At 54.8% G+C, this 140,937-nt stretch overlaps 3 protein-coding genes across 5 annotated transcripts; 1 reads left to right on the forward strand and 2 right to left on the reverse strand.

The window, feature by feature from the left end:
* Positions 1-1,181: 1,181 nt before the first annotated feature.
* On the reverse strand, positions 1,182-117,777 carry LTO1 (LTO1 maturation factor of ABCE1). 3 transcript variants are annotated; one of them, XM_059150356.1, is made up of 6 exons: positions 117,665-117,777; positions 116,236-116,341; positions 114,774-114,844; positions 111,882-111,999; positions 111,471-111,579; positions 109,863-110,976 (listed from the first exon to the last, which is right to left on the reverse strand). In XM_059150356.1, the coding sequence occupies exons 1-5, from the start codon at positions 117,712-117,714 to the stop codon at positions 111,511-111,513; spliced, it is 414 nt and encodes a 137-aa protein (XP_059006339.1). In that variant the 5' UTR covers positions 117,715-117,777; the 3' UTR covers positions 109,863-110,976; positions 111,471-111,510. The 3 variants fall into 3 exon arrangements, with proteins under 3 accessions (XP_059006342.1, XP_059006339.1, XP_059006336.1); XM_059150353.1 differs by having other exon boundaries at positions 111,467-111,579; XM_059150359.1 differs by lacking the exons at positions 109,863-110,976; positions 111,471-111,579; positions 111,882-111,999 and adding an exon at positions 1,182-1,467.
* On the forward strand, positions 92,463-104,965 carry CCND1 (cyclin D1). Its single transcript, XM_059150341.1, has 5 exons — positions 92,463-92,858; positions 94,392-94,607; positions 95,142-95,301; positions 99,094-99,242; positions 101,707-104,965. Exons 1-5 carry the CDS (start codon positions 92,661-92,663, stop codon positions 101,869-101,871), a joined length of 888 nt encoding a protein of 295 aa, XP_059006324.1. The 5' UTR covers positions 92,463-92,660; the 3' UTR covers positions 101,872-104,965.
* A 10,689-nt stretch (positions 117,778-128,466) lies between the features above and the next one.
* FGF19 (fibroblast growth factor 19) lies at positions 128,467-132,864 on the reverse strand. Its single transcript, XM_059159032.1, has 3 exons — positions 132,465-132,864; positions 131,993-132,096; positions 128,467-129,252 (listed from the first exon to the last, which is right to left on the reverse strand). The coding sequence occupies exons 1-3, from the start codon at positions 132,703-132,705 to the stop codon at positions 128,938-128,940; spliced, it is 660 nt and encodes a 219-aa protein (XP_059015015.1). The 5' UTR covers positions 132,706-132,864; the 3' UTR covers positions 128,467-128,937.
* Positions 132,865-140,937: the final 8,073 nt, after the last annotated feature.

Here is a 140,937-nt window from a genome sequence, read left to right on the forward strand (position 1 = left end):
AAGCAGGAAAAAGATGTCCTGTTACACAGGAAGCAAACCAAGCAGAGGGCGTAGGGTGGGTCCCGAGGCCGCTGTCACCTCACCCTATGAGCAGACAGATGCCCCGGGGGCTGAGCGTCCCCTGCCCGACAGACAGCTCACGTGCCCCCGTGTCCGAGCGCTGCTGCCGCTCACTGAGCAGCGAAAGAAGACGGGGTCCCGCCCTGGAGGAGCTCACCTTCCCCCTTCCACCGCGAGTCCAGGGGAGGCAGGCAACAAAGAAATACGGAATAAGTCGGGAGGTGGACGTCCAGAAAGGACAAAGTCAAGGCCGGTGGCGCGGTGCGGGGAAGCTGCAGTAGGTGCTCAGGGGGCCCAAATCTGGGGCGGGAGTTGAGGAGGAAGCTCCCAGGGCTTAGCCCAGGGGTGCAGAGATGAGCAGTCCCCCGGGGCCAACGGTGCGGCTCTGGACACAGGGACTCGAGGGTTCTGTTTCGCGGTCCCGGGGGACGTCCCACCTCTGAGCTGCGAGCTCAGGATGGAGGTTGGGGCTGGAGATAAAAATGAGGGGCTTCCCCACACGGCTGGTGCGTGCACCCAGGGCACAAGTGAGGGGCGGGGAGCAGTGAGGAGGTCTGGGCCAAGCTCAACCTTAGAAATGGGAACGAGGGGGAGACCCGGTGCTGCAGTCAGGTGACCGTTCGGCTCCTGGTTTTGGCTCAGGTCGTGCCCTCCGGGTCCTGGGATCGAGTCGCGTGGGGCTCCCTGCGCCGTGTGGAGTCTGCTGGAGGTTCTCTCTCCCTCTGCCCCTCCCCCCACTCCCGCTCTCAAATAAAGACATCAATCTTTGGGGGGAAGAACAAAGAGGCAGAAGCTGCCGTGGAGAGCCCGCCGGAGCACCCGATGAGGCCAGCGCCACCCCACCAGGCCAGGGGCAGACCGCGGGTGACCCACGAGGGCCCCTCTGGCCCGGACCCAAGCCTTGAGGGCGTGGGGCAGTCGCCACTCACCACGGATGCAGAGCGTGGCAGGGAGGCGGGCGCAGAGCTCACCTGCGCAGGTTCCGTTGTAAAGGGGAACAGAAACGGGGCAGGGCTGGGAGGAGACGGGCTCCAGGCAGCTTCACGTGCTTTTTGAAGCCGAGGCTGCATTTAGGAGCCAAGGTAGGACAGTGTGCAGGGAGGGGAGGAGGAGGGCAGAGCGCGTCACATAGGTGGGGGCTGGGCGGTTCTGGAGGCTTCTGGGGGAAGCAGGAGAGGGTCTCACTTGCCGTGGGCAGCGGGAGGCCTTCCTGGTCAGGGAGAGGGGGCTTCCGAGCAGGAGGCCAGCCGGCAGCACAGCACAAGATGCTCAGAGGTCCACGGTCACGGCTGCGGGGAAGACGGTCGGGCCGGCAGTCTCCCTCTAGCCACGCTCTTGCCAAGTTCGCCCGAAGGGGAAACAGGCGGGGCAGCCGGGGCTGCAAAGAAGCAGCGGTGATGGCGGATCCTGGAACCCAGGGCAGAGTGAGGGGGTGAGGCCTGCAACCGTGGGGAGGGTAGTGCAGAGGTGAGGGGGTGAGGGCAGAGACCCTGGGGGGATGGGAAGGACAGAGGGTGGGGATTTGGGTGCCGGATGCTAGAAGGTTTGAGGGGCGGTGCTGGGCATTGCTGCAGGGATGAAGGCCAACGTGGGACCGACATGCGGGGGGAGGACGTGAACACGGGGTAGGCCAGGTGCAGAGTGGGGACGGGGAAGGCAGAGCTAACGCAGGGGTGGGGTTCCCCAAGAATGAGGGGTGACCTGGGGTCTGCAGATGACCCCAGCACCGAAAGGAGAGTCCAAGGGCCCAAGTTCCAAACCGGGGGAGAATATTCTGGGAGAGGAATGGGGAGCCAGGAGGACATGCACCCCCACCTCCAGGCCCTCCAGTGGGGGATGAGTGAGAGAAGACAGTGCCACGGAGGTGCCCACGGAACCGGCACCCTCAGGCTGCCGGAAGGTGAAGGGCCGCGCCCAGGAGAGGCTGGGGACCCCTCGGCCACCCCCCCCCACCTCGGCGCCACCTCCCGGGATTCTCCAGCTCTGCGTGTGCACGGGAGCCCCCTGGAGTCGCCCCCTTTCAGCACCCCGGGGACAGCGCTCAGCTTGCCGGGGCCAGGATGAGAGATGAAGACCCCCAGCCCCAGCCCCCCCCACCTTTGGGGACAGGTCCCAAGGGCATTGCCCGCAGGGTCCCCAGTGGGATGCGGCCCCAGGCGCCTACCCCAGTCCTGCTGTGCTGTGGCTCCTGTCCTGCGGTACCCCTCCCTCCTTTCACCTTCCTGGACCACCTCCTGAGTAAAGTGCCTGCCCCAGCCCCCTATCCCAGGCTGGGCTCCCGGGGTGAGGCTGGGGAGGGCGGGGAAGGAGCCCATGAGACACGGACAGGAAGTGTGGGCTGTGCTTCTGGGGCACGAGGGGTTCCCTGGACGTCTCATGGGGACGAGGTGATGGGGGCGGGGGGCTTGGTGGGAGTGGTCCTGAACATCCGGGAAGAGCCGAGGAACGCCCAGCGTGAGAACATGCGGCGGTCTCTCTAGAAGCCCCAGGGAGCCCTCTCGGCTCACGGCTGCAGGGGTGTGGGCCCCCAGGGAGCACACAGAGCTCTCATGTTCAAACTGTGAAGGACACAGTTTAATCTTATCCCAATGGGATAAAGGTAAGTCCCTTTTTTCCTGTTTTAAAATGTCATCATTCACTTTCTAGGCTAAAAAAAAACCACACAGAGCACTTTCTTATGAAGCGGATCCTAGCCTTACCTACCGCCCGGCCACTGGGCCCCTTGGTATTTACCCAAAGGAGCTGAAAACCTGTGTCCACACAGAAACCTGCACACGGATGTTTATAGCAGCTTTTATCCACAATTGCCAAAACCTGGACGCAGCCAAGATGTCCTTCAGTAAATGAATGGATAAATAAACCATGGTCCCTCCAGACAATGGAATATTGTTCAGTGCCAAAAAGACGGAGCTCTCAAGCCACGAGAAAACATGGGGGAATCTTCGATGTATATTACTAGTGAAGGAAGTCAATTGGAAACGCCACACAGTGTGTGATTCCAGGGATAGGACATTCTGAGAAAGGCCAACCCATGGAGACTGTACCGTGACCGGTGGCAGCCAGGGTCTGGGGGACAGGGAGGGGTGAGCGGGGGAGCACCGAGGATTTTTTTGGATGGTGGAACTAACTACTGTGTGTGCCACTGTAGCGTGAGGACACACGTCAACATGTCTCTGTCCAAACCCCTAGAATGGACACCAAGAGCAAACCTTAATGCAAATGATGGACTTTTTAGTTATTATCAACCAGTGTTGGTTGGATAATTTTGGCAAACGTACCACCAGCACAAAGGGTTAATTATAGGGACGCCTGGGGCAGCAGGTGATCTATGGGAACTCGATCAATGAAAACCTGACTCCCGATGACCCAAACCGTTGGCAGTGGCTGCCACTAATGTTGGCCTCTGGGGGACCAGAGATCCCCTGTGAAACCTACCTCAACTCACCCAGCCCCACTGGGTTCCTCCTACAGCTCTGAGACGGGACCAGGAGCTAGGACAGCTGGAAGAGCTGGACGGCAGTGAGCTGGCCATCCCCAGGCCCTTCACCTGCGGTCAAGGCACGGTGGCGGTGGCTGGCCCAGAGGCTCCGTCCCTCCAGGCATCAGAGGCCAGAGGTGGTGGAGTTGGGTGGGTCTGCTGAGCCTCCCGGGCTGCACCGACCTCTGTCTTCTGTCTCGGAGTCACATCTAGGTTCTTGGGTTAGGTCTCTGTGCCTATAACCCCCGATCTGGGTGTGAGGGTAAGATTAGCCCTTCTTGCACATCCAGCTCCCTGGAGTGTAGACAGAGCCTCGCTGTGACTAAGGGACTGTGTCACATTCCCGTGGGACCCATTCCCTGACCCCCATCCAAATGCAAGTTGTCGGTGACCTGGCCCATGGGACAGGCCCTCCGCCATCAGCCGCGAGCCCAGCACTGTGAAGACTGACCAGAGCTGCCTGAGTTACCCACGGGGGATGCCAGCCAGACCCCAGCGCTGTTCCCGGCCTTGTCCCTCTGGCCCAGCCTCTGCCAGGTGCAAGCCGGTGCCCCAGCCCAGGCTTTGATCCAGGGGTCCTGTGAAGATGCCCCAGGGACTGTGGTGGGTCTAAGAGGGAAGGCTTCGGGCCCCCATTCCCTTCTCAACTATTACATCGAGAGGCTTAGTAGTTTCTTTGAAAAATGACTCTGGCTACAGCACAGATGAGCCTCGAGGACATTGTGCAGGAAGCCAGACACAAAGACAGATAATCGGTAACTCCACTTCCTGGGGTCACTAAACTCACAGAGACAGAAGCAAAAGGATAGGCAGCAGGGGCCAGAGGGAAGGGGAAGTGGGGGTTAGTGGGGGGTTTATAGCAAAATTGTATAACACTTAAGGTGTACAATCTGATGATTTGATAAACATACATGTAGTGACATGAAGACTACAGTCAAGCCAATTAACATATTGCTTCCTCCTACGATCACCAGGGCGTGTGCGCAGCGGCCGTCTCTGCACTCTACTGTCCTAGCACATCTCGCATATTCAGTATGGCATCAGCTATGGTCGCCAGGCCCAACGTCCGGTCTTCAGGCTTATCCACCCTACAAAACCACAGCTTGCACCCCTGCACCAACACCTCCTCCCCTCCACCTCCCCCCACCCCTGGTAACCACTATTCCATCTTCCACTTCCATGCTTTCAACTCTTGTATAAGTGTGATCATGCTGTTTGGACAAAGGACCCGAATGGACATTTTTCTGGAGACATCCAGATGGCCAACAGACATAGGAGAAAATGCTCAACGTCACTGGTCATCAGGGAAATGCCAATCAAAACCACAGTGAAACACCACCTTGCACCTGCTAGAATGGCTATTATGATAGATAGACAGACAGACTGGTAGATGATGGATGATGGATGGATGGATGGATGGATGGATGGATGATGGATGGATGGACGGATGGATGGCTAGCTAGCTAGATAGATGGATAGATGGATGATGGATAGTTGGATGCATGGATGGATACATGATGGTTGATAGAGGGATAGACAGATGGATGATGGGTGCATGGATGGATGGATGGATATATGGATAGAAGGATGGATGGTTGGATATATGGATGGATGGATGGATGGATGGATACATGATGGATGATGGATGGATGATGGATGGAGGGATATATAGATGGATGGATGGATACATGATGGCTAGATAGATGGATAGATGGATGGTGGGTGGATGGATGGATGGATACATGACAGATGGATGGGTGGATAGGTGGATAGATAGATGGACAGATGGATAAAGACAATGAGAGTTGGCAAGGATGTGGAGAAAAGGAGACCCACGTGCACTGTTGGCAGGAATGTACGTATTGTGCAGTCATAATGGAAAGCAGTATGGAGTTCATTCCTCAAAAGACTAAACACAGAACAAGCAAGTGATCCCTCAGTCCCTCTTCTGGGTATACATTGGAAGAAAATCAAAGTGCCATGCCAATGAAGCATCTGAAGCGCACGTTCACCGCAGACTGTTCCCAACACCCAAGATACAGAAACAGCCCAAGTGCCCATTGGGGGATGAATGGATAAAGAAATTGTGGTGTAAAAATGCAACGAAATATTATGCAGCCATAGAATAGGAGATCCTGCCACTTGCAGCCACATGTGTTAATAAGGACATTATGCTCCATGAAATGAGCCAGACACGGGGACTCAGGGATTCACGGGGACAGAGATTCAGTTCTGGAAAATGGAAAGTTCTGGAAATGGATGGTGCTGATGGGCACAACAGTGCCAATGTCCCTAATGCCACGGAGCTATGCACCTAAACACAGTTAAGATGACAAACTGTATGTGGTATGTCTATTTTACTACAACAAAAACCAGTAAAGTGCCACCTGCCCCGAACTCTAGAATAGGAAAGAGTCTTTGTTCCTTTGATATGGAGGTGGCAGAGGGGCTGCCCAAGGTCACGTGGGACCTCGTCTTCAAAGCTCTCCATAAAAATTAAAGCCCTGGGGAAAAGTAAAAAATTGCAATGAAAAATGACTCTTCTCACCAAAAAGTCTATTGAAAAGGAGTATGAGAATCCCTTCTGTTTCACCTCCACAGAAGATGCAGGAACGACCTCCCCCGAGCACAGACTTGACCATGACATCCCACAGTGTCTCTTCTGAAACCTCTGAGCCCTTCCGGTGTCCCAGCTCCTGCCGCCCAGTCCTGGCTACTCTGCAGTGCTCTTCGGTGTCACCCACCTCACCCCCAGGCTTCTGGTCGCCCCAAGCCCCCTGCCTCCTGGCCCTGCCCAGCGACTCCCTCCTCGTCTGGCTCCAGGCTCATCCCACGATTTGGGCACTTCCCCTTCCCCGCATGGCACCTCCATTCTGTCCTTGGTCTTCAGTCCCTCCTCCAGGGCCCCCTCCCATCCTCTGGTGGGAGAGACAGCTACAGCCACAGCCCTGGCTGCCCGCACAGCCTGTGCCCCACGGACCGCCGGTGGGGTGGCAGAAGGAGCTGAATCAGTTGGGGTCTTGCCCTGCTTCAAACTCCTCGGGTGCAGACTGATCGCTGTGTCCCCCACGATCCCTAGATGGAGCCCCCCACGGGACGGCATCTGGAGATGGGCCTTCAGGAGGTGGTTAGGTATGGATGAGGTCATCAGGATGGGGCCCTGCGATGCGGTTAGTGCCCTTATAGGAAGAGGAAACACCAGAGCTGGCACGTTCTCTCTCTGTCTGCCTCGTGGAGACAGCGAGAACCAAACTGGCCAGAACCTTGATCTTGGACCTCCAGCCTCAATGACTCTTATTTACTTTAAACTGCTGGTCCATGGCGTTCTACTCTGGCAGCCCAAGGTGACGAACACACCTTCAAGGTCAGGTGTACTCAACAAAATCTGCAGCTCGCACTCGCCCTGGCACGATGGGGCGCTGGCCCCGTTGCTGACCTCTCCCTGGACCCCGCACTCCAGCCTCACTGCCGCCTGCCCCACCTTCCCTCGAATGCCGTGCTGCCACCTAACCCTACGGGAACATCCCTGCCGCATGTGTTGTGCCTCCTGGCCTGGGCTCCCCTCTGGGACGCCTCCGCTCGCTCCCACCCGCCCACACTGGGGTGTGGCACTGGCAGAAGCTGAGCCTAGGGTTCCTCCTTGCCATACACGGTATACAGCTGGTGCTCAGAGGGTGCTCAGAGGGTCAGTGAGCGGCTTCCTCCTGCCTCCAGATCTGCCACGGGTCCTCCCTCTGCGGGGGCATCTCCTGGAGCCTGGAGGCAGCAGGCGCCATTTCACCCTTTGCTCCCAGTTGTCCTGCATTCCTTCCTTCCTTCCTTCATTCATTCAAAATGCACCACGAAAGGCCATACGCTGCCATTCCCACCAACCAAGTAAGTGGAAGTATAGTTACAGATAACAATAACAATGTCGATGAGCTTGGGGCTGATTACGTCAATCGGGCAGTGCTTCCAAAATGTAGCGGACAGCTTGGGTGCGGCGGGGTCCCGGACGGAATTAGCAAGGGCAGGCCCCATCTTCTCAGTGCTGCACGGCTGAACCCCTGGGGCCAGGGAGGCCCCTTGGGGGGCCGAGGACCCCAGGCAGCCTGCGTGGTCCAGGGGCTGCTGTAACCAAAACGGCGCATTTGTCTCTTGGGATGTTACAAATCAAGGAAAGGAAACCAAGGTCGTCTGAGGCACTTTCGCAGAGCACGGGGTCCCGTTGTCCAGACCGAAGTGTCTGTTAAGATTCGGGGTGGCTTTGCAGGCGGAACTGATGGAGACTGTGGGGTGCTGAAGCTCCCCCAACCTTCTACAGCTTGAGGCCCGTGGCTGGCGCCCAGCAGGTGCTCTGTGAGTGATGATGGAACATTCTGGATGGGCTTCAGGGAGCACACCCACAGGGAGGACTTTGCTCCACCCCACCCAGTTTCCCAGCGTGCGGTCCCTCCTGTGTCCCTCCTGTGTCTCTCCTGCCCCTGCTCCTCTGGAGAACACTTCCTGTGCCCCCAAGCCCCGCCTTCCTCTCCGAGACCACCACAAAGTGATTTCCTCCATTCCTGGCCTGGAGGGTCCCAATGCCAGCAGAGCGGGGAGTCAGATCCAGGGCTCCCCAGGCACGTTGCCCTGCAGATGCGTTGCTTTCTACTGAGTGGTTCCCAAGTGTGAGGCTTTGAAGACACGGCGAGAAAAGGCGACAGGCTGGGATCAGCAGATCCAGACCAGAGTTCTTCTCTGGCTCCTCTGGCTGAGTGGCCACTAGCAAATCACTCCCTTGGCATCTTTGTCCATAGGAAGTGGTGAGCAGGGACCAGCGACCACCCAGCAGGGCTGGGAGCCATGAAGCATGGGGCCAGCACATCACATTGTGCGATGAACTCCTTCCTGCTGCTCTAGGATCCACACCTCTCCCGACCTCCTCCCCAGCTCTCCAGAGCTGGTGGGCAACAGGCCTCCCCTGCCCTGTCACACTGATAGCTGATATGGCCATGAGTCCCCCCCTCCCCAGACACATCCTCCCTGGGACGAGCGACACATCATAGTCATGGCTGTCTCCCTAGCCCAGTGTCTGATCCTAGGAGCCACACTCGGTGTCGTTACTTCAACAAAGGGGTGGACAGATGGATAGAATGGACGGATGGATGGATGGATGGGTGGATGGATGGATGGATGGACAATGGTTGGACAGATGATGGTTGGACAGATGATTGGTGGATGATGGTTGGTTGGTTGGTTGGTTGGATGGATGGATGGATGGACAATGGTTGGATGGATGATGGTTGGACGGATGATTGGTGGATGATGGTTGGTTGGTTGGATGGATGGATGGATGGACAATGGTTGGATGGATGATGGTTGGACAGATGATTGGTGGATGATGGTTGGTTGGTTGGTTGGATGGATGGATGGATGGATGGATGGAGTGGACAGATGAATGGAGTAAATGTTTTGGTTCTTAAAGATACCCAAGGTATAGCAAGAATCCTAGGCTTTTTCTATGGAGGGCAAAGCCCTCAAACTTGTTGGTGTTTGTAGACCCAGGGTTGACTTAAAGGCGCCATCTCCAAAGGTGCAAAATACTCCATTTTGGAGTTAAAGGGTGAAATCTTATTCCTGCCTGTTGGTTTCCTGGAAAGGACGGTCCTAATATCCCTTCCCCTTAAAAACCAACAGAAGCCTAGATTACATGTTAGAACTCTGTGAGTGGTCAGTTCAGGCGGTGGGTAGTTCCGAGCGGTGGAACTCTCAGAGAGCAGCTCAAGGGCACCCAGCACAGCTGGTCCAGGAAGATCCCCAAGGCACCCGACATGGCTCTACCACTATACAGTGCTCCCTGCAGGGTCTCAGAGCCCGCAGCACAGCTCTGGGAGCCAGGATTCTGGTTATGATCACCAAACGTGGAAGGGGACCAGCCCTCCCAGACCATGGAAGCGGCTGTGCCCTTTCCCCTGGGGGTCAGAACCCACAGGAGGGCTGGAGGGCTGCTGGGAAGACCCCATAGACATGCTTGTCCCTTCTCATCAGGATAAGAACACCCCCGCAGTACAACTTGGTGAGACCTGGGGGGATTGATTAGGGCACAGGATCAAGCAGGAAATTCTCATGCATCAAAATTCTTGCCTGTGAACTAGGCTGGTGACGGAGGACCCCTGTGCCTGCCATGGCCCCAGCGAACAGATCTTTGTTTCAACCAGCGTCCTGGGGCAGCATCAGGGACTGCTGACCCTAACCTATAGCCAGCCCCCTGAGAGTTGGGCATGGGAGGCTGAAGCCTCAGAGTGGCCGTGTCCAGGGCTACAGGGGTGGGGCTCAGACCAGCCTCAGGGGGAGGGGGGGGCTGGCATCATCGGGCTGGAGCACCTGCTGTCCAGTAACGTCCCCAGCTCTCCCCATGCCTAATCCACCGTCAGAACCAGCCCGCAGGTCATGTCCATCTTGGAGAGCCCCAAGCGCCCCCACCCAGCACTCCGCAGAGTGGCACCAGGGACTGGTATCGGCCACCCCAGGTGCGGAGGGTAGGGACAGAGAAGGCATTTGCTGCTTTGTGCACACAGCCTGGTAGGAGGGAGCGGCCAGCAGGTTGGGCAGCGAAGGGAGGGCAGGTGCGAGCTACAGCTTTGCTTCCCGCCTACCCTGAGATTTTGTAACCACAGGAACACGTCAGCCACTGGAAAAAAAATTAAACTTACAGGTCTGCAAAACCGATGCACATGTGTGATTGGACAAATAAATAGAAGGCCCTGCTGATTCCTAGTCCTGTGGGAGAGCTCAGACCCGCAGAGTGGAACCTGAGGAAACGGAGGGCTGACCCATGAGGCCCCAAGCCCAGGACCCCCCCAGGCAGGACCCTGCAGCTGAGCAGGGGGGCTCTGTGCCCCCAGGACCCTGGATATCTGCAGGAAAAGCCCCCCTCAGGGCATCAGCACCAACCACCCACCCCCAGACTGGAGACCCTGCCCCCCATAGAAGTGACCTCCCCGTGTCAGAGGGGAGAGCCTCCTCTGGAGAGTCGCCTGGCCGCAATTTCATAGAAGGAACTGAAAACCAGCATAATCCTTCTGCCCAGCATCTGCCAACAATTTTGAAAAACTGATAGGAAAGTGATGGTTTTTTTTGTTGTTGTTTTTAGTGCTAGAAGCTAGCTTCCCACCTCACCCTTCTCCAATGACGTGATCCCCTTCTGGGACACACCAGCTTGCCCTGAGAGGACAAAGGCCCTGCGAGAGCGAAGATGACAAGTGTCCAGTCCCAGGGCGGAAAGAGCCGAGCCAGAGAGGAGCCCAGGCAGCCGGCTGGTAGGAAGGTCGGGGGTCTGGGCGGCTCCATGGGAATCCCTGGGGACAGAGAGCTCCTCCGGAGGCAGCCGCTGGGCACAGGGCAAGCCTTCCCCCTTCCCAAAGACTGACCCCTCAGGCTCACCTGGCCGGGCAAACCCATTTGGCCTCCAAGTAGGAAAAATACCACTCCTAGGATACAGGGCTTTGCAGATCCTGGAGCGCATTCTGGGGGTCCGGCCCCCACCCTCACCGCTGGCCCACCTGCCCCCCGCTGTCCCGTCTCCCTCCACTTTCTCCCTCACCCCCTACCCCTGTAACCACCCCCCACACACCCACTCTGAAGGGCTGATCTCTCCGGCCAGACAGCGCCGTGCCTCCACGCCCCGGGGACAGTCTTCTGGGTTCCGCAAGGTTGGCTGAGGTTCCCAGGCTTGGCCACCTCTCCTTTGCTGCCACCCCCATAGTGCCGAACCCCCGACTGGGGAGAAGCACTGGACGGAGCCAGATCACCCCGGCAACTCGGCGGGAGGAAACTCGGCCAAGCCAAACCCTGCCTCGGCCCTGGCCAGCCCCAGCCGGGACCACAGGGAAAACCTGTGTCGTACTTTTCACGCCCGCCGTCCTCCAGCCGAGGACCCCCGGGCTGGGGATCTATTTAGAGGACGGCCCATCTCCTAAAAACGGTTCTCAGGACCTTGGCCTATTGACAGTTGAGTCACAGAACCACACAATCGGTGACAGGAAAGGCAGCTTTGCCAGGGCCTCAAGGTGGACCGGAACATTCCTCTTTAAGATTTGTGGAAAAATCACATCGGACAGGACCTCAGAGACCCAGGGAAGGTTTTACAGGTGGCAAAGTGAGGCCTAGAGAGGCACAACGTCGTCTCCCCCTGGGGCCTGAAGGACTTGGAGCAAGGTGCCAAGGAATATGGGTGTCCCATGGCCGGGCCCGCTGGCCGCTGCACCTCCTGGCAAACATGCTGAGAGCCACCTGTGACAGACGGCACTGTGGGAGAGGGCTTCCTGGAGGAGGTGGGACCTGCACAGGGGCCTGGCAGTTGAGTGGACTCATGCACAACATGGAGGGAAAAGCTGGGGCCTCTGGGACCTCTCTACCCCAGATCCCGTGTGAAGAGTGAGGCTGGGGACACCCTGAGGGTCTTCGGTGGGGTCATGATTAGGTCCTTCTCACATCTCAGGACCCTCCACGAGGCAAGCCCACCCGTGGTCACACGCCCCTCTCCCTCCAGCTGATGGACCCAACGAGCGTCACTCGGATCCTTTAACGGCACGCGGCCTGCCAACCTTCTCGGTCCTTCCTCTGGGTTGTTGCCCTGTGAAGACCTCACCATGCCTGAGAGCCCTTTCGAAACCCCAGGGCCCAGAATTTCAAGCTCAGCTCCATCTTTCTGGTGTTCAAGGTCGTTCAACGGTGGCAAAATTTAGCTTCCTGTTTAGGTGGAGAGTGGGGGAGCAGAGGCGGCAGGCAGGGGGGCGGTGGGAGGTCTTCTAAGAGATTCCGAAGGCATCTCGGACACCAGCAAGGACTTACACGGCGTCTTGATGAATTCAGTATAGATGAATAAGAAACACGGGGTTAAGTTTCCCTCGGATGGCGCTCAGGTTTAATAATTAAATGAGAAATAACTTGGTAGGTAGAGGTGAGGTTTTGCTGTACCTGGAACATTTGAAAAGTTTGAGTAAATCCCAAGCCCGGGTGTGGCCCATCCCCTTGGCAAGGCCAGCGGCCGGCGGTGAACAGCTGGAGGCCATGTGCCTAAAACCCACAAGGCCTGTCGGCTTCGAGGTTTTTTCCTCCCTTAAACATCCAGGAATCGAGGTGACCTGAGGAGGGAGAAGGTTTCCCCAAAGACCCCCCAGCTTCTGGCACCCGCTGGGATGGGTTTCTTGGTCAGATGATTCCATTGCTTCCAAGACTAGAAAACTTTCAATTTTGATGAGCAAATAAACAAAAGAAAAAGAACACCCCGGCCACCCACCCACACGCACAATCTTCGCCACGACAGTGCTACCATTGTGTCAGCGAAGCTGCTCCTCATGGTCGAGAGGGTTCCAAGAAGACCTTGAGGGCACGGGGTGAAATCTCACAGTGGTTTCCAGGAAACCCCCTGCCAGTACCTGCAGCCTTGGCCCGTTTCTGGGGCAAAGGCGACGCCGCACTCCATTGGCCATAAGCCGGGTGCTGTGTCTACAACTTTGCTCAGAACTTCCCTCCCTGGAGCTTCGTCTCTTCCTGCTGCCCGCAGGCGGCCGGGGATGGCCTGAACAGTTTCCCATGCTCCATTCCCACCACACCTCGGGGCTCAAGGTGCGACTTCTGCCATGTTCTGTAAGGCAGGTCCCTGTGAGCCTCCTGGTCACCAACACTGCCCACCCACGGTCCCATAGGCATTCACCCAGCAGGTGTGTCATGGCCAACCACGCGTCAGAGACACCTGGACAAAAAAGACATAGCCCAGGTCCTTGAGCAACCCCAAAGATCATTACAGATCCCTGTAAGAAGTGGCATGTATCTCCCTGTCCATCCGCGCGCCAGCTTCCCATCCATCGTCCATCCTCCCGCGCACCCGCCCATCACCCAGGCCCCATCCCCCCCCCACCCACACATCTATCTTCCCATCCATCCATCCAACAAACAGTTACAGAGAAGCGTATTAGTTTCTGTGGCTGCTGTAACAAATTACCACAAACTGAGCACCTTCAAACAACAGAAATGTATTTTCTCACCATCCTGGAAACCAGAAGTCCGAAATCAAGGTGTCGGCAGGCCTGTGCTCTCCCTGGAGGCCCAAGGGGAGGATCCTTCTTTGTTCTCCCAGGTTCTTCTCAATGTCCCTTGACATGCGGCAACATCTTCCCAATCTCTGTGCAGTAATCACACGGCTTTCTCCCTGTTTCGGTGACCTCGGATCCCTTTTCTTATAAGGACATAAGTCACATCGGGTTTAGGGCCCACCCTACTCCATTTTGACCTCATCTTCACTTACTGTATCTGCAACAACCCCATTTCCAAAAGGGTCACCTTCTGAGGTTCCAGGAGGTGCCTGCACATTGCAAGGACACTACTCAACCCAGCACGAGGACGTTCGAAGAGCAAGCCCCGCGTGAGCCTCTATCTTCACGGAGCTCACAATTGTGGGGAGGGAGATAGATTAAGACCAACAGGAAACATCTAACAGAACGTCCGTCCAGTCAAGGTAAGCACTATGAAGAGAAGGAAGCTGAGGAGCTCCAGGGTGGTGGCATTGCTGTGGTCTATAGCGAAGCTCAGAAAGGCCTCTTTGAGGAGGTGACAGCCTCATATGGGAGACACATGACCATTGCTCTGGGCAGAGGGAGAGCCGGTGCATCCAGCTTGAATGAGACACATGCCAGAAGGGGACCAAGTGGCTGGCACAGAGGACAAAAGACAGGTGGCAGACCCCACCAAGGCCCAGAGCACATGCACCTTTCGTCACCACGTGTGGGACAATATGTCACTCAGATGTGGAGCCCTCACTACGAATGCTGTTCTCTGGTAACTTCCAGCCTGCTTTCCTGCCAGCACATGAAGGGGTTGCCTTCCCCCTCCACTTGAACTTGGGTGTGGCCATATGACTTGCTTCCACCAAAAGAATGAAAAGTGACAAGTGTCACCATCCCATAGGGAAACCATTCTGCTCCTATCTACAAGGGCTGGCACTTGTCTTGGCCTGGGTCCTGCTTCAGCATCACCTGGAAGCTTGTTACAAATGCCCCACCTGGATCCACTGAGACAGAATCTTTGGGACAAGAGCTCCAAGAGTTGAGAAGCTCTGTTCTAAAAACCAGAGCCTGAGGGAGGAATTAATCCTGATCCTTTGAGGGGGATGTGCAAGTCTAAGTAGTAGGAGTGAGGGAAGGAGAGTCAAGTGGGGTGCGATGCCCAGCAAGAGGGGATGCTGTGCAGAAACACCCAGGTTTCTGGGCAGCAACTGCATCTCAGAGTGGTTCCATCTCATTTCCCGCTCCTAAAAGTCAACCCAATGGGGAGCAAGAACTCAACAGTCACAGTTTTCCATTTAGGCTGATGAAAATGTTTTGGAACTAGACAGAGGTAGTGGTTGCGTGTCATGTGTATATAAAAGGCCATTGAATTATTCACATTAAAATGGATCATTTAATGTTTCATCAATATTTCCTTGATTTAAAAAAAAAAAGCTTGTCCCATGAAATATCACCTCTTCTGCATCATACTTTACAGTAAATGACTTTTCTTTAAAGTTTGTGAGTAAGGTGAGGATGTCCACTCTCACCACTCCTAATCAGTATCATAGTGGAAATCTTAGCCAATACAATAAGGCAAGAAAAAGAAATGAGAGGAATACAGATTGGAAAGAAGGAAATAAAACTATCCCTATCCCCAGTTAATATGACCGTCTACATGGAAAATACCAAGAAATCTATAACAACATCAAAACTCTCCTAGGACTACCTAGTGGGTTTAGCCAAGTCCTAAGATACAAGGTCACTACACAAAAGTCAATTGTATATCTATGCCAGGGCAACATACAACTGGCAACTAAGATCTTTTAAACAACAGGATTTACAATAAGACCTTAAAGGTGAAATATTTAGGTATGAATCTAAATATGTATAATATTTACATGCTGAAAACAGCTAAGTGACTAGGAAGGAACTCAAAGAAGACCTAAAGAGAGAGATACTCCATGTTTAAGAACTGGAATTCAACCCAGTCCAGGTGCCAATTGTCCCAAGCTCATCTACAGATTTAGTGGAGTTCCAAACAACATCCTGGTGTGATTTTTTTGTAGATATGTGCAAACTGGTTCTAACACTTACACAGCAAAGCAAAAGAACTAAAATAACTAAAACCATTAAAACATTAATGTTAGAAAACATTAAAGTTGGAAGGATCATACTATCCAAATTTTATGATATACTATAAAGCTACAGTAATCAAGACACTGATTATTGGTCTTGAATATTGGTGATATTGGCTAAGGATTGGGTGACATAGATGAATGGAACAGGATAGGAACCCCAGAAACACACCCACATAAAATTTGACAGAATGATCTTTAATACAGGTGCAAAAGCATCCAAAGAGGAAGATCCTTTTCAACAGACAGTGCTGGACTATCCATGTACAAAAATAAAAAATAAAAAAAATAAGAATAAACTTCAATCGAGACTTCATGTCTTTAACATAACTCAGAGTAGATCACAGATCCAAATGTAATACATCAAACTGTAACACTCTTACCAAACGATAGCTCAGAGCCTCTCTGTAGCTTTGATCGAGGCAGAGATCCTGCAAGTGATACCAAAGGCATAAAATAGGAAATGAACAAATCAAACTTCATTAAAATTAAAAGCCTTTGCTCTGAGGATGACATCATTAAAAGAATAAAAAACACACGGGGCACCTGGGTGGCTCTGTGGGTTAAAGCCTCTGCCTTCGGCTCAGGTCATGATCCCAAGGTTCTGGGATCAAGACCCGCATCGGGCTCTTTGCTCAGTGGGGAGCCTGCTTCCCTCCTTTCTCTCTGCCTGCTTCTCTGTCTACTTGTGATCTCTGTCTGCCAAATAAATAAGTAAAATCGTTTAAAAAAAAAGAATAAAAAACACAGACTACAGACTGAGAAAAAAATTGCAAATCATATATCCAACAAAGAATTTATATCCAGATTATATAAAGAATTTTTGTTTAAAAAAAGGAAAAGAATATTCAAAACTCAATAGTAAGAAAACAAAATACCAAATCGTGGTGTGTGTGCAGGACTTAGTGACTCCAGCCAAGAGAGTGTGGATAGGAAGTAAGCTCTGACACCTTCCTGGACATCATTAGCCACAAAGGAAATACAAGCTAAAACCATAACGGGACACCACTCCCCAACTCTCAGAAGAACTGAAATTAAGAAATACTTAAAATACAAAGCGCTGGCAAGGACGTGGGGTGACTGAAGCTTTTGCATATCGCTGGTGGGGATATTGATGCAGCTGATTCCGAAAAACAGTTTGTCCGTTTCTTAAAAAATCGCGCCCTGGCCATGTGCCTCCACAATCCCAAGCTTAGGTATCTGCCCTGCAGAAGTGAAAACACAAGCTCACACAGAACTTACATGCAAATGTTTATGGCAGCTCTACTCGCAATTGCCCAAACTGGAAACAGTCGAGTGCCCTTCAGTAGGTGAACGGAGGGACAGGCTGTAGAGCACAGTGCAGGGCAGAATACCAGTCAGCCATGAAAAGGAAAAGCTTGCAACAGTTTAGAAAAGCACGGCCAGTGAAAGAAGTTAGTCTGTAAAGGTTACCGGCTGTATGGTTTCCCTTATAGGAACTCCTGTGAATGACAAAATTGCAGTAAAGCCTCACAGACCCGGGGTTGGAGGAGAGCATGACCCCGAAGCAATCACACAAGGTCGTGCGGGGCGGGGGGGGATGGGCAACAGAGCCGCTCTGTGTTCTGCTTGCGGTGTTGGTTCCATGAATGCGTGCGGTGCTCGTTCAAATCACGAGAACTGGACATTCTCCCCAGTAAGAGTGCATTTTACTGTATGATCATTTTTAGGATAAAAATACACAAAAGGACGGATGGATTAAATGGCATCTTGGACACAGCTGGAAAAGGCTTCATGAAGAACGTGTCTGGGACACAGCCCAGAGAGGCTATGAGCCTCTGAAGGACTGAGGGGAGGCAGAGGATGGGGCGAGAAAGTCTGACAAGCAGCTCGACTGTAGACTGAAACAGGATAATAGTTGGGATGGAGAGAACGGTGCGTTCGGAGAGATCACGGCTTCTCAAAAACACAACCGGGGAGACACGGCTTCTCAAAAACACAACCGGGGAGATACGGCTTCTCAAAAACACAACCGGAGAGATGCTTTTAAAACAAGCTCACAACTGGTGCGTCATGGTAACGTGTCCCCATTGCAAGTTTTAGAATTGTCCAAGAAGGAAAAGATCGTTGACAAAAGAACACTAATGGCCTTACCGGCTGGCTGTCTTCCCAACGACAACAAGGAAAGCCAGGAGTGAGGGGAGGGAAATACTAAATTGCATAATGGCTCCGAAAGACGCCAACTTCCCAATGCCCAGAACCTGCAAACGTGTGGACTCACATGGTGAAAGGGACTTCTTAGATGGGACTATGTTAAAGATCTCCAGGTGGGAGTTTGTCCTGGATTATCTCAGCAGGTCTCATGTACTCATAAGTGTCCTTATGAGGGGGAAGTCCAACCGCAGAGCAGAAGAAGGCAGCATTTGGGGTGATGCCACCACAAGCCAAGGAGCACCACAGCCCCTAGAAGCTAGAGGGGGCCCAGGACGGGCTCTCTCCTGGAGCCTCCAGCAGGAACAAAGTCCCAGTAATGCCTAGAGTTTTGCCCAATGAGCCTCATTGCAGACATCTGGCCTCTACAGCCTTTATAAGAGGGTAAACGTGTGTAGTTTTCAGCCCCTAAGATAATCTGTCACAGCAGCAATGCGAAACCAATACAAATATCCTCACTGGGTTAGAAGAAAATAACTGTCCAACCTAGAATTCTATACTCGGAGAAACCATCTTTCAGAGACGTGAATTAAGTAAAGACACTTTCAGGCAATCCAAAAATTGAGAGAGTTTAAATCCGAGGTACCTTTAGCCCAGGGCAATTCTAAAGGATGGAGTTCACACAGAAGAAAAATTATTCCAGAAGTAAGCTTGAGATACAATAAGAAACATGGAGCAAATACACGGTAAATTTAAATAGGCGTTGACTACAGAAAACCCCCATGATCTGGGGGGTGAGGAACAGAGCAAAAGTGAATCACTATAGGAAACTAGCCTGTGCGCCAGAAGGCATGATTAAAAGGAAAGTTGAGTTGAGGTTCTTGCACTATTTGGGAGGAAGATAAAGACACTGATTAAGTTTATACTGTTTAATAGTTAATAGTGACCCTTCCAAAAATAAAGATGTAAAAGGATTGTAAAACGAAGAATGGAGCGCTCCTGGGGGGCTCGGTCGTTAAGCATCTGCCTTCAGCTCAGGTCATGATCCTGGGTTCCTGGGATCAAGTCCCACATCGGGCTCCTGGTTCAGCTGGGTCTGCTTCTCCCTCTGCCCCTTCCCCCTCGTAAGCATGCACTCTCTCTCATGCAAAAATAAATAAAATATTTAAAAACAACAAAAAAAAAAAAGAAGAGAAGAGAAAAACATATAGCAAGCTATACAGACCAAAAAAAAAGGATGGTGTAGTGATATTAATATCAAATACAACAGACTTTAGAGCAAAAGGCACCACAGAGAGATCAAGGATCACTATCTAACGCAAAGGTTCAGCCCACACGAGGATATAATGATTCTAACATTTCATACGCCCAGTAACAGAGCTTCAAAATAGAAAACAAAGATTAACAGAATTTTTTAAAGAAATTGGTAAATTGAACAAAGTGAGAAATTTTGGTATTCATCTCCCAGTAACTAGAAAATCAAGCAGACAAAAATCAGTTGAATATTGAAATACTGAAGCGCAAATCAAAAGCTTTACCTAATGAATACTTATCAACTGTTGTACCGAATGATAGAAAAATGCACGTTCTTTATAAAGTCAGAGAGTACATTTACGAAAACTGGCTTTGTGCTAGACCACGAAGCTAGTCTCACCTGAGCTGGGGTCTACAGACCACGTTCTCTGATCTGAATGCACTTAAGTTAGAAGTCAGTAGCAGAAAAAAACCCAAGTGTTTGCACTAGAAAACATGAATGTAAAGGTCAACAAAAAACATCACAGTGGGATTTTTTCAACACCTAGAACCAAGTGATTAAAGAGTACATATTTCAATACCACAAATTATCAGATCCAGCATGCCATGGACTGAATGGGTCCCTCTCAAATTCATATGCTGAAACCCTAACTCTCAGAGTGATGGTCTTTGGAGATGGGCCTGTGGGGGGTTGTTAGGTTTATATGAGATCATGAGGGCAGAGCTCTCGTGATGGGATTAGCCCCCTTATAAGAAAAGGAAGGGACCAGAGCTCACTCTCCCCTTCGTGTGAGAACTCTGCAAGAAGCCAGCCTCCAGAACCATGAGAAATAAGTTCCTGCTGTTCAAGCCACCTCATTTGTGTCTTTCTGTTATAACACCCTGAGTTAACTAAGACACAGGACATGCCATACTTCAGAGGAAATTTAAAGTCCTAAAATATTGATAATGAGTCATGTCCAAGTTCGGTCTCTCCCAGGAATACAAGGTCAGTTTAGAAAATCTTGGGGCACCTGACTGGCTGCGTCGTGGAGCATGTAGTTCTTGAATTCAGGGTTGTAAGTCTGAGCCCCGCTTTGGGTGTAGAGATTCCTTAAAAAATACTATCTTTAAAAAGAAAAAAAGCAAAAGCAAAGAAAATCTATTAACATAATTTATCGCCACAGGAGATTAAATGAGGAAAACCAAATGATTGTCTTAATAAATGCAAAGAGTAAGCATTCAATAAAATGCAGCATCTGATCGTGGTTTTTAAAATCTTACCCAAAAAGGGAAGAGAAGGGAACTTCCTTAATCTGATAAAGAGCATCTATCAAAATTACCTACGGTAATCATTATAGTTAATGTAGAAATGCTAAAAGGATTCGTTTTAAGATCAAGGATCAGATGCTTCTACATAACGCCTAACTCGTGGTCCTGACCTACGAAATAAGACATGGAAGTGTAATACAATAGGGTAAAGAAAAATTCTTATTAGATGAAGATGAAAATGTTGTGCACGTAGAAAATCCAGAAATCAACCCGTGGGAAGTTATTAGCAAGAAAACTAAACAAGGTCAGTAGATACAAAACCAATAAGCAGAACTCAGCTGCGTTCCTAGAGAGCACCAGCAGGTAGAAACACAAGTTTTAAAAAGGCGCCATTTGCGATAGCAACAAAAACACACAAAAATGGGTGTGCACACGCGTAAATAACCCAGGAGCAAATCTAACAAAAATGTCATCTGTATGCAGCGTGTTTTTGAATAAAAGACTCAATATCGTACAAGTGTTGGTTCTCCCCAGAATCGTCTGTCGATTTTACGCCGTTTCAGTACAAAAAGAAATCACACCTTAAGTCTTCGTTAATGTGTTTCATTGAAGTGGGTGTATTCACACATAAAAGAATAATTATACCCTGGCCCCGAAACCATGGACAAGGTCAGAGTTTCCTCACCCAAAAAGCAAGAGAGGGGGAGAGATGCTCTAATAAGTCCCTTCCTGCACTGAAATCCTATGATCTCCCATCTCTGAGCTCCGAGGCTCCCTGCGGGGCTGGCAAGACGCCCCTGTCACTCCTCCCCCCTATACTGCCCACTAGGGAGAAACAGAAGGAAGGACCGGGGCGGGATCGGGTCTAAGCTCCACCCCGAAACCTCGACTTCTACCAGGAGGGAAAGGCAAAACGAATCATGACACATCCCAAACATGATGTAATCATCGTAAACGGCTTTTAAAGGATTATGTAACCACGGAAAATATTCATGACCTCCTAGGTGGGGGGGAAATTGCACATCTACTATCATTACAATTCCAAATGCAAAGACACGATCCAGGACCCAAGGCTGCTCAAACCGTAAGCTTCTCCTGGAAGACGTGTTTTGGTTGGCCTGCATTTTATTTTTAATTCTAATCGTCTAACGCTAAAAGTTTGGAGATGTGCCATAATAAATGTCCAGACGTCCAGTTTCTCTTAAAAAAATGTAAGTATGGACCCACACAGTGCCAGATTCCCGTGTGGCAAATAGTGAGGACCATCCCCGGGGCGGCCGCCGGGGGAGCTGCTGCTGTCCCATGGCAAGTCCCCACCTGTCCTGCTCCTCTCACTCTAAGGGGGAGTGACTCCTGGATTGTGAGGCTGTTTCGATGCCTCCATGTTTTGCTTATGCTGTTCCCTTCCCCTGAAATGCCTTTCCACCTCTCTCTTTTAACAGGTGGAAACCAAATTGTGGCAGATGGGATCATGAGAACTTTAATGCTCTCTCCAAAGGAAAACCCAGGGGACAGCATCAGGGGGAAGGCTGGGCTCCCCTCCTGGCCTGGGAAGGACCTCCAGATGTGACCACCCTCCAGACATCATGAGGACAAGCACACCGGTCACTGACGGTCACCTTCTTATGTCTGATGAAGCCTGATGACCATGGCGACCCAGAGAAAACCCCGGCGCAGCTGCTGGGCGGGGGCGCCCTCAGCAGCCTGGGACGTCTGTTTGGCCCAGGGACCAAGCACAGGGCTCAGAGGAGGCAGTCCCTGTTGCTGTGCTCCAAAAACAGGCCAAGTGGACACTGTGTGTCCCACTATCTCGTGCGGCTCCACTCCGCTCTGCTCCCCGGAAACCCATACCGCTTGCCTGGTAAGCCTCCTTTTGGGCCACGGGATCTACTAGAGAGGGCACTGGAGCCATGAGGTCAAGGTGAAGGCCAGAGCCCAGCAGGTAGCTTTGGGGTGGTGCCTCTTACTGGAACCACTGAGTTGGAGAGGGCGCCTGGGAAGGTACAGCCTTGACCACGGTGCCACATCTGGTCACAGCCCAGGGTCCGTTCTGTCCTATTCCATGCCCTGAACACAACAGCAGGTCCTCTGTAAACAAGCAGCCAGGAGTCTTCGAGGGCACACCTATAGCCCTAGGAACATCTGGCCACAGAAAGTGGACGGCTGTGAGTGCCAGCCCACACCAGTCCTGGGAGAGCCATCACTAGCCACAGGTCCAAATGCACCCCAAAGTAAGGACACCCCCCCCGAAGAGTTGTCGGAGCCTCGCCATGTTCCAGAACCCTTGGGCTTTTCCAAGTCTGGGGGGCAGCCTGTCCGTACTGGCCTCTGCCGTGTTTTTCCGACAGCAGAGCTCCCTTCACGTGACATGGTTCTCCTAGGCCAGGCCTGTGAATTCCTTATTTTAAGCAACTTCATGGAGACATAAATTTGAATATGACACAGTTCACCTCTTTCAAGCATACGTTTCCACAGTATTTAGTGCATCCACGGCATGGTGCCCCCAGGGTCGCATGAAGTTTACAACACCTCCATCAGCCCCCAGAGCAACCCCTGCCTCTCAGCCTCTGCCCCCCACCTCCCCGAGCACCACCCCTGCCCCGTGCCTGGCCATCATGGCCCTGTGCTCTGTCTCTGTGGATTTCCCCATTCTGGGCATGTCTTCTGAATGCGATCACGTGCAATGCAGTCTTCTCGTGCCCGGCTTCTTCCGTGGAGCAGAGTGTTTCCGAGGCTCGTCCATGCAGTAAGTAGCACATGCCAGGACCTCACTCCTTCTAAAACTGAGTCACAGTCCATTGATGATTATTCATTCCCCAGCGGATGGACCCTTGGGTTCTTGCCTCCTTCTATGGTGAATCAAGCTATTATGAGCGTTTACGCACAGGCTTTCGTGAGGCTGTTTTCATTTGTCTTGGGTCTGTATCTAGGAGAAGGACGGGTGGGTCCTATGGGAACTCTGGCTCGAACTGCTTGAGGACCTGCCGGCCTGTTTCCCGAAGCAGCTGCCTCATACACTCCCACCCTCGGGGCAGGAGGGCTCCGATCTCGCCACAGCGTCATCAACCCCGACACTTGCTCGTATCCGTCTTCATGATTCTAGCCGTCCTGGTGGGGCTGAGGATCCACATCGTCTCCCAAGAAGCACAGCTCGTGGGCTCGAGGGTTGTCCACTCAGGGCCTCCCCTGAGCCAAGAGGGGTCTGATTCACTGAGAACGGCCCCAGTGAAACGTCCCCTAGGAGCACCATCTCCTTGCTGACCTTCTTATCTGGGACATGAAGAGGACTCTGGACATCAAAAGGCCTGGAGTACACGGGCCTGGCCACATTATTCCTCCAAAGAATGGGACCTCCTCTGACAAATGAGCTCAGTTACAAAGGGAAAGAATGCCGGGCTGGCCTTGGCCGTGGCGGGGAGGCCCAGCCCCGCACGGCACTCAATAGCTCCCGGGGGGGCAGAAGGAATGTCATACTGACTGTTCACCTACGGACACGCCCCCGACGGGAAAGGGGGCCGGGCACCCCGAGCGGACTCCTGGCAGGACATCTGGGCAAAGCCCCACACTGTGCTAAAGGAGGACCAAGAAGGCAGGGAGCAGTGACCGGTGCTCAGAAAACAGTCGGAGGGTGAGTAAGCTGGAGAACGCAGAGCTCGCCCCTTCATCAGAAGAAAGCATTGACAGAGCTTTCCTCTGCGTTTTGCTGTTACGTTTCCTTGAGGACCCCACTGACACACACGTTACTATTTCTGTTTTACAGATGAAGAGACAGGCTGGAGAAGGTCAGCCCCTTGCCCACCGCCGCACGGGCCCACACGTTTATCCAGCATGCCGCTGGCTCCGCCGTGGTCAGGGTCATCACTAGGATTCCGTGAGCTTCAGTTCTAGGCGCTCTTTCTGGACAAACCCAATTCTGTCCTTCAAAGGACTATCTGGGATCACAGATCATGGTAAAAAGAGTAAACATCTCAGCATTTCACAAAGTCAGGACCGAGGATCCGAGGGGGATGGAGCCGCAGAGACCAGCTTGTCAGTGGCTGCCAGCGGTGCGCGTACGTGTGGCTGGGAGGGGTGAGCCCATCATTTGCCAAATCCCCAGAACCTGCACTGTGGGGTCTGGCTCTGCGCCTTCCGGAAGGGAAGCCTCCACTTCCTTCTCTGGACAAACGCTGCCGGAGTGCGGAACTGTGGCCTCCCGAAAGAGATGTCCGCATCCTAATCCCCAGTCCCTGTGAACGTGACCTTATTTGGAGAAAGGTCTTTGCCGATGTGATGAAGGGAAGGATCTCGAGATGAGATCATCCTGGCTTAATTAGGTGCCCTAAATCCAGTGACAAGTGTCATTACAAGAAGAGGAGAAACACAGAGGGCGCGCCATGTGAACACGGGGCCGACGGAGGATGAGTTCATGAGGCAAGGAACGCCAGGGTTTGCTGGTGACCACCCATAGCCGGGGGAGGGGAGCCTGGACCAGACTCCCCGGAGCCGTCCAGAAAGGAGCAGTCCTGCCGACACCTTGTTTGGGGACTTCTGGCCTCCAGACTGTCAGAGAATAAATTTTAGTTGTGTTACAGTCATTCATCACAACAGACAAAGGAGACTGATACACGACGCAAGGACTCAGAAGTACACACCTCGCACCTCGTACAACACAGACCCGCGTGGCAGCCAGCGCCCAGGAGGGCACATTGGGCCGGTCGCTCTACAAACCAGCCCATCCATCCCAAAGTCTTCCAGACGGGCGTGTCCTCCCTCTGACCTAGAACTTCCACTCTTGGGAATGTATCCTCGTGAAATCAGCAGGTAGGTGTGCAAAAATGTACGTGCAAGATGAGCCATTAAAGGATTGTTTCAAATATATATAAAAAAAGAAAACTCTTCAATGTATTTGTTACATATGTTGGGAAGTATTTGTTGGAGGAGAAACTATGAATCCTTTTAAACTGATTGTACAGACAGATATTTTTTGACATGGGAATATGTTTGCCGTGGATTGTAGGATGCGAACTCTAGGGCCTTCTCGAAGAGGCAAAACTATGGAGAGAGTGAAATGATAAGCAGTTGGCTGGGGCCGGTGGCGGGGGAGGGATGGGCAGGTGGACCACGGAGGATTTTTAGGGCAATTCAACTAGTCTGTGTGACATTGTAGTGGTCAATACAGACACGACCCATTTGTCGAAAACCACAGGACGAACAGGACGAAGACTGAACCCAGATGTAAACTGTAGACTTAGTTAATAATAACGTATCAATATTGGTTCATCATTTGTAACAAATGGACCACACTGATGCGCGATGTACCCAAGCCCAATTTTTTTGCAAACTAAAAATGTTCTAAAAATGTCTATTAATTTTTTTAAAGGCTGCAGCTTACAAAGCAGTACATAGAGAATTGTCCCATTTTTAAGAAGAAATAGTGGCCCCCACACCGTATCAAGGTGAACCACCTCACAGCATTCAGGGTCCAGACTACCAGTCCCTCGGCACGATACCATTTTCTGATTTTTTGAGACAAATCAGGACTATATAGGTATCAATTTTGTTTTGATGGCGTTGTAAAATACGTAAAGTTTTCTTTGTCCAACTCATGCATATACATAATTTGACAAATCAGTTGCTTCAACCGATGTCAGTTTTTTAAAAAGCACGAAGTTCCAGGCCACACATGTGGCCTGCCAGGGTTAACACTTGCTCCATGGCAACAGGCGACGCCACCCCAGAGCCGTGGCTTCCAGCTGCAGCACCCTGACCCATCTGTGCCCACCCCCCACGCACCCTCCCTAGGCTCCACAGGGCCAGCACTGCCCTTGGTGGTGCCAAGAATATCCACGTGTCCCTGTGTGGGTTTCCTCCACCTTTGCCTCGAAGGCTCAGCAGTTCGTGTGGCTTGCAGCCCACTGCCCCAGCCATGGCCGTGGCTCTCGTGGCGGATCACATAACGACTTCTCCTCACCATTGTGGGTCCCAGCTGGTCACTGTGCCACAAACACACCCCAGAAACAGAGGTCCAGCGGGGAAGCAGCCCCACTGCCAACACACTCGGCTTAGGACTCGCGTCCCTCTGGGAAACTTTCCCGCATGGCCAGCGGTGCCTGATGGCGGAGGGGTCCGCACCTTGGCCAAGAGTAACCCCAAGACTCTGCCAAGAAAAATCAGACTGTGTTCGTACACAAGGGCTTGACAGACGTGTGCACCTACACTGTACACGGCAAATGTGTGTGTCTGTGTTTGGAAGAATCTTCTGGGACATCTGGAGCTGGATGGCCTGGCCGCCCCCACTTCTTCTTGTGTACGAACAGGGTCTGCAGGGAGGGGCAGGCGTGAAAAGTCTCAGTAAGTGACTCAGTTACACACAATTTAGTTAATCCCTTCTAATCTTTCCAGACTGATCCCCCCCACCCCCCACGCCAGAATTGTCCAGAAAGACCAGAGGCATTTTGCCCCAGTCGGAGGGATGCTTTGGCATGTAGTTGGTGGAGGCCAGGGGATGCTGGCGCAGAGACTACGTGCCCAGGATGGCCCGCCACGAAGAGTCCTCAGGCCCAAACGTCAGCAGTGCCCAGGCTGAAATCCCCTGCTTGGAAGGCTTCATGGCCCTAGTTCCTGGGGAGTTTGAGCAGCTGGAGTAGTTGGGGTTTTTATTTGAGACAGAGAGAGACATAGTGACAGAGAGAGAGCAAGAATGGGAAGGAACGGGAGAAGCAGGCGGCCCGCGGAGCAGGGAGCCCCGTGCAGGGCCCCATCCCGGACTCTGGGATCATGACCTGAGCCGCAGACAGACGCCCAACCGACGGAGCCACCCAGGCATCCCGAGTCGTGAGAGTAGTTTTGTGCTTTTAAGTGCCCAGGAAGGCCTGGACCACCGCACTCTGGCCTCCCCACAGGCGTGTCCTTGCTGGTTTCCTGCGCTCTTCCATGTCCTTGTCCCCAAAGGCAGACCCTGTGAGCTGGCGGCCTTTCCAAGCCCTGGCCCCTTCCCCCGACTTGTCCCCGAAGGAGCAACCGCAAACGTGCGACTTCCTGACTCGTGGTCAAACCACAAGCTGGGACCCCGGGGAAAGCTCTGAGAAAGGACAGAAGCTTCTTGCCCATCAACCCTGGTCTCTTCCTCCTTGCCTGGAGTAGGGACCCCATTAGGGAGGGACAGTCACCATCTTTGACCCCGAGGACGCCTTGACTCAGAAATTGCTTTGAAGACCACCCATCAGCCAAGGGCTCCCACCTTCCACCTGTGTCTCAGTCCGCCCTTCCCTCCTGCCTGGCCCGTGTCCCCCCTTGCCTGTCCCCCGGGTGGACCTCTCCCAGACGAAGTGTTTGAGAAGCTTCCCACCCCCTCCAGATCCGCTCTTCCCATGGTCCCCTCCAACTCAGGGCGGTGGCGTCTGCTCTTCCCACAGCTCAGGTATGGACCCTGGAGTCTCCTGGACGGCTCTCTGTCTCTCACACGCCACATGCGAGCTTGGGAACCCTCTGCAAATGCCGTCTGTCCGGCTCAACAAACACGTGTTGGACGAGTGAAGGAATGAACACAGAAGAGGAAGGCCTGGGGTCGGGGCGTTGACAATGCAGCCCGTGCCAGCCTCTCCGGGACCAACTCTGCCCTGCACGAGAGAAAGGAGGGGGTTCGCCGTAGCGGGCGCCACGTGGGGCGCTGCAGAGGGGAGGCTCGTGTCCCCAAAGAACTCGGAGTCTAGCGAGGGACACGCACGAGCAAACAGAGACTCGGGGATGGAGCGGAGCGCGCAGTGAGAGGCAGGCAGGGGTGTCGTGGGGCTCCTCTCCTGCTCACGCTCCACCAGCGATGGATCCAGACCACCTCCCTGCCCGGAACCCTCCTGGGATCGCTGTCTCTCCGCATTCGCCCCTCAGGCAGCCCTTTCCCTTGGGCCCCCCGGCCTGGCAGGGCTTCCCCCAAGGACCCTTCCTCTGTGGCGCCTCTCTTGAGCCCGCCAGCCTCCCGGACCTCTGGTGAACCCGAACGTGTCTGCACCTACGACACATGGCCCGGTGCTGGCTAACCCAGTGACCAGCATCCCAACTGGCAGAGGGAAGTTTGGACACAGACAACCTCACACACTAGGTGTGGACAGAGGGAGGGACCGGAGGGACACAGCGACAAACCAGGGAACGCCAAGGATTGCTGGCGGCCACCAGGAGCTGGAGGAGGCCAGGTAGGATCCTCGTCCAGAAACTTTCAAGGGAGTCTGGCCCCGCCGACAACTCGATCTGGGCATCTGGCCTCCGGAACCAGGAAAAAAATCATGTACGCGTGCCGGGAGCCGGTACAGGAGGCCTACTCTAAGAGCCGTAAGGGACTGAATATGATTGGCTGTTCATTTAGGTCCGCTCTCACGGGAGGTGCATGAGCACTGCATTGTGATTGGGTAACACTGCCTGTATAAAAACGCATGCGCCGAGGGTAAAGAGAGGAAGAAAAAAGCGATTAAAGAAGAAGGTTCGCCGCTACGTGAGTCTCCGAGTCGTTCTTGCGGGCCGAGAGCGACAAGTGGTGCCGAAACCCGGGAACGAACCAGGGACCTTTAGTGGTGCTGAGACCCGGGAATCTCATCGTGAGAGAGGCACGGAGTTGGCGACGATCAGGTAAAGAGTGCACCTATTTCTGTCTAGTGACAGGGAAAGTTCCTAGGATAAGGACGAGAGTAAAGCTTTCCGGGATGGGAAACGAGATGGCCACATATAAAATGCTGGGGCCACTTTCTGATATCCTTAAGGCAATTGGTACTCCTTTAAAAAATAAAACAGCTCATTTGTTTTTGAGAGAAGAGGGACAAACGGCTCCCTGGTTTTTGGAAAGGAGCAGAGGAGGGAAAAGGCCCAAAAGCCAAAAGGTGAGCAAGATGCAAAAGGAGCTTGCAAAAAAGGAGGAAAAGCTAAAGAAGGCTATGGCGAAGCTCAAAATGCAGGGGAAAGTTATGGCGCAGCTGAAATTAAAAGCGGAAGAAGGAGCTATGGCGCAGTTACAAACAGAGACGGGAGTGGTAGATAACTTAGATCCTGTGCCCACGCGCCCAGCCCCAACAGCGCCACCTTACGAGGGGCCTCCTCCGTATAAACCTTGCTGCACCAAGGCCTGCTATTGTGCGAGCTGCACCACACGAGTGGCTGCCATAGTAGCCTCTCAGGAGTTTGGGTGGGAACAGGATTCTCATTCAGTCCTAAAATCCCCACTTACTCTAACTCCACCTTTTTTGGCTATAATTATACCTACCAAGACCTGGCGCAAGGCGCGTCAGCTCACCTTCTAGATAGGTGGCTGCTCTGCAACGCTGCACAGGCATGTACAGGCTTGGAAAGCCTTCACTTTATTAATGGGTCTACATGGCGTAACTGTACGTACAACTATCACGTAGGCTCTCGATTTGAAACAAATGTTACTTGCAATTGCACCTCAGCTAAGCACGTAAGTTACTCACCAACGCCCGTCTGTGTTAGAGCTCCCTTTCTCTTCATAGTTTTTAATGCTTCTACTATTAACAAGTCATCTAGTCTCTCTTGTGAGTCCCAGAATTGTCTGCTATCAGAATGTTGGAACGCCGTGGTGGGAGACTCGGCAGTAATAGCCAAGATACCGACATACATCCCTATGCCGGTGCAAGTGAACTCCGATAACTTGCCTGTGTTGCTACGGCATAAAAGAGATTTTGGGATAACAGCAGCCATTATTGCAGCTATCGCAGCATCCGCTGCCGCTGCTACTGCTGCCGTAGTAGCGTTGACAACCTCAGTACAGACAGCACCTGTGCTCAACAACGTCACAGGAATGGTCGCTGAAGCATTGGCTACGCAAGAACAAATTAACGGACATTTGCATGCTGGGATCCTTATTGTAAATCAAAGGGTTGATCTTGTACAGGAACAACTTGATATCCTAGAGTCAATTGTGTCGATAGGATGCATACATAATATGGCCGGACTTTGTATCACCCCTATAGCTCATAACAACTTATCCTTAGCAGCTAACCTCTCTAGACAGTTAGGAAATATGCTTAATGGTACCTGGAACCGTCAATTTCAAAATTTAACTAGGCAATTACGAGCTCAAATTATATCCATAAATTCTACCAAAGTAACTATTGCACCTGTTAGTGAGTGAAAAAAAATGTTACAGCAATCTGTTTCGTTCCTCAAACAGTGGGCCGGACTTGGTGCCATGGCTGTTCTCTTAATCACAGCTAACGTACTAATGTTACGTTGGGTGTGTGGCCGTGTCTGTCGCAATCAACGACAATAACACCTCATGGTTCAAGCCATGATGGCTCTTGAAGCTGGTACCTCCCCCCATATATGGCTAAGTATGCTAGATCGGTAGTCAAAGACGGGTAAGACTGATCCCACACCATAGCAACCTAAGACAGGGGCTCTTCGACCAGGGAGAGTACCTGATGATGGGTAAGCATGTGTGCTGAGGATTGGCAACCTAAGACAGGCACGATCTCAGCCATTATAAATAAATAAAAAAGGGGGAGATGTCGGGAGCCGGTACAGGAGGCCTACTCTAAGAGCCGTAAGGGACTGAATATGATTGGCTGTTCATTTAGGTCCGCTCTCGCGGGAGGTGCATGAGCACTGCATTGTGATTGGGTAACACTGCCTGTATAAAAACGCATGCGCCGAGGGTAAAGAGAGGAAGAAAAAAGCGATTAAAGAAGAAGGTTCGCCGCTACGTGAGTCTCCGAGTCGTTCTTGCGGGCCGAGAGCAACATACGCGCCCCAGCGTCTGATGGTTCTTTCCAGCGGCCAGAGGACGACGCCCCAGCCAGCGAACACTCCACGCAGAGACTCGCACCTGTAACGAGCTCTCCGGGCAATGTGCCTCCGGCCAGAGCCCCGTTTGGAGGCCTCACCGGAGGCTCTTCATCCCCCTTGGGCTTATGAGATTGGCAGGAACCAAGGGTCCCTTGTCCTCTGCACCGGGATTGATGTGGGCGTAGCACTCTCATCCCCCCTCCTCCGTTAGTGCTCTTGGCCCCGCAGGAGGCAGGCTGGAAGGGCCGCCCCACGGGAGCACAGTGGTGTGACCGCCCGCTCCCAAGTCCCACCAAGCCAACGCCAGCCCTTCTTCTGGGCAGTGGGCCCTGGGCTTGCCTCCTGCTTCCTGCAGGGGCACGAGCAAGGGTGGGGCGCCCCTGGGAGCCAGCGCTTTTACTCCCACCGCAGGGTAGAGGTGTCTCCTGCTGTCAGAGAAGAAGCCTCGGCCGGGCTCCCCTCCACCTCTGGATGAGCGACAGCCCAGAGCCCCGGCTGGCCCTGCTCCCCGGCTCTCACCTTGCCAGACTCTCAGGACAGTTCCTGGGGACTGGGGGCTCAGGGGCCTGGGATAGTGGCATCGGCCTTCTGGCTCTTGGTTAAAAAGCTACCCTTTCTCCCTGGGGAGTCTGCCCCTTACCAGGGGACAAGAACAATTCCCCTCCCCCGACCCTCGCCTCCAAAATAAACTGTGAGCCTTTCCTCCAAGAAGGAGACCCCACCCACTGCCCACTAACTCCGGGATGACCATGGGGGCCTGTGTGTTTCCCCTTTCCCCACAGGACTCACAGCATCTCTGGAAACAGGGGCTCCTGTGACCATTCCTCCAAGACCCGACCTCGGGCGGCCCGCAGGAGTTAAGTGTGGCAATGCTGGCGTCACTACACCTATTTGCAGAAGCTGGACAGACCCTACAGGAGTGCTCATTTTCAAGTCTATGAGCCAAAGACCCGGTGGCAAGTTGTCTTCACCTTTAAACCAGCCGCACGGTGATAAGCAATGGTCTGCAGAAGCCACGTTCCTGGGTCCCTATGTTCGTGGTTCTGTGGCTGGCACCTTGGCTCTCCACCCCCTGGGGACCCCAGCGCAGAAGGTGGGAGCCTGGCCCACTGTGAAGACAGCTTCTGCTCCTATCCATCCCTCAAAGAACAGGTCTCCTCCCCGGGCTCTGAAACAGCTTCCGAAACAGCACCTGTCCCTCACTGCAAACCGTCTGATCACTTACACAGGCGCGGGGCACAGAAAATATTTCCATGCAAGTGTGTTTCTGGGATAACAAATACGTTTTTCCAATGGAATGTGGAGAGTCGAGGGCCGTCCTCACAGTCCGTCCCCAACAGCCACAGCCGGGATGATTTTGCAAGGCTAGACCCAAGGTCCCGTCCCCGTGATCAACTCTCAGACTTTGCTGGAACTGAGGATCCGCAGGGAGCTGTGAAAATGCAGATTCCAGGGACAACCTAGAGGTTCGAGTCCATAGTATCTGGGTTGGGGGCTGGGAATCTGCATTTCTACCAAGTTTTTCATGTGACTTTGATGGACGCGGTCTGAGGAACACTGCTCCAGAGATATACAGCCTGGGAACTTCTCCCTGCGATCATCTTTAAAACACAAACAAACAAAACCATGTCCCCACAAGGATGCGTGCTCATGGATGACAGAAACGACTCCTTGGTTGCATCCAGAGTGTAGGCCACGGGTCTGAGCCCAAGAAGAGACAAATAATCAGTACCTTTTCTTTTGCCTGATTAATCCCCAAAAGCTCATAATGCTTTTATAAACCTGATACTTGACGGTAAGGATTTCACCTGACTCTCACTGCGGAAAATGTAGCAAACGGGAAGATGGGTGCTCTCACCCACAGACTCACATCCAGAAGGTCCTGCGTCCAATGGGGAGGCCATAAACAACTTTCTGGGGTAAATTTTACAATTACATAATTCATCCATATCAAAGATATAATTTGATGATGTTTTCGTGAATTTACCAATTTGCACCATTTCCGTCATCCCACAAACATCTCACGCCCACTCACGGCTCATTCCACAAGCAGGACCCCTGCCACCTCTGAAGCTGTGGTCAATCCATGCTCTGTCTCTATTGGTTCCCCTTTCTGGACATTTTGTACGAAGGAATCACACAGCGTGTGGTCTCTTGGGAGGGGCTTCTCTTCCTCAATGGTGTTTCCAAGCTTCACCCATGTTGTCCCACAGACCCGCAGCTTGTGCCTTCTTGCTGCCGACAAACATGCGGCACCTTGTCCAACCCAGTCACCAGCTGATGGACGTTGTTTCCAGTTTGTGAAATCATTCTTTGGGGATGACACAGACTCCATATCCTGAGGACGTGTCCACAAGGGAGACTGGCATCTGGCTGGTGAAATCCGCATGGGGGTTTCTATCATTTGGGTTCTCTAGTCCATGCAAGGCCAGTTCTCTGGATGCAGAGCTTGAGGCAAGGATTCTGGTGCGGGAGGTTTACCAAGGAAGAAGCCTGTGAGGGAAGAAAGAGGAGGGAGGACGTGGTGCAGGGATGCCTGGCACAAACCACACCTTTGAGTTGTGCCTTTCTGAGACTGAGGCAGACTTTTGAACCCCTGCCGGTCATTGGTTGGGCTGCGCCCTTGGAGTGGGGGGCGGGGCACACAACTTCCTAGTAGGGTGGGACCAGCCACATTACCACCAATGGGGGACTGGACCACTCTTGGGGTGGATCGAGAGCTTCCTGGAGGAGGTGACAGTTCAGGAGATACTTGGAGAGTAGAACTCGGTCCAGACATGAAGGTGAACAATGGAATTCAAGAGAGAAAACAGAAACAAGAAAGCAAGGAGGTCTTGCTTATTTAGGGACCCAGGAAGTGCTGGAGCTAGAGCCCAGGGAGGAGTTGAGGACGGGGCGAGGCTTTGGGGTCTGAGCTTTCGCTCAAAGCCTGTGTGAAAACCCAGGAGCTGATGTGGGCACATCAACTACGCAGTCTGGTCTTCAGCCTAACTGTTCTCACGGACTTGCCCATCACCACCCCTGCAGCTTTCACGGGTGACCCGGGATGCGGGGCATCCTCAGTTTGGACTCTGTTTTCTCATTCTTCCTGTCTTCACATCCCCAGGCGGGAACCTCGTGGGGCCCTTATGGGCTCTGCCCTCCTGTGTACAAAGACTGGTTAATTCTGAGGGAGGCCTAGGTGTTCAGTTCGTTCCCTAGCATCTCCAACCAGGAGGGACCTTTGTGACAAACCCCGTGTTTTCTTCTGCTTCAGACCAGCGAGCTGTCCCACCAGGCAGCACTGGCATCAAACAACGGTTCGAATCCTGTCTGTGTTCTTTCGAATGCTCCGTCTTCACCCAGCCGCAAGCCAGCTCCGTTAGGAGGGCCGGGCTGCACAGTTCTGGGTCCTGACTGGGCTGGCGTTCGCACTTGGAGGAAGAGAAAACGATCCAGCTGTTTTCTGTCAGCTCTGGAACGCAGTGTCACCTGTCTGGGTGGGGGCTGCTGGTTGGCTGAGTTCGACGGATGGACCCCCCCCCCCCAAGGAGCCCTGGGGGTGTGATTGGTGAGACATTCTCAGGGCATCCTGGGGAGAACTGGGGTGCTGGGAGCGAGGCCCAGGCACTTAGTGGCTTTCAGAAAGGAGCAACCTCTCTCGGAAATTCAAAGACTAGAGCTGGACAAACATGGTGGGTCGTGCTCGCTGACCTTGACTCCAGGTGGAAGGGCATGAGCTCAGAGCCTCCTCCGCCAGCCCGGGGTCTCCCCTCTCCCCCAGGGCCTTTGCTCTTGTCCCTGGGGGACATCACCACCAGGTAGGGTGGCATTGTCTGTTCATCGCTCTGCATATCCTCGCGGGACCTCAGCCAGAGGGAAAGCCTGGTGAGATCAGGGACAGAGCTTGTATGTCTGTACCCCCTGGAGAGGGGGACAAGGGGACAGTGGAGGTGCCTCGTGGGGCCCGGGGTTCGGTGCTTCCTCTTCCAAAACTTCTTTTGGAACTTCTAAAACTTCGCTCCTCTTTCAATCTCTCTGTCTCTCCATCTCTCCTTCTCTGTCTCTGCGTGTCTCCCTGTCTCTCTCTCTCTCTGTCTCTCTCCCTCTCCAGCCGGCCTCTGCTCTGTACTCCTCTCCCTCGCTGCTGGAAGGTCTCTGCGGTATGTGGGATGGACTCCAGCACCGCCCAGAGGGTTCTCAAGCCAGAGGGAGGAGGAAGGATTTCTGAGAGCGCCCTAGGCGTTAGTGGGCAGGAGATGCTGACCCACAGGGTGCTAGGCTCTCAGTCCTGGGCTTCAGGCACCCAGGAGGCAGGAAAGGCCACTTACTTTGCACATGGCAGCATCGTTCTGCCTCAGCGGGCGGCCCCAGGCCTGTGTGGGAGGCGCCGGGGGGACAGCGACTGGTCCCGAAGGACAGGCTGAGCCGGCTGCCTCTCCCGGACGCGTCACCCTGGGCCAGTCCCTCGGGAAGGACCCCGTCCGCATTTGGTGGAAATTGCTCAGTGTGCACACCTTCCGACTGGCTTCTCTCACTGAGTAAGACACATTTTACGTTTCCCCATGTCTTTTCGTAGCTCGAGAGCTCATTTGTTTCTAGCACTGAGCTCTGTCCCTTGTCTGGATGGACCACAGCCTTATCCACCTGCCTGCTGAGGGACGGCTCGGCTGCTCCCAGGTCCTGGCAGTCGCGAAGATGGCTGCTACAGCATCCGTGCGCAGGTTGTGTCTGAACATACACTCTCATCTCCTTTGGGGGAAGATCAGGGAGCACGGTTGCTGGATGGTCTGGTCACAGTATGTTTCGTTTTGTAAGAAACTGCCAAACCGTTGTCCAAGTGGACAGCACTGCCCCACCTTCCCGCCCGCGGTGAGCAAGAGTTCCCAGGCCTGCGCATCCTCACCGTCAGGCGTCGGCAGGGTTTGGATTTGGACTGTTCTACCGGGTGTGCAGGGGTGTCTCATGGTTTCAGTCTGCGATTCCCTGATGACTTCTCGCACGTGTACGTGCCATCCACACGTCCTCTTCGGTGAGGTTCAAGTGTCTTTATTAACTTAGCCAAGCAGCGGAGTCTGAAGAAATACAGGAGCGATCTCAGTTGCCTACCCAGGTTCTATCCTGTGCTAATTCTTCGAGAAGAATCACTAAGAAGGGCAGGAAGGGATCCCAGGGGCACTCCTGAAAGGGAGCTGGCTCTGCTGGGAAGTAAGCTCTTCCCACCCTCCGCCATTCCTTTCTCTGCTGCCTAGAACTCATATGCGATGGCTGGGCTTCTGCAGCCGTTCTGGACCCTGAGGTGTCTCTGAGTCCAGGAAACTGTGCATTAGGCTGGTAGAGCAGACAGACTAAAGAAGGAACAGAGTTTCTGATGAAGCCTTATAGCCGCCATGGCCTGCTTACCTCCAGGCTTCTTTTAGGAGGAGAGAAACAAACTTCTGTGCTTCCTAAGACACTTAGTTTGGACTTGAACTTTTTATGCAGTTAAATTACTTCTTTCCTCTCTGAAGAGCTGTGCCAGCAAACACCACCCCAGTCTCCAGTGACCCTCCACGCCTATGACAGCTGCCATCAAGGGAAGGCAATAACCCACCCACCCCCACTGAGGACTGGCTTCATGCTCTAGCCCCACAGATGTGCTGAGGAAGCTCCTGTCCTCCCTTGGGGTGAATGACCCCTTTAGTAGTCAGCGGGAACCACCCATCCAGACAGGGGTCTGGGGGACACGCTCTGGAAAACATGGGACGAGTTGTAACGGAATAAGTCATGAGATTGAGACTAACAGAGAGTAACGTATTTCTGCATCACGGGCCACTTTAAATCCGGGTTTGTGTGTGCTGGTGTGTAAGCAGCGAGAGCAATAACAAAATCGAGGAGGTATTTTAAATTCCACCTTTATCCCCAGAAGCTAACAGAGTCAAGCTCGCTAAAAGTTAACTGTCCATTAGTCTTCCCGTGGGGGAAACAGAGGCCACCGTCGTCCATATGGGATCATCGAGCCCGTGGAACTCACTGTCTCGTGGAATGAAGGAAGGAACTCGCAAAGGTTCATTTGGCCGAAGAAATTGTGACCCTTGTTTTATTTTCTTTTTAGATCATGTTAGTCTATAGTTAGCACTATCTGACATAATCTAATCACGTGGCTTCTGATATATGCTAATGGCATGCTGATGGAATGCTAATGATACGCTAACGATCCTTTCTAATCAGGTGGATGCCCTATGAAACTTTCCCAGGGTGTGAGATGCCCTAGGGAGGTGTCACTGGTTGCCCTTCTCAGCCCTGGATTTTAACTTGCCCCCTGTCCCTACGTCTTGGGTACAATGGTCACCACTGGAGGCCTCTCTGACCATAGCTCAGACACTCAGACCCAGTTTTCAGGCCTTTGGCACTGGCCAGGACCCCAGTAGGGCCTCTGGGCCGAGCGTAAAGCTCGGCTTTACCGAGCGTAGGCCTAGCCCCAGGCAGCCTCTCCATGGTTCCTACTTGGGGACAGGGAAGGAATGGGCACCCCTGCTCCTTGGAACCACTGTCCTGGACCTCCTGCTGCCTGACCGTCAGATGTCCATCTTCACACAGTCAGGAAATCACAGGAAGGCTAGAGACCCTCCAAAACCATCCCTTCTGTTCAGGCCTCTCCAAGGAAGGCTGTGCCTTCAGTAACGACCTGCGGCCCATCAGACAACAATAACCAAACTTCCTGGATGTGAAGAAAGCAAGCAAGCAGGTTGTTTGTTGTTTAGACGGAGTTGTGAGCTGAGCGGCCCCCACAAAAAGATCAAGTTCTAATCGCTTGGGAAGGGGACCTTATTTGGAAACCGGCTCTTTGCAGATGTAATGGGTTAAAATGAGGCTGTGCGGGAGTCAGATGGGTTCCGAACCCATGTCTGGTGTCCTTAAGAGAAGTGAAGAGGCCATGGAGACAGAGGCAGAGCTGGGGGAGGGGCTCGGCCACAGTCCAGGAGCCCCTGGAGCCCCAGAAGCCGGAAGAGACTAGAAAGACCCTCCCCAGAGCCTCCAGACCCACGTGGTCAGACCACACCTTGACTTCAGACTTCTCCTCTCCAGAAGCGTGAGTACCTTTCCGCTGGTTCGTGTCCCAGGACACCTCGGCACGTGGCTACGATGTTTTGAACAACCTGACTGTGAATCTAGGGGAAACAGGTGGTAAGGCGGATACAGTCAAATGTCCCCTCGGAATACTTGACTCCTTCACTCAGTTACACAACACTGCATTTGTTTCTCCGCCCATTAAAGCGGACATCTGGCATCGTTAGATCCAGGTGGCTTGACTGTGTAGGATAGCCGTGTTTCATAGAGGCACCGACGGCAAAGTAACACAAAGCTTTGTTACAAAATGTCTCCCGTTTTCATTATTTTTTCACGTTTTGGGGTGTAAGGAGAGAATTAAAGGTAAGAAGCACTCCTAAAAATGGCAGGTTGTAAAAGCTGGGGTCACTGTGAACGGGACTGTAGAATTCACTGTACGGAAGCTCGCTGAGACCCTGGAAAGCGACGCAGGTCTTCTTGGAAGACGCTCATGAACAGTTACTCCGTCCGTCCCCGGGAGGCCGAGTTGGCTGTCGTGACCTGTGTGGCCGTGGTTGCGGAGCAGAGGACTAGCAATCATGTAACCTGGAGGGAGCTGGGAGGGAAAACCATCCCACCAGGAATAGGACCCAGCTCTCGCTGTGGCAGGACTAGCTCCCTGTCCCTGGGGTCGGCACCACAGCCGGAGCGTTGACGCTCTGCTGACTGCAGGTCCTGACTCAGGGCTCGTCTGGGCAGTCTCTGACCGCATGGCCATGGCTCACAGTGAGCTGGAAAGGTGCTGCTGGCCGTGAGGACAAGACCTCAGCTGGCTTAAGTCGTGCTTGGTGACAAGTAAGCATAGACAGAAATCGGAAAGGGGTCCCAGCGTGTCTAGGGCATGTATTGCCATGGACATATGTTTTCCAGCAGACAGTGCCTTCACTGCAGAGTGGCTTATATTTTTAGCTAATTAAAAAAAAAAAACACACACACACACACACAACTTCTTACAAAACCAGCATGAGTCGGCTCTAGAACAGCTGGAGAATAGAGAACGCAGCGCCATCATCCACTCCTGCCTATGGTTGCAGCCTTACTTCTGAGCATGCACAGACTTGTTTTTAATGTTTTTCAAAAGGGACCGTGTTGGAGACGCCTGGGTGGCTCAGTCAGCTGGGCGTCCGACACAAGACCTCAGTTCAGGTCTTGATCTCAGGGTCGTGAGTTCAAGCCCCGCACCTGGGCTCCGTGCCGGGTGAGGAGCCCCCTTAAAAAGGCAGGGGAGGGGAGCATGCTGTATACAGTACTTCACTAATCTGATGTTTGCCTCGTGGATCGGGATGAGTTGTGATCAATCGTGATTAAACATACATATGAGGTTTTCTTTTTAACCTTCATAATTTCACTAAGTTTTTGTTGAGCATCAGGTGGGGAAGCTGCATGGCCGTCTTTGGGCATCCTGCCTTTGGGAAGCTCATGGTCTGCAGCGGAGGCAGCAATCATTGTTCCATAGTGCACAGACCTGTTCCCTTAAACCGCCCACTGCAGTGAGATGAAAGATCACTACAGACCAGATCAGGAGCACGGAGTGGACTGGGGCGCGGCGAAGCATCCGACTGAGATGACCAGAACACCGGCGTGTCTCTCCACTGAGGGCCGGACAGAGTTAAGGACCCCTGCACTGTCAGTTAGGAAAGGTCATCTCCCTCCAAGCTTCCTTAACGTATTCACCTCTACTGTCCTGTACAGCTTTCACGGTTGGGGTTTTTGTTTCGTTGCTTTTTCATTTAATTATTCTTAGTCATCTGGAACTCGTGTTCAAGCCGGGGATGGGTAGGGACCTGCGTTTACATTTTTCCCATATACTCTCCATTGATTTGAAACACAAGCTGTATTCTACCTATCGGAAGCTCATTGCCGAATTTTCTTTCGCCCCATTCATTTGCACGTCTGTCCCCGTCGCGTGCCGCACGCCGTCTCCAAATCCGTGTCGCAGCAGTCTTCCTCACTGCTTCCTCCGCTTTTCTCGAACATTTAAGTTTCTGGATGACTTCTAAATGCTCTTTGTCAGCTTCATCCCAAAGTCATACTGGGACTTCATTTGGCTTGTGTCAAACACATAGATTATCTGGGCAGACACTTGACATCTCTAAAGCCATAGATGGTCTGTCCGCTAATAGAAAAGTGGTCTGTTAACGCCGATCTTCTATTACGTTCCTAAGTAGAGTTTCATAGTTCTCTTCTTTTATGGTGCTCTTCCTGCATGCCCCTTGTTTAACTGATTACTAGAGACTTTACAAACTGGGTTGCTATCGTGAGTAAGGTCTACTCAGTAGGAACTATCATAGGTAAATAAGAAAGTCACTGATTTTTGTAGAATTAGTTTCTAACTAGCCACCTTCTGAATTCTCCTACACTCATTTTTCATGAATACTTCAGGATTTGCAGACAGACAATCATAGGATATAAAATACATATATGTTGTCTTCTCCATACCAAAACTACACCTCTGTGGGGACTTTCGGAACAATATTCATTCAGCACGAATGAAGCATTCTGACCTGTCCTAAACATAAATGTGTCTCGTGTTCAGTCATTGAGTATAAAGGCAGCTGCTGGAAATTATCCAGATGATTATAGATTTTCCTCCTTTTGACCTAGTAATGTAGAGAATTATGTTAGTAGATTTTCTAATATTGAGCCCCACTTTCTTTAAATAAGCCTGCCCGGTTATGCTCTATGCTTTTAAAAATTTGATTGGAATTGATTTGCCATTATTTTATTTGAAATCTTACTTTACAAATTTATTTTTATAACTTCGGTAACTGTAGGTTTGCTTTGTGCAAATGGAAGACTGCCCATCTTTATTTTCATTGGTAAGAGTAGTAAATTGCATAGAGATATGGGGTCACTGGAGGGTTTGATGGAACTCAGCCTTTTTGGAGGACGTTACTTTGATAACTTTTCAGCTTCTTCTCTGGGTGTTTGCCTTTTCACGTTGTCAACCTTGTCTTCATTCAGTCACTGGGTCATTTCCATTTTTCTAGGCGGCAGCAGGCCTCTCACAAGACGCAGAGAGCACAAGGGACTTCTCAGCAGTGAGTCCTACACAGCCTTCAGGAGAACTGTGTGAAGGATCTCGGGCTCTGTGGCCACCTGCCACGCCACTCTTGGTTGTTTCCCTCTTTATACCTTGATGATGAAAGCATTTAACCCATCTCGGAAGGCAGCCTTGACCTCATCCCACAAACGTCAATATGTCTGTAATTTCAGGTTTTACTTCTGCCTTGGCCTCATTTAGAAGAGTGTTTTCATTTTCATTTTTTGATTCTTTTTGCAAGTAAAATTAGAAGTGTGTTTTTAAGACCACATGGTTGGATCATAAATTGCTGGTGGTATTGCTTTGTAATCCTGGCATGTGACTTGTATAAATATGACATAGGAGCCAGAAAATGTTCATTCTCTATTTGTAGGATATAGAATTTGCTTGTGGCTATGTCTACAGACTCACACATATCCATACAATGTTTATTAATTACAATTACCATTGTATGCTCTATTTTTTGCCTGTTTCATAGATTTCCTTATGATGGGCCCACAATCCGTATTCACTAGTAGTAGACTATGATTCAGAATTCAGAATTTTGTAGTTTTTTTAAAGGTAACATTTGAAATTTTACATAAAACTCCCACAGAACATTGCTCTTTTTCAGCGAAATGCACAAATATTAGCACTAAGTTACAGAAGGCTGTAATACCCTTCCATAAATTCAGATTCACTTTGCTGCCTAATAGGCATTAGGCTGATGAACTCTTTTGCCTTTCAGAGCTTTGGGAGTTCCAAATATTGGAAAGAGATGCTGAGCCCTGGTGGGTTTCTGCCCTCACATTATATATTTTGTATTATATATTTTAGGCATAATTATCTATTGCCAAAAGGCTCGAGTCAGTATGACCTTATTGTGATTTGTACTATTATCAAAATAAAACTGCCTTCTTTATTCTGTTGGTACCTCGGCTGTTGAATTTACCTGAGGCAATATTATTATTGTGACTCCTACTTTATTTTTGTTTGCATTTTCTTAGGATATATGCACCTATTCATTTATTACTTTTTTACCTTTTGAAAAGAAATGGCACATATCTGATGCTTGAATTCCTTAGTTTGGTTTTAGAGTCTTCATAACAAAAGAATCTATTCCGTTTACGTTTATTGTTTTATAGGCAAGACCAGTCCTACCTGTCTCCTATTGCGTATGTATGCCTCTTGTCATTTATTGTGTCTCTGTCTTGGTGTGTAGAATCTATACTAGGTTGAATCCTATGAAACTGCCTGAAGTCAGCAGTTTGGGACTTACAAATATGGAAACTACATAGAGTTCATTCTTATAGTTGGCCATTACGTCCTGCTGCTTTGTCAATGCTGATCTGTTTCATGACTTCTCTCCCTCTCCCTTCTGGATTCTGTAGTAGATCATTTTCAGGAGACTTCATCTTCTGGATACTACCCCACTTCTCCTGTCTTGTCCCACATCAGTGAGTTTGTCCTATTTTGCATTTGTTTGCTTGCTTTTTAAATCCCTGATTTGTTCAGGTGCCATGTTTTTGAATAATTGGTCAAATCAGTCACGCTGGTTGGGTTTCCTTTCTGAGATCCCAGCAGAAAAGCGAGCTAAGTGCTCAATTCCAATCTGATCCCCAGTTTCCTTAGGCAGAACTTTACTTAGAAACCTAATCTCCATTCTGCTGGGTCCATTTTTGTCTGTTTTTTCCTAGTTTTGATTTTCAGCCACCTCTCGTAACTTTCTGTGGTGTCATACATTTTCATGTTTTCAGTGTCCCTGGGGGCATTTCACTAGAAGTGGGAAGAGAATTAGCTCGGTTGTTACTTGTCCCAGTTAGCTAACTCACTCCCCATCAACTCGTGCTGTCATGTCCCATGTAAAGTTTGGTTCTTCTGAGTTGCATTTGTAATTTCACAAATTTGCACCTTGTAATTTTAACATAAACCTACAGACACAAAATGATGGCAGCAAACAAGGCAAAAGGGAGCCATGAACCAAAGCTCATGGCAGATGGTTTTGCCTAGACACATAGAACAGCAGCAGTTCTCAGCCTAACAGTGATAAACCTTCCCTTGCAGCAATCAGGGAGATGTATTAGCAAATGCTCTGATAATCATGACAACTTATTTTAACCTTAAAAAATCAGGTCCATATGTAAAGTCCAATGTCACAAGGCAGATGAGACCCTGGTAGAATTTCTTGTTGACAGAAGCTGGGCTACATAGCTGTCTGACAGTCAGCCTTTGTTGTTACTGTTCACAGGCGCCCATGTTGGCCACACATCTGTAGCCGGTGTGATAAGTCTGCCTCAAAGCCTTCTTCATTCAGCAAAATTGTACCCCCTAGGGCTAGTAAGGGTGTCACATTGCACCAAGAACTCCATCAGTCCCAGACTTTTCCAAATGGGGTCCTAGGTGGTGAGCTATGTGGCAAACACTGAGTGCTCCCTGGCTTTTCTCCCTGGCTGTGGTCATCACAGGCTTTCTAAATCATGAATCTAATCAAGCCTCCCTCTGTTCAAGTGACTGCAGTGTGTCCCACTGCTGAGACACCAAAGCCAAACCCCATAGGGTAGCCCTAAGAGACCCTTCACAGAGCGGCCCCCAGCCTCTGCAGACTCACCCCTGAGGTCAGCTTCATTGACCCTCCACGCTGGCCCTGGATGTCATCTGTCCTTTCGATGGCTCTGCTCTTTCCCACAGGCTGGCCCATACACTGGAAGGCCCACCCTTTTTCTACCCCCTTCCTCCTCTTGCTGCTAAAATCCAGCTTGTCCTTCAGGACCCAGAGTCTTTTCTGATGTCCCCAGGCAGGCTCAGTCAGTCTTCCTCCCATGTCTCACTGTCTGTCCTCCATCATGGCAGAGGCTCTGAGCCACTGATTCCCATTCTCCACAGCATCACTGCACTCACACCTCGGAGGAGATGGCCACAGGCTGGTTGTCTTGGAAGGTGGTGTGGGGTGGAACATGGGTGTGGGCTTGACCTCTCTGTGCCTCCTTCACTCATCTACAAATTGGGGTATCTGTAGCACCTGCCTCCTTCTTCAGACCAAATGAGAGTGTTTACAATGTACTTCCCCACAGAGCCAGTACCAGAAAAGGAATGCTCGCTTTTGTAGTCACTGTGGTTGGATTCTCATTACCCTTCACACCTGTGTCTTCCCTGGGCCACAGACAGTGCCTGACACATGGTCAATGCCTGAAGCATAAAAGATTATCTGTCACAGCGGGGGGTGCAGCCATGCTCCCCCCACATCGGGTTACCTGACATTTGTCACCTGCCCTCTTGGCTCATCACTGCGTTCCTTCCTGCTGGGATACAAGGGCTGGGTCTGAAGTCGGAGGCAAAAGATGTAGCTTCCTAAGGGAGGGGTCTGAAAGAGTCAGGGCAGGTTTGTTTTTAAAAGCTGTTAATGGTGGATCCCTTATCAGATGGCTCTCCCTCCACACCTGCAGGGTGAGGTTATCAGCCAGAGCTGGAACCCATCAGGATTCCTGGCCACACCCTGGGTTGAGAGCCAATAGCAAATGCCATGAAACTTCTCTTGCATCTCAACCCGGTCTTTATGGTTTCCTCCAGAAATCTCTAGCACATCAGTAAACACAACCTCATAGAAAACCTGGGTGAATTTTGACATTTAAAACTTGCAGAGACACCTGGGTGGCTCAGTGGGTTAAAGCCTCTGCCTTCGGCTCAGGTCATGATCCCAGGGTCCTGGGATCGAGCAGGGAGCCTGCTTCCTCCTCTCTGTCTGCCTCTCTGCTTACTTCTGATCTCTGTCTGTCAAGTAAACAAATAAAATCTTAATAAAAAAAAAAAAGAAAATAAATAAAACTTGCATATGGCTCCTTTCCCTTCTTAGAGCAATGATCCAAGCATAGACTCATGCTTCTACACCCCTTCAGGAAATGCATTTTGGTAACCAGAATTGCACATATCTGTGGCATGTTTCTGATCAATGGGAGTTCTCCAGCTAGAGCATGTTTGTTTTTGGGTTTGTTTGTTTGTTTTTCCAGCACTGTAAGAGCTTGTTGGAACTGGACACAGAAGAGTTGAATCAAGTTCCTCAAGTTAGTTCTGAATGTTCAATCAACTAGTTCAAGTTCTCTGCATGACCCCAAGGCTGACTCACCCACACTTTGGCCACTGCCCAGTAGAGTAAACTTAGATACCACAGACACACTACATAATTTTTACAACAGAATCCATTCACTAGAAGGACTCAGGCTGACCTAGGATAACATATTTCACAGAATGATTAAGAATCCCTAATATATAAAGAGCTCTTAAAAACCAATAACAAAAGAGAGAATGCTTATGGGAAAATGTAGAAAAAACATGAGCAGACAATTCACACACACACACACACACACAAACTAATTATCAGTAAAAATATGAAAAGGCACCCAACCTTATTATTAGTTACAGCAAGAAAAAATATGAAATAATATAAGGGCTCATGTTTTTGTTTTGTCTCTCAAATTGGCAAACAAAAAAGAGATTGGCAGAAGTTGGTGTCACTGGTTGTTGGTGGAAGCATCAACCCTTCCAGCCTACACAGGAGAGGGGGGGTCTGTGTGGTTATATTAATCAAACTAAGCTGGATCCTTTTTGATAACAATTATACATTGAGGAATTAAAACCTAAGGACTTTTGTTAAGTGTATAAGGACAGCTATAAAAGGATTTTCACTAAGGTATTATTTTTAAAAGCAAATTATATAAGCTCCTCCACCCAAAGAAAAACACCCAACCCAAATGCTCTCACAGGGAACACTCCTCCTAAACCTCTGGTCCCAATGTCATTTAAAATTCTGTGGAGTAAAGAACAAGAAAGAAAACTTTCAAGTTGTTTTCACAAAGCCAGTGTAACACTGATACCAAAACTTGATGAAGGGTTAGATAAATATCTTTTACAAATATCATGGAGAAAATCCAAAATAAAATATAAACAGAATTTAGAAGCACATTAAAGGACCAAGGCTGATACAATACTAGGAAATATGTTGATATACTTGATCATATTAATTGACCTAGTGGGAGAAATCAAATGACTGTTTCCACAGTTGGAAAAGCATGTGACAATATCCTGATAACACCCTCAACAAAGTAAGAATAGATGGAAGTGTGTCTAATATGACAAAATAGATCCATCCTAGCCAGCCTCATGCTCAACAGGGGAACTCTAAGGCTTTCCCCAGCATTGTTCCAGAATTACTGGCAAACACAATTTTTAAAGATATTAGAAGTATAGGATCAAAAAGGAGATAAAGTCTTACTCTTTGCAGATGATACGCTTTTTTTCCCCCTAGAAAATTCATGGAAAAGCTATTCTAAGCAATAAAATAAATGAGCAAGGGAGCAACTATGTTTAGAAAAAAATAGTTCACACACACACACACACACACACACACACACACACACACACCAGAGCTACATTGCAAGAGAACACTTGATTTTTGGCTAATTTTTTAAAAAGATAAAACAGTAGGAATAAGCATAACAAGAATTTTTTAGATCTACCTGGAAAAACCATTTAAAAAACTATTGAGGGACAGAAGACTATTGGAAAGGCAGGCCAGCTTCCAGAAGTCACTCTCCCTAAGCTGAATTATGAAGTTCTCTTCACTCCAATGCAAATATGAGCAGCTCTTTTTCTCTGACCAGACAAGGCAGTGCTAAGCTCCACACAGAAAAATGGGTAATGCAGCTGGGGGAACCATGAAAAAGAAGAGGGACAAAGAGAGGCAACATCCTGTCAAGGAGTAAAACAGATCATAAAACAGGGATCACTAAAATAGTGAGGGGCCATGAGCAGATACACAGGCTGACCAGAGATACAGTCCAGAGGCCCAGATGGATGCAGAGCACAGACGGGTCCTCAAGTCAATGGGAAGTACATGGCCAACAGATGGTGTTCCAAGAGCTCACCACCTATGCCACCATAAACCCCAGGTGAACCAAAGGGCCAGATGAGAAAAGAAAAGAAATGATGAAAGACTAGAGGAAAACAGGGAAGAGATCTTCTCTAGCCGCACGAGGAGGAGGCCTTCGCAGTATGACTGAAAATATAAAAAGGATAAACACAACCCCACCCCATAAAATGTACTAGGTGAAGGTAAACACCTCACAAAATGAGTGGGGAGAGACGCCATGTCTGCCATCATGTCTCTGTCATTTCTTGCTCTGGCGGGTGGGCACAGAGTCCCTGCCCATGTCCCTCCACCCCTCCCCATGCAGTGACATCAGCATGTCCTTTCCTCTCTGAGATACGTATTTAATTAAACCACTGACTGTCGTAAGATCATGACATGCCCTTGAGATCGTTGAGTGAGAAGACACACGGGTGGTCATCTGGGATGACCCCAGCGAATACCCAGATGGCAACTTTCACAGGCAGTGGGTACCCCCCAAGGTTCATTTTTGAGGTCCTGACTCCCAGGGCCCCCAAAATGGAGCAGTAGTTAGGTCTGGGAAGAGGTGATCAAGGTAAAATGGGGTCCCGAGTGTGGCCCTGATTCGCAAGAGAAGGAAGACCTTCCTCCAAACCACCATCTTGTTATCCCGGACACTGGGAAGCAAAAAGACCTGCTTCAGGGTGCAATAACCAGCCACACTGCCCCTGAAAAATTCTCCAATAGCAGCCGGGTTCTTCACCATCGTTTTCCTCCCTCGCACCATTTTAGATTCTCAAGTATTTTCTGAGAAATTTAATCCTTATGTTCCAGATTCATTTTTACTGAAATCATCAAAATGCTTTTTGTCTGTCTAGGAGGATTTGGGTGTTCTTTTTATAGACCCATTGAAGCCATTTTTGCTTTGAATCACGTTCTGGCAGCTCTAAATGAATTCAGACGATCCCCCGTCCGCCCCCCCCATCCCACTCCATTCCACTGTCAGAACGCTCAGAATCCAGGCAAGTGCTAAATTTGGCTAAACAATTTCCCCTCCCATCACACACTGAGACTCATGGTGCTGGGGTGCTGCGGCGGCCCTGCCCGCTCCCACCCCCTCCGTGCCGGAGGGACTCAGCTGGCTTCCGCAGCCCCCCAGTGTGCCGTCCCCTCATCTAGCTTAGACTCAAGCCAGGGACCTTGGACCCTCACTCCGAGGGCACCCCCTACCACGTTCGGCACGCGCTGTCCAGGAGCCTGGTTTAAGACCTGTTACCTGCTGCCTGGCCCGGTGCTTTACAAACGCAGCCCCATCTTAGGACCACATGGAAGCTTCAGACAAACCCAGAGGCGTGCAGCCAGCAGAGCAGCGAGTGGCCTCCCATCTTCCTTCCAAGCGGCCCCTGGGGTGCCTACCGGGGAGCCAGGTGAGGGCTGCCCACACTCTTCACGCGATGGAGACGTGGACAGGCAGCACACAGACCCATGGAGTGAGGGGGTGACCTCGGGAAAGGCAGTAGCCTCCAAAGCAGCCTCTTCCCGTTCTCCCCCAGCCTTGACCTCACCCGGGGCTCCTACACGAGGCAGCCACGAGGCTGCCAGGAGGGAATGGGGAGCCTCCCTCTTGCTGCTGGGGTCCCCCCCACAAGGCAGCTCACTCTCCAGGCCCCACAGAAGGCACCAGACACCTCCTTCAAGCTTCTTTTCCTGACTCGGCTTGTAAGCCTGTGAGGATGTACCACTTCCAAAGGCAGGGACTGGGTCTCCCAGCCATTGGCCCTCCCCGGGGCCATCCCAGAGCAGCTCCATGGGACCTCACAGGGACGCGGTTTCCAGGGCCAGCTTAAGACACAGAGCTCTGCCGGCTCTGGACACTTTGGAGTCACAAAGGCAGAGAACGGAGGGTGATACCAACAGCAGGGGGTCATGAGGGAGCAAAGCAGGGACGTACGCAAAGCCCAGCGCAGGGCTGGGTAAACCCTGCACGTCCACCAGCGACTTCTGTCATCAAAGCCGTGCTGACCGACTGTCCAACTACTGAGAACATGTGAGATCAGTTTCAGATACTCTGCCATCCGCAGAGACCAAGGTCTTCCCTTCGCTGGGTCTTGATCAACGGGACATCCCTGTCCCTGCTTCCTCGGTCTCCCTGGAGGGAGAATTGAGATGTGGCAGCCGCAGGCCCCATTTCTCATCTCCGAGCCTCTGTCCTCTTCCTGCAGTGTCCCTGTCCCCCAGACCCTGTCTCCTCTTCCTCCTCCCGTGAGACACAGGGCGTCGCTTGTCCCTGGGAGCCTCTCTGGTACACACACACACACACACACATGCACACACACACACACACACACATCCATGCACACACACATGCACACACATCCATGCACACACACATGCACACACACATGCACACACACACATCCATGCACACACACATGCACTCACACACACACACACACACACACACACACACACACACAGTTGCCTCGTTCTGGAAGATTCCATGGCCAGGCACCAGCAGGGCCAACTTGGGTCTCACCTTGGCCATCCTTGCCACCATCTCTGCATCCCCATGGAAGATGGTCACCACATGGACAACGCCAGCTTACACCCGTGAGCCCCACATCCCCTCCTCAAGCAGGAGGGCAGCATCTCCAGGCTTGAGCCCCTGAAGGGCAGTGAGGGTCTTCCTAGTTGTCAGACCCCTGCCCAGCACCACCTGGCCCCTCTGTCCTTGGGACGGCTCATGCAAAGTCCCAGCCACCAGGGCCACGACTGCCCCCTCCCACCTGAAATTCAGAACCTCAGCTGTCATCCCCACGTTCTGCCACCACACGGGGCTCTGTGTGGACTCGGGTCTCAATCAGCCCAGTTGAAGATGTTGTCTTTCAGCAACGTCTGGGGCATCCAGACCCGGGGACCCTGGGGAGGCAGAGCAGGGTGCTAAGCGTGGAGCGGTCAGAGGGTGACCAGCACGCCCCGTCCAGCAACTCCCAACTCAGGGCCACGAGGGCTGCATGACACCGTGAGACAGCCAGGCCTTCTCCAGCTCCCTCTGCTCTCTCTGTTCTCCCAAGAGACTCTGTCCCGTGGTCGGGCATTCGGGTCCTCGCCTCTGGGCTCACTACAGGAAGAAGCTGAGGGTCTGACAGGCCTTCCCAGTGACAGTGTGATGGGGGAGGGGATGACAACTGCAGGTCTTCCACAATCACCCCGATTTCTGTTGTTGCCTTGGATGCAGCTCTGGGCCACCTGGCCCAGCCACAGACCCCTGCTTGGGATCCCAAGCCTCGCCTGGTTTGCGTTTTCCCCACATGGAAACCAAAGGCACGTCGCGAGCCTGCCTGGGAAGAAGCCAGTGGGTGCCTCCGCAGCCCCAGCCTCTGAGCGGCTGGGAGGGCTGATTCTCAGGACTTATCAGTGCCACAGATGGGGCTTAAAAACCAGTACTCACTGTCCCCCAACCTGGAGGCTGAAGACTGATGCAGGCCCAGGCCCACACAGGGTGGGGTCCTCTGGGGCCTCTCCCCTCGTGTGTGGACGGCAGCCATGCTCTCCCTGGGCCCTCACAGGCTCGCCCCTCTGTATTCCATGCCCTGATGAGTTAGGGCCCACCCCGATGACCTCATCTTAACCTGATCATTTGCAAGGACCTTATCTCCAAATAAGGTCACACTCACCAGTACTGGGAAAGGGCTCCAATGTGTGGGGGACACAAGCCAAGCCGCAGCGTAGGATACAAGAGAAAGATGCTGCTCGTCCTTCCTTCCGGGCCCAGAGGAGTCACATCGGGACCCGGCTCCCTTCCACACTGGGTTCTGCACGTTTGGGGGAGCAAACTGGATTAAATCCATCTGTTTGTGGCTCCAGGCAGACCCAACAGGGTGCCAGGTACAAGAAGCTGACATCATCATGGCAGCCTTGTAAAAGGAGTGTGGTTAAGGTCATTACTGACACAGTCATGGCCATGAGCTCCCACGGTCACCGAGGTCTGGTGTGAGTCTGGTGTCCCACAGGTGTGAGCCTCTGATGTGCCACACATGCCCTCCGAGTCCTTGTGTCACCAGGAGGACGTGGACCTTGCCAGGATCGTGACTAGGGAGACGGAAGCACTTCCTTCGCCCACATCCTGCGAGTCCCGTGGCCACAACAGTTGCCTTCCACTGCTTACCTGGTGAGCAGCTTCAGGGAGCGGGACTGTGTCTGCCTCCCTGCTCCTGCGTTAGACTGGGGGGCAGGGGGTGGCGCTCCAGCCTGGGGCCCCAACCTTGAGCCTGGGACGCTCAGGAGGAGTCGTGCTCCCAGAGGCCACTGGTAGCCAGGGAGGCGTTCACAGGGGACATCTGTCCCCCTGGTTCAGCCCTGTCCCGTGGAGGCGCGAGGAGGAACTACAGGTCATACAGGTGGGGCTTAAGGAAGACACCTGTCCCCACCGGGTTAAAGCACGCAGGTGACCCGCTGCACCAAACACGGGGCTGCCGTGTCCCCCCTAAGCAGGAAAAGGACAAAGGAGCTGCCCTCCTCTCCGAGAAGAGAAGGCAGCCCTGGGGTGGTGGAGAGGCGGGGTGACAGCCAGCCCCCAAAGTGGCCCCAGTGCACCTCCTGGTCCCTCGTCCTCCGCAGGTGGCTCTCACGCTGGTTAGGAGTGTGGCGATGCTGGTGTGTGACTTAGGGGCCGACTCTCTCAGGCCAGTGCTCTGGGGCGGCTGGCCGCCTTGTTGTGAGGACGCGTGAGCGGCCCATGGAGAGATCCGTGCGGCGAGGCGGGGAGGGCGCCATCTGGGAGGTGCGCCCCCAGCCGCCGTCCAGGCCTTAGGCAGCCTTGCCCAACACCTCGCCTGCGAGCTCAGGAGAGGCCCTGAGCCAGGACCCCTCATCCCGAGCTCTTCCCAGATTCCTGCAGGGCGATCACGGACGCTTACGCCGGCTGGAGCACTAAGCTGGCGGGCAATTTGCTAGGTAGCATCGGACAAGTACGTTCGGCTGCAAGATCCCAAGGTCAGAGTCAGGGGGTGGCATATGGAGGTGGGAAGGGCTATGGCAAGTTCAGGGGCCCAGCGGGGGCCCAGCCGTGAGCCGGCAACGTGAGCCAGCAGCTTAAGTCAGGGGTCCGGCACCGGAGCCGACGCAGGGCAGAGTAGCCGCGGGCTAGTGCAGCCGGAGCCAGGCAGGAAGCAGCTTCGGAAACGTCTGGGCACCTCTCCTCGGCCTGCTGCGTGGGCGAGGCTGACCAGTGGAAGCCCTTCGTGTGGGCAGCAGTGGCGGACATGGGGGCTGCCTGAGGGCCCGTCCCGGCAGGTGACAGTGCCTGGGAAGGATGAACAGGGCAGGAGACGGCAGAGGGAGGTGACACAGGAAGGGACCAAGACAGGGGTCTTCACAGCGGCGTCTCGCTGCTGGCCTCCTCACAGGGAGCCCTGGGGAAGGGCAGCGACCTGCAGATTTCAGGTCCTGCGGCTCCTGGAGCTGAGAAATGTTACCTCGTCAGGAAAACGGGACTTTGTGGAGGCTCTTGCTGTGGGAAGATGATCCTGGGTTGTGCGGACCCTAAATGCAACCACGAGGGTCCTCTTGAGAGGAGATGCCCAGACGAGGAGGGGGTGTGTGGCCACAAAGGCAGAGTGGGGAGTGACACAGCCACAAGCCAAGGGACACAGGCGGCCACCAGGGGCAGAAGAGGTAGGAACGCGTTCTGAGAACCTTTGGAAGGCGGGCAGCCTTGACGACGGCCTGATGGGGGCCCAGGGATGCTGAGATCGGACCTCTGGCCTCCACAGCTGCGAGACAACCCACCGCTGTCCTCGCAAGGCCCTGATTTCGTGGTGGTTTGTGACAGAAGCCCCAGGAAAGCCAGAGAACAGGAAAGGCAGCCGCCCAGCGCGAAGGGGTTGGAGAAGAGACAGAGTCCATGAAGTGTCCTGGGCCTCCCCACATAGGTGCCGCAGGATGACCCAGAGAGCAGGGGGTGCCGCTCCCTCCCTGCCCCCCCCCCACGGTTTCCAGGCCTCGGGCTCACCCTCACAAGACGGGGTGGACGCAGGGGGCTGCGAGGACTCCCAGCGTCCACTCCCACTCCCTGCCCCACCTGCGGGGCTGCGAGCAGGTGTCACACCATATGGCCGTTTATTCCTGACACGCAGGCTCGCTCCATGGGGGCACCGAGAATGCACCCGTTTTCCAGAATTGAAAACTGAGGACAGAAGCAGTTCAACCAAATGCCTAGAAGCAGGAGGTGGAAGCCGGGCCTACTCCAGGGTGGGGAGAACGGGGTGGGGGGCCCTCCGGGTGTCCCTGGTCGTATTGGTTTAGTGGCAGGGCAGCCAGCTGGGTGGAGGCGGAGCTGCCCGTGATCCCTGACACCCAGCTCCCCAGCTCTACAGGACTATGGCAGCCTCTGTTTGGCCTCAGTTTCCCTCTATGCAGCCTCCCCGACAGAGGAACCTGGTCAGTCCAAGGCAGCACCCACCCCGCAGCCAGGCTCCATGCGTCTGTGCAGGGCGCAAAGGCCGCTGACTGACCGCCAGAACCGGATTAAAGGGCAGAGGATTTCGGGTTCCAGCTCACCTTGCACCTCCCGCAGGCTACTGAGCCGCTCGCGCCGGCGGATGACCCCCTTGGAGCTCCCAGCCCTGCGCGCACGGCCGCCCCGTGAAACCGGACCCCGCAGGACGGCTGAGCCCTCGGATGCCTGCAATTCCTTGGCTAATGCTTGGCTTAATTAAGACATGGACTTTAATGGTGTTCTCACCGATTACTTTAAGAAATGGCAGGTCTGTAAGACGATATTTCCTGCTGTGCAGGGATATCATGATGAAATCTCCAAGTCATCATTTCAACACGGGAAGTTATCGGCTACCCGGGGCCGCGTTGGCCCCGCCGCACAATCGGCCCGCTGTTCCGAGCTCTGCTTAAGAGGCCGAGGCATCCGTGGTCCCCAGCAGTCGGTCGGGGGAAAAAAGGATCAATTGAGTATGTGAGCTCTGCATCTAGACCTTCTCAATGTTTGGTTTGCTTTGATGCAAACGAAAAGTAAGCTCTATACATTTGAACTTGGGACTTTATCTTTTCCAGACTTCTGTCGTGCCTTAAAGTCAGCTTAAGAAAAAAAAAAAAATAGTCAGCTCGGGTTCAATTAGCATCTCTCCCTTCCCTTCTTTGTCTGTCTCTATGCCCTTCGGTTTTAAAAATAAACACCATCATTTTATAAAAATTAATAGACCAGAATGTTTGCCATTCAGCAGCCCCTTGTGGGACACAGCCACCAAGCTCCCGCTCGCCCAGGTCGAGCTCGAAGCGGAGTCCCGCCTTGGATCTGAGATGCGTCAGCTGTCCGTCTGGTGGTCAGGGCCATAAGGGAAAGGGAAATGGAGAAACTATTTCTATGAGAAATTGAATACAAAGTCTCTAGGATAACTTTCTCTCTGAGGAAATTATTCCTTTTTATAACGTGCAACTCTGTGTCCCAAAGGAACTGCCCGACATGAGAAAAACATGACAGTCTCCCTAAGCTGACTTGTGTGCCTTTCCTGGTATCCTCCCTTGAAGAAACAGGGTCCAAACTGGGGCCTCGTTGGAGCTGAGTCCACACCCCCGGCCCGCTCTCCATCCTCAGGCCCTGGACAGATTCAACAGGATGATGAGCGGAAGAGTCTGGTTTCCTTCTCTAACACCCTTGCTCAGCCGTTTGGTGTCCTAAAAAGTTTCCCAGGCTAGTGTCCACGGCAGGGAGAGGTGCTGGTGGGCAGGCTCGCCGCCCCGCGTGTGCGTCTTGCACGAAGTGTTACATCATGTCCACACCAGCGTGGACGCTCTCTAACACGGCTTCAGCACCTGAACCCTGCCCTGCCTGCAGCCAGTGCTAAACTCAGATGCATGTGCGCTCGGGAAATTCAGGTGCCTCGTCGTTCTCCAGTCGAATTGACAATGGAAATGAAACCAGGAAGGCTTTGCTCACGCCGGCAACGGATGGAGCTGACCGCGCGTGTAGACGGACCGGATGGAGAAGTGGAGAAGGAAACAACCCTGACCAGTAGTAGTCACCGCTTCTCAATCTAAATGCAATGTCCTGCCCTCCGTGCCTCTTAGGAAGAGGGGCCCGGTGCCGGCTTTTGGCTCGGAATCCGCCCTCCCCCTGGGCGGTGGCTGCCCCCCGCTCCCTCTCTGCTGGGCAGCCGGTTCCTCCGCAGAAACGCTCGGGTCCGTTTATTTATTCAACCCATTTTGATTTATTCATCAGATTTAAATTGCCTCTTTTTGATAAAAGCCCAAAGAGTGAGGGTGGAAACAGCCCTCCGGATGCAGAGGCTGGCCCGTGACTGGTCCACACGTGCTTTCTCTTAAACCCTCTTGCAGGGTCCCTGCCATGCGTCGGGCCACTGGGTGAGGGTGGCAAGGTAGAAAGACCACGGGGAACACTGGTTGCTCCATCTGCTGTTTCCCAGGCCAGCCTGGCCAGGGGAAAGCCTGAAGTGGGGGCCTGCCTCTTCTGTTCCTGACTCGGCTGGGTGGGCAGGTCGGTGTATTTATGGAAGGGACACCAGACGCGGGATGGCTGACACAGGTCAGATGGGAACTCCCCTCCCACAGTTCAAGTCTGTCCGGATCCACTGTACGGAGTGGGACTCTGCCATGTCAGGGCCCTGTGGTCAACCCACGACGGGAGCCACTCTCTCGCCCGCAAGCTCACTGTGTTTCTGGAAGCCGTGGTGCTGGCCCACTTCTCCCTACAAGCTTGGCCACCAGGAGCACCCCCAGCCTCAGATGTGGGTCACTGAGGACTCATGGGCACCCCCACGTTCAGAAATCTCCCCCAATATCACACAGTGGTCACCCCGGCTGGGAGAGCCACAGCTCAATGTCTGACTCACCCAGGGGTACAAAAGACCCCCTTGGTGGTCCTTAAGGTGAGACCAAGCCTATGGGACAGTGGTTACTCCAGATCCCCCTGAGGGATCAGGCCGAGGGCAGTCTCCAGCCAGGACCACCGTCTTGCTGAACTTTCCCTCCTGCCCCTTCCTGCTTCCTTCACTTCCTTTCTCTTGAAAGCACTCCCTCAATAAATCATATGGATCCCAACCCTTGCCTCAGGCTCTGTGTCCAGGAAACCTGACCCAAGACCCTGCCCTTTTGTATATATGTCCTCAGTGGAAAGACCTCTTTCTCCCTTGTTATGGGCTAAGTTGTGTCCCCTAAATATTCATATATTAAAGTTCTAAGTCTCAGTGCCTCAGAATGTCAACTTATTTAGAGTTGGGCCTTTACAGAGCTAATGAAGGTAAAAGGAAGTCATTAAGGTGGGGGTTAATCCCACATAACCTCTAAGAAGGGATCAGGACACAGACATGCACAGAGACGACCCCGTGAGGACCCAGAGAGAAGACGGCCGTCCACACAAGGAGAGAGGCCTCGGGAGAACCCTGTCTTGCTTGACTTCCCTCCTCTGGGCCTGGGAAACAGAGATGTTAAAGCCCCGCTTCTGGGGCACTTTATGACAGCAACCCGAGTAAAGCTCATCCAGCCTTCCCCTCCCTGATGCCGACCGTCTCCTTCATAATCCAGCTCGTTCATCGTTCTGGGTTCTCCAAGACAGAATCATTTATCGGGAACGTTCCTGCGCCTCTCCTAATGTATGCATATGTTGCGTTGCCTGACGTTAGTCACACGTGTTCCCATCCCTCCCAGCAGAGATTCTGTCTTTTGAAAATGTATTCATCATTGCATTCCCGCCGAGACCCAGTAAACTCTCAGCCTCCGCTTGTCAAGAGAAAACCTGGCCCGCACTGAATTCCTCGACTCCCCAAGCAGGCCACCTGCCTCCTCCTCCCCGACAGATGGTATAGATGGTGTCACAGACGGGCTCGGCCCCTGGCGGGAACATGGCCGGCTCTCCAGCACTGGGTCCGTCCGCGTGGCCCTGGGGACAGAGACTGGGAACTTACATCTCTTTCCACACGGCTCAAGGCTTCCTAAGAAGTCGCCGGCAGAACACACGTCACCCAAAAGTTTACAGACTAAACCAAGCACCTGAATCCATCAGGCCCCGTTACCCTGGGGGGTTCCCCATCTAGGGGCTGGCCCCCCACCCCTCTCCCCCGCCCCAGACCCCCTTTTTGGGAGTGAGGCTGTACGTCCGCGCATCCGCTTGCCCCCGAGGTCAGCGGTCCCATACGGCCGAGCCAGAGCTATCTATTTAACAGACAACATATCTCCGTGTCAGAATCTGCAACCATCATCCAAGATGCTGGGGGTTTTCTTCCTCGTTGAAACAGATCTTTTGAGAGTCAGTCAAGAGGAAAGAACGTGACGAGACGGAGTGTGGTGGGGCACCTCGGGGGAGGAGGTCCGTGGTGACGGGGAGCACTGACAACAGAGAATTCGCTCTTTTACCGCACACTTCCTTCAGTTACCTATAAATCTCCCTGTCAGAGAGACTACCCAGGTGTGTTCCTGGAGGAGAAAACATCCAGAGCATGACCTGTTTCCTGCAAACGTGCTCCATTGTCGGGAGCTGAGTGTTTGAAGTGATGGAACGAGACAGCGTCCCTGCCTCCAGCCTCCATGAGAACACGCGAGCTGCTTTGCATAAGCTGCCCGTTGGCCAGAAGGGGAGGCAGCCGCAAACATCATGGGACGGATGAGGACCGCCCAGCCCTGCCGATGGACAATGCGTTTGTCACCAGACCCAACACCAGCCACGGCCAGGTTGCATTTTTTTAAAAGGACTTTTGTGCCTTATTCTCCTTCTCAGTACTCAGAGGAGTCCCTTCAAAGGCATCTTAAAAGTGTTCGGGGCAGATATTCAGAATAAAGGAAACCTTTTCTTCCCCCTGTGCGGTTGCCTTTGTAATAACAGTCTTCTTATGTGTTGGATACATATGTAACTCAAGATGAAAAGACATTTTATAGCCTCACAGTAGAATGATGGGGAATCAGCAGCTTACCTGCCAGGAGGGAGCCCGCGTCAGGCCCTGGGAAAGGGGCACTTTGCACGGCTCCTGGGGACCAGCCTCCTGCTTCCCCACATCTCCATACAATGGCTTTTCCGAAAGACGGATAAAAAATACCTCGGGTAACGTGCAGTGATGAAAGATCCAAAGATGGTGGTGGCTCGGCGGCCGCGCACGCCCACTGAGGCCTCGCCCGAGAATCTGTCCAGCAGCTGGTTTCCAAGAAGAGTTGTTTAAATGTTTATGTCCCTCTCTGATTGGGAGACGTTCAGACACACGAGGCAAGCTGGAGCTGAACACAGGACGGTCGGCCCCTAAGGCCCTAAACAAGTCAGCTCCTCTTAATGGGCCTCCGATGACCCGGCTAAGAAATGGGTCTAATTATACCCACTGCCTCGGATTGTTGTGAAGCTTAATTAATGCCTCAAAATGTTTTGAGATCTTCAGATGAAAACAGACCACAAACGCAGAGTGTTATTATGGGACCCAATCGGATGCCTTCTTTTCTGCAGTAAAATGCTGTGGGCGTTATCTGAACTTTGCCCCTTCCGGCCATGGTGCTTCCTACCGTGTCCCTCTCTCTTCCACACCTGGTTTTGAACCCTTGCAAAGCCCTTTGATTTCCATGGACCACTCACCATGCTCCAAGACAACAGTCACTAGGTCTAAACACACGCCTTCGCGGCATCGCGGCCGCGAAGGAAAACCGTATCTTGGCTGTCTCCTGCAGATTTGTATCCATTTCTCCATCCCCGACAGCACCGTTCCGTGACAACTTTGGGACCCTTGGCCTAGAGTGCTCAAAAACACAATGGTCTTTCTCAACGAACAACCAAGGAGAGGTCTTGGGGGCACCTCCTTCTATTTATTCTTCTGCACCGTAATAAAGGAAAAAGACTTGACTGATTTTAACTAAATTTGGGCTCTAATGAAGGGATTTGGGATGCACATAACTTTTTGGTTTTTGCCTTCTGATCCGCCATCTTGGAAACATGGCTTTCTTGCTCGGGTTGTGTCCACTTGGCAAGAAAAACAGATGGCGGATCGTGTGTGGTCGGAAGCTCCCAGGCTCCCCGGTACTCGAGGCGCTTGTGTAATCCTGCTAAGCCACTTTCTCAGGAGTATTATGTGAAGTCGAATATTTTTTAGCTCTCAACACCGAACAGGCTGGAATGAAAGTGACCCTCATCTCCCTGGTGGGGTTTCTGCTGTCTCCCCTGCAGAGCACACTTTACCCCCGAAGGTCACTTGGCTCCCTCCTCTGCCCAACTCAAAGCTCCACACAAATGGCCCCGGCCCTTCCAGCCTCTCCCTCACCCTCACCCACTGTCCCTCTCAATCTCTTACCTGCATTATTTCCTCCGTCTGACAATCTGTTCTGGTACAGATCATTGTCCATCTCCCACCCTAGCACGCGGTGTCCACCGGGTACACGCAGGGGCCGTCTATCTAACTCACTGCCATATCCCTAGCCCTAAAACGCTACCTTGCACAAGGTAAGAACTCAAGAAACACTGTTAGAGGGTTGGCCTCCATCATCAGCGGCACAGGAGGCTATCTCCCTCTCTTTTAGCTCCAGGTCCCCAGAAAGCAGAGATTGCAAAAAAGACTTAAGTGTGAGTCCCTTGGGGAGGAGCATGGTCTAGGGGACAGTGAGCAAGCCTGGGAAGGAGGAGGAGCCAATGCAGAGTACTGGGACTGCTATTGCTGTGGCCACTGGTTGCTGACTCCAAGGCATTCCCGGCAAGGTCGAGTGCAACGCACGCCGGGACCTTCATCTGGAGAAGGAGAAGCACTCAGTCCCACTTTGTGTGCCCCCCACCCTCCACTGGACACAGTCAGCCCACAGCATGTTGACTCCCTAGCACTTCCAGATTGTGATGTGCGAGAGCCAAGTGCCCACATGCCCACGGGGCTCCTCAGAGAAGCCAGGGGGCAGGAAGCAAGAAGCACATGCATGGGTATGTCTAACAAGATACACAGGGGCCGTGATGATGAGGGGTGTCCTATGTCCTACTCTACTCTCCTACTCTAGCCTTGGCTCTTGAACTCACGCGTTCCGATTCTGGGGGACACAGCCCCATAGAATGGCCACTGGTCAGGTGCATTCACCACAGAGGGCAAATGGAAGGAAGACAGGGTCCCCGAAGCCCCTGGATATTGTCCCCTTAAGCTGAGTCTTTAACAGGACACTCCAGCATTCTCTCAGGCTGTCTGCTTCTGGCTGATGGAGGCACATCATCAGAGCGGTGGATCCCACAACCATGTCCCAGTGTTGCACGTCCCCAGCTATAGAACAGGTGCTTGGTCCAAGGCATGCCGTAACACCTCATGTTAGGTTCTGTGAGCCCTCTGATGCTGGCAAAGCACCGTGAGCAGAGAAGGCGAATCCACATCCAGAGCAGTGTCAACTCCAGAGAAGACGAAGAGCTCTCCCCTCCAGACTCTAAGGGGTCTGATGGAACCCACTTGCCAGTAGGTGGTTAGCTAGTGCCCTCAAGGAGTGCGAACTTGTGGAAGGTTTGTCCTTGGTCTGTGCTGCTGAAGGGGTGGACATTCAGCATGAGCATTGGAGTCGTTGGGGAAAGACTGGCTGTCATCCCCAGGAAGTCATCCTTCTCACCTGGTCATCAAGAGCCTGCTTCGTGGACAGCCCTCTGCTGGGCACCCAAGAGGCACACACGTTTGCCCGCTCCTATAGGTCCACCGACATGTCTTTTCTCCAGAACAGCTTGTCCATCAACTTCAAATTTCGTTCCCTCCTGGCTTCCGTCCAGTCAGCCAAGCCGTCTCCCCGTGCCCAGGAGTCTATGCGTGCTCTCACTTCGGGATACTTCTCTTTCATGCAGAGTGGATGGCAAGTGTGCCGCCTGAATACCCCTCCACCCCACTCTCTTTCCAGGCTCCACCTCAGTGCGGACGTAATATAAAAGAAGTCAGTGTACCTAAGTGACGGGTCCCTATACTATACACCTGAAACTAAAATCACACTCTATGTTAGCTAACTGGAATTTAAATAAAAACTCAGAAAGAAAAAAAAAAGGCAGTTTTCAGCTAGCACCAAGATATTGGGCCAACCTTTCTGCAAACCAGGTCTGAGTTCTCCCCCATCCCACCCCAGCTTGCTGCAGAGCACAACCTCTTAAGATCACAAGTGTGGGTCGAGGGAGAAATACAGGTACATCAGGGGCAGGCAATGTGGGATTCTCCGCACCTGTCCGTGTCACTTACTCATGCCTTCCAGATGCACCCACACCCATCCAGTCCCTGACATGCCATGCCTATCACTTAGCGAATGGTTCGTGATGGACAGCTCCGGGGGCACACTGGCTTGGGATCCCATGGCCAGGGGCTCCATCACTACTGTAGCCTAATGGCCTGCCCTGAGCAGTTCCTCAGAGGCAAGTCATTTCCATCATAAAAAGCACGTCTGGTCCAGAACTCTGCAGGTCCGCCCTGAGACTCACTTACAGAGGCTTTCCACACGCTCCACCTGTGGAAACAGTCGGCACCGTCTGCCTGATGAATCGCACGTCCCGAGTGGCAGAGAGGCTTGACCTGCACCAACCCACCTGCTGTTGAGTCCTCTATCGCCCTGGGACCCACAGGATGCCTTTGAGACCACTCAAGAAACTGGTTAAATAGAAGAGACTCTTAATCATAGGAAACAAAATGAGGGTTGCTGGAGGGGAAGGGGGCAGGAGGATGGGGTAATGGGGGGGATGGGCATTAAGGGTGGCACTTGATGTGATGAGCACTGGGTGCTATATGAGACTGGTGAATCACTGACCTCCACCTCTGAAACTAATAATACATGATATGTTAATTAACTGAATTTAAGTTAAAAAGAAAAAAAAACGCAGCTTGGTGAAGGGCCACATGGTGTGGTGTGAAGGAAACATCTAGGGAACCAAACTTCCCGCCCTCCTGCTGCCATTTTTTACATGGCTTCGAACTGTGTGGCTTCAAACCAATTTTTTAACTTCCTTGTGCCTCAGTTTCCCAACTATAAAATAAAGTTTTATGAATATTAAACATGTAGCGCAATGCCGTCAAATAGTCAGCCGTCAATAAGGGCCAGCGGAATCTATGAACGGGCTTCGGCCGTCTCTTAAGGCAAGACCGAAAAAAAGATACAAGTGAGAGGACAAAAAAAAAAAAAAAAAAGAAAAGAAAAAGAAAAAAAAGAAGAAAGAAAGAAAGAAAAGAAAAAGAAACTGGTTAAAACAGAATTTTGAGGTGTGATAGATATTGCACCGCAACCCCCATCCAAAGGCATTAAGTGTTGTACCCCTTTCTGAGTGGTAGGAGATGCGAGAGGGCAACAGAATGTTCTTTGCTTTGGAGGGGCGGTCCCAGCATGCCCCAGACCCTGAATCCCTAATCACTTCATTGATATGCAGGCCCCTACGTCTCCTTGAGTTTGTCTCCCACTTCCTGGGCACTCTCGGATCTTACTGGGCTTGTAGGGTACTCGCTGCTCCTTGCTCACCACTTCTACTTAGTATGTGTTATCAGCCTAACCGAGTAGTATTAGCTACAGAATGTCAAGATGACTATGGTCCTGGCGAGGTATCTTGTCTGGAGAACAGGAGATTAATCTCCTGGATCTGGAGTCCTGCTATCCTTCCCATACAAGGACAAGTTGCTTTTTATGCTCCTCATGGGTGGAGATGGAGGAGAACACATTCACTATATCAATGGAGGCATTTCATCCGACTTCCATTCCTGGCTCCAAAAGTCACTACCAGAGTAAGCTTCCTGCTACAAACAACTATAAAGTGGGGGGGGGGGGGATATGAAACAGTTGTGCTTGGGCTTTGGACAACAGGGAGCAAAGATTGTGATCCCCAAGAGAGAGAAAACCCATGAGCTGATCCTACCAATTTCCCTGGTCCTCTGACTGTGGGAAGTTTCCCGACTCTGGTAGCTGGAGCAGAGTATGGCAATCTCCCTGAGCTGAGAACGCTGCCAAAATAACTCGAACATGTGGTTAGGACAGCACAGGAGAGAGCTGTGCCAAGCGGGGGCACCTCAGACATTTGCGTGGTTACCTGCAAGTCCTTGGCCAAGGGTGGGGTTGTGCAGATGCAGAGAAAGATACCCAAGAATTACATGAGAGCAGATGCTATGGGGTTGGGAGGCCAAACAGCACTGAGACGTACTGGAGTTCCAGGCCAGAAAGGAGAGATTTCTTTTATATTCTAGACACAAGAAACATCAGAAAAGTTGTGCCTTAGGAGTAAAGACCATAATGTAGAGTGAGGTTTGGTCTAAGTCTTTAACAGAACCTTAACCAAGACTCAACAAGGGCTTTCATGTGGCTGGAAAGCAGAATCTGGGGGATGAGTCAAGTCAACTTAGAGGGGAAACACCAGATCCAAGTCCATGCAAGTCTACACTATCAGCCAAGAATCCGGCTGCCCACTAGAATAAAAACCAGCACTATTCAGAGGCAAGTATAAGAATCTCAAATATCTACAATGTGTCATAGGCAATGCCATATACAAAATGCAGCTCCATGTCACAGAAAAAAAGTTCTAGATATGTCAAACAACAAGAAAACATGTCTTATACTCAAGGGCAAAAGCAGTCAACTGAAAGTGATCCTGAGATGTCCCGCATGTTAGAATTAGCAGGTACAGACTTTAAATCTATTATTATAAATATGTTCAAGGCCTTAGAGCAAAGTGTGGTCCTAATGAGGAATGACTAGGAAACTGCAGCAGAGAAATCAGAACTTGAAAAGACAACTAAGGTAAAATTCTTGAACTCAAAAGCACAATAATAAATGAAAAAGTAAATGGATTTACTTAAAAGAAGATTAGAAATGACCAAAGGAATGATCTGAAGACAGATCAATAGAAAAAATCCAATCTGGGGGAAAAAAAAAAAAGCAGATCAAAAGAATTAAAACAAAATTAGCAGAGACTCGAAGACCTATGCAACAAAACCAAATGGCCTGATGTATGTGTAATTCCAGTCCCAGAAAGAAAAGGCTGGACAGGAGGCAGAGAAAAATGTTTGAAAAAATCAAGTAAAAAATGTCCCAAAATTGATGGTCATTGTATAATAGAGAGGGCAAGCTACTTACAGATCGAAGAAATTCACTTTTATCCCAAACAAGATAATTACAAAACCAAGAAACACACAAACCACACCTAGGTGCCTTACAGTAAAACCACTGAAAGCCAAAAATAAAGAGAAAATCTGAAAAGCAGCCACCAGCAAAAATCACATTACACACAGGGAACAAATAAATGATGGTTGGTGTCTCGTCAGAAACAGTAGAGATCAGAAGACAGTGGAAAGAGATAAAAGATACTTCAAGTATTGAAAGAAAAGACTTGCCAACTCAGAATGTTATAACCAGTGACGATGTTTTGTTTTTTTTAAATAAGAGAATTGAAATCAGACATTTCCAGATCGAGAATGCCTGAGATAATTTATTGCCAGCAGATCTTTGCTACCAGAACATTCTTCAGGCCGAAGCTGCACCCGTCGGAAGGAAGACTAGAGGAAGGAATGAGGAGGGTCTGACCTGGCTGTGGAAATGACCACAGGCTGAGTCCTCGGAGCCACTGTGAGATGGACATGGTGGGAACCCCATTTCTCAGCTGACAAGCCCCCCACTGTAAGTGATGGAGTTTTGGGCCTCCTGGTTTCAGACCCTACCTCCAACCATCCCAGAAAGTCTCAGCATTCTCCTCTCCTCTGTGCACGGGCACCCCAGCAACCAGCCACATGTCACCTTGGGGAACGGTCAAGGAAATGACTGCTGTATAACCAGGACTGACAGTACAGGATCCTTCCTCAAGGGGCCCCAACTTCTCTTTTAATCACTAGGTTAATTAATTAATGGGATCTGGTCTGTGACCTGAACTAGACCCTCTGCCATGAATATTTTCTCGGCTCCCACAAGCATCTCTGGAATAGCTCCAGTGCTCCCCCTGCGTAGGCTCCTTTCTCCAGAACAGGAAATGTCTCCCTCCCCTGGGGCCTTGCTGAGGACCCACCCTAGATATGGGCCTTATCAGCCTCCATGTCTGGAGGGGTGACAGCCAGGACAAGTGTCAAGCACCATGAGTGAGGTTCTGGAGGCTCTGTCGGCAAAGGGACATCTCCCCACTGTCGAGGGCAGTGAGGAAGTCACTTGCGCTGGGGTGGAGGGTTCAGGGGAGTATGGGGGTGCAGCGTTCCCCAGCTCCTCCCACCCTGCATCTCGGAGGAGCCCGCCCACCCGGCAATGGTGATGGCCAAAACACTGTGCACCTGGGTGTTCTGTGTAAGTGAAGATGAGGAACTAGCATCGTCAGACAAAATGCCGCCCATATGACAAAGAAGAACACTGAAGAACACTGCCCACTAGACCACGCCCCAGATTTTGTTCTGAGAATCGGGGACCCCCAGCCCGCAGAGGCCCCAGGGACCTAAAGAACGATTCGGGTAGGGTCAGGGAGGCTCAAGGTGGTTTAAGGGAAGGTGCCCATTAAATCAGGGAACTCGAGAGTCTGAAACCACACAGGAGCTCGTTAGAAGTGGGCTCTGGCCTCCGCGGCTGGGAAGGTGGCTTTCTGCAAGTGGTTGCTTTCTTGAGTGTAAATACAGCTCCTCCTTCTCCCTCTTTCTCCTCCTCCTCGTCGTCTGCCTCCCCCTCCTCCTTCATTCTCTGGAACTTTCCTCTTGGATTACAACTTGCTAGACACGAGCATTCTGTAAGAAGCATATTTAGACATCGGGGGCAGGAGGGAAGTTGTGGATCCTCTGCCCATGTCCTAAGAGGGAATGGAACAAGAGGTGCTGGCCGGCTCTCCGCGCTCTGGGAGCAAAACAGCTCTGCTTGGCTCTGCTCTCCCTCCTGACGCCAGTGTCCTCGGCCTTCCCCAGAGGCAGGTCCCTGCTGTTCCCAGGCCACCAGCCTGCTGGGGAGGTCTCACAGAGCGGCGCTCCCATCACTCACATGACACACCTGTCCCAAGTCTGGACTTTGAGGCTCACACACCGAGGGTCACCAGCCTTTGGCCACTTCCATGGGTGAAGAAGTGCGGCACAGAGAGGTGGCACCGCGTGGAGGGGACAGGGCTCAAGTTCAAAGCCAGCTCTTGGGACCCCGGATCCCCTGCCTCGTTTCGGCTCCGTGCTGGCCCGGCAAAAATGCTGACCACCAGAGGACATGGGTGAGGGCACAGGGAACCCCTGTGTGTGCCCCAGCCCATGGGTGGAAAGGGGTCTTCGGCCAGGCCGCTCCTAATAACCTGCCCGGGCAGGAGTCTGGGAGACCTCAGAGGGTTTGGGGGACCCAGGGAGGTCTGGGGGTTCAGGGTTTGGGTCCCAGATTCAGTTCCCAGTGGGATGTCCCGCGCTCACTCATAGCCACAAGGCACTTCCCACTCAGACTCAAACCTTAACGGGACGCTCAGGGATGGGGAGCCAGGCTGGGGGGGGGGGGGGGGTGGCAACACACCCAAAGAGGGGGTCGGTGGCAGTGCAGCCTGGGAAATGAGCGCCTTTACTTCTCATGCTTGCAGATGACTGTTTCCATCTGTCCTGACTCCTCAGGTTTCCCTGACGACGGGCGAGCTGTTCCTGACCCTATCACTTGGGTGTTCCCGCCCCTTCCACAGACGGGCAGGAGCCCCCTCTCCAGGGTCCACTGACCAGGACAGGCCTCAGGGCTCCAGCAGAACCAGCAGCGAAGTCCAGGGAGCCCTGCCTAAGAGATCAGGGCCCTTGGCAGCGAGGTGGGTTCCCATGGCCTCCGTGGGTCCAGGCAGCCTTCCTGGAAGAGGTGAGGCCCAGCAGGGCTCTGAAGAACACGTGGCATTTGGATGGACAGGCGATGGTGGGGTAGCGCTGAGGACCCCAGTGTGCCTGTCCCGTCAGGTGTATCCTGGAGACGTGACTGTCCACAATTTCTCCCTGAGGGTTTTCAACATTGCGTTCATTCCAGTGACCGTGTCCTCCACACACGACACCCACACAGAATCATCTGGAATGCTTCTGACTTCAGGGCCTCGGGTGTGCACGTCTTACTCCTTGGGAGTGAAGAGACACCCAGGGCAGGGGCTCTAAGCCCTTTTAGTAACATGGGATTTAGGGCAGAATGTACAATGCTGCGGGAATCTCAGAATAACCCTTATAAATGCAAAACATGGCACGTACAAGAGCTCAGAGGAGGGAGAATCCCAAGCAGACTCCCCGCTGAGCACAGAGCCCACCATGGGGCTCGATCTCAGGACCCCAAGGTCATGACTTGGGCTAAAACCAAGAGTCAGACACCCAACCAGTGGTACCCCCCAGGTGCCCCTGAAACATCCGTGATTTCTACTGGCAGAAAGCCCCTCATTCTGTCTCCACTGTGGTCCGCTGCCCACCTTCAAACTGCGCCAGTGCACTCAGAGCTGGGTGGAAACAAAGACACCACATTTGTCCCCTCCAAGTTCACAGACCCCAGGTGAGGGACCCCTGACCTGAAGCGGGTGTCGCTCTTCAGGAGCTGGGAGATGAGGGCCCAGATGCCGTTCTGTTGGCAGGTGGTGGTGCCAAGTGGCCGTCACCTCGTGCTTTGGGCTCAGGATGAGCTCCCGGGAAGATGCCCCAAGCTGGAAGCTGCCTGCACAGGACAGAGCTCTAGCGCGGCGTGAGATGGCGCTACATGCAGGAATGTAGGGTCTCTGTAGTTGACAATGGCTGACAGAGTCAGCTTGACACACACAGGACATCCACTCCTAGGCAAAGACACAAAAATGAATGAGAAGCTCCCCTTCTTTTGTTTTGTTTTGTTTTGTTTTTTAAGATTTTATTCATTGAGCTAGAGAGAGAGCCAGAGAGCAGGAGAACATGAGCAGGGAGAGGAGGAGGGGCAGCAGGAGAGGGAGAAGCAGACGCCCCACTGAGCAGAGAGCCCGAGGCGGGCTCGGTCCCAGGACCCTGAGATCATGACCTGAACTGAAGGCAGATACTTAACCCAGGCACCCCAAGACGCTCCTCTTCTTTATAAAAAAAAAAAATAAATAAAAAAAAGATTTTATTTATTCATTAGAAATAGAGAGAGTGAGAGCACAAGCAGGGGGCAGGCTCCCCACTGACCCCGGGATCATGACCTGAGCTTAAGGCAGACACTTAACAGACTGAGACACCTGGGTGCCCTGAGAGGCTCCCCTTCGTAAGAAGGTTCTCGTTTTACTGTTTGCAGAGAGTGGTCCTTGCATGAGGATCCAAAGAGGCAGTCAGCCTGGGCTGGGCACAGGTCAGAATTCCCCCGCCAGGGACGCCTGGGTGGCTCAGTTGGTTAAGCAGCTGCCTTCGGCTCAGGTCATGATCCCAGCGTCCTGGGATCGAGTCCCACATCGGGCTCCTTGCTCGGCGGGGAGCCTGCTTCTCCCTCTGCCTCTGCCTGCCATTCTGTCTGCCTGTGCTTGTTCTCTCCCTCTCGCTCTCTCTGATAAATAAATAAAATCTTAAAAAAAAAAAAAAAGAAAATCTCTGCTAAAAAAAAAAAAAAAGAATTCCCCCGCCAGCCCACAGAATCTCCTGTCTTTAGCCTCATTCATCCCATAAGACGTTGGCTCTACTGGAGAACCCTGGGCATCACCTCAGCGTCCCTGAAATAAACCCCAGGCTCCCTGACCTGGGACCCCACCTTCTCTGCTCTGGCCCAGCCCATCCCGGAAGTCACCCTTCCGCCCCCACTTCCTCCGCCCTCCCGGCTCCCCCCACTCTTGCCCCCATCGCTTCCAAATGCACCCACGCGACAGTGCGTCCACACCCCAAAACCAGCCCGCCCTCTCCAATGTGCACCCCCCCCACCTCTGCCTGGTTGTCTGTTTGTTGTTTTGTGACGGTTTGTAGAGATGCTTGTCCCCCTGGAGCTGGAAGCACCAGGCAGGGAAAAGGAAGGATGCCCTGCCCCGCCCCGCACGGGATGATGTCGAGGAGCTCTCAGGTGAGCCCTTGTCCCCAGGTGGTTGGCGGACGGAGGCACGGAGATGGGAGAAGGGCGGGGGTCTCAGGAGGGCCCCATGAGCGAGGCGAGACAGGGCAGCCGCCACACGGGCCCCTCTGAGGTCTTGGGCCCAGCAGTAGGGGGTCCCCGAGGCTGGACCCGCCGTTCTCAGGCAAACCTGCTCCCCCTCGAAACCTCCAAAGCTAGGAAAGCCACAAAGTAGGACAAAGAAGCAGCTTGGGCATCTGTCCTCTGCCCCCCACCACGCACACCCTCGATCAGTTAAACAAAACCCTATTTGGATTGGTGACCACGCCTGGACCAGCCACGGGGGAAACTGCCGAGTCTGTTGACCAAAACAAGCCCATTTGCGAGTTGGCAGGTGGAATTTGCCCCGTGCAGATAAAAGGCCTGATTCGGGACCGTTTGAAAAGGTTGTTTGGATATTTTTATTGAGTGCCAAAGCAGGGCCGGGGGAAACGATTAAGTCAATAAAAATTTTTACTGAATGTAGTTAGAAACAACGGTAGTGCTTTAAAGCAATGACTCCCGTTGAAGTTTTTAAAAACCGATTTTTACAAGTTGTTTTTTATTCTTCTTCATGTCCCATCCGCCCCCTTATTTTAAATCTTGCTCCATAAAAAGCCTTCTAAATTACTGTTAACCACATTATTTTTGGTCCTGAACCTTAATTTTGCCATAAGCCTAGGGGATGCTCCACTCCCCGATGTACAGATCCCGGACCGATTTCCCAGAGGGCGGCTCCGCGATTCTAAGACGCCTCGATGCCCATCTGAAGAAGCTACTGGGTAATAATCAAATCCCCCGAGGGGCCCAGGAGGCATTGGTGGAAGACCTAAGGCTACATCTGGCCCTCGTGATCGCTCAGCGGTCCGCCTGCCTCTCTCCCCATCTCCCCAGCCCAGCGCGGAGGCCAGAGGGTGAGGAGGAGCCCCGGGGGACCACGGAGCCAGGTGAGCCCAGGGGGGTTGTTGTGGACTGAATGTGTCCCCCCCGGAACCCCTGCATTGAAACCCACCCCCCATGGGTGGTCTCTGGAGCCAGATTTGGGGAGATGCTCGGGGTCAGACGAGGTCATGAGGGTGGGCCCCATGGCGGTACGTGCGCCCTCGTGAGAGGCAGACCAGAGCGCCCTCGCTCGCTCTCTCCATCATGTGAGCGCGTGGCAAGAAGGCGGCCAGCGGTAGACTCTGGAATTTGAAGATCTCCCCCAACCTGATGACCAGCAGGCTCATGGAAGCCCAGCCCAGGGCTCTCCATGGGTCCTGCCCGGCTTTCCCTTCTCTCCCAACTCCAGGCCCTTGGAAATGCCCCGCTGCTCCCTGGCCATCCCTCCTGGGTCACGTGTTCTTCCCAAACCAAATCAGGTCTCACTCTGCACCTGCGGAGGCGAGACAGAGATTCAGTGTCGAGCACAGTAATCCAGGCAGGGGTCCTTCTTGAAGCCACATGCAAAATGTGGCGGTGAAATGCTCATGCCTCAGTGCTTGGTGCGTCTGTCCACCCAACAAGCAGGCCGCGAGGGGTTCCCCCAGGCCAGGCACTCCTCCGGAAGGCAGCGGCCGCTGAAGTCCGTCCTGAACACACCCAGCTCCTGCTCCACGGCGCTCACACCCAAGCAAATACCATAAGTGAGTGAATTGCAGAGCAGGTCAAAAGGCAATACACAAGGGCATCCTCGAGGCTCAGTCAGTGAAGCAGCTGCCTTCGGCTCGGGGCATGATCTTGGAGTCCTGGGATCAAGTCCCGCATCGGACTCCCTGATCAGCAAGGAGTCTGTTTCCCCCTCTCCCTCTGCCTGCCTCTCTCCCCGCTTGTGCTCTCTCTCTCTCTCTCTGTGTCCAACAAATAAATATAATCTTTAAAAAAAAAAAAAAAGGCAATACATACTAGAAAAAAACAAAGGGCCAGGGGGTGGCGCAGGCTGAGTGGAGGGGACGCACTGAGTGGGCAGGGCAGGGCAGGCTGCACTGACAGCAACGCATCGGAAGAGTTCAAGCCCGCGAGAGAGCCAGCTGTGCAGACAGATCAGGGAGACAGCCAGTGCGAAGGCCGTGAGGCAAGAGCGTGTCTGATGTGTTGGGGGACCAGCCAGGAGGCCAGCAGGGCCACAGGAAATCACAGCAGGGAAGGACAGAGCCAGTGGGAAAGGTAACATGGGGCAGGACCTGGGGGCATTGGATGGACTTTGGCTTTTCTCTGAGTGACATGGGGAACCGTCCGGAGAGGCTGCAGGGGGACTGGAACCAGGCAGAAATGTTCCAGCTCTGTCTCCTTCCAGGCACATGATAGGACAGCACCATCTCCCCACTGAAGGCCAGTGGCATGGCAGCATCCCTGCTGAGTGGACACTTGCAAAGTCAGAGCATGCTTCGTCTGGTACGTGCCCCCTTGTTCCCCCCTCGTGCCCCTCGTGACTCACCTGGCCTGGAACTGTGATGCCTGGGCCCCTGGGACTGCTTTGGGCCAAGCCCCTTGCTGACCCACTGGAAGAGAATGAACAAGAAGCCCATCTTGTCTCTGTCACTGAGGCTGGTGATTTTGTCCCCACAGCAGGATGCAGCCTGACCCAGGGATGGAGGGACCATGCAGGAGGCCACGATCCAAGCCAGAGACCGCGGCAGCTTGGGCATGAAAACAGCAGGGGCGGTGGGAGGAGTCACCAGTGCCTAGATATATTCGGACAGCAGAGCTGAAAGGCCTCGCTGATGGACTGGACGTGGGTGTGAGTGGAACACGGGTCAAGGTGGACAGCACGGTTTTTGCTTGAACTGGAGGGATGGAACCAGGACCCGCCCCATGGGGAGGCTGCCAGTGAGGAGCTGGGGGTGGTGTCGGAGCCTGGACACGTTGGAGACATCTCAGCAATGTTAGGTCTGCAACGCAGACTAGGAGACCAGGGCAGATATCCAATGGCTATGCCACCCATGAATGTGGGGGTCCTGGGCCAAGTCCCAGCTGGACAGGTCCACCTCCGGTGGTCAGGTTACACGATTCTGGGGTGGGGGAGGGGCTGCTGGTCTTTGGGCCATCTATGTCACCTGCGAGCCGCCCTCGCTGGCCATTTGAGGGGGAGCTCTACCCTGCCATGCCAAGTGTGGATGACCTGAGTCCCACGCCAAAGCCCTCATCCGTCCCCAACACTGGCCTCCAGGTGCCACCCGGTCAGAGGCCTGCCACTTTCCTGGGTGCTGTAGAGGGACAGGGTGAGGGCCGTCCCCACTCTCAGAGTGCCTCCTCTTTACATAAAGCCCCAGTCTTGCCGAGCAGGTACAGCCACCTACTACAAACCCGAGCCTTGCCTGCTCTCGAGCAACTGCAACCCTTCCCTAAAACCAGAGTGAATGAGCCCTGGCCTGGGAGGGACAGAGGAGCCCCCACCTCCCTGCCTCTAGGACTCGCAAGCCCTTTGGAAGGAGAGACGGGGAAGGGAAAGGCAGCTCTCAGTCCGAGACTCTTCTAGAACAGCAAGAACGCAGATTATTATCACAACACCTTAACCTTCCAGCTACGTTTACCACCTGCCCAAATCAGGGAAGATCATATCCTTCCAAGAATGAGTAATTCTTCCATTCCGTAAACGATTGTAAAAAACAAAACAAAACAAAAAACACGAAAATGGGGCCCGCTGTAGGGGCACGCAAGAGTTTCGGATCAAATGAAAACAACAGTTGAAAATGTGCTGACTAGCCTCAATCACAAAACGGAGACTCAGAAATCCCGACACCACAGGATATAAAATCAATGCACAGAAATCAGTTGCATTTCTCTACACCAACAGCAAGACAGAAGAAAGAGATATTAAGGAGTCAATCCCATTTACAATTGCATCCAAAACCATAAGATACCTAGGAATAAACCTAACCAAAGAGACACAGAATCTATACTCAGAAAACTATAAAGTACTCATGAAAGAAATTGAGGAAGACACAAAGAAATGGAAAAATGTTCCATGCTCCTGGATTGGAAGAATAAATATTGTGAAAATGTCTATGCTACCTAAAGCAATCTACACATTTAATGCAATTCCTATCAAAGTACCATCCATCTTTTTCAAAGAAATGGAACAAATAATTCTAAAATTTATATGGAACCAGAAAGGACCTCGAATAGCCAAAGGGATATTGAAAAAGAAAGCCAACGTTGGTGGCATCACAATTCCGGACTTCAAGCTCTATTACAAAGCTGTCATCATCAAGACAGCATGGTACTGGCACAAAAACAGACACATAGATCAATGGAACAGAATAGAGAGCCCAGAAATAGACCCTCAACTCTATGGTCAACTAATCTTCGACAAAGCAGGAAAGAATGTCCAATGGATAAAAGACAGCCTTTTCAATAAATGGTGCTGGGAAAATTGGACAGCCACATGCAGAAAAATGAAATTGGACCATTTCCTTACACCACACACAAAAATAGACTCAAAATGGATGAAGGACCTCAATGTACGAAAGGAATCCATCAAAATCCTTGAGGAGAACACGGGCAGCAACCTCTTCGACCTCTGCCGCAGCAACATCTTCCTAGGAACAACGCAAAAGGCAAGGGAAGCAAGGGAAAAAATGAACTACTGGGATTTCATCAAGATCAAAAGCTTTTGCACAGCAAAGGAAACAGTTAACAAAATCAAAAGACAACTGACAGAATGGGAGAAGATATTTGCAAACGACATATCAGATAAAGGACTAGTGTCCAGAATCTATAAAGAACTTAGCAAACTCAACACCCAAAGAACAAATAATCCAATCAAGAAATGGGCAGAAGACATGAACAGACATTTCTGCAAAGAAGACATCCAGATGGCCAACAGACACATGAAAAAGTGCTCCATATCACTTGGCATCAGGGAAATACAAATCAAAACCACAATGAGATATCACCTCACACCAGTCAGAATGGCTAAAATCAACAAGTCAGGAAATGACAGATGCTGGCGAGGATGCGGAGAAAGGGGAACCCTCCTACACTGTTGGTGGGAATGCAAGCTGGTGCAGCCACTCTGGAAAACAGCATGGAGGTTCCTCAAAATGTTGAAAATAGAACTGCCCTATGACCCAGCAATTGCACTATTGGGTATTTACCCTAAAGATACAAATGTAGTGATCCAAAGGGACACATGCACCCGAATGTTTATAGCAGCAATGTCCACAATAGCCAAACTATGGAAAGAACCTAGATGTCCATCAACAGATGAATGGATCAAGAAGATGTGGTATATATACACAATGGAATACTATGCAGCCATCAAAAGAAATGAAATCTTGCCATTTGCAACAACATGGATGGAACTAGAGCGTATCATGCTTAGCGAAATAAGTCAAGCAGAGAAAGACAACTATCATATGATCTCCCTGATATGAGGAAGTGGTGATGCAACATGGAGGCTTAAGTGGGTAGAAGAATAAATGAAACAAGATGGGATTGGGAGGGAGACAAACCATAAGTGACTCTTAATCTCACAAAACAAACTGAGGGTTGCCGGGGGGAGGGGGTTGGGGAGAAGGGGGTGGGATTATGGACATTGGGGAGGGTATGTGATTTGGTGAGTGCTGTGAAGTGTGTAAACCTGGTGATTCACAGACCTGGGGATAAAAATATATGTATATAAAAAATATATGTTTATAAAAAATAAAAAATAAAAAAAAAAAAAATAAAAAAAAAAAAAAAAAAAAGAAATCCCGACACCAGCAGGAGCACCAGCCAGAGCCCACGCGGCCTGGGCTCTGGGGAACAAGCGGGTGCTGACACGGGGTCTCGGCTCTCCGGAGCCCAGCGCGGTGGCGCAGGCAATTAGCAAGAGGGGAGCCCGTGGGAGGCGAGGCGGGGAACGCCACACCCTCAAAAGTCATTGCTATAAAAAAATGCTTATTTTATTTCATTTTTGTTTTGTTTTGTAATTGTATCTATTTAGTTATTTGAGAGAGAGAAAGACAAAACAGAGACAGAGGGAGAGGGAGAAGCAGGCTCCGTGCAGAGCAGGGATCCTGACGCGGGGCTCGATCCCAGGACGCTGGGATCGTGACCTGAGCGGAAGGCAGACGCTTAAACCCGCGGAGCCCCCTGCAGGCACCCCTGTTTTATTTCATTTCTAAACTGAATCTCACGTACCATAGTATTCGCTTTCCGGAGTACAACATAGCGATTCGACGGTAAAACGCCTTACCGGAGGTTTCCCGCGGTGAGTCGGGTCACCGTCTGATGCCATTCGTCATCGACGATATCAGAAGTGTATTCCCTATGCTCTGCTTTACAGCCCCGTGACTGACTTGTTTTTTAACGGGAAGTTTGAAGCTCTCAGTCCCCCCGTGGGGAGGCCGTTCTTTTGCCCACCTCCCACCCCTCAAAATTAATTTTTAAAAATGCCAAACACAAGCGGGAACTCCTCACACTTAAAAAAAAAAGAGAAGCGTCACCAGGAAGCAAGCAAGGTTTACCTCGAGACGGAGAGGCAATAAAGCAGGAACATCTATCATATTAGCATGAGAGGCAGTAAAAGGTCATTTCATTATCTCAGTAGACGTCAAGGGGGCATCTGAAAAAAAAAAGTCGCCGTTTCAAAATCCCTGTGACAGGTCTTATTCTGAACGTGAGGACAACTGTGAATTTCAAAGCCAAAAGGCAGTCTTCCTGAATTAATAATTCATTAGCACTGAACATCGAAATGGTCCCGCAGTGCGCCCCATCCAGGGACCGATCCCGTTTTAATGTAAAGCCGGAAAGGGGAGGTTAGAGCTAACAAGAGAAGGAAAGAACATTTAAATACAGGAATAGAAGGCAGAAAAATGTTGGTTTTGTTGGAATATTGAGTACAAACTTAGGAAAGCCACCAGAGGGGTTAGTAAACTAATTCTGGAAGAAGTGGTACATTAAAAAAAAAAAAAAAAAATGTACCAAATTTGTCTCTCATAAATACGCCACAACTAGAATACGCATGCACCATAAAAGAGATTTCAAGAGCGATCAAAGTCAAACAACTGAGTATCCATTTACTCGGGGAACACAAAATCCTTATTCATGATAAGACCCTACTAAGAAGAAAACAGGAAAACAAAAAGCAGAATTTTACGGTACTCCTGATGGGGAGCAGAAGCACGGGCACGGTGATGAGGGGGTCCTTGCAGACAGACAGGTGGGAGCTGATGGCTAAAAATCCAGGAACTTCACAAGCCGTTGGTGACGTCATACTGACCCTGAACGCAGCACCGTGGGGTTATTTACACCACGGAGATCAGCAGAAGCCACGAATCGCGGCTTCTCTTCCCTAAAAGCCGCTTTCTCTGCACACCATCCAACTGAGTGAAGCCCAGAGCTTTTTTTACTGGTAATTTTAGGAATATGATAAATTCATGGTGAAATTCTAAAACTGCCCTTGAAATCCCGAAATGCCTCTTGAAGCCATCAGAAGAAAGGACCACAGAGGGCGCCAGGTGTGTGCACACACACGTGTGTGATGGCTTAAAGAATTTAAAGTTCAGAAGGTTGGCAAACGTGAATACAGACACAGAGGGAGGTCTGGCAAGAGCCACAAAATATTACCAATGGATCTGGGTGGCGAGACTGCCGTTGGTTTTTTTTTTTTTTTTTCCCTCCTTATTTTTTCTTATTTTTATTTTCCTTTAGAAACATGTATTACTTACATGTTGGGAAAACACATGTTTCATTTTTTTAGATTTGCTTTAACAAGCTGGAGGAAAACAGAACAGCATTTTCCCATCCATGCAAAGGAGAGGAATTCTGACCAAAAAAAGCCGAGGCGGTGGGGGAGGGGGAGGCGTCTCATTGGAGACAAGATGGAGAGGCTTGAATACATTAAAAAAACAGAATTAACTTCTTACATAATCACATGGATGATGAAATGCGAAAAGAGCAGGAGCCGGTGGAAAGCAAGGAATTGCCGTGAGTCAAGATGGTTGACTCTCCAGGTCTGCGAAGGCATGATCACTATGGCATATGCGAGGTCAACATCCTGCTTCAACTTAACAAGTGATCTAGGAGGAGGAAAAGACAAGGTCTACACCAGAAAATTCAGAAAACAAATAGGTACATGGGGAAAAGGTGAAGCTTCGTCACTAGCCGTTAAAGAAATTAACCCCAAACAATATGGAAGCCTCATTATTTGGGCTGTTGATTCAGCCAAACAGAAACAAAGTGGTGGGACCCTGTGGCAGGGGGTGGGGAGCGGCGGGAGAGCAGTGCCCCTCCACACACAGGCGATGCCTGCCATAATCTGCTTCTGTCTGGCAAGTCCTCCAACTGCCCTTTTTGACCTACGGCGAAGAGACAAGCTATTTATACTCTTTTATACGACTTTCAAAAATATGGTCCGAGTTTATAAACTTTTGGAACTCTGCTCCAGGATGTCAGTAGATATGTCATTAAAAAGTGTTCTGGTCACAAGCAAGCATGGTCCTGCAGTGCCGGACTTCTCAGTGCCTTTACAGGCAATGTGTACTGAGAACCTCCAAGAGCAGGTAGCCCTTAGCCAATGGATTTGGCCTCGGAATCCTTTTGTGATAACTACTGACACCTCACAGCGCACAAGGTGCTGGGAATCACTGAAAATAAGAGAAGCATAAGAGAATAAGAAACCATCTGAGGTTACCCCAGCCTAGGAAGGCTTACCAAATTCAGCTGTATTTAGTAAGAATCCCGAGGCTGAGTCCTCTTGCACTGGCCAGGCAGCGAAGCAGGCTTTTTCCATTTCAGCGTGAAGTCGCTGAACAGAATTGAGCAGGAGAGCGAGCTGCGGCCACGTGCTGGAGTCCTGTTTCCCCCACTGTCATTGCTCAGGATCCCCGTTTTACTGGGAAAACCAGAGACGTTATCAAAAATCACCTGCCCCGCCGAAGTCAAACCAGAATGTATACTTAGCACTAGATGTCCGCCTGTCTTTGTTAACCTTTAGGAAGGGGAGGAAGCAGAGTCTGCTTCCCCAGTGATGGTGTCTGCTCCGCTGGCCAACCGACCCCCGATTACATCTGACCGCACTAAATAAACTCATTCATGTCTTTTCCAGTGGCCTGTGTCGCTGGCCTGTTGGCCTCCTGTCTCCTAGGAAGCGTTCCTACTTAAAATTTTTGATCTTCTCCCAGCCCAGTGGAGGCGAGCAGGGAATTCACCCCACATGGGTCCCATCGTAAGGCAGGAGGAGCTGAACCGGAGAAACACAAGAACAAAACCAGAGCCTCAGAGACTGAACAGGTGCCAACCGATGCCAGGCATTCTCGAAGGCGACGGTGGTGAACGCAGGCCCAGGGGACCCTGCGGGGACCCACAGTGGGTCGGGACTCCTCTACCACACCCCCACCCTCTCCCCCCCCAACCATTTCCTCCGTCCTCTCAATTCCCCCTGCAACATTTCACACACGTGCGTGGGTGCGCGCACACACACGAACACACGCGCGCACGCACACACCCACTCTCAGCAGCCTGACCTTGGTGATTTAGGAAGCAAGAGAAAGGTATTGAAGGGGTCACTAGCCAGAAAGAGCTCATGTGTTCCCAGTGACATTCAAATGACCCTGGCCATCAGGAAGATCTCTTGGGATAACCATCCAAACCGGACTGGCCCGTGGCCACCATGCTCTCTTCCAGCCAAAAACAGGCCTTCTTCACCCTCAGCTCTGCTGATTCCTTCATCCCTTGGCCCAGCATACCTATGCAAAGGCTCTACGGCGTGCAGGACCCCAGGGTGGGGTAGGGAGCCTTCCCATCCTGCCGAGGACACAGATAATCTCTGACACCAACGTCTAGCAAAAACGAATGCCAACAGCAGTGTGCATTACAACTAGGAGATACACAAGACCAGTGGCTTATATTTCCAGATTTTCGAAGCCAGCCAGGAAAGGGCCGAGCCTCACCATCTGTGTGCGAACACAGGAGCAGAGCGTCTGACCCGCCGCTGGGACGGACGGCTGTCTGGGCGGGCTGCGCTCTACGTCTGGTTGCAGGCGGAGGTTTGCAAGTTTATCACATTAATGGTGCCTGAGACCTCGAATCCAAATTACAGGCCGAAGCCACAAAATTGCCTCCCCATCAGAGGCCTCTTGCTGAACGCCTCCACAAACACCAGTGCCCCTTAATCAGGGTCGAGGGGATGGGCCGACGCGCTCAGCTATGGGGCACACGCTCATTTTCCCAATTTTGCGAAGTTCCCGGGCAGTCTCCCTGTAATTTTCCTCTCTCGTCTTTTGAGGAGGTTTTGTGCATCGAAAGCCCAAGTCTACAGCAACAAACACCCACGCTGAGAGCACTGGCCAGAGGCTGGCTCTGCCTCCTGGGACGTCGGAGTGGGCTAGCTGGTGGCCCCGGAGCTCCAATGTGGGGCCCCTCGGCAGGGGGAGCCTCTGTGCTTTCCTGACTTCCAGGAACTGCCTTTGCAGACAGACTCCCCCCACCCCCATCCCCGCCCCACAGCCCACCTCTCAGAGCTGGTTTTCCAAACTCCAAACCTCCCGAAAGAGGTCTTCCCTGGGAGGCCAGCCACATGCGGTCTCTCCTGCCCGGAGCTCCTGGGAAGGTTGGGATGGTGGTGGGTGGTGACAAGTGGGTCACTCTGTAGGACGTAACTCCCACCCAAAGCACCCAGCGGACTGAGAGGTGCCCACCGTGGGAGCCGAGGGGGGGAGCCGAACATGGAGCGGCTTTCCGAAGAGTTCTGCCTTGCAGCTGCGTCTTGCTTGGAAGGCCCAGGTACGATGCCCTTGGGAGCAGGGGACACCCTTGCACAGGGCAGCTGAAGGTCAAAGGCAGAGTGGAGGGACCCCCAGGATGAGTGGGAGGTAGGGGAGAAGCTGACGCACATGCGGTCTGGGAATGGGGCCGATGATCGTAGCAGGTGGGCTTGGGGACACACTGAGGGCCCCTGAGCACAGAGTGGCATCGTAAGGGAGAGTCCTCAAGTGCGTCAGGCAAGGCAGTGGGGAGAGGCAGCAGACACGCACAGAGCCCGGTGACTCTAAGAGTCACAGGGGGCTCTACTCTACCGGGCAGTTCTAGAGCAATCTTGGCGTTGAGTGATGTCAGTGTTCCAGCTCAGTTCTCCTCCGGTTCTGTGCTGGCTGTTCTGGGTCTCGGCTCCACACAAATTATAGAATCAGTCTGTTGACACTAGCAAAACAGCTCGCGGGGACTCGGAATGTCACTGCCCCGGACGTGCAGACCACGCCGGGGAGAGCCAACGTCTGGTCAACGCGGCGTCTTCCCGTGTGTGGACGTGAACCTCTTGTTCCTTCATTTAGTTCTCTCGTACCATGCATCAGAGTTCGGAACTTTTCTCCATGTAGATCTTCCACGTGTCGCGTCAGACGTACTCCTAAGTGTTTCGCTTTGAGGGGGTGGGGGTGGGTGCTCCTGTAAGGGGAATTACGTTTTTAATTTCAAATTCCACTTGTCCATTGTCGGTACAGAGAAAAGCCACTGACCTTCGTGTGTCAAGCTCGCACACAGCCTGCAACTCTGCCACATGCTCCTGCGCTCCAGGCCACGACCCAGATGTTTCCCACATCCCTTCCACTCACAGCCCCCGGCTGGGACTTGGTCTCGGGGCCGCCCCAGCCGCGGGGGAGGCCGGGAAGTGTAGTCGTTGGCTGAGTAGTGAGCGCCCCGAAAAGTTCCGTGTCTGCGGGAAGGAAATGAGTATCAGAGGACCCGGCATGGGACCTGCCACAAGACCTCCTGTGCGTGGCCTCTCCCATGCGATGCTGTCGACACCGCCGCTTCTGGTCCGGGGCTGGGGCGTGCTCTGGGCCTGGCCCGTCAAGGCATCCTTATTTGATCTACAGCAGTAACGCCGCGATCAGGGAACACACGTCTCCCAAGCGCTGCACGAATCCTGGGAGAATTCAGAGGGCTCTGTCCTCCACACCAAGGGAGGACTGAGGCTCTTTTCCACACCAGCCCAGTCGGCCGCAGACGGGAGCGCGTTTCCCAGTTGAGCCGCCTCTGGGGGTTCCCTCTGGCACCTCCTCCTGCTTGCTGTCGTATGCCATCTTAGGAGGAAAAACCTGGGCTTCTCCGGCTCCTCCGCGGTCACCACCCGGTGCTAGAAGGCCTGGCCTTGCATTTCCAAGCCATTTCCAAGCCGTGTTTACCCGGAGGGCCCGGGAAACTCTACCTAAGACACCAGCCTTCCAGTCCTCTGTCTGCCAGAAGAGAGGTCGTGTGAGAGTTGAGGGGGACACTTGGGGGCTGGTGCCTGAGGAACCCCAGGAGTCAGGATCAGGGGTCCAAGGACAACCACGGGGGCCGGGGGACACTGGAAAACAGCTCGGTGTCCCCAGCATCGTATCTGGTCAGATTCATTTTTGGGGTTATAAAACAACATTTGTTCATAAGAGAACACAGCACGCAGACTATAAAACTAGAATACAGAAGGAAGGGGAAAGAAATCATTCCTATCACCCCAAAAGTCCCAGCTCCGTCCAACCTGTCCTTTGTCCTAGAAACCAGCAACGTCTGTCCTATGGTTGATGACGTCCATACACATTTGTAGCTTGCCTTTTGCCCTTAATCTTCTTCCATCCTCCGAACATACCATAAGCTACTGTTCCCGGCTAGGGGACATGAGCGTTTCAAGGGCGACTCTTAGAGAAATGAACTTGGCATTGATGGGGCAGGTCTCGCTGCTGCTGGCGAGCGTGCTCAGCCCTAGGCGCCCTCCCCATCGAGTTTTGGTGGCAAGCAAAAAAATCAGCATTGGTGGATTTAAGTAGAAAAAGAAAACCAGAGAAAACAGGCAACAATTGGGGAGGTAGGACAGCCTGAGTCGCACCCACGCCACACCCCACGCCCTGCCCCAGGAGGCCCCTGGACCACTCCCACCCTGGACTCTGTGGCATAACTGACATCGCCCAGACCCCACCACCAGACCCTGTGACCTCAGCTGGAAAGCCCTAACCCAGTGGGACAGGACAGAAACAGGCCCACACTTGCACGCTCACCGGACTTAGGACAAAGTTACCACCTTCGAGCTAGAGAGAAAGGACAGTGCTTCTTAGAAGCGGGGCTGGCTTCGGTGGATATTCACATGGAAAAAAAGAAGCCTTGACCCTCACCTCAGAGCAGGCACAGCTCAGCTTCAGGTGGACTGTGGCCCTGGAAGTGAGGTGAAGCAACGGGCCTGCTAGCCTCTCCCACTGCGCCCAGGGTCCCCACCTGTGCCTGGAAGCCCCACCCGGGTCCACGAGCCTCCGGGATGGCCCCTTACGTCATTAATGTCCTTGTGCAGTTCCCGCGCGCACGCACGCGCACACACACACACACACACACACACACACTGTTCTAGGATTGGTCTATGTGAGCAACAGCATGTGGTAGAGTGAGAGCATGTCACTCTCATGTGGACAGCACGGAAGGTGGGCTGTCTCCGTGGTGGGCTGTCTCCATGCTGCTCCGGGAGCAGCTCAGATCACCTGTGCGGGAGCACCAGGACCTGTGGTGGACTCTCCCACAGGCACGTGAAGGCGCACCCCGCACCGAGCCCCCCGGAGCCAGATGGCTTGGCCATGCTTCTCCTAGATCCCTGACCCGCAGACACCACGTAAGAGTCACTTCGCTTGTTTGATGCTGACGGTTGCACTCGTTTGTTCGGCAGCAGTAGCTAACTAATACACACATGCACAGCCCAGGGCAGGTTCTGGGGCGGGGTGGGGGGTGTTCCTGCTCCCCAGCCACCAGCCATTGCCCTGCTACAGGACTCAGTGCCAGGTGTGGGGGGGCTGGGGGCCACGTCCATGTGTTCCGCTGGAAGGCAGGCTCCTGGGGAGCAGGGATGGTGCCTATTCTGGGTGGAAGCCCCAGGAATGGGGAAGACAGAGGCACACGGCAGGTTCACTTGAATCCTCTGCTGGCCCCAGAGGGACCACCTTCTCCAGCTGCCCCGCCCCTCGACGAAAGAGGAGACTCAGGTCCCCGAGTTGGTAAGATATGCTGGAGGGAAGGGAGGAGATTGGGCTCCCATCTCCACTGAGGTGTGGGAATGTCCGTAGCTTTCTGATATCACGGTACCTGCTCTTCATACTGCTCCAGAGCCAGGACGGAGAACACGCATCAGGGGACCGACAGGGCCAACACACCCCCAACTCCCTAACCACAGCGGGTCTGCGGCCACATGCGCTCTGTCCCAGGGCGAGTCAGCTGCCCTGGGCTTCCTGCAGGGACTGAGAATGGGAAAAAGTCTGGAAGCATGGCCAAGAGGATTTTCTCCTTTTACAGGCTGAGCCCCAGGTTATGTCTGGGGTGCTAAAAGCATGGGTTGAGTCGACAGGAGTCAGAGCCGAGGCCCCACAGATGCCCGAGCCAGGGTCGCCGGCAGTGTCCCCCCTCCCTGCTGTCTTCACAGAGCATGGACCTTCAGGCGGCGACTTAGGACAGTGCACTGTTCTATGGAGGCTCTTACATCGGAGAAAAAATCTCCCCTTACAAATGCCCGTGGTTCCAGACTTGGTGAGCTCCCTGCTGAAGGAGTAGGAGCAGAGCCCAAAGGACAGACAAGGGCGAGGCGGGAGGCGGGAAGAGCTCAGAGATCCTCTCCGGAAGCGGAGGGGTCGGTCCCAGGTCTCCTGGGTCCTGGGGAGCTAAAGCCCCAAGGTCTTCCCCCAGGCGAAGGTGCTCAGAATGGGCCTGGCCACACGGGACGTGGGAGAGCATCCGCACAAAACCTTGCTCACAAGTGCCCACAACAGCGTGATTCCCACAGAGGAGGGGGAAGAGGAAAACCCCCCGACTGCCCTTGGGCACGGGGCTTCGTTCCGGGGGGACGGAAGGGTTCTACAGGTAGATCTGGGCGATGGGCGCGCACCTCTGGGAATACACTGAAAACCACTGGCTTGTCCCCTCTCAATGGGTAAACTTGACGCTGCGGAAACTCCATCTCAATAAAGCCGGGTTTTTTTTTTTTTTTTTTAAGATTTTATTTATTTATTCGACAGACAAAGATCACAAGTAGGCAGAGAGGCAGGCAGAGAGAGGAGGAAGCAGGCTCCCCGCTGAGCAGAAAGCCTGATGTGGGGCTCGATCCCAGGACCCTGGGATCACGACCTGAGCAGAAAGCAGAGGCTTTAACCCACTGAGCCACCGAGGCGCCCCTAAAGCCATTTTTAAAAAGTGAACCTTGCAATCCCCAGGCACTTTGTCATTCGCCTCTTGCCCCCACACACCCCCGACCTCCCTATTTTAGACTCAGAGCCAACAGGTATCCCAGCCCCACCGTGGCCACAGGATCCTGCTGGCCTCGACTTCTCCATCTGTAAAATGGGGATAAAGAGACTGTCCCCAGAGCGGCTGTGAAGGTGCAGGCGGGGCACTCGGTCAGCAGCTGTCACAGCCCTGCTGTCCCCAGTCCCAGCCGCCCGCCCCAGCTCTGGGTGAAGCCCGGGCAGGAGAGGAGCTGCTTCCCAGGGCGGGCGCCTCACGTACCCAGCTCCTGGCCTTCCCGGCGGGCCCTCCGCACCCTCCGGCCTCCTCACCTTTCATTTCTTCTTTCCAAACGGCCTATTTCTAGGACCTTGAAACCCATGTGGGAATTCTCTGGGGGCGGGGAATCTGGGTGGCCAGGAACTCAAGGTGGGTTCGTGGGGTGGGTGAGACCCTGGAAGGGGGGGTTGTCTTCTGGGGGGGGCCTCCCACCCCCCTATGGGGGATCTCACACTTGCAGTTGTGAGTCTCACCTGGGAAGCCACAAGGTGATCCGAGACTTGCCACCTTTCGACAACTCCAAAAACGGCAGAGGGGAGAAGATCCTCACCCTGTACAGAGCAACGAAAGGAAAACCTTCCCTTTGGCTAGAAGAATGTCAACGCTGCTTGTACAAGCCTTTGATTTTCAAAATAAATGGGAAGGCGAGTTGGCTGGGTCCTAGCGAAGGAGGTGTGCCTCACGCCCACTCACGGGTCCTCCGGGGGCTGGATTCAGGGGGGTCTTTGCTCCTGAGGACGGCTCCCTGGATTCCGCTCCCCTGATTTGTTTAATCTCTGCGGAGACCCTGCCAGGTCTGCACTGTCATTCCGTGTGTTTTGCAGGTGAGGGAACAGAGGCTCAAAGGTGGGGAGGTCACACACATGGGCCGCGGTGGAGCTAGGACTAGGAAGAAGTGTTTCCAGAGCCCACACTCCATACCCCTTTGCCTTCGAGCTAGCCAAACCCCGGCAGACTCTTAGCTCAGACTCTTAGCTATTGAGGGAAGTGTAGACCCTGCCCTGTCTCCCCTCAGGGTTTTCTCTGGAACATTCTCTCCTCCCTCTTTGCCTGCTCATTCTCTACGCTTCCGCATTCCTGGGTGAAGCCTTTCTCTTCACCCCCATCAGAAAGCTAGTGGCCATCAGACCGCTCAAACTTCCACTGTTGACCTCTGAAGGGGAGTGAGCAAGGCAAGGACCAGAGTAGCTTACAGAAGGCACCTGCCAAATTGGCCATGAACTCCCATGTAAAGCAGCATTCCGTGTGTTATTTCTCCAGTGTCTGTGGGAAGCCCTGGAGCACGGAGACCGTAACTCAGTCATGTTTGGGGCCCGACTCCCTGCCCCTCAACAGCTCATAAGGCCTGATTCAAACCAAACACAGGGATTTACACACCCCATGTTTCCCCCTCTCCCTAGCCCTAGTGGGCTGAACAGTGTCCTCCAAAAAGCTGTGTCCACCTCCTAACCACCAGAGCCTATGAATTTGACCTTATTTGGGAAAAAGAAAGTCCTCACAGATGTGATCCAGTGAAGGATCTTGAGATGAAATCATCTTGGGTCATTCGTGTGGGCCCTAAACCCAACAGCCAGTGTCCTCATAAGAGACAGGAGGAGAGAGTACACAGAGAGGAGCGGCCACATGAAGACAGAGGCAGAGGCCAGAGGGCTGTGTCCACCAGCCCGGGGGACCCCGAAGCCCCTGAGGCTGGAGGAGCAGGGCGGACCCTTTCCCGGTGCCTCCAGAGGGAGCGCAGTCGTGCATCCTGATTTTGGACTCTGACTTCCAAACTGTGACAGAACAAGTATCTGTCATTCTAAGCGTCCCCCCGTGTGTGGTCCTTTGTCCCAGGGGTCTCCTCGGGGCCAAGGAGGAGTTGAGGCTCCAGGTGCAGGGTGAGCACTCCGCTGGCCCACCCCGCCTCACTCCTTCTCTCTGGCATTGGTCAATCTTCAGTGGCCGTCGGGGCTGGATGTAATACTGAGTTCCTTACTTAGGACTCAGCTCCAGGTCCTAATCCCACTGCCTACCCCAAGGACTTAGAAGCCCTTCCCCGAACCTCTAGCCTCTCCAGGTCTCCCTACCATCTCCCAAGTCATGTGGCTGCCCAGGCGCCCCCATGATTCGGCCCCCCCCGCCCCATAGGTAGGTACCACCTCCACAATGGCAGGTCCTAGGGCCCTCTCTCCCCATGAGGCTAAATGTTTAAGCCGGGCCTCCCCAACCCTCCCCGCCCCCCTCTCACTGGAGCAAGACCCGTAGGCTCCCAGGGTCAGGTTCAAGGCTTCCTGAGAGTTGCACCTGTCTGTTTCCAGCCCTGTCACTGACCCACACCTTTGGACAGTTTCCCTTGGGATCACCCCCCCACCCCCTCAAGTAGAGAGTGGCTCCTTCTGTGCGATAGGGTGACAGGTACAAGTTCTGGTCACCCAGAGACCCGAGCAGCGCCGTAGGGTAGTGGCCCTCTTGGACCCAGCCAAAACCCCCTACTTTATATCTGTCCCTCACCCTTGCATTGACATTTGTGCCCTTAATTAACGTCCTTATCTTTTTTTTTTTTTTTTTTTTTGGTGAGAGCGTGCCTGCAGGTGCGTGTGAGCAGGTGGAGGGGCGGAGGGAGAGGGAGAATCTGAAGCCGACTCCACGCCTGAACATGGAGCCCAAGGTGGGGCTGGATCTTACCACCCTGAGATCACGACCTCAGCCCAAATCAAGGCTCTGATGCTCAACGAACGAAGCCACCCCAGGTGCCCCAGTGCACTTACTTTATAAAGAAACCTTTTGGCTTGGGTGGCTCAGTGCGTTAAGCCTCTGCCTTCAGCTCAGGTCCTGATCTCAGGGTCCTGGGATTGAACCCCGATTCGGGCTCTCTGCTCAGCAGGGAGCCTGCTTCTTCTCCCTCTCTCTTCGCCTGCCTCCCTGCCTACTTGTGCTCTCTCTCTGTCCAATAAATAAATAAGATCTTAGAAAGAAAGAAAGAAAGAAACCTGTTTACTCCTTTTCCAGGTTGAGAAGGAAGAAGGGAAACCTAATGTTCAACTTTTTTTTTTTAATTTAAAAATACATTGGATGATTTAAATCTCACCCGCACAGACAGCTCAGGAGAAGCCAGCAAATAAAAGCAAGTTTGTAGACTAGAAAGTCATTTTTTCAAGAAATTCTCTTTCTGGTAACAAACTGAAAAATGTGTAATCAATTCCACACACACCGCGCTTCTCATGGCCTTCATTCTGCGCAAGAACCAATACATGAATGAACACATCGAGCGGACGTGACATACACCAGGGCTTCCTGCTAACCGCTTCGCACGTACTACCTTAATTACTCCGCTCTGCGGCCTTGGAAGAGGGCAGTCACACCCCATTTCGCAGATGAAGACAAAGATCTACCCCAGAACACAGAGCTCCTGGGAGACGCAGGTCCCGAGGTGATACTCCTGACAGTGCACTTGAACCCTGAAAGAGGCACAGCCTGGGGGCTTAAACAGCGGACATCACGGTTCTCAGCAGTGTGAGCCCAGATAAGGTGCCTCAGTTTCCCCACCCGCCCAGTGTGTTCTTGGGGGTTTGTTTAGAAGATTAAATGCATGACAACGACGAGCTTGGGGTTGGGGTGACTCGCAGGAGTTGTGAGAAACGAGGATGGGTCCGTGAGCGGAGGCTCGCTCTCCAAACCCTGCAATAGCCCAGGTTCTGAGCAAATGGGCAGGGGCCTGTGTCGCTGTCTCGCCGCAGGGCGGTGGGGGGGTCCGGTGCTGGACCACGTTTCTGTGTCCTCACGGAGATCCTCACGCGCTCCGGCGCGGCGAGTGCGCGCCTTCTCCAAGCCTTACGGTAAGCGCGGCGCGCAGAGCAACCACGTGGCGGCGGAACCGAGGCCGGGCGGGAATGTGCGGAATGCGCCGCGCGGCCACGCGCTGCTCCGGAGCCAAGACCCAGGTTCCCGCGGCGCGCGCCCTTGGCTCCCGACTCTCCCTAATCCGACCGCACCCCCAGTCCCTGCCGGACCGCCCGGGACACGTGGGAGTAGGTCGAGTCCCGCGCAAACAAGCCCCCTGGCGGGGTCTGGGGACCGAGCGCGGCGCATCGGGCTCCTCGGACTCCGCAAGCCCAGAACTCCCCAGAGGGTCCAAACCCGCGGCCGCTGCCACCAATCCAGACGGCACGAGGCGAGGGGACCTAAAAGCAGGGGTGTAGGGCGTTGGGTATGCCACCCCTCTCCCAGCACCTGGATAAGAATTTCCTTTCCTTTTTCCCTCTGGGCAAGTGTCTGGAGCCCCAGAACTCGGAGGTTCCCCATAATAAAGAAACGGGCCGTCCCCCCCCCCCCCCGGCCATTCCCCACCCCCAACCCCCAAGGCCAAAGCGAAGGATGGAATAGCTCTCGCTTTCGGGCATTCCAAGGGCACAAAAAGCAGGCTCGAGGACGTGGTTACATCCCAACACAGCCTCCGGGAAAGCGCGGGGATGGGGAGGGAGTGACCAATCCTCCCGGCGAATGAGGGGGCGTCGAGCCCTAACCCGGAGGCGGGGAGTAGGGGGTGGGGGCGGGGAACATTGCGGGGGCCCGAAGGGTCTTAGTACGGGCCCTTCTTGGGGAAGGTCCGGCTTCAGCTAGCCAGCCGGCTGGGTACCGAGCCCCTCCACCCACCCACGCGAGTCTCTGCAGGGGTGCTCCGCGCTCTCGCTGGGGGCGGGGTCTGTTCCTCCTTCGGTAGGCCGCAGCCCAACTTGGCCCAGGGAGACACGGATGGGACTTGGCCTCCTAGGTCATTACCCCCCACCCCCAACCAATTTCTTTGCTTCGGTTGGAGGTGGTTATCTGCTCGGTCCGGGCGCCCATTCCACGGCACTTGGCTAGAGACGGGCCAGGGACCTGAGCCAAGAGGCCAGGGAATTCCTAGCGAATTGGGGGGTTTCATATTGCTCCGGACACCAGGCCATGCTTTTTGAGGGACGAAGTTCAAGGAGTTAGATGTTTTCACCCCTAAAAGTGCACCTTCTCCCTAGGGAAACCAGAGGCGTTGTGAGCCGCCGCCCCCCTCACCCCCGGCACCACCTGTTGGGGTTTGCTATTTAACTCCGGGCACACCTTGCCCACGGCCCTCCGAGCTCGGGGAGGAGGGTCCCGTCCTCGCATCCTGCCAGGCCGACGTCGGGGGCTCGGGCAGGGAGTTGGTCTGTGCGTGGCTGAAATTAACTGATCAGGGGCGAAAACAAGTCCGTAGCTTGGGACGGCGGGAGGTACGGCTGCCCCTGTTCCCAGCGTGTGGCTGTCCCTGGTGGGCGCCGGACCCAGAGCTCGTCCCGACGCTCCCCGCAGCTTTGGAGCGCCAGAAGCCCGCCGGGTGCAGCCCTGGCGGAGATACTCAGCGCGCGCGCCCCCAGGAGGCCCGCAGGGTGGGGGAAGGGGAGGGGACCCCAGCGCCCTGGGACCCCGTGGCCCGCATTCGGAAGTTTTCCTGAGCGACTTAATGGCTGTCCTTTCAAGTCGCCGCCAGGTATGCGGCTGCAGGTGACCCCATCTGGGTGCGCCCCCTCCGGTCCCGTATGGGGTGGGCGGCTGCGGGAGGTCCAAGTCGGTAGGAGATCTCCACTGGGGCCTGCGCCCCTTCCCCAAAGCCCCCCGCGGGGCGGGGCGCAGCCGCAGTGCGCGCAGGGGTCGGCGCCGCGGCGGGCCGGTTCCTGAATGAACGCGTTCCCTTCCCCCGCCTGAATGAAGGTTCCCACAGCCAGGGATGGTGGCAAACGCGCCTGCCGCGGAATTCGCCCTCTCGGGGCCGGGGATCCGCCCCGGCCGGCCGCGGTCTCCCCTGGGGACGGGTGGGCGGCAAGGAAAGCGGGAAGGTGATTTAAGTCACTTTCGGATTTCCTTTCCAACCGACGCAGTGCCTTCTCGATCGGGTCGCTGGCCCTTTGTCTCCAAATAGTCACCGAGAAATAAGCGCGGAGCACTTTAAACGAGCCCAGAACTCGCAGGTCCTGTCTCGTGGCGAGTTTTTAAAAGGCGGTGCAAAATTAACGCTGCTGCAGAAAAGTTTTTAAGACTTGCTTTTCTCTTTGGAAAAAAATAAAATAAAAACGCGTCCTCGGCTCTCCTAGGAGCAGCCGCCCACGAGGGCCCAGGGCCGGCGGCTCCCTCTGCAGCTCCAGGGACGCGTGTCTGGGCTCCCCGGGGTGGGGGCTGGGCCGCTGGCGCTCCCCGCCAGGCCCCACATTCCTGCGCCTCCCCCGAGGGTTCCTGGACGGCTCTTCACGCTCGCCCGCCGGGCTTGCACTTTTGCGCCCGTCCCTGAGCGGGGAAATCAACGAAGTTCCTCGTCGAGATCTGCCCGGTCCGCCTAGTAACAGCGCCGCGCCCCCATTGGCTCATGCTAATTCCAGTTTCCTCCGTCTTTCTCCGGGTTAGGGGGGAGCTCCCTCCCGGACCCGGAGCCCGTCTGGCCGCAGTGGGCGAGCCTCTTTATGACCCGCCGCCCCTCGCCGTCGCCGGCCGGGCCGGGCCGGGCCGGGGGCGCCCGCGGGGCTCGGGCCCCTCGCCCCGCGGGGCAGCTGCCGCCCGGCGATAGCGCGCAGTCCCATAAATCATCGGGGCAGCCGCCCGGTCGGGATTTTATGAATGAAAAAGCAGCCGGGCCGCCCTCGTGCGCGGGCTGCTGCTGCCGCGAGGCGCTCGCGTGGGTGCCCGGGGAGGGGGACACGGCGGTGGGCGCTCCTGCTCGGGCCACCCACCGCTTCCGAGGCGTGAGCCGGGGGTAATTGCCCTGCTGGACCCGGAATTTCAGTGACCCTAATTCCCGGCGGGGGAGGGGAGCGCGAAGAATCAGCCCTGCGAGGGGGGTGTCTGGTCTCGCTGCGCGCACCCTTGCGAAGGGGAGGGGGCTTTTCCCTGCGTTTTCTTTGAGTCTTTACTGTTAGGGGTTACGGCGGTTTGATGACCCTAAACTGTATTCGGAGGGAAGTAAATGAATGGTCTTCTTAATTGGGGGCAAGCAATGTAAAAACTCAACAAAAGTTAAGATTGGGCAAAACATCCTTTTATTTAAAAAAAAAAAAAGAAGGCACCAAAGACAAAATTTTTAAAAACCCACTTTTCTGTATTCTTTTATTTGCCTCTTAAGGTAGCGATAACATTGGGTTCCCTCTTGTATAACCACTAATATACATAGATTTTTTAAAAACCAGATCAATAACACCCATTTCTTTAACTTACAATTGTTCTAATTTTTGCCGGCCCCCGCCTTCCCCCCCCCCCCACAGGCTCACGAATGCAGCCCCGGGCTAATTGAAAAGGTGCTGAGATGTCCACACCCCCCGACAAAACCAATTAGGAAGCTTCCGGTGGTCTTGTCAGAGGCAAGAGAAGCGACTAATATTTCCAGCGATTAAATTTATTTTTTTAATTAAAAAGTAAGTCAGGACAGAGACCACTGCTTTGCAGTCTTTCATTCAAGGCGTCTTCCTAACTCTTAAATTGCCGGGATGGGGGTCGAGGGCTGGGGGCGATCGGAGACCCCTGGAAGGTTGCATTGACCAAGGTAGGAAGGCGACCCGCAGATCCCCCAGGCGAGGAGGACAGGATGAAGGAAAGGCTGGCCACCATCTTGGGCTGCTGCTGGAATTTTCGGGCATTTATTTTATTTATTTTACTTTTTGAGCGAGCACATGCTAGGCTGAAACCCCTTTATGGCTTAGGGATATCCCCTCCGGCATTTGCAACGACCCCCCCCCCCCTCCGGCGCGGGAAAGAAGGCTCCAGCAGGGTCACGGACTCTGCTCCGCGTCCCTGAGTGCTAAGTGGTTCCTGAAATTTACACGTGTTAATGAAAATGAAAGAAGATGTACACTTGAGGTCCCTTGGCCGCCTCTCCGCCCGTGGGTGCCCCCGTGGCGTTTTCGGAAATGCGCCCATTCTCCCGGCTCGGATATAGGGTGTCTCCGAGCCCCAGCGTGCCCCCTCCATGCGGTCTCCCCCGGCTGCGTGTGGCCTGGCCGCCCCCCACCTCACTTGTCCCCCCTGCAGAGCCACCTCCACCCACCCCCCAATCCCGGGGGACCCACTCGGGGAGAGCGGACACCCCTGCACCCCTCTTCCCCGGCGGGGAGAAAGGCAGCCTCGGGCGATTTGCATTTCTATGAAAACCAGGCTTCGGGGCAACTCCGCCGCGGGGCAGGCGCGGCGCCTCCGGGATGGCTTTTGGGCTCTGCCCCTCTCCGCTCCCCGGCGCTCCGAGCCCGCGCCCCCTCCCCCTGCGCCCGCCCCCCCCCCCCCGCCCGCTCCCATTCTCTGCCGGGCTTTGATCTCTGCTTAACAACAGTAACGTCACACGGACTACAGGGGAGTTTTGTTGGAAGTTGCAAAGTCCTGGAGCCTCCAGAGGGCTGTCGGCGCAGTAGCAGCGAGCAGCAGCGTCCGCGCGCTCCGGCGAGGGGCAGACGAGCTCGAGGGAGCGCGGGGCAGCTGGAGCCAGAGCCGAGCGCGGAGCGACCCGGGACCCACCGCCGTCCCCAGGCCCCCCAGTAGAGCCCCAGCCATGGCACACCAACTCTTATGCTGCGAGGTGGAGACCATCCGCCGGGCGTACCCCGATGCCAACCTCCTCAACGACCGGGTGCTGCGGGCCATGCTCAAGGCGGAGGAGACCTGCGCACCCTCCGTATCCTACTTCAAATGTGTGCAGAAGGAGATCCTGCCGTCCATGCGGAAGATCGTGGCCACCTGGATGCTGGAGGTGCGGGGCTTCGGGCGGCTCTTTAGGAATTTTCCTGCAACTTGTTGCCCAAACCCACATTTCTCTGCCGCTCGTCTCCCTCCCTTCTCTCCCACCCCAACTTTGAAGTTTGCCCGGGGGTTGCTAGGAATCGCGTTTTCAAAATATATAGATATTGTGGGTATTTTTTTTTTTTTTACGAAAATGCGGTGGGGGGTGGGGTCGTTTGAAATTCCCTATCCTGGCGGGGGTAGTCTGGGACAGCGGTCGGGGAGGGAACCCTTCGGGGAAAACCAGTTGCCGGGGGCACCCCAATTGACTCGAGGGTGCGGGCCGGCGGCCTGGGCGCCCTTTGTGGCCCCCGCCTGCGCCTCCTCTCCTGCTACACTGCCGCGGGCCGCCTGCTCCAGGGGGAGGGGGCATAGATTTGATTTTTCAATTAATATCCATGGACACGTATGCAAGGGCCGCTCGTGCCAGTATTATGCGCCATCTTTGTTCTTTTATTGCAAAGCAAAAGTGTTTATTAATAATTGGGGGCAGGGTGGGGGCGGGGAGCGCCCGGCGAGGCGCTGGGGCCGCCGCGAGGGGCCGCGCGGCCGCGGTGAACCGGAGGGAGGGGCGCGGGGACCGAGCGCGGGCAGCTTGGGGGGGACCCCGCTCGGGAAGAGGGGCCCCTTTGTTCAAGCTGCAAGTCCCGGGGCGCCCCGCACGGCCAGCCTGGGCCGGAGAGCACGCCGAGCTGCAAGGTCGCGTGGCCCCCAAGACGCTGGGGATTGACCCTGGCCTGCAGGGGTCTCAGCTTGGGGGACCTGTCTGGAGCGAGCCGGCGGCCCGGGGCACACTTTCAGGCCTTCGGCGGGCGCCCGGGGTACTCGCAGATATTTTAAAATAATTTTTGAAAGTGCGGCGTGGTGCCCTTGCGAGAGGGAAAAGGCGCCCGCGCCCAGGGGGAAGGGGGGCCCCCGAGTTTGAATTCCTAGGGCTCTCCCCGGAGCCTCCAACGAGCTCTCGACCCCCGGCCTGGGTAAAGGGCCGCCCGAGGGTCATTTTCAGGGGTTTTTTATGGACCCAGTTATTTTTTTTATATTTTTAAATATTTTTTGAAAAGATGACGTCTGGGGAAATGCGGCGCGGCGGCCTGGGACGCCACCTTTGTGTCTCGCAGGCGCTGTGAGCACGGCGCCCAGCCCCGCGGCCCGCCCCGCGGCCCCGCACCCCATTCGGGGCGAGCCCCGGCCCGGCGGGCCCCGGAGCACCCACGCGGGCCGGGGTCCCCGCGGCGGGCCGCCCGCGCGCGGCGCACGCCGCCAGCCGTGCCCACTCCCGCCCCCACCGTGCCAGCCTCTTGGGGACTTTCCCTTTCAGTTTCGGGCTGGGTGGGCACTGGGGACACGCGGGGGAGGGGGCGCGGCAGCGGCGGCTTCAGCCGCCCCCCACGACCGACCCGCTGCGCGCTCGGGACCGGCCGCCCGGGCACGAGCTGGGGTGGGGGGCGCGGGGTCCCCGCGGAGGGGGCCCGGCGGCGGCGGTCACGGCGCCCGTGCCCCCCAGGTCTGCGAGGAGCAGAAGTGCGAGGAGGAGGTCTTCCCGCTGGCCATGAACTACCTGGACCGCTTCCTGTCGCTGGAGCCCGTGAAAAAGAGCCGCCTGCAGCTGCTGGGGGCCACCTGCATGTTCGTGGCCTCGAAGATGAAGGAGACCATCCCCCTGACGGCCGAGAAGCTGTGCATCTACACTGACAACTCCATCCGGCCTGACGAGCTGCTGGTAACCTGGGACCCCCCCACCCCGCGGCCCACCCACGCCCCTGGAGCCCCAGGAACCCCCGGGTGGGGGAGGTGTAGAGGGCGGGAGGCCCCCCGCAGGCCGATGCCGCACCCTACGCCCCGAGGGCTGGGGGCCACACCGGTGGGGCCCCTTGGGAGGAGCGGGCGGGACCCCCGCCGCCCCCATCCCCAGCGCGCCCCACCACACAAGGTCGCTCCGACTCCCACCTCCGCGGCGCCCCTAGCGCGGCCGAAACGCGGGCGGCGCGCGCCCTCTAGCGACGGCGGCGCGGGCAGCGCGCGGTTCACAAGGGCTTGCGTTCCAGGTGTGGCTCTTCTTGGTCCCCACTTGGGCACAGTTGGCTCTTTCTACGGCACCCTCTCTTTTTCGACCTCTGTTGGGGTGGCGTGCTGTCCTCCACTTCCTGGACCCCCAACGTGCCCGGTGCCTTCGCTCCTGGGCCGTGCCCCACGGAGTGGGGGAGGGGGGCCCGGCCCCGCCCCTCTTTTACGCCGGTTCACCCCACTTCCACAGCAAATGGAGCTGCTCCTGGTGAACAAGCTCAAGTGGAACCTGGCCGCGGTGACCCCGCACGACTTCATCGAACACTTCCTGTCCAAGATGCCCGCGGCCGAGGAGAACAGACAGATCATTCGCAAGCACGCGCAGACCTTCGTCGCCCTCTGTGCCACAGGTAGGGCGGCTGGGTCCCGCTGCTCCCCGGCCTCCCTGGGGGCCCTCGCCCCTGCTGGAGGAGCTTCTTGCCCTCTGCCTCCGTTTCCCCGTCTAACGAGCTGGTCCCCAGACCCCTCCTGCTCTAGGAAGTGCTCCTCGTCCCTTGGTTGAGTGCTGGGGCTCGGTGAGGGGCGGTGGGGGGGGTCCCTTCCTGGGTCGGGTTGCTGAGGCTGGCCACAGCCACCAGCAGTGCCTTCGGGATGGGGGTGGATGGTCCGCCAGACTTGGTCACTCCGTGCTGAAAAGGGTTTCCCTTGGCTGCCCAGCCTGCCTTCCCCATCACCAGTCCTTCTCCGTGTCCTCAAGGGGCCCCCTTCTGGCCTCTCCTGGGCTGGGCCACCTGCCAGGGGCGCCTACAGGGGTGGGGAGTCGGCCCACAGGGCCTGCACCACCCACGTGCTACGGGAGGCCCGCAAAGGAACTAGGCTGCCTGAGGCCCCGCCAGGGGGTGCCTCCCGCCTGCGCAGCGAATCTGAGCGCTGGGAGGGGCTTCAGAGAAGCCTGGGGCTGGGCTGGGGCAGTTGGCAGCGGGGACCAGTCGTCCCTCCCCCTGGTGGGGCTCTGGATGGTCCCTGGTGGCCCCTCCCTGACCCGGCCCGGGCCCCAGCCCCTGGGCAGCGATGGATTCAGTACTGGGCGCAAATTCCCACAGACCCGGACACACGCTGGCCTTTCCTCTCATTTCCCCCAGCCCTTACCCTGACACCCTCTCTCTCTCCCTCTGATCACATGAGGTGGGCAACCCTGCCTGGGGACCCAGGCCCCCGTCCCAGCCAGTTCTGCAGTGGGCCGCCTCTGCTGTCACCTGTGTTTGGGGCTCACCGTGGGCAACCAGAGGGCCACAGGGCATCCATCACTCCCTCTCCACAAGCCGTAGAACCCCTAGTCTGGCACCTCCTGGCACTCTCTTGATGTCAGGGTGCTATTTCTGGCTCAGGCAAGAGTCAGGAAGACTCTGCTGGTCTCCCATCCTCCGCCTCCTGCTCAAGGCGTGAACCCCCTCCTCGAGCCCTTCCAAGTGAGAGGAGTAGGGGACACTGTCGTCCGGATGGATCTGAGGGGTGGTAGCTCTGACCCTGGGGCAGGGCCGGGGAGCCTCCCATCAGCCTCCAGGGGCCAGCCCCACAAGCAGGCAGGGAGGCGTTCTCTGGCTGGGCCGCCTAGGAAGAGAGAGGCCTCTGGAGACGTCCAGGCAGCCTTTTATGGAGCTGAAAGTGGTTCAGAGAAACGGCAGAGTTTCCTGGAGATAATGTAAGGAACAGTTCTCATACACCCTTCCCCCTATCGCCCCAGGATGGCGGGGCAGCCTGGAGCTCCCCCTCTCCCAGAACCCCAGGGAAGCGGGGTGTGTAGCCCATGTGCAGGGCTTGGCCATGCGGGGAGCTGACCTGGCGCAGAGGCTAAGTGGGCTTCAGTGCTGACTCCCCAGCTGCCCTGAGTCGGTGTGTGCGCGCATGGCCGGCCTCTGTCTAAGACTGGGCCCAACAAGCTGCCCCAGCCTGTAGGGTGCAGCCTGGGCCCAAAGCCCTGGGCCTCCTCTGAGGGAAAGTTGGGGGGGGGGGCAGCTTCTCCCAGACATTAACTCCAGGGGGTGGGGAACAGGCAGGCCAGGAGGAGAGGGTCACCCACCCACCCACGTCCTGGGACAGAGTCTCCGGGTCCAGATGCTCGCCTGTGCAGTTCGAACTTCGAACGTAACGGAGATGCAGCCTTGCCCTTGGTCACAAGGACCTCTCACTTTTGAGTGGCTGCTCCGAAACAGGTTGGCAGAGACAGAGGCCTGAGCAAAAGACCCAGAAGATATTTTTGTCCTCGACGGAGCAAGGGTCCCGCTTGATGGTGCCATGAGGGGAGGAGCTCTGTTCTTGCTCTGGGGGGCCCGCAGATTGGGGCTCCCACACGAGTGCACACGTCCCCCACACCTGGTGAACATGTGTATTCATCCGTGTGTCCTGGAGTTTTCCGGACACTGCAGTGGGTTAGGTAAGCAAACGACCAGGGCTGACCACTCATCAGGACTGACAAGTAGGTCTTAGCGCGAGTCCACGACGCCTCTGGGGGTCGCTCTGGCCACAGGCCCGCCTGCCCTGCTCTGCACCCAGCAGAGTGGAGACAAGGGTCAGAGCTTTGGGGATGCAGTTGGGTTCCTCCTCATCTACACACGTAAGCCCTGCAGTGTGCACACACACGCACTCATCTGCCCTGTGCCGTATACACTCATCTACACATGTGAGCCCTGCACCGTGTGCACACACATCTATACTGTACCATTCACGCATGCACATACTCATCTACACACATACGCCCTGCAGTGTGCACACACACACACACACACTCATCTGCCCCGCGCCGTACTCGCACACACTCATCTACACGTGTGAGCCCTCCACTGTGTGCACACACATCTACACGGTACCATTCACACACACACATACTCATCTACACACGTAAGCCCTGCACTGCACACACACACCCATCTAACCTGCGCTGTGCACATGTACATGCTCACACATGCACACACGCACACCCTTCCGTGGGGAGGGGGGCTCCAAAAGCAAGCCTGTCCCCAGCTCACCAGCCCTTGTGGACGGGAGTCTCAAGGTCCAGCCAAACTAGTTTAGGGACATGGCAATTTCTGTCCCCACCTGACAGGGCCTCAGTGAAAAGCTTTTCATTCGTGGCTCCGGGCTCCCAGACTAGGGAGCACTGCTCCAATGTCAGGCGGGAAGGAGGTGTCTGCCTCTTAAGAAATTTCTTTTTCACGGTATCAGTGGTGGGCTCTGTCGCCCCTCCATGGTGGCTCCCCAGCCCCCCACCTGGCCACATTCCTTTGGCCTGGCCTGCTCTCTGCTCCCCAGAGGAGGGAGCAGACCCTCAGGGAGAGACCCGACCCTCAGGCCCCCCAGGCCCTGGCACTCCGTGCATGGAAAAGGGGACGAAGGGTCTGACAAAGACACCACATGGTCCCCCCCGCCCCAAAATCTGAAATCGGCGGCCATTCCCACCAAAAACTCTTAACTGCCTGCCCCAGAATGGCAGCCCATTGGCCCTGCGCGGCCATTCACACATCCTTACCACTTGCCCAACTTTTCCTGATGAGGGTGGGAGGTGCTGGGGCTCAGCCGAGGGGCAAAGGCAGGGTCTCCCCCATCCCTCGCTGAGCCGTGCCTCGGGGCAAAGGGGAGGGAGTGCTGGCAGCTGGCAGGTGAGGCAGTGAGAGGATGCTACCTCCGCGGGGTCCCCGGAGGAAGGTCTGGTGGGGACGGGCACCCCATGCCACCATGGGGACCGCTGCCCCCCACCCCTGCACACTCCTGGGAACCGGTGAGAGCCGTGGGCCCCTCCCAGAGCGTAGACCGACGAGCCACGCCCCGCCCCTGGGGCCCAGCAGCATATCTTGTTCCGTGTAGTCCGTCACCTTTTTTAATTTTTGTGGATGAGCAACACGTTCTCAAGGCTCAGGTACAGTGATGTCCCTTAACCCTCCCCAGAGGCTCTGCAGTCGGACTCTGCCAATGGTGGCTTCCTCTGTTTGCTTTTCCGTTTTCAAGGGAACGTGACAAGCTCATCAGGTGACTCCCAGGCCTGGCTTCTGTCTAGCGCTGGGTCGTGCGCTCAGAATCAGCCCAGGCCAGCCGTTGGTGGGGACACACCCTGATGCAGAGCTGGGGCTGGGGACTGCCGGGACCACCGGGTCCTGTGGAGGGTCCCCTGCTCACGGCCCCCTCGCCTCTCTCCTTCTCCGCTGCAGACGTGAAGTTCATTTCCAACCCACCGTCCATGGTGGCAGCCGGGAGCGTGGTGGCCGCCGTGCAAGGCCTGCACCTGGGAGGTTCCAACAGCTTCCTGTCCTGCCATCGCCTCACTCGGTTCCTCTCCAAAGTGATCAAGTGTGACGCGGTAAGTGACTGAGGGCACTGCTCCCGCGCCAGGTACTAGAAACTTCTAGCACATGGGGGCCCAAAGCTACAAGTTCGCTGATGCGAAATGACGTGCTCGCGCCAAGGCCCCCGAAGTGGTGGGTGTGGGGACCATGTGTGGGCCGGGACAGGTGCCGGATTCAGAGGCATGGGACCTGGCCCAAAGCTGCCGGCCTCTCCCTACTCTCCTGCAGCTCCTTTGGAAGGAGAAGCATTTCCCAGAGCTTGCGGGCAGGCCAGGAGGGTCCTTCGGGATTCTGGTGCTCCCAGGGCTCCCAGGGGCAGGCGGGAGCCATACAGCCCTCCCGGGGAGCTGTCCAGGAAGAGGGGCCACAAGGCAGGCCCGGCAATGATCCGTGTGCTAATGGCATGTGAAGTTGGGGCCCAGTGGGGCTTTGTCTGAGCCACAATGCGGATGGCTCGTAAAAGGGAGCTTGAAAGGGCTTCTGTGAGGTCTGCAGATGCAACAATGGCCCGTGGAGACAACCGCGTGTTTTATGGCCCCCTTTGAGTGGCTGCTGCCATTGGAGCCCCAAGCCCGAGCACGATTGTGTCTTCCTTCTTCGAGATGCCATTGTTTGATTGCCGGTTCCTTTCTTGTCTTAGAGAAAGAATGAAAATCCCAGTTAGGGGGGGTTGTGGCCTTTACTAGATTAGACCAGCGAGGTTGGCGGGTCAGCTCTCAGCCTCCGCTGGTCTGCCGAGTGGGAGCGAGTCACCGCCCTGCTCTGACCCCAGTCCAGGTCTGGCTCGGGCTTGGACTGCCTTCTGGGGGTCCACCCTCAAGGGCCCTGGCAGCCGCCACCCCGCCACAGCATTCAGGAAAGCCCGGCTGTGGAGAGAAGCCTGCCCATCTCCTGCCTGGTGCTGCTGGCTGCCTGGAGGAGACCGCATTCTTACTTCTGTCCTTGCTGGGACTAGGTGGTTCCCAGAGGGGTTGGGGACGCTCCCCTCTCAGTCTCCGTGCTTACTGGGCCTCCTAGAGGAATGGGGTGCCCTGGCCGGCTGCTGGGGGCCAGCGTTGCCCTGTAGCTCACCCTTGGGGAGGGAGACACCACAGACAACCTGGGCACAGACAGCTGCAGATCGGAACCGCAATCACAGCTGGACTGAAATTCGTTATTCTGGTTACCCGGCGACCAGCGCAGAGGAGCCCAGGCACGGGAAGCCTGGGCCGCGGAGCCCTGTGTATCCTCGAGCTGGGAGCTGCGTCTGCCCCTCCCCAGAGCTGGCCCCTGGTCACTGGTGTGGCTCTTCCCAGGCCAAAGCTGCAGGTCTCTGGCCACGAGAAGGAGGTTAAGGCCATGTGGCAAAGGGGAGTCCCTTCCTGCACCCCCCGCCTTCCCCTCGGCCACACAGTCCCCCAAATCCCCAGCGGCAAGTAAACCATTGCCCGGAAGAGCTGCCTGCCGAGAGCCACTGCAGGTGGGCAGATCGGAGCCATCTGGCCTTGGGGCGGGGGCTGGGGGGCTGTGCTGCGGGTTGGGATCGGAGCCCGAGGAAGTTATTAGGAGTCCCTGCGTGCCTCGCTAAGCCTTCTGGGCCTCTGATTCCTCATCTGTCAAACGCTGTTTGCACGTACCCCGCCTGGCTCACTCGCCGTGACAGATGCGGAAGGAGTGGGTAGGCAAGCCCTCCGTGGGAAAAGTGGAGCTCCGTTAGCGGGACGGAGCCCCAGGGGTTCACTCATGACCCTTGCTGGCTTGGAGCCACTGCTTTGGGGCAGAGAACTCCTGTTTGCAGCCCCACCTGGCTGGGAGCTCAGCAGCACTTTCCCCAGGCACGTCCATGGTTCCCCGGTTCCTGGGGGGAAGGTGCAGGTCTGTTTTCCAGGCTGGGCTGGAGACTCTGTGTTCTAGGCTAGAAGCCCAGTGGGGCATGCCGGGAGTTGGGCCAGCAGCCCACCACCTGCACCTCTGAGCTCCTGGGAGAGCCTCCTGGGCGTGGAGACCTAGAGGAGGGCACTGGCCGGACCAGTGCATTCTGGGCCTCGGGCCGCCCAGTGTTCGTCCTCCGCCATGCACGGCCCAACGCTCTCGACGGCCATTCATCGTGGAAGGCTGGGTTCACTGCAAGGGCTGATGTGGCAGAGGTTAAGTCCGAAAAGCAGAGTTCAGGGGGCCTCTCCCGGCTGATCGAACAGCATCCTATCGGTCAAGGGCAGCGACGGGGCCAGCAGAACAGCAAGCAGGGATCAGGCTGGCCAGGGAGACGCCAGGCGGGCGGGCAAGGGCATCCCCGTGCACGGAAGATGGCCAGTGGCGCTGTGGCCAAGCGGGGGACCCATGCTGGTCGGTTCTGGAGTTTGGGCAATGGCCCCAAGTTCTCCTTCACCCGATTTGGGGGAGGCAGTGCTTTCCCCCAAAACGGGTAAAATGCTGGTGTTTGGGAGGGGACCGGCCCACAGGCCTCCATCTGAGGACCCCTGTCTCCCGTCTGGCCAGGACTGTCTCCGCGCGTGCCAGGAGCAGATCGAAGCTCTGTTGGAGTCCAGCCTGCGCCAGGCCCAGCAGCAGAGCCTGGACCCCAAGGCGGCGGAGGAAGAGGAGGAGGAGGAGGAGGCCGACCTGGCCTGCACGCCCACCGACGTGCGAGATGTGAACATTTGAGGGGGCGCGCGGCGCGGGAGGGGCCGGCCCCTGGTGCTGCCCTCACAGGACCGGGCTCCTCGGCAGGACCGGTCACCGCCAGAAGGGAAAGAGCTTCCTTCTCCTTTCCTGTCGTGTTTTTCCCCCTTTGCTCTTTTTCTCTTCCATCTCTGACTTAAACAAAAGAAAAAAAAGGACCCAAAAAATACTGTCTTTAAAAAAAAAAAAGAAAAAGGAAAAAAAAGAGAGGCAAAAAAAAAAAAAATAGTATTTGCATAACCCTGAGCTGGGGGGTGGGGGGAGGTTTGCTACAGAATAGAGGCTCTTCCACCCCTAACGGACTAGATTTTGTGCGGATGTGTTCGCGTCTCTGTCGTAAGCATAGGCATTAACACGAGGAACGAGTCTGCAGGGGGGGGGGGGACTAGATGTGAGTCTGTGTTTAAAACAAAACAAAACAAAAAAAGCATAAAAACATGTTTAAAAAACTAGAAAAAAGCCAACCAGCCATTTTGGAGTAGAAGAGGATTTTAGGTAGCAACCGTGTTCCCGTGCTGTCCCTTAGCGTGGCTTCGTGGTAGCAACCGTGTTCCCGTGCTGTCCCTTAGCGTGGCTTTGTGGTGGTCCTAGGTCCCCCGCCCCTTGCGCTCTCGTGCATGTAGTCACTTTATAAGCCCTTTGCGTGTGTTTTATTTTATTCCGTAGGTAGGTGTGTAAACTCTTCACCTGTCCGTGGCTGATGGAACCTCAGTTAGCATAGCGTAGAGCTCGGCAAGGTCACGTGCTGGCCTGAGCAGGAGCCGGTGGCTGGGCCCGGGGCCAGCGGCGCAGCGGTCCAGCGCTGCTGAGAAGAGATCCTGCCCTAGCGACTTAATATATTCTATTTTTATAATCGTCCTATTTTTGTAGTTGCCTGTTGATGAGATGCTGGTTTTTCACCCCCACAGACCCACAAGCCTGCTCACATCCAGGTGAAACCCACAGCTCTTTTTTTTTTTTCCTTTTCTTTCCTTCTCAATATTCTAGAACCATTCCATTTCAAAGCACTTTCGATCCAGTGGTTATAGGGAATCTCTCGTGTCTGTTGTGTGTGGAGGGGGGGGCGCGGTTTCTTCACGGAATGGTTTGGGAATATTCGCGTCCTTGTGTGCAGACGGGGTGGTGGCGAGGAGTTAGCGGGAGAGGACGTTCTTGAAGGCGAGCTTCCGGTCAAGAAGTACATTCTTACGTTGCCAGGGTGATGTGTTCCTTTCTCTGTAGAGCAGTGGAAGTTCGGGAGTCCTTGGTGCCAACTGGTGTTTGAAGCGTAGGGGGCCTTTCAAGGTTGACCTAGAGAATGCGTAGTTTAAGGCTTAGGAAGGTTTTTAAACACTAAAATATATAATTTATAGTTAAGGCTAAAAAGAATATTTATTGCAGAGGATGTTCGTAAGGCCAGTATGATTTATAAAGTAATGCAATCTCCCTTTGATTCACACACACGCACACGCACGCATGCGTGCGCGCGTCTTTGATGTTGTAGGTTTCGTACAGTTTGTCCAAGTTAGGTCCTTTCTCATAGGAGAGAGAAAAAGATCCTGAGGAATAACCCAGAGAAGCATGGATTTGGCTAATTGGGCCTACCCTGGCGGTTCCCCAGATGGGGACTCCACTGGAGAGGCCTCGGAGTTCCACAGAAAGTGAGGGTACTTGAAAACGCGTTCAGCCCCAACATATTCTTGTCCCCTGTCCCCCTCCTTTTGAAAAAAAGTTTAGCAATCAACAGACAATTTGCACATCCTGACTACGTAGGGAGAGTCGAAGGCGGCAAGGGCACAGGGCTGGTGCTTGGCGAGGGCGCAGGCGGCACGGGTGGGGGCGAGCAGAGGACCGACGGCGAAACCGCGCGGTGGCCAGGCAGCGGCTCGGTCTCCCGCTTCGATTCGCTGCTACCGATGACTTCCCAGCACAGTTTGGAAACCCATCCACATCGCTTCTCTGTATCTCTTTCACATTGTTTTGCTGCTATTGGAAGATCAGTTTTTGTTTCTGTTTTACAATGTCATATACTGCCATTTTCTAGTTTTAATTTTCTCATAGAAAAATGTATTAAGGATGCTTTTTTTTTGTAGATTTTTTTTTTTATGTGATCAATTTTGACTTAATGTGATTACTGCTCTATTCCAAAAAGGTTCCTGTTTCACGATACCTCATGCTTCTCTTAGCCATGTGTAGACCCGGCGGTCCGGCTCCGGCAGGCAGACACGGACCGGGATCCCGAAATGGGCCTGGCAGGGGTGGGCTCCTGGCAGGGGTGGGCTCGGGGCCGCGACTGCCTCCTCCCTGTGCCTGTAATGCTGGGCTGTCCCCCACCCCCAGCCTTGGACGGGCCACCTCCCGAGTCTCTACAGCCGTATTGTTCTCCCCGTGAAGCTATGGAAGTCGCACTATTATATTATTATGGTAACAGGTGCCGTCATGTGCCACCGCGGGGTTGTGCGGCGCGACTCGGTCACTCGGGACGAGCGGACTCGCTTCTGGACTTGGTGAACGTTCCGGGTGTCGCGTCTGTTAAGTACCAGTGTTCTGTGTGTTCTCTGCATTACGGCAAGATGCTGATTTAAAAACTTAAAAGACTCCAGATCTCAGTGAAGCCGGCTGACCGTGCTGCGTGCCGAGTCGCCTAGCACGCTGCCGAACCAAAAGGATTTGCACCCCGGGGTGGCCCCTGTCCCCGCTGGGTCAGCCTTGGGTGCTCCCTGGCCATTGGCAGGCCCCAGCCCCGCCCCACCCCGCCCCTGCAGGAACACTGCCTCTGCTTACCTCAACCATTCTGGTGCGGCATCTCTGTGTCTGAACCAAACGGGGTCCTTGAGGGACGGTCTGTCCTCGTGGTGGGGGGGAGGGGTTGAACGTTATGTGCGCTCAAAGGCCAAAGGCCGGGGGCAGGTCTGGGGAGCACAGCGGAGTCTGTCCTGTGACCAGCTAGTCTGTGAGGGTCTCTGGTGGGCGGGCACTTTTGGTCTGGGGGGTGCTCGGCTTGCACACTGTGGCACAGACATGTAACCGGCACGTTTCCAGCAGAAAACAAAAGACAAACGTGAAAAGTCTAGAAATAAAATTGGTTAAAACCCCAGTGCGGGGCCTGCCTGTTTCCTGGGGCCAGTGGGGAGCTAGGGGCACGGCGCTGAGAAACAGGGTCCGAGCTGCTGGGTCCTGGGCTGGGGGGATGGCAGGCAGGCGGGTGTTCCCGCCCAGGCACTGCCAATGTTTGGGGCCAAATCCTCCTGGGTGTCCGGGAGCTGTCCTGTGTACTGTGGGGTGTTTGGCCGCACCCCTGGCTCCCACCCACCAGACGGAAGGACAGTCTCTGGTTGTCACAGCCCAAAATGACTCCTGACACGGCCAGATGTCCCCTGGTGATGCGGAGGGAGTCCTTGATGCTTTTGGTGGGGAGGACATGGGGAGGGGGCGCTGGAAAGAGGTCAGGACACCTCTACAAGGCGGCTCTCACCACCTGAGGAGAGTTCTGACCCCAGTGGCGAGGCCCTGCCTGCTGTCAGGACCAGCTCCAACCCACGTCTCCCCAGCGGCACACCCCCCACCCCACCCCCAGGATATTTGCAGATGGGAAAATAAACAAGCCAACTTTCGCTAACCTTCCTCTGGCGTAAACTTGCTGTTTGTTCTTGGTGAATCATGGTCCAGGTCCCAAGGCACTCCCACCCAGCTCGGGGACGACAGCAAAGTGCATGTTCGGACTTCAGTCCGGTGGCCTTTCACACGGACCCGTGACCTAGGAGGCCTCGTGGACACCTGTGACACCTGCCTTGGCTTCAGATGCACTTGGTCGGCCTCATTTCCAGCCCGAGGTGGGGAGCGGACAGGAAAGGCAACAGCAGGCCTCACAGCCGGCTCCGTGGGACCTGGGCCTCCTCCTGGAGTCTGGGGTCCCCAAAGTGTCCCCACCCCCCTACCCCTGGGGCTGCTGGGTGGTGAGTGCTCAGGATGGAAGCCAGGTCATGTGCCAAGGATATCATTCCTTGGTAGGTCAGCTTGCTGTGGCTTTTATGAGGCTCCTGCTGTATACCAGCCCTGCCCCACGGGTGACCCTCCTCCCAGCAGGAAGCCTCCACAGGGATGTCTGGGAGCAGGGGCTGTGGTGGCACTGGGACTGCCACCTCCCCTACGGCAGCCCCACGTCCGGCAGGTGCATGCTTGGAGCTCTGAAAGGGCCTCTGACACAGCAGACCGAGGGGCCGTCAGAGCCGGCCAGGGGTATCCTGAGGAGTGGTTTTGGGGGAGCAGAGGTAACAATCTCACTGCATCAGGTTCAAGCAGAAATGAGGGCGACCAAGTGGGGGAGCCCGGCCTGCAGAGCTGGTCCGTGGGCTCAGTGGAAGGGCAGTGAGGTGCAGACGGGGGAGCCGGAGCCCTTGCAGGGCAGAGGGCGGCGGGGAGAAGGGCTCTGGAGGTTCCCCATGCCCCGCCCTGGGTCTTGGAAGACCCTCAGAAAGGACTCTGTAGGCCTTACCTGGCAAACCACCCACCGTGTCCCCTGGTGGGAGGTCTGGCTGCCCCTCGAATCTGTGTGGGATAACAGATGGCCTGTGAGGGACTTCTGAGACAAGTCGCCCCCTGCTGCCCCTCTCCCAAGCCCAAAGGCCTGTCCTCGCTGGGCCCCACCTCCCAACCACCCGAGGGGCCTCTCGCTCCTTCCAGCTTCATCCAAGGTCCTGAGACCTGAGCCAGCTCTCCCCTTCACCCCTGTCTAGCCCCCAGCCATCATCCCCCCCACCTCTCCCCACTCACTCCAGTGTCCCCAGTGTCCGCCCACAGGACTCCAGGCACTCCCAACTATTTCCTGCCCCCACTGCCTCAACTATTAATCCCTCCCCTGAGGGGACGCTCCCTGCAGGTGCTCCCACCCCTGGCTCTGGAACCATGATCCCTGGGTGTCCCCCACTCCCCCACTGTTCTTTCTCCGTGGCCCCATTCCCAGCCAACGGAGAGAGCAGTAGGCCAGGGCCCCGGGGGCAGGCCCAGCTTTGTAAGCTGCAGGGTGGCAGACACTGCCTGACCCGGGGGCGGCGGGCAGACCCCTTCATCATGAGGACTCAGCACTGAGCTGGAAGGCTAGTCAGGTCTGCAGAGGTGGGCACTGCCAGGCTCCTAGGGGCCAAGGCCCCAGCCCCAGCATCAGGCTCCCAGAACTCATCTGAGCCCAGGGCCTTAGGGGCCTCCTGGAAGCCTCACTGCCCGCACATCTTGGCTCTGCAGTTTGCCGGGGAGAACGGTCCCACCACGGGCCACTCCCAGCGGTGGCCACGGCAGCACTGGCTCCAGAGGGCACACCTGTGCCCGGGGGTGCTGGGGGCCCGCATGCCGCCAGGCCTCCGCACCACACAGGGCTCTGTCATCCCAGGAATGCTTTTGATCAGGAGTTTACGCAGCGAGGCTTCTAATCCGTTTCCCACAGCCCCCTGGCCCGCCTGGGGCCCCCAGCCCTGAGCCACACTGAGGCCCAGGGCAGACAATAGCCTGCGGACGGTGGGCGGGCAGCTCTGGCCTGGGCCTTGGGGCCCACATCCGGGGCATCATCACCGCCACGCAGGGTGGGAGAGAAGAATGCGGAGCCCTCCTGAGGGGGTCTCAGTGGGCCTTGAGTCTCAGAGGAGCTGGGGGCCATGAACCCTTTCCATTTTCAGCTACGTCTAGTGGAGACGGGCCAATGTCTCCACACACAGCCTCCCTGCGAGCTGCGCATGCCAGTCCCAGGCCCGGCCCCCCGCCTCCCAGAGCGTGGCCAGCCCAGCGCTCCTTGCCCTCCTCCCCAGGAGAGTCCCAGCTCGCACTCACCAAGCACAAACGGCGGACCTGGCCTTGTGCTCAGGGCCCCCCCCAGTGTCTCCCTAAATCCTGAAACCACCTAGTAAGTGGCCCTAAGTTCTCGCGGGCCAAGGGCAGCCAACTCTACAGTAAGGGGCCGAGTGAGGGGCCACGACTGGGCTGGCCGCAAGGTCTCCGCCCCACTCAGCCGCACCCTGGGGCGAGAGAGACTGCGGAAGAACAGAGGAGCGCAGCTGAGGGCCAGCCCCGCAGTAGGGTGGAGGGTACCTCCTCCAGGAAGCCCTCCCTGCCCACCTTCCCCTTCCCTCATTCTGAACACTCCCCTTACATGCTCCCCAAGTGCCTTCAAATCCTTTTCTGACCCCCGGGGTGGAGAAAAAGCGTGTGAATATGAAATGAAAAGTAAACCATCGCCCTCTGCTAGGACAGTTCGGTTTATACACAGATACTGCCCTTGGTCCCGATGACTCACATTCCAGAACTCGATGACACAGCTCCAGGTGAAACGTTTTCTCTCCTCTAAGTCCTCGGTCAACATTCTTTCCCCGCAGCCGCTCAGGGTGGCTGCTACAGGCTCAGCTGCGTCCCCCAAATTCCGACGTTGAATTCCTGAGCCCCAGCACCTCATGACATCATTGTATCTGGAGACGGGGGTCTTTAGTTCTTGTTTTTTAAAGATTTTATTTATTTGACAGAAACGAGATCACAAGCAGGCAGAGCAGCAGGCAGTGGGGAGGGGGAAGCAGGTCCCCTGCTGAGCAGGGAGCCGATGCGATACGGGGCTTGATCCCAGGACCCTAAGACCATGACCTGAGCCAAAGGCAGAGGCTTAACCCACTGAGCCCCCCAGGTGCCCCTGGAGATGGGGTCTTTAAAGAGGTGACGGAGATAACATGAGGTCACCAAGGTGGGTCCTGATCCAGCATGACCAGGATCCTTACAGGACACAGAGACGCACGGAGGGACAACCCCGTGAGGACCTAGGGAGAGCTCAGCCATCCACACATGAGCAGAGAGGCCTCAGGAGGACCCTGCCCTGCCCACACCTGGACCTCGGGCTTCAGCCTCCAGGACCAGGGGACGGTACGTTACCTGTTGGGGGAGCTCATCTGTGGTGTCTGTTACGGGGCCGGGTAGACTAACAGTGGCACAGGATATGATGGGAATTTCCAACAGGAAGGAGGGAGCAGGCCAAAGCTTTGGGAAACCAGTGTTTTGTTCCATCAGAAATGAACAAAACCCACACCGGAAAGCTCCTAAACTCAAGGCCGATCTGGACAAAGGTGAACATCCAAGAGAAGCAGGTGCCCAGGATGGGAGCAGGTGTGATGGGGGGCGGGGGCAAGCAGGACACCTTGCCTGCGAACGACAGAAACCCCTGGAACAGCCACGAACTAGTGGGACGATCATCAGGTAACGTGAAGTCTGAAAGCAGAGCAGCCCACGGGCTGGCTGTCAGCGGCTCAAGGACACCACCAGCGCTCCGCGACACATGCCCAGCTGCAGCTTCAGCCGGAGCTAGCGGTCAGCGGCCTGTAGTGAGCCCAGGTGCCACCGCCACGGGACAATTTCCACAACAGATCTGCTCTCTCCATAGCGACAGCAGCTTTCCCAGAGGCCCCCGGAAGACTCCGCCACCATCTCCTCAGCTGAGAGCGCCTTGCTCATGCCTGACCCGTCCCTGCAGGGGGCATCACCTGGGACAGAACGAAGAAGTGTCACGGTGGCCTTGTGTGCTGTCCCTGGGCTCTGCTGGCATAACCAAAGGTTCCCAGAAGCCTCGTCCAGGCGGGCCCAGGCCAAGCCCGATGTCCAGGGGAGAGCTCTGAAGATCAGCTCCACCCGCCCCCCCCAGGGGCTGCCCGTGGCTCACCCAAAGCTCCCGAACAGGAGGGGCCAAACTGTGGGGGGACAGAGGGGGGAGTCTGGGGCAGTTACAGCTGCTGACAGCGGAGCCAGGGTCCTCGAGGAAGAATGAAACCCCCCCTTGAACGTTCATCACGGGGTACCACTTTCTCACAGGAATGAGGTATGGGTTTAACAAGACGCGTGGACAGAAATGCAACCGGAAGCAACAGCCTGGCCCACTCAACGCACTCCTGCCCTCACACCTGGACCCCAGACACCATGGGAGTAAGAAATGAATTTGCTGGATGTCACATTATAAATGCTCCCAGACAGTGTTTTGCTTTAAAATGGGCTATTTATTTTTCTCTCCACTTATCACCACAACAGAGAACTTAGAAAACCCAACAACCCACCAACGAAAACCACCCCAGTTGCCCCATCCCACCCCTGGCCCGTCCCACCGGCGAGGGATGCCCGCTGCTGCCCTTTGTGGCCACAGGACCCAGCCAGGGGTCAGGCACTGTCTGCAGCCGTAAGCACACCAGCTCCCAGGAACTCAGCGGGGACCGAGCCGAGGGCCATGGCCAGGGACGCACATGCCAGCGTGGCAGGACCAAGCCCCCGTCTCTTCCTCGGTGCGCAGGCCAGGGGAACCGAAGGAGAGGGAAACAAACGCCCACCCCCGCTCCTGCGCAGGCCCCAGCCTGGAGTCTCCGGCACGTGCTCGGGACCACCAGCTTGTGCGGCAAAGCAGCCATCGCTGGAATGTTCAAGAATGATGTTAAAAACTGGAACAGATTCACGGTTACCCCTTTAATCATCTCGTGCCTGACTTTCAGACACGCTGCCTCAGAGAGAAGCAGGCAGGCGGACCTGCCAGCAATGCTGAGGGCGCCCCCCCGGAGGGCATGGGGAGGGGCAGAGGGATGCCCCAGAACCACTGACGGAACCCCCCTGTCCCGCCCAACCCATCCCTCCCCTGGATACAGATGCCTGCAGTGTGAGCAGAAGACAAGAGAAGTCGCGTCACAGGAGAAACGCAGCGTCCTCAACACAAGGCTCTGCCAGTCTGCAGAGCCGCAGCAGCCCAACTTTCCGTCTTTAGCCTACAGTACTGCCCCCTTAGCCGTCTTGATGCTGCAGAGCCCCAGCCCCATCTGGAGACAGTGCGAAGAGCGAGTCCGGGCTCCCTCCGAAGCCCCTCTCGGCCAGAGGCCGTGTCAGCGGGCCACAGGGACTCCCCGTGGCTCCATGGACCGCAGTGGGGACCCACACACTCCGGGCCTGAGAGCAGCCGCCCACTCCAAGGCTGTGACCATGCATTCCAGAGCAGGCACGCAAGATGCGGTGACAGGGGGGCGTGGGATCGGAGTCCGAGCTCTGCTGCCGATGCCCTTGCACAGGGCGGTCCCCGCGGGTCTCGGTTTCCTCATCTGTCAAGTGGGAACACTGGAGGGATTACACAAACAACAGGGGAGCCCATCACCCAGCGCCGGCACATCCTCGGGGTCCGCCAGTGTCAGTCCCACCACACTGCCCGCAACCTGCGTCACGTCGAGCCCGCGTTCTCAGTTCCTAAAAACCTGTTCTTCTGAGCTCCGAGTCCAGGCTCGGGCCAGGGGAAATCCTAGCCAGAGCCGCCCCCACTCTAGAACCGGCCAGGCCTGCCCAGCCAGAAAGGACCCCCGGCCAGTGACCCTGGAACGGGAGGAAGTGGCCTCATAAGGGCCCTGGCGGGCGCGCGCTCAGACTGCACAGCAGACAGGGCCCAACAAAGGCCAGGCCTGTGTGGAGGGGCTGCGGGGGGCACCCAGGCGACACAGGCAGCCCCCAGGGAGGAGGAAGCCCTTTCACCGACTAAACTGGAACCCTCCCCACAGAACAATGACCACCCCATCATTGTTTTGCCTTGAATCACATTTTTAAACACTTAACATACGGACATCTGTTCCTTGATGTTTCGTCTTTGTTCATCTGTCATCCTCAAAACGAAAGTCCAGAACCTTCCGCACTAATTTTAAAGTCTGGCTGAACATTTAGCAATGAACAAAGCTGAAAACACAGAAGAATAAAAGATGTACTCTTGAAATCTTACTTATTTCTACTCACAAATTAGAACAAAACTTTCTCTCTACCTACAGCTTTTCTACACCACCCCCGAAAGTTCTAACGATTGTTCGTTCTCTAGACCATCTTCAGTTTTCTCACACAGAAACCCAAAAACAACATGCTTCTGTGGACCATGCGCGCGGACACGCAGCCCCGAGACCACGAGCGACAGGAGTGCCCGGGGCTGCGTGCAGCGGGTGAGGAGAAAGGCAGGTCGAGCCGAGAGACACATGCAGCGGACAAACCTGTTTAAATTTCCCTCTAATTTTGTCTAAGTCCTCGTGAAGTTTATCGTAAGTGGGGTCATCGTAAGGGAACTTCTGAATCATCCCAATCAACGACTCTAAGGCCTTCATCTTTTTGCTGTAAAGCACAGAAATAAAAACTTTTAGTCCTTTGCACACAGCGGGCTCGGCTTACGCGAGGACGACGCTGATCACGTACTTGGAGCAACGGGCGTGCAAAGCATGCCTGAGTCCGGAAGCGCGAGAACGAGCTTCTCACTCAGTACTATTTACTCGCCCAGCAACGCGCTCCTGCCCACAGCCCGCACTCCCCTGCCGGTACGGAGCTGGCGGGTGTGCTGCCCGCCAGACCTCCTCTAGGTCACAGACGTGGGAACAGACAAAACCAGGCAAGGAGAGGGCGCTGGGGGGGACACGATCTAGCCCACTGTGGGCCTGGGGCGTTCCGGGACCCAGAAACATCACACTCACAGCCTTGGGGAGTTCCGCGGCAGGTAGACCAGCAAGCCCCTCCCACCAAAGGGCAAGACTCAGTGTCCGGTGTCTGGGTCCGGTTCCCTCTCCCAGGAAGGCGAAGCTCTGCGGGAAGGCGAGCTGGCTCCCAGCCCTCCGGTATTTCACTTCTCTGTGACATGCAGACTCAACAGCCACCTCACAGCTCTCCAGAGGAAAAGTGACCTCCGCAAAGCCCAAAACCTAGCCCAGGGCAGGTGCTTAGTGAGCGTAAGGTCTCCTCGCTTCCACCAGGGCTCACACCCAGGGCTGGGGGAGACCGTTCCCAGATGTGTGCATCTGGGAGATACACGGTGATCCTGATGGGCACCCCCCAGACCACCCAGATGACCGAGGTGGGCCATCCGAGCGTCAGAAGGATGCCAGGTGTCTGATTAGAGGAAATTCGACAGAACTCTTCCCCAGGATGAATCAACAGCAACCACCACCTCCTAAGTACCGGCCTGTAACTGCTGTTTTCAGATACAGGCAGAGTCTGCGACGCCCAGTCAGTGAACGAGAATGACGATGGCCACCTCTCTAAGACAACACAAACTGTAAAAGGGCAAAAGGAACTCAAAGCAACGAAGCACTCGGTTTCCAGGGCGATGGAAGGCAGATGCCACCATGTGGGAAACGGCTGTATTCCAGCGCGATAAAAATACACCCCGTTTTAAGTTGGCAAGTAGCAACTTAGTCTTCTCTGATCCGTGAAGCTACTTTGAAACACACCTGGCCTGTCACACCATCAAAGTCAAGGCCCGTCAGCAGGGCATGCCTGCTCCCGGCTGATCCAACGGCACGGCCGGCGCCAGACCTCAAGCTCAGCCCCAAACGCTGGCCTGCACACGGCTCCCACCACCCTGCTGGGGGGCCGGGGTGGGAGACAGGTAAGCACCTCCAAGTCCATCAAAAATCCACGGTCATCTGATGTAAAGCACCACCCCTTAGCCTGAGACACCGTCTTCTGTGGTTTCTCCGGCGTTAAAAGCCCCTTATGTCACTGAATGGAAACACAGAGAGGGGCTTTCCCTTCCTTGGAACATAAGGCAGCGGAAGGTCCTCTATCAACCCTCTACCATTATTTAAAAAATTGTACTGACACAAGAACGCAAAACACCATGCCCCACAGCTCTAGGAGACAGGCTTCTAGGTTGTGTTTCAAGGAGACCCTCGGGCTGCGCTGGCGGGGAGGGGGCGGCAGCAAGGTGAGCCCCACAGCTTCCGCCTGTCCCCAGGCACACGGCGCAGGTCCTCCTCCAGCTGAGACAGACGGGTGAGCAGCTTTAAGAAATCAGGGGCCCCAGCTCGGAGGCTGGAGTGGAGCGCCAAGCTCAGCTTCGCCTGCCACCCAGTGGAGCCCCAAGTTGCCAAACGTGACCTCGACCACACGCACAGTCTTCAGAGGACCATCCCCGCCCGGTGCACCTCGGCCCCTGTACACGTCTGGTCCACTGCCAGCGACTCAGGCCGCCAGAGCGGCCCAGGGACTCGATCAGGGCAGGGCAGGCCATTCCAGCATGGCCCGGTCAGCTGCGAACAAGCACCCTCGTCCTCACAGTAGAATACGGCGGTGCCCCAAATTGAGAAATTCAAAATACTTCAAGTAAGACAAGTCATTCGGACAGCGGAATGCAACCTTCCCTGCCGTCCTCCACTGTCCTTGGGACCCTCTGGTGCCAGGAGAAGGCAGCAGGCATCAGAACGAGGCATGGCACCAGCTGAAGCCAACTTTGGGCTCCCAGGAGAGCGGGACTGCCGAGCCACGCGTGCCTTTGACTTCAGGGCTCGTTCCCAGGTTAAGACTGAAGACAGATGTGCAACTGAAGACAGATGTGCAACACGGTCCCTGGGGCTTCAGCAGGTGGCGTATAGCAAGAACAGGTTCAAAAGATTACGAAACGACCCAAAAATAGCTACCATTTACTCAGCACCACCAGGAACCAGACCCGTGTCAAACACGCCGCCTTCTCTCACTGGCACATCTAGTTGGCTGCGCTGAAAACCAGCCACGACAGAGTCCCCACTTCCGACCCTAGTCATACCGAGGCTACCGTGTTTATTCCAAGCTCCGGGAAAGGCGAACAAGAAGACAGAATCCACTTCAACAACCTTCACCAGCAGGAGATGTAAAATCCACTGGTGCTACGAAGCCTGCAGGGAACCGGCGGACAGCTCCACGAAGGCTTGACAAGTAGTAACGTGTGTTCGCCGGACACCGAAAACGAGATCTATGCAAGGCACAATTTCCTGCAAATATCAGGACCACATTCAAGTCTGGTCTATTTTCTCCACGTGACAGATGAGGACACAGAGACACGAACTGCCCGAAGTCTGGGTAAGCTATGGACCCACACCCCGGCTCCACACAATGAAAAAGGAAGAGATCTTAAACCCTACCTGTCTTTCTCGGTGGCACAGCCGTGCAGGAGACATCTCCAAGCGAAAGCAAAGCCTTGATAGCACCCAATCTGTGAATTCACAAAAAAGTGAAGATGGAAATTAATAAGCAACAAGCTACATTGTATCTAACTGTCCCGCTCTCCAAACTGAAGGTGGGCACCAAAGGCAGTGGTGCTTCTCACGCTGCGGTTCTGAAGCACGTGCTGGGCATCAGACCCCGGAGTCAGATGGCCGAGCCTTCAGTGAGGCGACGGCCTCCCCAAAGTTCCCCTGGCTCCGCCCCTGGGTCTTGTGTCCCTTGTGGTCCCCCCCTAACCGCAGCTGTAGCCAGCAGAACACAGAAAAGGCACAGCGTGGCTTCTGAATTTAGGAGTAGCAAACATCACTCCTGCCATCACTGGTCCAAGTGTCACAGGGCCACTCCAGCAGCCCTGCGGGGAGGTGCACGCGGCAAGAGCAGTGGTGTGAGTGAGCAGTCTCCGGAGTGGCTCTCCCAGCCGCAGGCGAGCCTTTGCATGGCTGCAGGCCTGCCTCCAGCCCCGGCGGCGTGGAGCCAGAAGCACCCAGTCCAGTGTCTATTGTCAGAGTCCCCCACAGCAGACATCTACCGCAGTCCTGACGGCCCCTCCAGGCTCTGCCACTCAGAGCTGGTCTTCCGGAGTGAGGGCCCATTGAGAGGGAAGGAAGAACAACCATGGACTCCGGAGGACTTCGGTGAGAAGGGGTGACCCAGGGCAAGGATTCAGGAAGCGGAAGCACCGTGATCCGCCAGCAGAAGAACCGTGATCCGCCGGCGCAAGCTGAGATGGCCGAGGACCAGCTTTCTCGTCCCCCAGACCACACCACCCTCTCTTTAGCAGGCACACCTCAGAGAGGCAGGTTCGGTTCCAGACCGACTGCCAACAGATGAACTGCTTGGTTTCCCGACACACGGGAAAGTTATGGCTAGGCCACACTACTCTACTCAGTGAGACGGCCCTAGGTCTGCAGAACGCTGCACTTACCTTCAGCAGAAAATACTTTATGGCTAAAAAACACGGAGCATCATCAGACTCTCAGCAAGTCATCATCACGGGTCACACATCACAGAAATAAATATAATAATCATAACAAAAAGGTCTGAAACAATGCAAGAATCAGCGAGGTGTGACAGAGAGATAAGAAGTGAGCAAATGCTGCTGGAAACACGGTGCCAACAGGCCTGCCTGGCACAGAGACGCGCAGACTTTCCATCTGACAGCCTCACACTACCTGCGGAGATGCGGCTGAGGTGTGCTGGGGCAGCAACACGCCCTGTCAGTCTGGGTGAAGGACACTGCCCCATCTACCCTGTCCAGTCCGCAGCCGCTCCGAGAGGCCGGAACTCCTGGCTCTGCCACACTGACCATCGCCGGAAATTATAAACTATGAGTGAAGAAGATTCATTTCTAAAAATTGGGGGGGGGGGGGTCCCACTTACCTCAGATCCAATTCTGGCTCCATGCAACGTGCCGTGCTGTCTTCCTTCGATTAAACCCAAACTGCTGCCTTCTTCGTAGCCCTCCTGGTATCCTTCCCCGTGGAACCTGTGATGGAGAGGCAAGCTTGATCAAAGAAGCAGGAGAAAGACTGCTCTTCCTGGAAGAAATTTTCTCTCCCACAGACCCCAGACTCAGCAAGACGAGACACAGTATAGAAGAAACCGTATTGAATGTAAGTCAGAAGACGGAGGGCACGACCCCAGCTCTACCCCCTCTGACGCTGCAGCCCGATCTGCCTCCTCTACAGGGAGGGGAGGCGGGGGGGGGGGGGGGAGCCAAATTCATGAATCCCACACCTGGCAGGACACCAGAAACACAGGGAAGTTTTAGAGACACAAATTCGAGGGCTGAGCCCCCGACACCCAGTCGGGAGGAAGGCCCGGGAGCGCTTTCTGAAACCTCCCAGGAGACTCCCGGGTGCAGCCAGGCCAGGGAGCCGTTGCTCTGGGAGTGCGACCTGCACGGCATGAAGTGCTTCCCAACACTGTGCCACACACGTGGCTTTCCATCGCAGCTCCGCACCCGGGAAGGGAGAAACGCCACCGGGTCACCGCAGAGCACGCGGAGGCAGCGGTGCCCGGCATACAGGCACGGCTGGGGCTCTGCGGGCTCCACAGGGGCGTGGGACCATCCTAACCTGAAGTCACCACAAACAGCAGAGGTGGGACGGCGCCCCGCAGTGGGGCAGTGTCGCTCCCACGTACTGGCGACGGGACCCCGGGGAGTGATCCCGCCTCCCGGTCTGTAAAACACCAGCGTCACAGACAGCGCTGCGCCAGTGGCCCGCAGCCCACCGAGCTCGCGGGTGGGCTCACGCCAAGCTCGAGACACACGTCAGCGCCTGGTGCTTAAACGCTCGCCCTCTTCCACGACGGAGGCCTACGGATGTGTCCAGTGGGCCGGGCCCTGGGGGAGGGTCCCCGCCGTCCCAGCCCCGGGCACTCCCCAGGGGCCCCGGGGGCAGCGGGATGGCGTCTGACCCATTTATCAGCCTGTCCGTGAATGCGGCCGTATGTCCCACCACGAAGGAACAAGGGAAAGGGGCAGCGCCCAGATGGCAAAGGTCCGTCCCACCCAAGTACGGGGCGTCCCCGGAGGAAGGCGGGCATCAGGCCGAGCAGATGCTCGGGGCGGCCCCGGACCGGGAGGCGGGTCTGGGGGAGCAGCTGGGCACGTGCCGCGCCGCCGAGGAGGAGGAGGGGGAGGGGGAGGGGGAGGGGAGCCGCGGCTCCGGCACTTCGGCCCCACACGCGCCCGTGCCCGCCGCTGGCCCAGGCCGCCCCCGCCCCGACGCCCGCTCCCGCGTCGCCCCAGGCCCGCGCCGCCGTCGCAGCCGAAGGAAGACGCAGGCCCGGCCCCGCCACCCACCTTTCGTCCGCCATCACGATGGCGTCGAACATGTCTTGACTCCCCGCCATGGCGGCTCCGGCCCGGCCCGGCTCGCCCTGCCCCTCGGGCTCCGCACCCCCGCGAGGCCGGAGCTCCCACTCACCGCTTCTGCGGAGGCGAGGCCACTTCCGGGGGGCGGCGGCGCGGGGCAGGCCGGGTAAGGACGGCGCGCCGGAGGGCCCAGCCCGCGCCGCGGAGGCCCGGACGCATGCGCGCCGGGGGCGGGGCCCGCGAAGTCGAGACACCTTTGCCAAAAAAAAAAAAAAAGGGTGGAAATTCTAGGTGGGACGTCCAGGTGAGCGTGCAGGGGCGGCCCTTCCACTGGAGGAGCCCGGAGGGAATCCCGAGAGGAAAACCGATCGATTTCACTACGTGCAAATGCAAACTCGCTCCTGCCCAAAGTGGGGATAACATTAAAAAGCCAGCAACAATCTGGAGGTTTGTCCGAAATATCACAACGAAGGCAGTCGTGTGTGTGGCTTATGGAGAACTTGCTACCAAGGATAAGCAATGAGTGCATCCTCACAGGGGCGAAGAGATGGGCCAACGTTTGGAGGGCGGGATGCACGGTCAGGCGCGCAGAGTGGAGAAGGCGGTGCGCGCCCGTGACCTTGGAACTTCACCTCCGGCACGACCTCCCGGGTTCGCTGCAGCACCCCCTGCACGGGCGCCCCGCGGACTCCAGCAGCGCCCGACACGATGTAGGAGGCCGAAGGAAGGTCGTGGAAAATGCTCCTGATGTTCAAGGGAAGAACGTCTAGGTCTTCTCCCAGTCCAACCACATTACACAATTACTCTTTTAAAAAGAATGAAAGTACCCCAAAAGGTCCACGGTGACTAGATCTGGATTTTGAAATTACATTAATTTTTAAATGTCCTCTTTTATATGTTTTCTGAGTGGCCCCTGTTTTGTGATCCTCAGGAGCATAAGAAAGCCCCATAAGACATTTTTTCCCCGCAAAAGATGAAATTAAATAGACTTTGTATATTCTGTTCGTTAAATATCTTTTCGTTTTTAGGTCGGGGGTTTTTTTGTTGTTGTTGTTTGTTTGTTTTTTTCTTCAGCAGCAGATAAAATCACAAAACATTTGGGATGTAGGAGAAAGGAAAAACAAGCAAACAAATACATACACTTTCCCACCCCTCTGGCCACCAATTAATTTTTTTTTTTTAAGATCTGGTATATTCCTTTTAAAAAAGATTATTTATTAGAGAGAGTGCACGAGAGAGCACATGCGTGCAGGGGTGGGGCAGAGGGAGAAGGAGAGAATCCCAAGTCGATTCAGCGTTCAGCACAGAGCCGATGTAGGGCTCCAACCCAGGAACCCCAGACTATGACATGAGCTGAAACCAAGAGCGCCCGATGCTTAACCAACTGCACACCCAGGTGTCTGCCACCAGTTACTTTTTGCTAATCTTGTTACATTTTTTCCTTTTGCATTTTCTCACAAAAATAATCATATGTGTACAATTTTATACCCTTACCCCCGCCTACTAATGAGCTAATGAAAGTTAACATTATATTACAAAAATGTCCCAAGTAAGGGAATGGTTCTCTCGTTATTACATATATAAAATAGATTTTTTGAACATAACCTCTTCGGTTGAAAGAAAATGAAACAAGCTATTTCCTTCAGGATGGGAGTTAGTGTGTGGTGGAGAAACAGGCCAGTACAGGATAAAACCCACGGATATAAATATATATACAGGAGCGCCTGGGTGGCTCAGTTAGTTAAGTATCTGCCTTCACTCAGGTCATGATCCCAGGGTTCTAGAATGAGCCCTGAGTCTGGTTCCCTGCTCAGCGGGGAGACTGTTCCTCCCTCCCACTTGTGCTCTCACTCTATCAAATAAATAAATAAAATCTTAAAAAAATAATAAAGATGTATATAGAAGAGTAGAATCTTAATTCCAAACTAAAATAAATACTAAAATACTACCTTGAACCCAGACTGTTTTAACATTGGAGGGTAAAAGATTCGTTGTGTTATCTTGGATTTTCAATACTTGTTCACAAATTGCTTCCTTTTCAAATAGGCATCGGACTTTAAAAAAGAGGGACTCCAAGGTAGGAAAAGGGAATTTTAGTTTGGGAAATATTCACTTCTGGCATTGACCTTTTTCTTTTTTAATTTTACATACATCCGCCACCAAATACTCAGCAGCCTGCAAAACGAAACAAACCTGAACCTGTCGATCTATACTGCCAACCCAGAATCACACCCATTTTATCAGCGAGCTAAAACCAAAATGTGCCGTTTGTTCCCGTGGTGGTTAAAGAAAACTGCGGGTCTCTCAAAATTTAAACACATTTGATATATGTTTAAAAATAATCTGCAAGAGGGGCACCTGGGTGGCTCAGTGGGCTAAAGCCTCTGCCTTTGGCTCAGGTCATGATCCCAGGGTCCTGGGATGGAGCCCCGCATCAGGCTTTCTGCTCAGCTGGGAGCCTGCTTCCTCCTCCCTCTCTGCCTGCTTGTGATCTCCATCTGTCAAATAAATAGATAAAATCTTTAAAAAATAGTAATAGTAATCATCTGCAAGGGTAGGGCCCTATCCTGTCGCAGATTAATTCTGCCCTTAGCTACAGAGCTGGAGGGCTCATTTCTGGCTAATGGACTGATGAGATTATAAGTAATCTTTCTTCTCCTGTAGGTGTTTCTGTGTTTGGTTTTTTTCCTTTAATCATGGAGGAAAAATGCCTTTCATAATCAGAAGGGGAAAAAAAGAAGTGATTTCAAATTCTTAAAAGGAAGTCATTAGATGACAACTTACTTCCAGGAAATAACTCTTCCTCTCAGTGTGTATTCACCAAAAATGAATGACAACACAACTGGGGGGAAAAAAAAAAAAAGAGGCGTCTGGGGGCTTTAACATCCCAGTGTGACTCCCTGGGAAGGGAGAGAATCCAAGGACTGGGTCCCTTGCAGACTCTGGGGCTAATTCCCCTCCATTCCCTCCCCCAAAGTGGAGCTCTGGGAGCCGGAAAGGAAGGGCCACTTTCTTTTTTTCTCTTTCTTTTTAATCCACAATTTTAATTAAGTTTTTTATTTCCAATATAGTTAACATACGGTATAATGTTAGTTTCAGGTGGACCATATAGAAATTCAACACTTGCCTGCATCATCCCACACCATGTCCTGTGCTCACCACAACAGGTGCTCCCCTCCGTCCCCAACACCTACTTCCCGCCTCCCCTACCACCTCCCCTCTGGTTACTGTCAGTGTGTTCTCTGTGGTTAAGATTCAGTTTCTTTGTCTCTCCCTTCTTTTTCTTTGCTCATTTGTTTTGTTTCTTAAATTCCACATATGAGGGGCGCTTGGGTGGCTCAGTGGGCTGAAGCCTCTGCCTTCGGCTCAGCTCATGATCCCAGGGTCCTGGGATGGAGCCCCGCATCGGGCTCTCTGCTCAGCCGGGAGCCTGCTTCCCCCTCTCTCTGCCTGCCTCTCTGCCTACTTGTGATCTGTCTGTCAAATAAGTAAATAAAATCTTTAAAAAAAAAAAAAGAAAGAAAGAAAGAAAAGAAAACATTAAAAAAAAATTCTGCATATGAGTGACGTCCTATATGGGGCACCTGCGTGGCTCAGGTCGTGATCTCAGGGTCCTGGGCTGGAGCCCTGCGTCAGGCTCTCTGCTCCGCAGGCAATCTGCTTCTCCATCTCCCTCTGCGCGCTCTCTCTCTCTCTCTCTCTCTCTCAAATAAAGAAATAAAACCTTTCTTAAGAATGAGAGCGATCCAATCGTACTCGTCTGCCTCTGACTTAACTTCACTTTGCATAATTCTCTCCAGCTCCACCCTCATCATTGCAAAAGGGAAGATTTCTTTTTAATATTTTACTTCATTTTTGTTTATTAATTTGAGAGAAAGAGTGAGTGGGTGAGAGAGCACGGGAGCAGGGGCAGAGGGAGAGGGAGCAGCAGATTCCCTGTTGAGCAGGGAGCTCCACGTGAGCTCGGTGAGGATCCCGGGATCATGGCCGGAGCCCCCCACGCGCCCTGCAAACGGCAATATTTCGTTCTTTCTTATGGCTGAGTAATACTCCATTGTGTATATACACCGCCTCTTCTTTATCCGTTCATCAATTGGTGGACACTGGGGCTGCTTCCACAGTTTGGCTGTTGTAGATAATGGGGCTATAAGCGTCTGGGTGCATACGTCCCTTTGAATTGGCACTGGGGGTGGTAAACACCCAGGAGTGTGATTGCTGGATCGCAGGGCAGTTGTATTTGTAGCTTCTTGAGCAGGAAGCTCCGTCCTGTCATCCAGTGCGCCTTCCTGGGGGGGCCACTTTCTCCCTGCCTGCTCAGGAATCTCTTGGAGCCAAATGACGGGAGACTTGTGGTGGGGACTGGGGGTCGGGCGTTGTGACCAGTGACCAAGAGACCTCTCAGAAGGGCCCTGGCCAGCAAGGACCAGCCTCCAACCCTGGGACAGCTCTGAGATTTGGGCCAGAGCTGGTGACCCCTAGTCTCTCCCCGCCCCCGGCCCCGCTGAGGCTTCTAATTACTCCAGCATCCCGATGGCCCTGGGACCCACAGGAACACAGCCAGGGCTTCCAAGGGCGAGAAGGAGAAAAGAGGAGTCTGGGCAGGGAGGCCGCACCAGAATTCCTTAACGCTGCGTGGGTCTCAGGGGAGTTCTATGCTTATGCAGAAGCAGAGACTATGGGGGGGAGTATGGGGGGGAGTAGCACAGAGACCCGGCCGCGGTCCTTTCACCAAGAGGGGACCAACTTCTCCCGCACACCCTTGTGCTCCCTTGGGCTTGGCTGTGCCACAGTCCCAAACACACAACCCAATGTCTTCGTGGCCTCTGCCAGGAAGGGCTCATTCCCGCTAACACAGAGTCCAGGATGGGCTTGGCGGGGTCGGCATGGGGGGGGGGGGGAGTGTGTCTCCAAAACCGTGAGCTTCAAAGTAAATACAGTTCTAAAAGAAACTATGAATGTTTGAAGACGAGCAGACGCCCCACTTGTGAAGCTCACTTTGCAAAGACCCCGTGACAGAGTGGACGCCCTGTGGATGGTGGCAGGTGGCTGGGAAGGGCCCCCCGGGGCCAGAGGAGGGAGGAGGGGTAGGGTGGCCTTCCACGGTGGCCCCTCGGAGAGGGAGTGGTCCTGTTGAGGCTGCGTGAGGTGGTGAAGGCAGGATCCAGCCCTGACCGCCCCCCCAACCTGCTGTCACTGGAGAGGACCCGTGAGGGCTCATGAACCCCTAGCAGAGGCTGTAGAGGGTCTCTGCGGTGTGACACACCCCTTCCTTTCTTCAGAGGGGCCCCAGCTCTGGTCCTCCAGTGTCTGTCTTCCCAGGGCTATGGCCTCTTCTGGCCCCAGCACCCCTCTCTGGGCTCCCTCCCCTCTGCCCCTCCTGGCAGCCCCCATTCTTCCCCTGCCTGGGAGAGACCCCTCACTTCCCACCTCTGTGGAGCAGACATTCCTGCTGTGACACTTCCTTGTCCTGGCCTGACTACCGGCCTCCCAGCAGGGCAGTGACATCAGAAGGCAAGGCTGGGGCTCCCTGTAAGCCTTGGGTGGTGGAGGGGAGACACCCAGTGTAGGGTCTGCAGCAGTAAAGGCCAACCCCCTTTCCCACTTCTGCTTTGCTCAGAGTGTGGTGGTGCCGGAGGAAACCAGCTCTTCTGGGCCTCAGTGGAACTCACCTCCCCCGACCCCGGGGGCTCAGTGTGCTCATCTGTAACAGGGGAGGCACACAGGTGCGCACCTGCAGGGTTGGTAAGAGAAGGTGCCTGGCCGGCCGGAGGTGCATAAACATGTTAGGAACTATTGGCAACACGATAACTTCCTGGTGTGTCCTGGTGTGTGTCTAATGGTGGGGCACGGAAGGGCAGGAGCCTTCCCTCCCCTCGGAGCGCTCCTGGGGTCCAGCATCCCCAGTTCCTTTGGCCCGGAGTCGGCGGGAGGCGGAGACCGTGTCAGGGCACCCGCCACTGGGGGGCGCCGTTGCGCCTCCGGCCGCTCCTCCCAGCGCGCTCCGGGCCACCTGCCGCCAGGGCCGGGGGAGTCCCTCTCCCCGCCGCGGGACGGGTCTTATCCCGGACTTCATTCCCCGAGCCAGGCTGGAAGAGCGTTGATAAGGACCCGCTCCTCCGTGGGTCAGACCCTTTCTCAGGTTATCACCTGTAATTCCCTTTTTAAAATTTTTTTATATATTCATTTTATTTATCTATTTATTTGACAGGCAGAGATCCCAAGTAGGCAGAGAGGCAGGCAGAGAGAGAGGAGGAAGCAGCCTCCCTGCTGAGCAGAGAGCCCGATGCGCTGGATCCCAGGACCCTGAGACCATGTCCTGAGCCGAAGGCAGAGGCTTGACTCACTGAGCCACCCAGGCGCGTCTATCACCTGTAATTCTTTAAAAACGTCCCTTGGAGCCGGATGTTACCAGTGATACTCAGGGTGGACGCTGAGACTGGGGGTGGGGGGCTACTTGGCTTCCGACAGACCGATGTTAAAGCCCTCCCAGGGTTGGCCACCCCAGACCACAGGCCTCCGTCCATTACCACCTGCTCCAGCCTCTACCCAGCCAGCCCCCATGAGAGCAGGCCCTGACCCACTGCCCGTGTCCAGCTCTGAGGCCACAGAGGACACATGGAGGACACATGTCCAGGGCCAGCTGACATCACCCAGCGCTGATGGAGGAACGCGATCGTGGAACCTGCGTCCCAGGTCTCCCAAGAAGGGTTTTCCCCCATCAGCCTGCTTTGGTCTGGGCCCAGCTGCCCACAGCTCTCAGACTCCTCATGGAGGGCTGGTGTTGGATCCAGGCTTCACCTGGGCCTGGGCTCCCCTGCCCCCCACTCCACCTGAGATCCAGGACCCAGAGGGCAGGGCAGCTGAGAAGGAAGGAGGTGACCCCCAGCCTCCCCTGGGGGTCTCCCACATCCCCCTGCCAGGGCCCCAGCAGTGCCCGGCCTGATGTCAGTTGGGGGGGTGAAGCCCCAGCCTGGCGCCCTCCCCAAGCTCCCAGTCTTCCCTGCGGTAAACTCAGTTAGGGTGGTTGCGAGGCCTGACTGCTCTAGTGTACATTAAAGGTAGTCCCTGGATAACTGGCTGCACAATCCAGAAGCGACTGGAAAGATTTGTAGTGTGCATACCCTTTCCAACAAAGCAACCCTACTCATGTCTCTCCCTCTGTCTGGGTTGAATGGTGCCCCCCAAAAGATGTGTCCCAGTCTTCACCCACAGAACCAGAGAACGTGACCTTGGTTGGGAAACGTTTCTTTGCAGAAGTCAAGCTCTCGAGACGAGATCATCCCGCATTACCCACCTGGGCCCTCCAACTACTGACAAGTGTCATGTTATAACACAGAAAAGCAGACACACAGAGGGGCCACATGAAGACGGAGGCAGACACTGGAGGGGCGCAGCCACAGCCCAGGGATGCCCGCCCCCCCCCCAGAAGCTGGAGGAGGCAGGAAGGACCCTTCCCCAGTGCCTCCAGAGGGAATGAGGCCCACTCATGCCTTGATTTTGGACTTCTGGCCTCCAGATGGAGAGAATACACTTTTCTTGTTCTAAGCTTCCTGCTTCTTTGTCATTTGTGATGGGAGCTCTAGGAAATGAATGCAGGATGTTTGAGGAGTGCTGCTGGGAAGAGGGGACCGAGCGGCGACCCAGAGCCTAGGCCAAGCCAGGCCGAGGCGCCGAGCACCCTGTCCTCTGAGGCTGGGATCCTGTGCCGGTCTAGGTGGGCTAGCTTAACCAGGGTGGCTGGGGAAGCCTGGATCGAACAAACAGGCAGGACGGGCAGGATGGGTCCCCGCCGTGGGGACTGAAGATTCCACAGTGAGTGGAAGTGCAAGGAAGCCAGGTGGAGCCTCCCAGGGACCTGCATCCCTGTGCTGGGGAACCCCCAGGACCCCCGTGGCCCGTGGAATGAAGCACATCTTCTCCATCTGGCCAGAAGGAGCCCACCTCGCCGGGGTGCACCCCCTCTCCGCCAGCCAATAGAGCCCTCCGGAAGACAGGGACACGGAGCCAGCTCCCCAGGGCACTCAGAGCCCCCCGGGGACTTGCGACTCTCCTGCCAGCAAACCAGGCAGGGCACCCACTCCTTCCATAGCCTTCCCTGAGCCCGAGGGGGTGTGGGCTCACACTCTCTCTTCTCGTCACCAGCAGATCTTCTGGAGACAGACTGGGCAGCCAGACAAAATAGAGGACACCCGGTTAAGTCTGACGTTCAGATGAACAATAAATAATTTCTGAGCATAAGTATATCTCATATTTCATGGGATATACTTCTACTAAAAAGTGTGCTGCTTCTCCTAAATTCTCATGTAACGGGGCTGTCGTGTTTCTACTTGCTAGACTTGACAACTGCCGAAGGCGGAGGGAGATACAGCAAGAGAGCAAGCCCACCTTCCTGTGAGGAGTCGAGGCCCGTCAATGGGGTGAATGCAAGATCCAGCCTTGAAGACTCTTCCCCGTCTCCTGCCAGAGGACCCACGTCAGCCACAGAAACGGTCATCCCAGATTTTGGCCGCCAGGTCAAGTGAAAACGTGACCTAGAGTGAAAAGGTATTAACCATCAACACTCTAGTGTGAATTAGTTCACAAAGATGTGCATCTACTCATTACTATGGGCTGTGCTGTGGGGAGGACACTCCACTTCATTTTCCCCTGAAGTGTTTGTCTCCAGGGCACAGATCACATGTAAACAGGCTTCCCACGACTGTCGACCTGGGCTCCACGTGTGAATCACTGGCAAGTGTCACAAAATCTTAGATGTCCAGGCCGCATCCGGTCCAATTAGACCCCATCGCCCGGGACCAGATTTTCCCCTAGGTTACTCTGCCGTGCAACCAAATTTAAGAACCATAATAACTGTTCCCGGCCACAAGTTCTAGTGCTGGTGAGGGCTGCCGTCTGGGAGCCCACTTGGTCCCAACCATCTCGCGGACAGAATTCCATGCGACTCTCCCCACCGTCCCGCAATGCACACCTTGTCCAGCTCACTGTCCACAGGAGGACACAGACTCACAGAGTGACTCACTTGCTCAAGGCAGAACAGTTAACGGGTGTGGGGGGACCCACTGCCTGACCCCACAGCCCTCCCGTCATACGGCTTCCGCGCTACGCACCTTGGGTTATGTGCCTTCCCTCTGAGGTCCTGGACTCCCTCACCTGGGCAAGGGCCAGAGGATGCGGGTCAGCAGGTGTGGCTCACCCGGCACTGCCACCTGGGGCGGGAGTAGGGTGGCGGGGTCAGCTTTGGGCACGTCTGCGACAGTGGGGTGCGTGCCAGGATAGACTGGGGAGTCCTTGCGGGGGGCGTGGGAGGCACCTCACGAAATGGCCTCGGGAGACTAACTCTGATCTTTGGCAGATGACCAGCCAACCTGAGCACCCAGAAACTCCCAGCCGACGGGGTGAACTGGACTCTTGTCCGCACTAGGCCCAGAGCGGCTGCTCCACGCCTCACCACCCTCTCCAACCTGCCCTCGTGTTACAGGTGAAAACACTGAGGCTCGAGAGGCCAATGATTTCCTCCAGAACGAACAGCTGGCGGGGCAAATTTTGTCCTAAGAAGCACAGCAACTTCTTCACAATTTTCAGTAGTCATGACCACTGGTTACCACTGGCGTCTAGTGGATGGTGGTCTAGTGGACGGAGCGGCGGGGGTCGCTGTTCATCATCCCAGCTCCCTCAGGAACACCTGCAACCCCCACCCCACCCCCGCCAAGACTGCCCTCACCACCCAGATCCTAGCAGAGCCGAGGACGCCGGCACCCTGGCCCATGTAGCCTCCACTGTTGGGTTAACCTAACCTACAATTCAACCCACCTCAGCCCCGGCCTCCAGGGAGGCTGCGATGACCAGGAGCTTCTGTAGAAAAGTGCAGTTTTAAACACAGCAAACACACCAGTGTCTCCTCTGAGCTCAACGCCAGGCTCTGCTCTCTTCCCGCCCCCCCTCGAAGGCATCGCATCCCAGCTGGGTAAGGAAAGGCGACTTCTGGTACAAATTGTGCTTTAATGTAGAAAACAACACTCATGTACATCATAAATACAACACGGGGGGGTATAAATAAAGTAAGAAAATATAGAGATGTACATATCAAACAAAATAAATTACGCATAAATACCACGTTGGCAACTAAGTGCTGGGGAAGGGCCCCTCTCCTCGCTGCTTCTGCAAGTGACTGACAAGACCGGGGGCTTCCAAACCCAACCCCTCCCGGCTGCTGAACGGGATGTGCAGGTCTCCCTAAGGGGGAAGGCGGCCAAGTCCCACCGCCTGGCAAAAAGGCTGGCAATGGGGAAACAGCCCCACAGGCCGTGTCTGCTCTGCTCTGGTCCGTATCCACGGCTGCAGAGAAAGGAGGGAGCGTGCCAGGGGCAGAGACCCACGGGGCTCTGTCCAGAGAGGTGCTTGTGGGAAACCCACATGCCCAGAGCTGATGGGATCCCAGAGGAGGAGGGCTGCTGCGTTTGTCCTTGCGTCCTGTCCCTCCGAGCAGGTGGTCGTTCCCTCAGGGTACCAGACCGAGCCCTGCAAGTGTTGGCTATGCCCAGGGCACTGAAGGTCAAGGGGAGGAGCAAGTGAATTCCTTGATGTGCCCTGGGCAGACTGCCAAGTAGTCCGGTGAAGGTTATCCCTCCCAGAAGCAGCCGTAGTGGGGAGTTCTTAAGGGCTACCCAGGCTGGAGGAGGCCTCGGGCTCCCCCTGCTTCCGAAGCCTGGTTGGCCATGCCTGCGCCTTCCATGTCCTGGAAGGGTTATGGAAGAGCCAGCACTGCTCTCTGCAGTGGAGAGCTCGATCAATTATGCTGTGGTAAAGTTGAATTTACCTAGGGTTTCACAAAGCTGATCGCCTGTACGGGAGTTTAAACTGACCGCTTTTCTTCTGGCTGCTTCTGCTGGAAATGACGGGAGAGAGATCTGTAGAACACTTCAGCTTGGCCTAACAATCTTTCCAAAGGTAGTGAGCTCCCGGTCAGTGGAGGTATTCAAGCGGGATCAGGGCAGCACAGCAACTGTCCAGCAACGGCAAAGGAGCGGGGTGGGGGCTTACGATTTCACGAGCGTACAAGTCTATCCGCTAGAAACTGGGACAGCCAATGTCCAACTCTGTATGTACAAGTTCTAGATGTTTCTTCCTAAAGCTAACTGGAGCACGGGCCCAGGATTGTACTTGTAGAAGCACGGCCAGAACCCGCTTTGCAAGAGCCACAGGTCGGCCACGGTCCTGTCCTCTGAGGGTGGGGTGGGCGCAGGGGGAGGCCGCAGCCCCACTCATTTTTGGAAGCTGGGACTCTTCACTAGTCCCATTTTGGTGGCAATCCCAAAAGGGTCCATGCTGTCTGTTTCTAGGGGGGCAGAAAACCCATCAGCCTCCACGTGGTCCTGGAGGTCCCTGGGCTCCGCCAGGCTCCCGGGCAGCATGGGCAAGAAATGGGACAGAGGCAAAAAGCCCCGGTCCTTGTACAGCTGCCTTTGTTTCGCACTGCTCAGGGAGACGGGGAGACGGTGCTTCTTGGACCGGTACACGTTGTAGCCATCAGGGCGGATCTCCTCCTCGAAAGCACAGTCTCCGGCGGAGTACTGAGGCTAGGGAGAAAAGGGGAGGGCTGTGAGTACCAGGGGGAGCCCCGTGGGGTGACATCACCAGAAGCAGCAGAGAGGCTGGGCACAGGGGACCATCTGAGCTACAGACTCCCATGTGGGTCCACGTGATGGGTCCTACAAATGGGTGTGTGTAGTTACACTTAAAGGATGTGCTTATGCGTGTAAATTCATGCTTATAGAAAGTATGCATTACATTAATACACACACTGAACGTATACGGATATAAACACGATAAATTATCATATGAACCATGAAGTATGACATACTAAATATACTTCAATATAAGCTTGTACTGCTTTATAAACTTTATATAAAACCTTATGTAAACTTTATAAACTCGCTTTATATACCTTTATAACCTTTGTACACACGCGCCAAGTTCAGGTGGGTATTTCACGTGTGGTTTACGTATGGGCCCAAGATCTGTATATACAGATTATCTGTGTATTTTTTCTCTCTCCCTCCCTAAATCACGCCATTTCTTCAATTTAGTATTGTTCCGAGCAACAGAGGCATAAAACCAGCCATGCAACATGAGTGTCTGCGTCCCTGATCCCCACCCTTACGGGAAACACAGGACTAGTCCCTGGCGGCCACCGACACTTGGGGAGACCCCGCTGAACTAGGTAGGCTCTCCGATCCCATCTGGGAACCAGATTAAAGCACCTATTCCCCATTCAGACCTGCGTTCAGTGAGCAGTGGGCCATTCTGAGGCCTTTTTTCGGGTGCCCCCCTATAGGCAACGTAGGCCCCCATGGGGTCCTTCCTTCTAGGGCCCAGAGCCTTCAGAGCAACTTGCCAGGATTATCAAGATAAAGCCGGCCCCTCCCCCCAGGCCCAGGACAGAGCCTGCACCCAGCGGGGTGGCGGGAAATGCAAGCCGAAGGGCGGAAAAGCAGCCGCTGGGGTCCCAGAACGCTGGTAGCCAGACGGGTACCCGTGAGCCAAGTCCTGTGCCAAACGGAGGAAGGTCATTACCCTGTGGGGGACACAGAGGGCGCAGGGAGGGCTGGGCTGGTAAACAACCCCGGGAGGCACCCAGTCGCGTTTGTGCCCAAGCCTACAAAGGTCGCTGAACTGCAGGTGGGTGAGCGCTGTGCTGATAAGGCACTGATAAGGTTCAGGTCTCCTGAAGCCTCGGCCAGCCCAGCTCCCGGCGAGGGGACACGGCTACCAGACAGCGGGGGAATTGCAAACCCATAAACACACAAGGAAGAGAAAGCAACGGTGGCACCATTTCACGGTCCCGGTCCTTTGGGACAAACTAGCACCCCCCCCCATTCTCTTCTCCAAACAGGAAAGCAACTGATTTCCATCCAGTTGCTTGGAAAAAGTGCAATTTATTAAAAAAAAAAAAAAAAAAAAAAAAGGCAAAACAAAACAAACAACTCCTCCGTCTTGGCTAAGCCATACCCAAGGGATCAAGAAACAGAGCAGGATTTTAGGGGAAGGGACACCCCTCCACCCCAAAATCTGGACTACACTGGTGGACTGGACCCATCTGCGCCGGCGGGTCCTCCAGACCTTCCTTCCCACCGCCCCAAGTAAATGTCACAACAAAAGTTGCAACTGCGGGTTTGGGGGCGGCCTCGGGTGTCAGCTTTCAGCAAGCCAACCACCTCCTTTCTTTCCCTCCGTCTGGTCCTTTCGCGCGGGACTCCGCCATAAAACCTGAAACCGACTCCTCTGGATAAATGCGCTACACCGGCCTCAGAGACACAAAACAACTGGGACACTAAAAAGATGCGCGCTGCGGGGGGAGGCCCGGCATCTGCATCTTTTCGGGGCGGTGGGGGCATCCCGGGAGGCGCGGTCTCCCCCCGCCCCGCCCCATCCCCCCGCCCCGCCCCGCCCCGCTCCTCCCGCCGCGTCCCCGACCCAGCCGGGCTGCATTGAGGCCCCAGCGCGGGGCCGGGACCTCACACAGCCTCTTCTGTGCGCCCGGGGGCGCGGGAGGGGCGCGGGCTCCCTTTGAACTCCCAGTCTTTGTTCCCAGAGACCGAGACCCGATCTCCGCGCATTTCCTGCCCCGAGACCTCGATGGTTACCTGGGCCTACCCAGCCCGCCCCCCGCCCCAGGACCCTCCCCCCAAAGCATCTACAGTACAGGTGAGCGCGACCCAAGGACGAACACGCCCCCGGAGTATTCTTCCAACTCGTCAGCAAAAACCACACTGCTTTCCCAGTAAATATACATTAAGGGGGAAAAAAAAAAACAAAAAACCGTCCCAAATGTAATTTTTCCTGACTTGTGTGAAGGCTGGCTTTTTAAAAACGATCCAAGCGGTGAATATCCTTTCTCGTGCCTTCCTTTTACTGTACACCGCAGGGAGGGACACGGGGGGCGAGGACCACACACGCGCACGCCCAGACTGAAAAGGCCCGAGGTGGGTTTCACTGTTTAATGTCAAAGGAAGCCGAGTCAGCGCTTCCTCTGTCCCACTGGGCCGGCCTTCGGCTCGACCGGAGATGCAGAGACAGCTCTCACCCATTCTCTGGCGGCCATCCGGGACTCCCCGTGAACTTGCGGAGAAAAAAATTCGCACATCAGCTTCATCGGGCCCTTTGGCGTCCTCCCTTTCGAGCCTCATGCCGGACCCGGGGCATTAAGCGAGGAGAGCTTGGATTCGATCCAGCACGCCCAGCTCCCCTGCGGGGCCCCGCCTGGGCACAGGCGTCCGTCCCGCGCCCCAGCGCGTATCCTCCGGCGGAGACACCTACCAGCCCTTGCATCCTGCCGTCCGCACCCATGCAGAGATAGCGGTCGCTGTACACGCCCTTGATGGCCACCGTCCGCAGAGCGACTGCCCGGATCTCCACCAAACCTGGGCGCGAGAGAAGCAGAGGGCTGCAGCCGGGACCCGCGGGGCCCCCAACACGTGGATGCGGTGGGCGCGCAGGCCCAGGCCCTCCCCCACTCCCCTGACTTCTCGTGCTGCCTAGGACCCTGGGGAGGGAATGGGACTCCCAAGTGCCAAGATTTGGAGTTCCTGGGAGTGGGGGGTTCGCGGGAACTGAAGGGGGCAAGCGAACGATAAGGCGTGGGTGCAGGGGGTCCACGTGCCGGCACCCTCCTCTCTCAGCTCCCCGCGCTGTCAGGGGCCGCGGGCAGGGAGCAGAACGCAGTGGGGCCAAAACGTGGGTTTCTCGAAAGAGGGAAAGGGAAGGGACACCGGGGCGAGTGGGCACTCACTGTGCGCGCTCTGGCCCCGCGCGCAGTCAACCCCGCCGTCGGCACGGATGCGCAGGAAGCAGCTGGAGAGGCCGTGGGGGCCGGCGGTGTACAGGTGCCGTAGGCGGATGGGCTCACCCCAGCCATAGTGCACGTGCGGCCCCGCGTCCGAGAAGGCTAGGGGGCGCCCGGCTGCGGCCAGCCAAAGGCCGGCTAGGACCAGCGCGCGGGCTACCGCGCACCGACTCGCGGCGCTCCGCATGGCACCTCCCTCGGGCTCGGCACGCAGTTCAGGCGGCGAGGGTGCGGGAAGCTGGGCGGCAGCAGGACTGCGGGTGCAGCGGCGGGGTGGGTCCCTCCAGCCAGCAGTGCCCTCCGGGCGCCTGGGCGCTCGGCGCTCCTGCTCCGACGGCACAGCGGCCCGAGGCCAGCGGCCTTATATAGCGCGTCTTACCCTCGCGGCGGGTGGGTGCCCGCGACACCCGAGCATTTCTTATCAGGATTGCATCAGCCCTCCGCCCCCCGCACACACCCACTCACACCCCGCCTCCCGCCCCAGCCCCTCCCCGGACCCCGCCCGGGTGACCCCGCCCAGGCCTCCCAGATCTGGGGGAGGAGAGGCCCCGTTTCACCGGAGGGTTCGGGGGAGTTCCCCCCAGCAGCGCAGGGGCCCGGGACCAGGTCTCCTTGGCTGGGAGAGTCTGATTTTATAAAGCAATAAAGGAGACAACCGGTCCCCGCCCCCACGCCCCCGGCCCCCCCAGGGAATGCGCTCGTGGCGAGGCACTAGCAGGAGCAGGGAGCAGGAACCCCGTGACCAGAGAACCGGGCACCGACCTTTGCATCCCTCACCCCCTATACGGAGAAGCTTCGCCTTGGCTTTGGGGCGCCCTCCCCTTAAAAGCCCGCATCCGCTCCCTCCCACGACGGCCCTAACCGTCATATCTCCAGATGCCAAGCCGTCCATTAGAATTTCCCCCTGCCGCTCGGACTAGCTCACGTTTTCCTGGTCTTATGTTCTCGCGATCCCGGCCCCCCTCCCGCCCCTTTTACCCCCGTCCATTGCCCCCCGACGGGGGGCCGGGCTCGAAGCCCGGGAGGAACAATGGAGGAGTGGCGCGCGGCGGGCGCTAGATGGCGCTTCCGCCCCGGTTTCGGCCTCGGTGCGGCCAGAGCGCGCGCCGGGGCCGGGGCCGGAGCCGGGCCGGGCGGTCGCCCTGCAGGCGCCTTTCGCGGGGGCGAGGCGGGCTTGCTTCTGCACACGGGGAGCTGGCTTCCCAGCTCGAGGCGGGCTGGCTTCTGCACACGGGGAGCTGGCTTCCCAGCTCCAGCCGGGCGCAGCGCAGGGAGCCCCCTCTCTGAGTGCCTTTTGTCGTTGGTCCGGTCCCTGGGTCCCTGAGCTCTTTTCCCCGGCCAGGGCGCGATGTCCTGGGAGACTGCGGAAGGAGAGGTCCGGGAGGGCCAGAGCGACAGTGAGTGGCGCTGCTGGGCGGGGCCGGCGCCAGGCCGGGAAACTGGGGCCCCTTGGTGAAGTGGGTCCCGCCAACCAGACTTTCTCTGGTGATGCTCAGAAAAGCGGGGAAAGCATCCCGACAATGCCCGGTTGGAAAGGAGAGGGTCTTCCCAGGGACCTTGGGCGGGACACCGATTCTTTCTCATTTCTTCTCCAACCCCCGGAACTCCTGGGTGTGGGGCCCCAGGAGGCCAGTTCTGGGGGAAAGTCATGCTGTCTCAGCGCAAAGGCGATGGGCGGGCAAGCAGTCCAGACACACAGAGAGAAATCAGTGCCAGGCCTAATGAATTCCAATGAGTAAAGGCCATGTTCATACCCCAGTCTGTGACTGGCGTTAATGACCGAGCGTGCAGAAAATGTCACCAGGAACGGCTTTACAGAAAGACATCATCTCAAAGCCTTTATAGACCAGGACCCCCACGCTGCGTGTCTCGGTTCAGAAAGCCACCGCTTCTGTTAAATCTAATTACTTCCCCCCTGTGGCTTTAAATCGACAGGGCTCCTATTAAACTTAATTACCCTTCCCTGCAGCGTTCATTTTAAAGATCCTGGATAAATGTGGGGCACCGAGGAGGATGGCAGGAGCTGCCTTGGGGGACGCACCCGGAATGGGTCTGGGGGCGGGGAACACCAGCCTCTGGCCCTACCCCTGCTCTTTTGCTACTCCTCCCATGACCGCTGTGATCACCCAGCTCTGGAAGGTGGTAAAGGCAGCAGCAGCTGCCTATGCCCAGGCCCTGTTCCGAGCACATCATGGGTGTTCTCCGCTTAAACCCCTATAAGAAGCTCCATGGGGGTTCTGTCCCCTGCCTCCTTGAATAGATGGGAAACAAGGGCCCCAGCACAGTGGGACCCAGCCTGCAAGTGGTGACCAGAACATCGGGACCTAGGCCATCAAGCTTGTAAATCCAGGCCGTGCCTCCACTCTGAGAGGTGGTGTGGCCACCAAGCAGGGGTGCAGGCTCTGTGGTCGGAGTCCCTCTGCCACAGATCCATGCCTGGCCAACGCCTGTGCGGGTCGTGGACCTGCTGGGCCTGTTGCGTCCTCATGCCTGTTTTGAGCCTTGTCCTGGGGTCACATGGGAGAGCAGACATGAGGTCCCAGATACGGCTCATGAAGAGCAACGGCCATCCACTAAGCGTCACCCACCCGGGTACTACGCACTTCATAGTCGCAGGGTGCTCTGAAAGTCTGGGTGATTAATCCATGCTGCACATCAGGAAGCGGATGCGTACAGAGCTGTCCAGATAGGCCGCAAGTGTTTGCACCCAGCTCAGCTGAGCTGGGGGCCTGGGCAGATCTGCTGGTACCCTGGGTTTCTGTGCTGGAGGAAGACCACAGAGGGTCCGAGGAAAGACGACGCTGGCCAGCAGGGGGCGCTGTGGTTAAGGCTCCAGGTAAGCTTGCCCAGGAGGAGGAACCCAGGGCAGACTCCCAGCCCTGCAGCCACCAGGTACCGGGTGGGGAGGGTCGGGGGATGACCAGGATTCTTCTGGTGGTGACCGACCCAGGTGGCCTACCCCAGTGTGGAGGGGCGATTGGAGCAAGACTGCACGTCACCCCCGATGCCCCGCTCAGCACCCCCAGGGGTCACAGGTCCAGGTGACCAGAAAGACCTTGCTTGGCAGCTTGGCTCTGGATCTGATGCCAGCTGGGATGTTTGGAACTGCCCTAAGCCCTTTTCCCGGGGTCACCCTCTCTCAACCCAAGCTTGTCTGAGTTAGTCCTGATGTGGCAAATGAGAGCCACACTAAGGGATTTTCATCGTTTCTAGACCCACCTCCCAGCACCCAAGTAAATCTGGTTCCCGTTCACTTCCAGTCTTCGCATTACGAAAGTAGTTGTTTTTCTTTTCACTCTACGGCTAGACATTTACGTTACAATGTCAAACATGCCTTCCTAAGTACAGAAGCACCTCCTCACGCCCATCCCAGATTCTCTGCCCCCGCCTGACAGTTGAGAAGTCCTTTGTCATGACAGAAACTTTTGGATGCTGGTAAAAATCTTCATCAAAAAGTAAGAACTGCCAAAACGACCCTGGGACAGAAAGGACCGTGAATACTTGGGTTGGGGAAGCCACTGGTTCCTGACTGAGCCCAGAATGGAACTCGGGCATGCCTGAGTCAGTCCAGGACTTCTGCTAGAATCTGCTAGAACCTGCATCATTTCCCCCAAGGCATTTTGTGTCATCAAAATCCGTTTTCCCCCTTCCAGGATCATTATTCTAAAAAAGCAGCATCCCAGTAGCCCAGAAATTGGCAGAGTCCATAGAGAGCAGAAAAGGGAAGACTTTTCTGAGCCTCTTTATTTGTAACAGCAAAAGGCGTGCTTTTAACCTCCAGATGAGTCAATGAGAGAATTAGCAAAGCTAACTCCATCGATGGAGAGAGAAATGTTTACACAGAGACGGCCTGATATACGTGGGCAAGCTATTGTTATTTAAAGACCACTCTGGCTCTCTTTGCCATGTTTAGTACTTATTTTAAAACGTAGTCGCAACCCTTAAAAAAAAAAAAACAACGACAAACCTAGTCTATAGGGACAAAAATCTCCATCAGTAGTTGCCTGAAGCGGAGATGGGGGTCGGGAAGCTCTCTGGGATGGTGGAAATGCCCCTTTTCTTGACTGAGGTGCTGAATACCAGACAATGACGTTGGTCAAAACTCCTTGAATGGTACCCTTAAAATTAGGGTGCATTTTAAGTTGTGCCTCAATGAAGTGGAGTTGGAACATTTTCATCGTGAACGCTGTACTTGTTTGTGGATGACAATTAGGGGAGATACAGAAAACCAGAATGGGGACACGTCTAAAACCTGGACTGTTGACTGCCTTGTGAGCTACTGTTTCTATTTGGATGAATTTCTCCCTCAGACTTTTAAAAAATATATATATGTACCTTGGGGGGGAAAAAACCCCAAAAAACAGCCAACATCTGAATGGTACCTTTCTTTCCTCCCCTTACTGGGAACATCTCCGAGGACATTAAACCCATTTTACAGCCCCCACGGACACGGAGAGGTCTGTGGGGGCGACCGTGTTCCTTGTGGCTGGACATGAGGTTGTTTCCAGTCTCCTGTCCCAGGTCACACAGGGGAGGAAACCCGTGGAGACGCAGGTCACACCTATCCACTGTCAGAAGGGGAACTGCCGGCCCCGTGGTCTCCTCCCCCAGGTAAATCCCAGTCCCCGTACAAACACTGGATTGAGGGGGATGCGGCAGCTTTCCCCGGGAATGTGGGAGCTACTCTTCTCCATCCACACTGAGGGAGGCACAACTTCCTCCAGACTTCGTTAGGTGGGTCTGAGACTATGTTTAAGTCACAGCCACCAGCGGCCAACCGAGTGACAGAGGACCTGGGACTAGAAGCTCCTTTGGGAGCCAGCTCAGCATCCCACTCCGCCCAGGACCTGATACCCACCTGCTGGCCGAGGCCCCCCACCACCACCACAGCGCCTGGGTGTGGTTGTGCCTCACTCTGTCCTGTGCGATACGGCGGCTGCCCGTTCTCCCCGCGACAGAGGGATTCCTCCCAGCATGCCTATAAAGCCGATTTCTGTAGGCAAATTCTAATCATTAAGGCAGATGCGTGTTCCAGTGAAAAACATGTGGACCTGTCCCAGTGTGTCAATGTCCAAGAGCACAGGAACATGGGAGATGTTACCTCAAGGGAAAAAAAAAAAAAATTGCTGAATGAGAAAACACGAACTGTGCTCACAGTGATGTCTCTCAGAGCTATAGCATTAAAATACGGATACTGGGCAGGGCGCCTGGGTGGCTCAGTTGGTGAAGCGTCAGCCTTCGGCTCAGGTCGTGATCCTGGGGTCCTGGAATGGAGTCCTGCGTCCGGCTCCCCACTCAGTAGGGAGTCCCTCTCCCTAGGCTGCTCCCCCTGCTTGTGCTTTCTCTCTAATAAATAAATAAAATCTTTTTTAAAAAGAGATTAAAAATATTGATATTGCAAAGTCGCAGACGGACTGAGTGGGAGCACTCGTGACACGGTGGCCCCTGACCCGCGAGACAGCAAGAGCGCCCCCCCTCGGAGCGCCGCGGGGGGGCTGGGGGCTGCGCTCCAGGGCTCTGCCATCTGTCTCTTCCCGGACACGTTTCCGTGGAGGTGGCAAATGGGTCTGCTCGGTGCGCAGCCGTGTCCGCAGGGCCTTGAGCACAACCTGACACGTAGCCGGTGGCCAAGAAATAGCTCACGAATCATTGAAAGGAAACCGGAAGGCGTCCGCGTGGCTGTGAACGCACCGGGTTCTTCCGTTTGTCTGTCCTTGCCTTGCACGTTCTGTCCATCCTTCCTTCCACCTCGCCCTGACTTCCCTGGCTGGGTAGTCACTGTTCACTGATCCGCCAACACTTTCCGAGCACCTCTGACGGGTCAGAGCTCATGCATCCTTGCCCTGTGGTACCCCAGAGGCAGCGCTCCCGACCCAACCGGAGGGGCATGCTTGGGGCACCCAGCTTGGCAAGAGGGGGGTGGGTTAAGGTCGACATTTCTGTCGCAGGATCATTGGGGCGGGCAGGTGTAGCACAAACAAGAACTCTCTTCCGAGTCCCCAGGGGTCCACCCGCCCCCACGGACGGCCCCCCGCACCCCGAGCATCTTTCAGGAGCACTTCCAGACAGGCCATCTCGCTCTCATTTTCACCATGACGCCAGGAAGGCCGGCACTCCTCTTGGCGAGGAGTCTGTGGCAGAGAGAAGCCCACGGGCGCCCGAGGAGAAGGGCAGCGACACGCACCCTGGCCCAGAGCCAGCGCACCTGCTCCGCTCACGTCTAAGACCTCATCTCTGGAGAAGCGTCTGCTTAGCAAAACCCTTCCTTGCAGAGTTTCGGTGGCAGCACCCGGCACCGGCTGTGGACCCATTTCGCAGATGAGACCCCAAGGCACACTCGCCCTGGCCGAGACCGCCGGGCAGAAACAGACACTCCCAGAGGCTAAGCTTACGCGGATATGGAACCAGTGATTCTGGGTCATTTTACTCATTCTAGGGTGGGACACGACCTTGAAGATGAGTTCTTAGAAGCCCCGAATCAGCAAAGGAACACGGTAAGAACCAGAGAGGGGGAAAGATTTGCCCAAAGACATTCAGCCTGTGGGCAGCAGAGAAGGGACCAGAACACACCCCGTAGACACAGCAACATCCCCTTCCCTCCCCGACACCAGAGTTGAGCACAACATCTGATTTGTTATAAAGTCTTTTCAAAAAGAAAAACTCCACATGCTGGGGATTCCTTATTAAAAACACCTGCTCGAGTAGACTGGCTATTGCAGGGGGCTGGGGAGGGGGTGCCTGGGGACCGACCAAACTGGCTGACGGTAAGGAGTGGCCTTTTAGGGCACTTAGTGCTACGCTGAATCCTACACTTTAAAACGGCTGACACCAGGGGCGTCTGGCTGGCTCAGCGGGTGGAGTATGACTCTTGATCTCGGGGTTGTGAGTTCGAACCCACACTGGGTGTCAAGATTACTTAAAAATTTTTTAAAAGTGGGAGGGCACCTGATGTGTCCAACTCTTGATTTCAGCTCAGGTCGTGATCTCAAGGTCACGAGATCCAGCGCGCGGTGGGCTCTACACTCAGCGGGGAGTCTGCTTGAGATTCTCTCTCTCCCTCTCCTTCCGCTGCTCCCTGCCCCCATGCACACTCGCTCGCTCTCTCTCTCTCAAATAGATCTTTTCTAAAAAATACAAAAATAATTCTAAAAAATCTTTACATAAATAAATAAAATGGTTGACGCTGTATTATGTGAATTTCGGCTCAATTTTTAAAACAGTAACAGGGACGTAAACTGCTCCAGGGGACATCGCTGGGACCCTCAGGGACATCTGAATATGGACGGCCATGGGTCAGTTAACAGGTGTGTGGTTAAGTTTCCTGGGCTGGATGCTGGCCTCACCGTTACGCAGCGTGGTCCTCGTGATGCCAACAGGGCTCCCAGCCATGGTCCCGGGGAAGCTCCACGAGAGGGCCGTGAACGCGTGTGGTCACTGTCATCAGTCCCATTTTCCAGAGCAGGAAACCGAGGCTTGGGATGCTAGGTGGCCCACCCACAGTGGCAGCCCCAAGTAGGGTGTGGAGAAGAAGTCTGGCTATTTTGGGTCTTTTGGGGCGTGTCTCCTAGATAAACGGGAGTCATGTTGCATCCCTGATGTCACAGGCAGGGGACATATTTTCCGAGGCAGCCATTCCCTAGAGAATGACCCCAAAGGCTTGTCATTCCCTCGGGAACGCTCCCCACCGCCACCCCCCGCCGCCATCCTAGTCTGTGCAAGTAGATAGTGACTCAGTCTTTTGTCAGTTGGTAGCTTCCTTTGGGTTATATGCAATGCCTTTTTGTTTTTTTTAATGGGAAATTATTTTTTTTTTTAAGATTTGATTTATTTATTTGACAGACAGAGGTCACAAGCAGGCAGAGAGAAAGAGGAAGCAGGCTTCCTGCTGAGCAGAGAGCCCGATGCGGGGCTCGATCCCAGGACCCTGAGATCATGACCTGAGCTGAAGGCAGAGGCTTAACCCACTGAGCCACCCAGGCGCCCCTGGGAAATGATTTTTACAGACTCAGTAGGTGGGTCTTGTCCTGCACTGGGAATTCAGCACCGAGTGTGAAGTGTGGCTCTTGTGTGGGACTAAGGAACAAATCTGCACCCGGTCCCGGAACAGCCCTTTTAGGAACAAAGACATCTAGAGAAGTCCAGCTCCAGCCTGACATGCCAGAATTTCTGCACTGTTTTACTGTCACCACCGATGACGTCACCGTTTGGCTGAATGTGCCCACTCTGGGTCAGTCCCCGTGTGCGTGTGTGCGGGTGTGCACATACGTGTGTGTGCACCTGTGAGTGTGCATGGGGGCGTGGGCGTGTGAGTAACCCTCGCAAGCGTGTGTGTGAGTTTAAGAGCGCGCTCGAGTGTATGCGTGGGGATGAGTGTGTGCACATCTCAGAGTGTGTGCACAAGTGCATGCGTGTGTGACCT

This window comes from Mustela lutreola, chromosome 1 (genome assembly GCF_030435805.1).
Source record: "Mustela lutreola isolate mMusLut2 chromosome 1, mMusLut2.pri, whole genome shotgun sequence".
In the NCBI taxonomy this organism is placed as follows: domain Eukaryota; kingdom Metazoa; phylum Chordata; class Mammalia; order Carnivora; family Mustelidae; genus Mustela; species Mustela lutreola.

Excerpts from the sequence above, each read along its gene's own strand:
- CCND1 (XM_059150341.1), top strand. The coding sequence starts at position 92,661 with ATGGCACACCAACTCTTATGCTGCGAGGTGGAGACCATCCGCCGGGCG. Across the intron at positions 95,302-99,093 it reads CGTCGCCCTCTGTGCCACAG|ACGTGAAGTTCATTTCCAAC; the intron begins GTAGGGCGGCTG and ends TCTCCGCTGCAG. Across the intron at positions 99,243-101,706 it reads AAGTGATCAAGTGTGACGCG|GACTGTCTCCGCGCGTGCCA; the intron begins GTAAGTGACTGA and ends CCGTCTGGCCAG.
- LTO1 (XM_059150356.1), bottom strand. The coding sequence starts at position 117,714 with ATGGCGGGGAGTCAAGACATGTTCGACGCCATCGTGATGGCGGACGAA. Across the intron at positions 114,845-116,235 it reads GAGCCAGAATTGGATCTGAG|ATTGGGTGCTATCAAGGCTT; the intron begins GTAAGTGGGACC and ends GTGAATTCACAG. Across the intron at positions 112,000-114,773 it reads TGTGCCACCGAGAAAGACAG|CAAAAAGATGAAGGCCTTAG; the intron begins GTAGGGTTTAAG and ends TGTGCTTTACAG.
- FGF19 (XM_059159032.1), bottom strand. The coding sequence starts at position 132,705 with ATGCGGAGCGCCGCGAGTCGGTGCGCGGTAGCCCGCGCGCTGGTCCTA. Across the intron at positions 132,097-132,464 it reads GCGGGGCCAGAGCGCGCACA|GTTTGGTGGAGATCCGGGCA; the intron begins GTGAGTGCCCAC and ends TCTCGCGCCCAG. Across the intron at positions 129,253-131,992 it reads ACGGCAGGATGCAAGGGCTG|CCTCAGTACTCCGCCGGAGA; the intron begins GTAGGTGTCTCC and ends TTTTCTCCCTAG.